General features: G+C 37.8%; 1 protein-coding gene across 5 annotated transcripts; it reads left to right on the forward strand.

The window, feature by feature from the left end:
* The first annotated feature begins 19,215 nt into the window (after nucleotides 1-19,215).
* LOC127073242 (ABA-responsive protein ABR18-like) lies at nucleotides 19,216-110,991 on the forward strand. 5 transcript variants are annotated; one of them, XM_051014380.1, is made up of 2 exons: nucleotides 19,216-19,377; nucleotides 110,379-110,991. In XM_051014380.1, the coding sequence occupies exons 1-2, from the start codon at nucleotides 19,253-19,255 to the stop codon at nucleotides 110,821-110,823; spliced, it is 570 nt and encodes a 189-aa protein (XP_050870337.1). In that variant the 5' UTR covers nucleotides 19,216-19,252; the 3' UTR covers nucleotides 110,824-110,991. The 5 variants fall into 5 exon arrangements, with proteins under 5 accessions (XP_050870337.1, XP_050870338.1, XP_050870340.1 ...); XM_051014381.1 differs by having other exon boundaries at nucleotides 19,270-19,444; nucleotides 110,446-110,991; XM_051014383.1 differs by lacking the exon at nucleotides 19,216-19,377 and adding an exon at nucleotides 25,863-26,001.
* The last annotated feature ends 33,188 nt before the right edge of the window (nucleotides 110,992-144,179 follow it).

Genomic DNA, 144,179 nt, shown 5'->3' on the forward strand with positions numbered 1-144,179 from the left:
ACAGGTCACCTGCTATTTTAGGAAACTTTTTGTCTGACTTTATTTTCCCCAATCTTGATCTTTGAAATGTCAAATGATACTTGTATGGACATGAATGAAGCCTTTCAAACCATCTCCCACCTTCAAATCCTTGATTTCAAGCACAGTTGACCATAGTTGACTTCAGTTGACTTTCTAGGGTTTCTGGTGGATTGAATAATGACTGATGACTTCTGTGTAAGAACAAAAATTGTTCTACAACAGATTCCTTGATTTTGATGATAACAAAGGATGAAACCAAAAATGGCACCCTAACGAAAAGTTTCTAAGTGTGCAGGGTTCTAAAGAAAGAAGAAATAAATCTGATGATGTCATCAGATGCACAACAAGATCAGATACAAATTATCAAGTATCAGAAGCATCTAAAGTGGAATCTCGTTTCAAGAAGCTCTGACTCTGGACAAAACTGCAAAGTATCAGAAGCATCTGAACATGAAGTAAAGTCTAGAAGCTCTGACTCTGAACAAATACCTTCTGGAAACTCTGAAGTTATCAGCGCCATCTGAACTTTCAAGAGATAACATCAGAAGCCAGATTCCCAGATACACGAAGACTAATCAAAATTGTTAATCATGATGAAGTAACGTTTAAGCCAAGTTAAAGTTCTACAAATGGATTTCCTCAATTAGAAAGAGACGTTAATCTCCTCTTCCAAGAGAGAAGATACTACTTGTGGTAAGTAGTCACTTCTAAAAGAAAAAGTCTCCTGCAGAAGCTATTTATGGAATGGCGTAATTACATCTCATTATCCACCAGATTCAACTCTACTTCAACTCTATTTCAACACTACTTCAACTCCTATATAAATAGAGAAGAAATCAACTTTCAGCAAGCAAGAAATCACTAGCCAAAACTATACTGAAATTATATCACGCTCAAGAAAAACATCTTTGTTCTTCAAAGATTTTCACTAAGCTTTTGCTTATCAAGTGAAAAATTTGTTCTTAAGTTTGTAATATTTGCTTTCTTAGAAGCACTCTAGATTACACATCTTGTATCTAATTTTTATTTGATTTCCTCAAGTGACTCTTTGTAGTCTGTAGACTTGAGAGGACTAAGAGACTTTCTTCTCTCTTAGGGGTCATTTGTAATCTTTCAAGATTAGTGGATTAAGTCCTTGTTGAAGGCGAAATCACCTTGGCCGGGTGGACTGGAGTAGCTTTGTGTTATAAGCGAACCAGTATAAAATCATTGTGTGATTTCATTTTGCAAAAGCGCTTATTTTTTCAAACAATTCAAACCCCCCCCCCCCCCTTTCTTGTTTTTCTCACCTTCAATTGGTATCAGAGCTCCGGCTCTGTTATTGATTTTCTAATCAAACACTTAACCGTGTAGAGAGATCCAGTACGAGAAAAACAATGGCCCAATCAAATGAAAGAGATTCTTACAATGCCAAGCCTCCTGTCTTTGATGGAGAAAAATTTGATTACTGGAAAGATAGAATAGAAAGTTTCTTTCTGGGTTATGATGCTGACCTCTGGGACATTGTCACAGAAGGATACAAACCTCCAGTCTTAAATGGAGCTGAAATTCCCAGAAGCAAGATGTCAGAAGATCAGAAACGTGTCTTCAAAAATCACCACAAGGCTAGAACAATACTTCTAAATGCCATATCATACAACGAATATGAGAAGATCACCAACAGAGAGACAGCCAAAGATATACTTGACTCTCTGAGGATGACTCATGAAGGAAACTCCCAAGTCAAGGAGACGAAGGCTCTGGCGCTGATCCAGAAATATGAAGCTTTCAAGATGGAAGATGATGAAGCTATAGAAGCTATGTTTTCCAGATTCCAAACTCTTATTGCAGGTCTTAAAGTGCTAGACAAGGGATATACGACTGCAGATCATGTTAAGAAGATTGTCAGAAGTCTGCCAAAGAAATGGAGACCAATGGTTACTGCTCTGAAGTTATCAAAGGATCTGAACAATATCAGCCTTGAAGAACTTGTTAGTTCTCTCAGAAGCCATGAGATAGAACTGGAGGAGGATGAGCCTCAGAAAAGGAACAAGTCAGTGGCGCTGAAGTCCAGACCTGAAAGACGAAAGTCAGACAGAACCAAGGCTCTTCAAGCAGAAACTGCAGACACTGATGACTCTGAACCTGAAGACTCTGATGATGAAGAAGAGCTGTCCCTACTAACCAGAAGAGTTAAGCAACTCTGGAGAAAGAGGAACAACAACAACTTCAGAAGATCAAGACCCAGAGGGGATCGATCAGAGTCAACTTCAAAAGGTAAACCTAACAAAGATATTACCTGTTTTGAATGTAAAGAAACAGGTCATTATAGAAATGAATGCCCCAAGCTGAAGAAAGATAACTCTAAGAAAGAAAGCTTCAAGAAAAATGCCTTCAGAACAAAGAAGGGATTAATGGCCACCTGGGACGATAGTGAATCCGAATCATCAGAATCTGACTCTGATGAACAGGCCAACGTAGCTCTTATGGCTACCACATCCAGCAGCTCAGATGAAGAATCTGAAGAGGTATTTTCTGAACTTTCTAGATCTGACTTAGAATCATGTTTATCAGAAACTCTTACCTCTCTTCAGAAATTAAAACAAAAAGTTAAAAACATTAAAGGCCTTCTTAAAGCAAAATCTGAAGAGTGTAGTAAACTTGAGACAACAATTCTAGCAAGAGATGATACAATCATATCTTTAACGTTAGAAAGAGATGAAGCTAAAACGAAAAGCTTAGAATTAGAAGAAGTGTTGTCTCAAGCACCACAAACTTCAAATGAAATTATTTATAAATATGAAGAAGCCTTTCAGAAGTTTCTGAAGAATGGAATAGATAGGAGTATTATGGCATCCATAATTTATGGAGTCAGTCAGAATAATAAAAGGGGAATTGGGTATGATTCTGAGGAAAATAAAACCTCTACCAGTAACCAGCCTAAATCTCCGTTTTCATATCATTACACACACACACAAGAACAAAAATTTAAGAATGATAGAAGACCCAAAGTTATAAGAAACTCTGGGAAGACTAATCTAAAAGGACCCAAGAGATTCTGGGTACCGAAAGATAAGATTATCTATGTTGCAGATATCCTATGCAGCAAAGTTCAGACACCAGTCATGGTACCTGGACTCTGGATGCTCGCGACATATGACGGGAAGAAAGTCTATGTTCCAAAGCCTGGAACTTAAAGACGCTGGATTTGTAGGCTTCGGAGGAGATCAGAAAGGAAGGATCAGAGGCTCCGGAACCATTGGTAATGGTACTCTTCCCTCTATATCTGATGTTCTTTATGTAGAAGGATTAATGCATAACTTGTTATCCATAAGTCAATTAAGTGATAACGGTTATGATGTAATCTTTAATCAAAAAACGTGTAAAGCCATTAGTCAGAACGATGGGTCTGTCCTTTTCACAGGCAAGAGGAAAAACAACATTTATAAAATAAATCTTTCTGATTTAAAAGATCAAAATGTTAAATGTTTAATGTCAGTTCACGAAGAGCAATGGGTATGGCATAGACGCTTAGGCCACATTAGCATGAGAAAACTTTCTCAGCTAACTAAACTTGAGTTAGTCAGAGGCCTGCCTAAACTGAAGTTTTCTTCAGATGCTCTGTGCGAAGCTTGTCAAAAAGGAAAGTTTTCAAAAACATCTTTTAAAAAGAAAAATGTTGTTTCTACCTCTAAGCCTCTGGAGCTTCTTCACATTGACTTATTCGGTCCTGTGAAAACAGCATCAGTCAATGGAAAGAAGTATGGACTAGTAATCGTTGATGATTATAGCCGCTGGACATGGGTAAAATTCCTAAAGCACAAGAGTGAGTCCCACTCTGTATTCACCAGTTTCTGTTCTAAAGTGCAAAAAGAATTTGACTCTAAAATTGTTAGAGTCAGAAGTGATCATGGTGGAGAATTTGAAAATAAAGATTTTGAAGAATTATTTGATTCTAATGGAATATCCCATGATTTCTCCTGCCCTAGAACTCCACAACAAAATGGAGTTGTAGAGAGGAAGAATAGGACACTCCAAGAAATGGCCAGAACCATGATCAATGAAACAAATGTAGCAAAGCACTTTTGGGCAGAAGCTGTAAATACAGCGTGTTACATTCAGAATAGAATCTCTATTAGACCTATTCTGGAAAAGACTCCCTATGAACTGTGTAAGGGAAGAAAACCCAACATTTCTTATTTTCATCCTTTTGGATGCATTTGTTTTATATTAAATACTAAAGAACATCTAAACAAGTTTGATTCCAAAGCACAGAAAGGAATCATGTTAGGATACTCAGAACGCTCTAAAGGCTATAGAGTATACAACACAGAAACCAAAATTGTGGAGGAATCAATTCATGTTAGATTTGATGATAAGCTTGACCCTGAAAAGTCAAAGCTAGTTGAAAAGTTTGCAGATTTAGAGATCACTCTGGTAGAATCTGAGAAAACTCCAGAAGCAACTGTCACTCCAGACTCTGAAGAAATTAAATCTCCAGAAATTCCAAGGAAAGTTAAAAGTCGTATTAACGTTTCTGAAGATTTGATTTTGGGAAACAAAGATGAACCTGTTAGAACCAGATCTACCTTCAGAACTTCTGAAGATATTCCTCTGGGACTAGTGTCTCTGATTGAGCCTACGTCCTGTGATGAAGCTCTTCAAGATAACGATTGGGTGGCAGCTATGCAAGAAGAGTTAGATCAATTCTCCAAGAATGATGTCTGGGATCTCGTTCCTAAACCCAGAGGCACTCATATCATTGGAACCAGATGGGTTTTCAGAAACAAACTGAACGAGAAAGGAGAAGTTGTCAGAAACAAAGCACGACTGGTAGCTCAAGGTTATAGTCAACAAGAAGGTATTGATTATAATGAAACCTTTGCTCCAGTCGCGAGGTTAGAATCTATTCGTCTTCTTGTATCTTTTGCTATTAATCATTCTATCAAATTATACCAAATGGATGTCAAGAGTGCATTCCTTAATGGTTATATTTCAGAAGAAGTGTATGTTAATCAACCTCCTGGTTTTGAAAACTCAAATTTTCCAGAACATGTTTTCAAACTTAAGAAATCCTTATATGGACTTAAACAAGCTCCCAGAGCTTGGTATGAACGCTTAAGTAATTTTCTTCTAGAACAAAATTTTATCAGAGGGAAAGTTGATTCTACACTCTTCTGTAAAAACCTTAATAATGATCTCATGATATGCCAGATTTATGTTGATGACATTATTTTTGGTTCTGCTAATATCTCTGTTTGCCAAGAATTTTCTAAGTTAATGCAGGCAGAATTTGAAATGAGTTTAATGCAAGAATTAAAGTTCTTTCTGGGAATTCAAATCAATCAAACTCCAGAAGTCACGTACATTCATCAAAGCAAGTACATTAAAGACGTTCTGAAGAAGTTTGACATGACTGAATGCAACTCTGCAAAAACTCCTATGCACCCAACTTGCATTCTGGAAAAAGAAGAGGTAAGCAACAAGGTTTGTCAGAAGCTCTATCGAGGTATGATAGGCTCTCTTCTCTATCTGACTGCTACTCGTCCTGATATTCTCTTTAGCGTCTGTCTGTGTGCCAGATTCCAATCAGATCCTAGAGAATCTCATTTAACAGCTGTTAAGAGAATTCTTAAGTATCTGAAAGGAACTCCTAACCTGGGCCTGATGTATGAGAAAACATCAGAGTATAGGCTTTCTGGTTATTGTGATGCAGATTATGCAGGAGATAGAATAGAACGAAAAAGCACATCTGGAAATTGCCAGCTTCTGGAAAACAATCTAATCTCCTGGGCTAGCAAAAGACAGTCAACAATTGCTCTATCAACTGCAGAAGCAGAATATATCTCAGCATCACTGTGCACAACTCAGATGCTCTGGATGAAACATCAGCTAGAAGATCTTCAGATATTTGAGAGTAACATTCCTATCTTTTGTGATAATACTGCTGCTATTTGTTTAAGTAAGAATCCTATTCTACATTCCAGAGCCAAACACATAGAAATAAAACATCATTTTATCAGAGACTATGTTCAGAAAGGGATAGTAACATTGAAGTTCATTGATACAAAACATCAATGGGCAGATATCTTTACTAAGCCTCTAGCTGAAGATAGATTTCTTTTTATACTAGAGAATCTGAACATTAAAAATTGCCCTGAGTAAAATATGGCTCTGAACATGTAAAATGAGACTCTGATAAAAACAAATACACTTCTGCCTCTGACTCTGATACTTCTACAAGTTAAGAAGATATCTGAGTTAGAAATCTTCAGAAACCAATCCTTTGGTATTCCTGAAGATCAGATACATCAACACGTGGAACTCTGAGCGTCAAACTTTAGAACTTCTAGACAGCTGTCAAGAAATTCAAAAGGCAGACGTTTGAGTTTTCCTCGAGCAGTGTGCAAACTGTGGGATTAGACATTCATTTATTAGCTGTAATCATTTTTCCCCCCAAGCGTGCCATTTTGAGTTTTGTGTCTAACGCTTTCTGAGGTGTCGTTTTGCATGTGTTTACTTAGAGTATATAAACACTTTCTCTCACATTTCACACTTATCACTCTCACTCACTCTAAAACCCTAAACCCTCTCTCGAAGTTTTCTCTGCAACTCTTTCAAATCTTCATCTTCTTCATCTCAATGGATGCTCAACAACAACAACTGTTCAACTACTCACAGCAAATGGAGTCAACTTCCACCGCTCAAACATCTACTATTCCAACTCCAACCGTCACCGGTGTTTCTATAACCCCCGTTTATCAAGAACCTCACATTTTGGAACGTGAACGCCACATTCATCTTGCAACCTCCTTTGAAAATTTGGATGTACTGTGTGAATCGCTGGTAGATTTTGAGAACTTGAGAAGAAACGGTGTTGATCTTACTGAAGATCTTCACAAGCAAGGTTGGGAGAACTACTTCAACAGGCTTTATGGTCCCATTTACCCTCTTCTTGTCAAAGAATTTTGGAGACATGCTGATGCAGATGACCAGTTCATTGTTTCTTTTGTTCTGGGAGTGAAGATTGTCATCACTGAAGCATCAATTGCTTCCTTGCTGAACATGGAGACTACTGGAGGAAAGAGGATTTACAACATTCCTCCTAGGTCAAAACGCATCACTGAGGTTATCAACCCAACTATCTTCAAACCAAACGCTGAGGGAAATCCCTCTAAGAACAAGGAATTGCATCAGAACCTGAGAGTATGGTTGAAAATAATTCTGGGAACCATTCACCATCGCCCAGCCTCCAACTCCTCTGATTATATTAATGCTGATCAGAAACTCATTTTATATTGCATTCAGAAAGGTATCAAGATCAATCTCCCTGTTCTTCTTTTCAAATATCTAAGGGATTCTGTCAAAGACTCCAGAAACAGCTTGAAGCCAAGATCTTACATCCCTCTGGGAAGACTGCTTTCTGATGTCTTCATTGAGCATGGATTGGTTGACCAGCTGGAAAAGGCCAAGCTGATGGATGATCTGGCTATAGAAACTGGAAAGCCTCTGAATGCCAAAAACCTGAAGAGCATGGGAATCATCAAAGAGATTAGAGTCAAGCCCACTATGGATGTGTCCTGGGAATCTCTAAAAGATCAGAGGAAGATGCCTCATGGCCTTGAAAGGTTCTTCAAGAATGAACCCAGAGATGCCATTGCTATCTACCTTCAGCGTCTGCTGGATGAAGGTATTGATATTTCTGATTTCAGAATTGAAGACCTTTTGGATTCAGAAGAAGATTTGGTCAGATAAAAAAGAGGTCTTTCTGAGAAGAAGATAGCTGAGGAAGCAAGGAAGGCAAAGAAACCCAGACTTGGAGAATCTTCTGGAACCAAAGCTCCAGCTCCTCTGAAAATCTCTTCTTCTGGTAAGTCTATTCCTCCTGTTACTTCTGTAATACCTATGATGGCCTCTTCTACTCCTCTCCCAACACCTCCCTTATTTACAACCTCTGAAATCCCTCCTTCAACCATCAGAACCTCTCAACCTCCACCTGTTCTAAAAGTTGCTCGTAATTTCACAACAACCTCTGACCCTAATCAACTATATCACCACAACACTTCCTCTTCCTCATCCTCTGCACCAGAAACACCCCCATACTTTAGTGTTTCTTCATCATCATCCACAGAACCTTCTGACCCAAAATCCCCAACAATAGCTGAAATTTATGCTAGAAAATACGCCCCACAAACTCAAAAACAATCTGAAGTAACCTCCACCCTCCAAACTTCTCTTCCACAACAAACAACCACCACACCCTCTGAAACCCAACCATCTGTAATTCGACTATCTGATCCTTATATCACCCCACTAATCCTTCCCGCTGTCCCAGAACCAGAATCCGAACCCTTAGATGTAAACCCACTCTATGCTTCATCCCCAGATTCTGAACTTCAAGCAGAATCTGAACCTCAACAAACTGAACCTCCCTCTCTAAATCTCAGCCCTCAAAACTCTCCACCTCATTCACCTGAACCTGAACCTGAATTTACCATACCTACCCTTGAGGAGGCCATTTTACAGGTTGCAGAAGCTTCAGTCCAGAAGATCAAGTCTCTGGCTAAAAACTCTGAAGTTAGTGATGATCCTAAATCTGTTAGGACACACTGGAACAGAGTCATTAGTTGGATGACCTCTGAGTCTTATAGGCTGAAGAGTATCTCTGAACAAGTCAGAAATGGCTACATCAGAGACTCTGAGGAAAGACTCCAAGAGAGACTGGCTAGAGAAGCTGAGGCCAGAAGATTAGAGGAGGAAAGATTGGCTAAAGAAGCTGAAGAAGAAGCAAAGAGGTTGGAAGAAGAACGACTGGCAAAGGAAGCAGAACTTCTAAGGATTCAGGAAGCTGAAGCCAAGGCTCAGGCGGATGCAGAAGCCCAAGCTGCTGCTGAAGCTGAAGCTCAGCAGGCTCTGACTCAGGGGGAGTCCTCTTCTGCGATCCCGTTGATTCTTAACACTCTGAAAGAGATCAAGCAAGATCAGAAAGAGATCAAGCAAGATCAGAATGAGCTCCGGGCCAGGATGGACAAGCAAGATGCTTTGAATGAAAACATCCAGAACATGTTTGCCATGTTGCTTCAGAGACTTCCTCAACCTCCAAACCCTTAGGCACTTAGGATTTATTTTATTTGCTTGCCTAATGTTTTTGCTTCTGTCTTCTTTTTAGCTCTGATATTCTCTTGGATCTGATGTTTTGAATGTCTTTGTGCCTTTGTGCTTCTGATTAATGAAATGTTTTTCTCTTTATTTTTTTATTTTTTTTATTTCTACCTTTTTGATTCTGACAAAAAGGGGGAGAAATCATTAAATAGCTCTGATGAAAATTGTCTAAAACCTTAAGCACTCTGCAACATTTGTAGAAATAGCTCTGATAAAAATATCTCTGATTAAATAACTCTAACATTAAATTTAAGAATTTGCAGAAAGTTTCAGAAATCTTATTACTTGAAAAGCTCTGGTAAGAACTTCTGAACTCCCTAGCACTAACTCAGGGGGAGCTTCTGTCTATCTGATCTTATTTTATTCATGTTTCATCTGCTATTTTAAGTTGTTTTGTCATCATCAAAAAGGGGGAGATTGTAAGAACAAAAATTGTTCTACAACAGATTCCTTGATTTTGATGATAACAAAGGATGAAACCAAAAATGGCACCCTAACGAAAAGTTTCTAAGTGTGCAGGATTCTAAAAAAAGAAGAAATAAATCTGATGATGTCATCAGATGCACAACAAGATCAGATACAAATTATCAAGTATCAGAAGCATCTAAAGTGGAATCTCGTTTCAAGAAGCTCTGACTCTGGACAAAACTGCAAAGTATCAGAAGCATCTGAACATGAAGTAAAGTCTAGAAGCTCTGACTCTGAACAAATACCTTCTGGAAACTCTGAAGTTATCAGCGCCATCTGAACTTTCAAGAGATAACATCAGAAGCCAGATTCCCAGATACACGAAGACTAATCAAAATTGTTAATCATGATGAAGTAACGTTTAAGCCAAGTTAAAGTTCTGCAAATGGATTTCCTCAATTAGAAAGAGACGTTAATCTCCTCTTCCAAGAGAGAAGATACTACTTGTGGTAAGTAGTCACTTCTAAAAGAAAAAGTCTCCTGCAGAAGCTATTTATGGAATGGCGTAATTACATCTCATTATCCACCAGATTCAACTCTACTTCAACTCTATTTCAACACTACTTCAACTCCTATATAAATAGAGAAGAAATCAACTTTCAGCAAGCAAGAAATCACTAGCCAAAACTATACTGAAATTATATCACGCTCAAGAAAAACATCTTTGTTCTTCAAAGATTTTCACTAAGCTTTTGCTTATCAAGTGAAAAATTTGTTCTTAAGTTTGTAATATTTGCTTTCTTAGAAGCACTCTAGATTACACATCTTGTATCTAATTTTTATTTGATTTCCTCAAGTGACTCTTTGTAGTCTGTAGACTTGAGAGGACTAAGAGACTTTCTTCTCTCTTAGGGGTCGTTTGTAATCTTTCAAGATTAGTGGATTAAGTCCTTGTTGAAGGCGAAATCACCTTGGCCGGGTGGACTGGAGTAGCTTTGTGTTATAAGCGAACCAGTATAAAATCATTGTGTGATTTCATTTTGCAAAAGCGCTTATTTTTTCAAACAATTCAAACCCCCCCCTTTCTTGTTTTTCTCACCTTCATTCTGAGCACCCAATCCTTGACCAAACCACTTCAAAAGGACCCCTAGGTCATGTGAACATGTTGGACCAACCCTAGGGCCTTGCTTCCTTGAGAAATGCATTTGCTTGCTTGATTGACTGATTCTCCTGATCAGTTGACCTAATTTGTCTGATGGCTTGCACTTGGGCAAAGGACAATGCAATGCTATGCAATGGACTATGTTATGTTAATGACCTAATATGAGAATGTATGTACAAAATGGTAGGTGCAAATTTGAGGTGCTACACATGCTTACAAATAAATATTATACTAAAGAACATAAAAGAAAAAGAAAGTCTAGAGGTGCTACTATGATTGCTAAATTTACAAAATTCCTCAACTCAGGTGTTAGGTGGTCGATAGAGTTTGATCATAAAACTTAGACTTGTTATGGTAATAATGCTTCCCTTTTTAAGAATTATGTGGTGGTCATTGGACATAGAAAAGTGATTATTTTGATAGATGATTGGACTGAGGTATTAACTGATTTAAAACAAAGCATATGGACAAAAATTAAGGTATTAATTTTGATTTACATGACTTAATAATATATTTTTAATTACATATATCTACTAATTAATGCAACTGTAGTCAATTTTGAGTTTGAAGATATTAGTGATGAGGATAGTTTGAAGAATAAGCGGGTTTCTTATTCTGGTGAGCGTTGGAAGGGACTTTAAGTCACAATTTCATTAAGAAGTCTAAGCCTGATCTTGAACATCCAACTGTGAAATATAATTATATTGAGAAACACATTTGGGATAAGTTTGTCAAGTCTCATAGTTCTTCTAATTACTTGGTTAGTAGAAATTTTATTTTCTAAAGAGTAATCTTATTGTGTGTTATGCTTATACTTCTTAGGTACAACCATGTAAATCAATATTTTCACTATGTTTATAACAGGTTAAAAGTAAATCAGGAAAGGAAAAAAAGGAAAAAAATAAATGTCCCCAAAGATTGTCTCGAAGGGGTTACATAAAACTTGAAAAAGAAATTATTAATGAAAAAAACAACAAATGAGATATGACTCAATAAGTTGTGATCACAACTCATCTCCACCATCACGACATGAGGAGTGGAAGTTGACCCAACAGAGACCAACTAGAGAGTTCACTACAAATTCCTCGCGTGAGGTCAATGAGAAGATTATAAGTAGATTATTTTGTCAATTAAAATATTAAATATATGATTTGTTATGTGTAATTTAAATTGCTTTGGTAATTCTATCTTATTAATACTATGTAGGATGTGTTGGTTGATATGACCAATTAAGGATCCTTTGTTTCACATGTACGACATGACATATTAGTAGAAGAAATTGGAACAAAGGAGTGTGGTAGATGCGTATGCGGTGTTGGACAAGGCATCAACCGAAGATTATACTTTGGAACATCGGGAAAGAGTAAAGTTTTGTGAAAGAAAGAGATGGATGAACTTATTGATAAGAAGTTACCACAAGAATTGTTCCGCTCGAGAACCAAAAATGGATGTTTCAGCTTCACGCAGGAATCGAAATGATGAGAGATAGATAATTGTTGATTGTGAATGATGGCTCTGATCTCCTTTACGGAAGCACTGGGTGGATCTGCGGGTTAGCACTCCAACGCCAAAGTCAGTTCAAGATTCAAGAAAGATAAAGTGAAATTGGAGATTAGAGATTTTGTACCTTCTCATTATGTCTGAAATAAGTCAATAAGCATCGACATAATTCACGTAAATCTAGAACTTATCATTTTTCAAAAAAATTCAATATGTTTTAGAAATTGACACTTAATCATGAAATCGATTAACATTAACATGTATAGGTATGACTTTGATCATCTTTACTTCCCACCCCCTGCATAAAACATTTAACTGTCCTCGAGCAACAAAATGATGAGTGAAATGATGATGACTCGCTTAGCTCTGAGCTCCTCGCTTAGCTCGCCTTTGCGTCAAACAACACTAATTATCACCAAAACCTATTTTTTGTAGTTCAATATTTAGCACAAGTTGGGGGTGTGTTCATGTACTTAGTACGAAATTCTCACACATCCAAGTCTCCGTGCATGACATTATTAGTAATTATATTACATCGTTATAAAATCATAATTTAATAGAAAGTGTTTAACACTGAAATGAAACTAAAGAAATAGTAAAAAGTTCACACTGATGTCGCTCATGTTGTGTCTCTCAATCACTCTCACTAACTATCTCATCATCAACTTCTTTGCGATCACTTTCATATTACCCTTCATCATCATCTTCTCGAATTTGTTTTCTGACTGCTCCACTCCCATTGGCATCACCACTGCCCCACTCGTAATAGAATGTCCTATTAGTAGACAATTACAAATAACTGTTGAACTAGTCCATAATGGGTACTGGCTAAAATGGAGCATGTCGTTCCCGCAACCGTAATTACAACTTGTTTAAAGAATCATTAATAGACAACATACCTATGTGACATGCCTTAGAGACATCCCATCCATAGGATAAACAAACTTTTATAGTATGATTCATGCTATCAAAGCGTATTACCTCATGTTGAGGTTCAATAGGTGCAACACGAGGCTCTTGTGGTGGTGATTGACTCTCTCTCTCTCTCTCTCTCTCTCTCTCTCTCTCTCTCTCTCTCTCTCTCTCTCTCTCTCTCTCTCTCTCTCTCTCTCTCTCTCTCTCTCTCTCTCTCTCTCTCTCTCTCTCTCTCTCTCTCTCTCTATATATATATATATATCTATATATATATATATATATATATATATATATATATATATATATATATATATATATATATATATATATATATATATATATATATATATATATATATATATATATATATATATATATATATATATATATATATATCTTGTGCAATACCGGGTGGTAAAAGCCTCATCAAGCTTAGACATTTGTAGGAGATTATGGTGTTCTGGAATGTCTACACTATAATTCTTACATTATCCCATAACCAATTCTATGAATCCAAGTGTCCGTTTCATTGGTGTTTTAATTTCATTTTGTTAGACATTCCTTTTCATTTTATCAATATGGACTAGAAGTTTGGGACTATTTGTAACTTGGTGTGCCACAATTGTTGTTTCCATTGTTGCTGGTGTTGTTGTCGACTTTGCTCGTGGATCTTTGATTTGAGACAAAAGACTCTTCTAGATCTAGCCTTTTAGATCTTTATTTATTTTTTCTAGTTTTTCTGAGCTTTCTATGTGCGGTTATTTTGATGTCGAGATTGAATAACAATTATTTTGCAGGAGCCTTACCTCACATAAAGTAGTAAAAATAGAATTAATTCTAAATGTTAATGGTTAGTGTTTATAAATAAAATACACAAATATAAACAATACTTAAAATAATAAAAACTATGTTATATCTTTAAATTAACATCATTCTCTGGCAACAACACTATTTTATTCGATGTAAAACAAAAGTAAGTTTTACAATTATCATATCCATAGAGACTGATGGTTTCAAAGACCGTTCAATAATTTTTAAGATCTTGAGTATATAAATATTGTATATTTGTTGTGTTGCGTGAAAGTAAATGATATAAAAATAAATGACATAAAGTGAAGTGTTAACAATAAGAAAGCTTGCCAGGGGTTGATTTCATTATTACGTAATGATCATGCACATCCATAGGTCAATAATATGCTCCTCTCCTCGGTTATTAATATTACCACTTGTTGCTCTCATATGTATCTGTAATCCAGTGAATCTGATTTTGAAAGTTTATCTGTCCTATCACTTGAGCAACGCTTTTTCCTTCCAGCTCCCTATCTTATTCTCCTATTGTAAGCAAAGGTGAACATACTCCAATTTTGTATTACCTCACTCCATAAAAACTCCATTTTAATGAATTAGAGGCCTTTATTTATAGAAAAAAAATTATGGACCTCTCGCTAGGCGCACCGTTCTTATGTCTAACACGTCTACCGTGCTCTCCCCTACCTTATATCTTCTTTAGAAATCAATGCTTGCATGTCTTCCATGTGACTCTAGCCACATATCCTTTCCTACCGCACTGACCCTTCGATTAGCGAGTTAACCCTTCTTCCTCATAAAGTACTTGCATGTGAACATGTCATATGTCTTTTGCCTTCGCCTAACGTGCCTATTGTTGGGTCCAACGAAGCTTGTCTTCCATGGTTTTGCTCTAGCTTGGTCTTTACATGATGAGTTGTGATCCCCAATTCTTTTTATATGTTTTTAGTTAATGCAAATACTAGAAAAGTCCAAAAAGATTTTTTTCTTACTTCTTGTGAAATAAGTTACAAAGTATCGCCGTATTTCACATAAATCTTGTCCTTATTAGATCCGTAGAATAACATTGATGGTAAGTTTATTCTAACCTTCTTCTTAACACATCCAATGTTTTCTGCATTGCTACACTATATGAATAAAAAGCCAAAAATCGATAATTTTTATATAGAACCAGGGAATGTTGCAACGTAGTTCCCAAAGGAACCTCTACTATCGCAAATTAAAAAATGCAGCGATTGTAAAACAGATTAACCACACCGTGTTAGGAATAGAGACAGGTGCTCTTAGGGAAGAAAAAAAACATTAAATCATGTCACTTAAGAATGGCGTGCATTGTTGTTTACTTTCAAATATAAAAAATATTGTTTTTCCCGTTCTCTTCCAATTTCACCTTTTCAACCCCAAACTTAATTCAATTATTTACTCAAAAATAAGTTCCAATTTATCCTAATTAAGTATAAATAAATATAAAATGAAAATTAAATTAATCAAACATGATTTTGATGAGTTGCCTCATTAACCTTTATTAGCATCATCTATTTCCAAAATTTGAGCCTAGGCTTACTAGTTCTCAAATTGACATTTTCGTTGGAGGTACATAAGAATCACTTGCCCAAGATAATATAGACCTATGTTTTTTCTTCATTGTCGTGAATCACAAAGTCAACAACTTACGTAACTGTTCCAACTTTCACTGGTACATGTTTCATTATTTCTGAAGAACTATAGAAGATTTATATACTAATGTCAATGTCATGTTTGCAGCCTTTTCCTTTCTTAATAGTCTTCTCATCGTAGAGAGAAACATCAAACTAATACTTGCCCCAAAATTGGATAACGCTCCAACATATTTAGTTCGCCTATAGTGCAAGGCATATTGAAATTCATTGGTTCTGGTTACTTTGATGGAAGTTTTTGTCGGACGATCCCTTCAAAAATTTAGCCTACATCAGTATTTGTTGAAGTGTCTCAAAGATTTATATGCTTACCTACAAGCTGTTGAAAAATGTTAGTAATTTCTTATACTATTATTCTTTCTGATTTTTCTTCTTTTAGAGGTAGGTATGGTAATGACTTAGAAACTAAAATCTAATTCCCTTTATTTATCTCTCTCTTTGTCTCTCATATTTTCCTCTTCATTCTCCTTTTCTCTATATTCATTTTTTTCAAATCTACTGACCATCTATTCTTTCTATTCTTCTTCACAATTGCTCTTCACTTCAGTTTTTTCTAATGACGATCATCTATAATGATCGGGCTTTAGAATTTTAATAGACATATTCCTTATATTATTTATAGTATATCATCTTTCAGTCAGCCAACTTGTGTATCTTGATTTCAAATACATGCTATGGTGTTCTTGTTATTACTTTCTTGAGTAAGATGAACGTTCTTGGAATTTTATTGGGATGACTATATGAACGTCGGATTCAAGGTCTAATCGGTTTAAGAAGTTTTTCTTATTTGAAGAGGTTGGTGATTGTCATACCCCAAAATTCACCTTACCCTTCACAATGTTCATCTAGATCATTAACCTTAATCATGTGCATGTCCTCATGGTCACTCATTTCATTTTCACAGGCATTGCTCAATACAAGAGAACAAGTATCTTGGGTTCAAATCTTTGTGCTTGTACCTAGTGGAAACTTGAGTTTCCCAGCAACTTGAGGTGGCTCAACAACTAAACCCTGATTGGAGTTATCTCTTGATGCTTGCGTATGCGCTTGACATTGAAGATTCAACTGTGGCTTCTTGGTGAAGCAAAATCCTAGTTTGGAGTTCCCACTTGATCATGGCCCCATAAACCCTAATTATGACTACCACTCATTGTGTATACACCTAACCCTAGTTCCATCTGATTCATTATCATTCCATCTATGTTTGCTTCACCTGCTTGATCAAGATTCATTAAAGGCCAATTTGTTCAGGGCCCATTATGGAGTTTTCTCTGGTTTGTCTAGCATTCACTTCATGGCCTTACATGTTCATTTTTTCTTGTATATGTCCATTGGTTTAAGTCCAAGTCTGTTGCCCTAATGCCACATAATCCCTAAACCTAATGCCTTTTTGATCAACAATTGACTTTTTGATCAACTTTGGCAAAAGTCAACTCACATAATCCCTAAACCTAATGCCAATGTTCACTTTGCTTCTTCATGTTCTCAATCTTTTCTTCAAGCTTCGTGATGAAAGATTGATTCACTTATAAGTAACCCCATTATATATATATGTGACTTGGTTGTTCCAATACACCCCATTGCGTCCAACACTTTTTTGGACTTGGTGCGCATATATAAATGGTGGGTGATCCGAATCGATAGGCTTGTGATAATATGATAAAATTAGAGTTTGACCTAACTCATCCCTACAAAATCGATTTGTAAGGTGAGGAGTATCATTTTATATAAACCCTTTTTGAATTCCATCTTTAAAGAATGTGAGACTTGAGTTTTTCCCAATAAACTCTCTCACGTCCAACATTATTGAGTTTGATGCGTGAATATAAATGGTGGATGACCAAAATTATAAACTTTTGATTCAATTATCTTCTCCCCCATTACTTAGCTTCACAAATAGATTGTTGGATTACTCTCGTGATTCTTTTAACTTTAATTTTATGATCAAACTGTAAATCTTCTGATCATCCCTACAAATGAATTAAATTTATTTTTGAATATCATTTAATTCAACACTCGATGCAAACAAACAGTACACAATTGTAGAATTTGATCCATTATTAAAATTGATTGTCTAGCAACATGAATTTAGTATCTTTCTCCGCGTTATTATTTATTTATGAATATAATATAATTCACAATATTCCATGCAAACATGGCCGGTTCTTTTCCTGTGCAAGATGTGCAGTAGCACATGGCCTCACTTTTTGTGGGGCCTCAAATTAATTATTATTAGTGAATATAAATAAATTAATAAATAAAAATATTTTTGTATCATATTTAATAAATAAAATATTAAATGCGGAAAAATAGGATATTTGAAAACCAAACGTTTTTTTCTCATTTCTCACACGTTCTCACTTCTCTCTCCTCTCAAACGTTATTCTCTTCTCTCTTTCTCTGTTAGAGTTGTTTGAAACCAGAAAAAAAATCTTATTTTTCCTTTTCAATCATCTCTTTTATCGGGTTAGTTTATTCAATTAGTTACTTTCCATTTATTTTTATTGTGATTATTTGATTTTGAAGGTAGAAAAAATAATAATTTTAGATTTATTTTAAATTTTAGGGTGAATTCCTATTTTAGTTCGTGTATCAATATTGATTTTAGAATTTAGATTTTAGGGTGGAAATGAGGGTAACTTGTGTTCTTTATAAAATTATAATATATAAATAAATAAAATTTTAGGATGAAATGAGATACTAGTATACTGTATATACTACTCAGTAGTATCAAAATTCAAAACAAGAATACGGTTGGTGTTGGTCACGATTTTTATACCTACTTTTTCTCATAAGACCAAATTGCAATTTGGAATCTTTCAAAGCAAAATTAATATGTATTAGTATTGATATTTTTTATGATTAATTTATAATTTATTTAATTAAATGTAATTTATTTTCTTACTATTAATTTATAATTTACTTTTAATTTATAATTATTAATTATTTATGGTACTATATTAGAGAAGAACACAACATAATAAAATATAATTGAATATTAATTAAAGTTTTTTCTCCATGATTTAATTATTAATATCTTTTGATGATTAATTTATAATTTCTCTTATTTAATGTAATTGATTTTTTTTGTTATTGATGTAGGAACACAATTTCACAAAAGGATAATTAGTGATCGACGGACACAAAAGACATTGTGAGAAATTTCAGATTTTTCTTATTATGCCACCTAAGAATAGAAAATTTGAATGTGGAAATGATAAACATAAGAAAAAGAAAAAAATTGAAGAGTTAATTCAATCTCAAATAAGTTTATCTTTTGTTTGTCATTTTTAATCATTAAAATTATATATATATATATATATATATATATATATATATATATATATATATATATATATATATATATATTTAGGTCTATTTTTAAAATTCGAATAGGGTCTCTGAATTGATTGGGTCAGTCCGGCAGGCAAATCGTATTTGTTGAAATTGATTATCTAAAACATGAATGTTAATAAAACAAAAGTGTGTCGTGTGTATATAAAGGTTGTTTGTTAACAGAAAATTAAAAACAATGGGCCACCAACTGTGACGGTGAATCATCAGCAGGAAAATAAATTAAGGTCGGCAAAGAACAAAGTGGCTATAAATAGAAAGCTATCCCATGCTCATAAGTCACACACAGAACAATACATACACACTATCTTCTTCTCAAACTCCTTTTTACAACTTCATCATCACCATATTATCAATAATCATGGGTGTTTTCACATATGAGAATGATACCACCTCTACCGTCCGTCCTACCAAGCTCTTCAAAGCTGTTGTGCATGACGCTGATGTCATCGTTCCAAAGGTTATTGATTCAATCAAGACTGTTGAAATCGTTGAAGGAAATGGTGGTCCAGGCACTGTCAAGAAGCTCACTTTTGTTGAAGGAGGACAGACCTTGTATGTGTTGCACAAAGTTGAAGCCATTGATGATGCAAAGTTGGAATATAATTACAGTATAGTTGAAGGAGTCGGTATATCAGACATAGTTGAGAAGATATCATTTGAGGCCAAATTGTTTGAAGGTCCAAATGGTGGATCTGTTGGTAAGATGATTGTTAAATATCATACAAAAGGAGATGCTAAGCCCATTGAAAAGGAAGTTGAGGAAGGCAAAGCTAAGGGTGATGCTCTTTTCAAGGCCATTGAGGGTTACGTTTTGGCCAATCCTAATTACAACTGATGATACAATCATCAATGTTCTTTCTAGCTTTCTTGTTGTCTTCTTAATAGTACAAGTTACCTTTCAATGTAATAAAGTGTTCTAATGTCTGGTTTATTCCTTTTGGATATGAACTTGGAGGTTTCTTATCTTTGTATCTCACTTTACCAATAACTTATAATAGAAAGCATATCTATAATAGTATTGTTGTTAAATTTAGCAACTAAGAAAAGTTTATGATCTTTATTCTAGCTTTAAAAATTTGAACAAGTCCATGCAATGCTTGAATTTTGATCTTAGCAATGATTAAGTGATGTCTGTTTACTTGTAATTTTGATCTTAACAATGATTCGGTGATGTCTGTTTACTTGTAAATTTAGTAAATAATCACAAGTTTATTTTACTTAAGAGATTAACTAGAAAAATCTCAAGAACATTTTTGTGTAGAAGAAATGCAAAGAGAAAAGTGTTTGTGATTTAAAAGTTAATGCTTGAATGCTAACGAACTGAGTATAAATGCTAATTGCAGGAAACTTTGGATAAAGATGATAAACGAAAATAACAAGAAATGTTATAAAATAATTGTTGTAATTGAAAGACTTAAAAGAAACGGTATGTAATTTCATAGATATTTCTCTCAAACTTGTCTCTCACAGTGACTCGGGTACTTTGAGGTCTATAGGAATATCTGATAAGAATTGCGACCTCTAAATCTATGCAAGAAGTATGTTTATATAATACTACATTGATAACCATCGACAACAATTACTTCTTCAGCACTCGACTCGTACTCTAATACGTGTGTTCCCATACTCTGGCGCTCTTCCACGTGTCTTGGTCTTCATAGATAAAAATTGCTGAAGAAACCAAACATGATGTTGATAACCATGTCGATAACTACTTTGAACCTCTTAACTGCCTTTGTCGAGAGTCTTTGATCAACTCCCATAATGCTGAGACATATTTATATCACATAGTCTTTGGTCTTAAGAATCTTTTAAGTCCCTAACAACTGGTACACATGTGGACTTCGACACTAGTCAAAGATCTGATGTGTGAAACCCTTTTTAAGATTTTGACCATGTTCCGGAGAGAGAGAGAGAGAGAGAGAGAGAGAGAGAGAGAGAGAGAGAGAGAGAGAGAGAGAGAGAGAGAGAGAGAGAGAGAGAGCTTGAGACTCCTCCAAACCATCCTTTGCTTCGACTCATATGATAGGTTAGTGGAACCATCTTTAGTCAACATAGCTAGTATGTCGAAGCTATTGACACTTAGTATTTTCAACGTAGTTATTACCATTCTTTGTTGATTTTCTTCAGCTAAAATTTCCAAGCTAACATATGCCCCCAAAAAATGTTACTTTTGATCATATCAAATGGAAGAAAGGTGCATTTTTAGTAGTTGCTCGACATTATGCAGAAAAGCATGTACACGTTACATTAATTAGACATTTTTAGCCACCATGACTACTTTTCACCAAACCTCCATGTCATAGACGTGCGTGCAGACTGTCATCATTACTTCGATTTCATATGATAATTATGGGCTATGAAATGAAATGATATTAAAAAAACACTTGTCCACTTAAATTTTTTCGAAGAAAATAAATGCCACATGTCCATCATAAAATGACATTTGTCATGGAAATTTTCAAAGAGAAACTGAAAAGTTATTCCTCTTGATGGCTATTTATATACTCCTTCAACGTCTCTTTCTCTCTTCCATCATTTTTTCTACAAACCCCTAGAAATTCCTTTAAGATTTTGCAACTCTCATTCTCGTATCTCAAACTCTTTTTCCAAAAGTTTCGAAGAATCAACAATGGATTATTGTCCTATTGTCAAGCGTGCTCCAAGTATTTCTTATGTTGCTGACATCATATGCCCCATCCTCAAAGACAATCTCACTTATGTCCCAAAGCCTCATATGAAAGAGGAGAAAAGAAAAACATGGTATTCTCAAGTATTGATCCCCTATTCTATTGTAAGTACTACTTATGCTTTCATGAGTCCTCTACCTAGGCACATTAGGTAACTCCAGCTTTTGGGTCACTTCTTCCCAAGTTATCCTACATGTGAATCCTTAGTGTTTATGAATAAGCCATTTGATTTCAGCTTTCCAGAAGAACCTTGTATTTGGATTATCTCCCTCGATTAACAACCTTTCACACATCCTGAATAAGGTCCAATAAAAGAAAGAACAAATATGTAAAGATCAAGGTATCTTCGACTTGATACAACTATCAAGAATTGGCCCTAGTTACAACTCTCACATGCTAGTTTTTGCCATGTTCTTTTGGGAATCTACGATAATTACATTTCACTTACCACATGGAATGATAACCCCAATGATTTTTGACATAACATCAATTCTTGGTCTTCAACCAACTGGAGAACCCTTTGAACTCTCTTGGATCACCAAAACCCAGCCCAAATTCACGTTAGCTCACCCTAGTTATAACACGTACATTGAAGAACATTATGCTTCAACTGGGATGTAGGCGCCCAAGAAGATACAACTTTCCTCACGTATTGGATTTCTTGCTATGTTGTTTGCTCCAGCTTCCTTCAAGTGGCCAAAAAAATTTATACCTCTGGCTACTCAGCTCCATGAAAAGAGTGATGTTTGTCTCAACAAACTGATACTGTATGGTCTTTATGAATATTTCGGGTTCGCTTCTCTTGACCTCAAGGAACGGGAACATCTTGAAAGCCTCTTAGTGTCTGGTTCCATTTGACTCCTAAATTTGTGGCTTAATGCCACCTTTTGAACCTTCTCCCAGAGCCAATATTTTTCCTAATTTAGAGAGGAGTGTCGAAGTCCTAAGGCTTGCCCAAATTACCTAAGATGATGGCAAAGTTGCATGAAAAGAAGTGTTCGAGACGCATTTTGATATGTTTTACAACTGTAAATCTTTTGTCTCAACCATGGCACCTTTCGCTAGTCAGAGTCATGGACCAAATTCGTTCAGAATCCTATTCCCAGCCTATTAGCATGAAGAACAAAGAGAGATTCATAATATTTTACTATAATACTTTCAACCTCACCCACTGTCGACCAAACTTTGTTCTTCTTAATCTTGTATAAAGGCATATGCCTATCAACCAAACTTGGTAGCTAGGTAGGTTGGTTTAAGTCAATTCTTACCAAAATCTCTCATTCCAAAAAAATAAATTGCCTTTCATTGTCACTGATGAGCCAAATGAAGAGTGGCTTGAGAAGTGTATAAGATTCATCAAGAAAAAGGTTGTATTCCTCAACCCTATCGAATTCTCACCTTCTTTTCACTACACAAGAGACTTCGAAGACTGGTGGTCCGACTACTATAAAGGCATGCAATATCCTTTACTCATGATCTAGTGCCTAACTGACGCATTGTCATTTCTATAGAGACCAAAGAAGAAAAACAAAGGTATGCACGTCAAAGAAATTCAAGCTTTTCAAAGATACTACAAAATTTTATATAACCCATGTGATATTCGTTGAACCGTTTATGATGTATTTTTAAAACATACAATTATTGAAAAATTGGATGTTTGACAATTTCTCCCTATGTCGAAAACAAATGCAATTTTGCTTTAAAATTTAATTTTTCTAAACTTCCACCCTCGCCAACCTATGAATTTGGTTTAGCTTTCGACCACTAATTCTAGATTGGTTTCCATGTGGTTCTTTATGAACTTTAAACAATGAACTGGAAAAACTTTTTTATAGATTAGTATCGACAAAACATCACATGGACAATTATAGAGACCATCTTCATATTGATGTTGAACATGTCCAAGTCTTAGAACCCATTTTAGAAGGTGAACTATAAGACTCTTAGAAAAAATTTAAACTTTCTTTTATGTTCTCCTTTACTTACTCATGTCGAATTGTTTCATCTATTCCCCTTAATCCAACATCATCAAAGGAACCATAACAAGAATCCAACAAAAATAAAAGAAGGTTCGACTTAACAAAGAATGCCATACATGTATTTTTGTATACCTTCAACTTTTTTAAGACTTTAAGTCTCTTATAAACTCACTGAAGCCTCTGACAATGAAAAAAATGTTGGGGCATATTGCTTCTTAGTTTCTCTCATTTCTTCAAATTTATCTTTCGTCCTACTAACATTTGTCGAACATGTTAGTCTCCACAGAAAGATGCGGAATTTGATATTGATAGTGATGAAAGTTTGTAGTCGAATCCACCCATTCCTCTAAAATATCAAACTGACGTAGCCATTAGAGTTGCAACTTCAAATTTTGTAGATCAAGGGAAGAGCAAGGCTCCTGGTAAATCTTTTGGTCTTCGACAGAACAAGAAGAAAAGGACAAGAAAATAACATCTGAGGGCGATCCTAAAAAGAATAAAAAAGAGTCAGTTGTTACTTTCGATGATAAAGGGAATGAGGAAGATGAAGTTCCTCATCTGGCAAAGCAAAAGACAAGACGAACAACGCCACGCCAACCTGGAAACAACCCAGGAAGTGCTCACTTGAGTCATAATCTGGAAACTATTTAGGTATCTTACCCACTACTTTCTTTCAGCTTCTATTAATTTCAACCTAAACTTCATATTATGATTCAACTCTTTTTATAGGAGAAGTCTCTTAGTGTCGAACTTCCAAGACCTCAAGGGAAGACTGACAACTTATCATGTCATGATTATATTTCCAGCATCAAGTGGATGACTCTTGTAGCAACGAGTTCACCATCAGTTCAACCAAACAATGACGTTGGAGGTGGTGAAACAATTTTTGATCAGCATGAGCAATCGAGGAAAATGTGGACTCAACCAATGTATAAATTGAGGCTCAACCAGATAAACCTGCATCTGAAGGGCCAAACAAACAAATGTCTGAACAACCTTCCCCTCAGGTTGAAGAACTTATGCCTGAGCATCCATCCCCTGGCCCAGATGAAAGGGCTTTGACACCGAAGACTCCAAACCATGTTGATTCTGCGAAGGGGAAAAAAACTAATGTCTTTGTCGAATAGACTCCAGATGTTGGTCAACCTAAGAAAATTCAAGACCTAGTTAGGTCTCAATCTAATAAGGATTAGCAAGAACACACTCATTTATCTCCTACTCCAAAGTGTGGGTCCAAATCTCTCGAAAGCCCGCACTCTACCTCTTCCTTCGACACTTCTGGATTGACCCTTAATCCAAAGGAAATGCTAGACAATCAAGAGGAAAACCCAGTCGAAGCCTTCAAGAAACTTATAAATAGCCAGGAGACCTTAGCTTACAAATCTCCTGCTTCATCTGAGGCTTGCACAAATATTCCTAGTTACGTGTTCGCTGAATTGTTCCAACAATTGAAGTCTAAACTTGTCGACATGGATCTGATTCAGACCATAGAAAACAACCCCGCTACCATCTTCGAAATCAAGGGATTTCTATCAAAGTTGAACATACCAGAAGCACCCGAGTCTATTGTCAACTTTGTCTTAGATTTTGAACCCTTTCTTAAGCAAATTGCTCAAGTTGTCAATCCTATAAAGGAATCAGTTAGTAACTTCAACCGACAGACTGAAGCTATGCTCCATCTATGTTAGCCAGGACTGAACTTAGTAAAAAATAAAAACATATTAAATCTTAAAATAAAAAACTATTTAAAAATAAAAAGTCCTTTTCTAGAAGGGCATCATTAGTTTTAGTCCACGTTAAACAACATGACTTTATACCTCTTATTCATCATTTAATTCACAACATTTGATGTAAACAAACAGTAGACAATTCTTGAATTTGATCCGTCGAGGATAATTGAATTTGAATGCAACGTGTATGAAGTTAGCGGTATTAACTTTTTATTATTATATAGCTGCATGAATGTTGATAAAAGAAGAGTATATAGACAATGCTTATCTTACAAGTTAAAATTTGATTTGGTGCATTTTTAAAGTAATTAAAACTGATTATGTAGCTGCATGAAAGTTGATAAAAGAAAAGTATATAGATAATGGTTTGAATAGAAAAATGAAAACGATGGACCAACAGCTTGTCATGTTTGTGACAGTGAGTCAACAAAGTCACACTATTAGCAGCCGGGGAATAAATTGAGGTCGACAAAGAAGGCAGTGCAGTGCCTATATATAGAAAGCTTTCCTATGCTCATAAGTCACATACACCAACATCCATACATATCTTCTTCTCAAACTCCTTTTTATCAAATATATAATCATGGGTGTTTTCACATATGAGAATGATACCACCTCTACCGTCCCTCCTGCCAAGCTCTTCAAAGCTGTCGTGCATGACGCTGATGTCATCCTTCCAAAGGTTGTTGATTCAATCAAGACTGTTGAAATCGTTGAAGGAAATGGTGGTCCAGGCACTGTCAAGAAGCTCACTTTTGTTGAAGGAGGACAGACCTTGTACGTGTTGCACAAAGTTGAAGCCATTGATGATGCAAAGTTGGAATATAATTACAGTATAGTTGGAGGAGTTGGTATATCAGACATAGTTGAGAAGATATCATTTGAGGCCAAATTGTTTGAAGGTCCAAATGGAGGATCTGTTGGGAAGATGATTGTTAAATATCATACAAAAGGAGATGCTAAGCCTATTGAAAAGGAGGTTGAAGAAGGCAAAGCTAAGGGCGATGCTCTTTTCAAAGCCATTGAAGGTTACGTTTTGGCCAATCCTAATTACAACTAATGATACAACCATCACTGTCCTTTCTAGTTTTCTTGCTGTCTTCTTGTTACAAGTTAGCTTCCACTGTAATAAAGTGTTCTAATGGTTATGTACTTTGAGGTTTGTTATCTTTGTATCTCATATTATCATTTACTAATAATACAAATGAAAGCATATCTTTAATAGTTTTGTTGTTAAACATAGTAACTAAGAAAAATTTATGACCTTTATTCTAGATTTACAAATTCGTTCAAGTTCAAACGATGTTTGAATCTTGATCTTGACAATGCATTGGTGAACAACCATAAACTTGTCTAAATACCGATGAACGATTATGCTCATATATTCCATGAAAACACCATGAGCATTAGACACACCAAACGACATCAGTGAGTACTCGTAATGACCATATCTCATTCTAAAAGCAATCTTTTGAATATCTTTAACCTTTACACAAATCTAATGATCACCGGACCTCAAATCAAGAAAACACAAGCACCTACTAATTGGTCTATCAAATCATCAATCCTCGAAAGTGGATATTTGTTCTTAATAGTACTTTGTTCAACTGTCGGTAGTCGACACACAACCTTATACTACCATCGTTCTTCCTAACAACAATCGCGCACCTCACGGCAAAACACTCGGGCGAATAAACTTCTTCTCAAACAAATCTTCTAATTGCTTATTTAGCTCATTCAACTCTAAAACAGACATTCGATAAGAAGCCATCAACACCGTACTTGTATCTGGTACCAAGTCTATAACAAACTCGATTTCCCGCTCAAGCGTCAAATCACTGATGTCTTCAAGAAACACTTCTGAAAAATAAAAAACAACAGGAAGATCGTGAACTACTCACCTGCCTTTGACTTCTAACGAAGCTAACATCACAAACTCTTGTGCACCATCTCTCACAGACTCTTTTACTTGCTTAGTAGATATAAATATCAACTATTCACCTCCATCGAACTCAGACTCACGCTCTAGAGGCAAGTCACAAATATCTTTAGAAAAAACATCAGGAATTACACACTACTGACACATCACTAGTCGTCACATTTCTCTTCACTCTCCAAAAAGAAACCCTCAACAATGTCTGATTGTTCTCTTTCAAAGACATCCTAACTTGACCGGCAAACAGGAATCTCGAATCAACGGCCTCTTCAGTTTCGGGAACAACACAACTTCGACATCGCCTGAACTGCTGCAACCAGTGGCTCGCTGAACCAACTCTTCACACTTGCAATAACACAGAGAAGCAAAAGTTTTTCCCCCACTTGCTTCAATCTCGCTCGTAAGCGGTTAGAAAAATAAGTAAGCACCATGTACTAAGGAACAAACAACATATGAAAACCTGGCCGAACGGACCAACCTGCTCTAATACCAACTATGTAACACCCTATTTTCCCCACGCATACTTATATAATAAAAATAAAGTATTTACACAATCAAATAGGATGTCACATATTCTCTTTTCAAAACATACATGCCTTGTAACACTTTATCAAATAAAAACAACAATAAACACATTCACTTAGGGTGTCATCACATGCTCACCTTCACTTAGGATATCATCGTAACGGAATTGATCATAATAAACCATGCATTAAATAAATCATTTAAACTTCAAATGTACTATATGACATATCAAACCCATAAGTGAAATATCCTAAAAACATCAAATTATCAAACATGAGAGTATACATCAACTCTCTAATGAAAATATTAGACAAAATTCGCAAAATGTTCCCAATTTTACATATCAGAGCACGTAAACTAAATGCGGAAAGAAATATGAAGAAGCAACCTCATGCCTTCCACTAACTCTAAAGCAGCTAGTCAGTTACCTCATAATCAATAATAACAGGCATTACATTGCAAGGTAGGATATCTACATAACATATTCTCACTACTAGAAAAACAACAATTAGCGTCGGCCTTTAGTGGATACTAAAGGCCTAAAAATCGATGCTAATATGGGTTTAGCGTCGGACTTAGCGTCAGTGTCGGGCCTTGGATAAAACTTGTGAAGCTACGAAGTAGCGTTGGCTAATTATAGACCGTGGCTAACTAGCCTCGACTAAGCCGAGGCTACGCAGACACTAATAATGGTCGATGCTAAAATTTTCAAAAGACAAAAAGTCAACAAATACGTATAGCCTCGGCCTGGATGACTCTAAAGTCAACCAAAAAAAGTCAATGATTAGTTATAGCGTTTGTCTAGCCGACTCTAAAGTCAATAAGAAAAAACAATAATTTAGTTTAGCCTCGGTCAACCGAATCTAAACTCAAACAAGGAAATTCAGTAACAAAGTTTAGCATATCGGTCAACCGACTCTAAGTCAACCAAGAAAAGTCAATAATTATCTTTAGCGTAGGTTTAGGCGACTTTGAAGTAAACCAAAAAAATCAATAAATTTGTGAATCATCAACTTTTCCGAATCTATATAATAAAGAACCTAAGAGAAATAAAAAAGAAACTTCATATAACATAAAATAGGGACTACATGGCATCATCATAGTAACATGTTAGTTGGTAATAACAACATAGAGTCAATTGATTATCCTAAACTCCTAAACTCCATGGAAAAGGCTTGGAACGGAAAGGGAATCTTCAATTGATTCTTGATTCGATTTGATTATGGGATTGAAATGAAAACCCTAGAACTCCATGAAAAGGGATTGAAATGGAAACTCTAGAAATCCATGGAAATGACTTGATTCTTCAATTAATTATGGGTTAAATTTGATTTTGGAGTTGAAACAGAATTAAGTTCTTCAATTGATTTTGTGTTCATTTGATTCAGGGTTGAAACGAAAATGAAAAAATAAAATGAAATGAGGAAAATAAAAAAGAAAGGGGAAAACTGAAAAGGGAACGAGGGAAAAGGAAATAGTTAGAAAAGGGTAAAATAAAATGAAGAAAAAAAAGAAAAGTAACAAAAGCAATTAGTAATGAAAATAGTTTTAAATATATACATTTCTAAACAATACCAAAAAACCATAACATTATGGTGTACTGGTAAGCAAAATAATGTAAATTTTTTTGCTATCAAAAGGTCTCAAGCTTGATTCTTTATGGGTCCAAAACTTAAATATACTTAAAACTGGTAAATTCAGTAGCGTCGACTTAGCCAACTCTAATCACTAAAAAAACTATTAAGAGAATATAACGACTTTAAATAAAAAATGTATATAGCTAGATAGAGTCAGTTCAGCCGACGCTACTATTTTTTATACAATATGACAAAATGGCTTTATAACGTGGGTATGGTCGACGCTAATAGCATCGGTGTCGGTGATCGACGCTAAATTAAGAGGCTAAAATGTAATATTCTAGTGGTGTCTACACAATATCATTCATAATATATCACAATACGTTCTCACACCCAAACTCATCAATCATTCACAACTAAACAAAATGCATATAATTCATTATGCAACGCAACTCGACTATGCAACTCTATGCATATGCATGTGATATCAACTTAACATTTGGTTCCATGCGAACCGGGTTCCAATCTCTATGAACACCGAACACCCTCTCTAAGCTTGGGACAAGGCACTAGTCCCCTCTCTGAACTAGCAGACATGCCTCTTTACACAACTCTTATGATATATGATCATATCATTAAATCAATGCGTTAAGACCCCTCTCTAATCCTAACATAAATGCATTCATAACTAAAGTAATCATGTCTCTGGATTACCACACCACAACAATTCACATAAGCACGACATCATATAATTTAGTGCAACTCATGTATTATAGTAAATCTCCTAAATTAGATCATTAGTCATACATGCAACAACAGAATAGTCATAAATATCTTCTCAATTTTTTTCCAAAACTCATATAACACATTTATCAAGTAGTTTCATGAAGTATCTATGCGCGTTAGCTTTCCAATGCTTCGAACGACGTCTCATTTGAACTTATGGAACAGAAGTTATGGCCGAAATCGCCGAACAGTGCAACAAACATTATGCCAGTTTCGAGTCGATACATATCATTTATGTAGCGGCTCCCAGCATGTATGTAGCGACACCAAGCACCTATGTAGCACTACATATTGTGCAATTTTTTTCCGAAAAACTATTGTTTTTTCTTTAAAAAAACATTTTTAACGTATTTTGAAGGTCTTTAATTGTTATAAAACCATCATAACACTTCCAAACATCAAAATAGCTTATTTCAAACATCTATTTTCTTAGATTAAAACCCCACTCTTATTAAGCCCTGAAAAGCACACATTGGGAATTTTTATGACCTAAAAAATTGTGGTACTTACAAAAACCTCTATTTTTCCTTTATTCTAAATGGGGGATATTTTAGGCCCTGAGGCACTATTATCTGCTCATCAGTAACTAACAAATCAAAAATCTCGTCACATTTTTTTATATCAAGAGTATACATCTTAGTGACAAACTTATCATTTTTTCTAGGTTCGATGAGATTTTTTTCCGTTCGACGATTTTAATAATTTACAAACATATGGAGGCTCATGCTTTAATTCTTCCACATGGACGCCGTTCTCTTCGAAACCTTCGTCGAAAAATTATGACTCTAAGTAACCATTTGTTTCTACATAGGCTACATTTTCTTTTTTATTATACTTATTCGACTTTGCTTTCTCCGCTTTTAGTTGGTGAACTTAGCAAACTCTATCTTCCAATTGGGCCATGTCTCTAAGATGATAAGTGTCTAACTTCTTCCTAATGGAATATTCTAAACCACCTGCATCAATTTCTACCAACTCATGTTCAGGGACTTGCATAAAGCACCTTGCTTTGAGGTCTAAACTTGTTCAAATAGTCACCAATTGACTCAGACATCTTACGCCTAATGCTAGCCAGCTCCTTAAGGCTAATTTTTTACTGGCCAATATAGAATTGCTCATGAAACAGTCTCTCTAGTTGACTTCAAATATGTATGAAATGAATAGGGAGTGTGGTGAAACATGTAAATTCATTTTTTGTCATAGAACTTAGGAAGTATTTCATCTTCAAATTCTCAACATTGGTTATGTCTCATGCCTCAATCTGATATCTGACGACCTGTTTGACTATAGACTCATTTGTTTCACCAGAAAATTTGGTGAATTTAGGGACTTTCTATCCCCTGGAGAGTTATGTCTGTTGAACGTACTCTGATAGAGGTGACACAAAGTTAGGCCTATGGAGGCCAATGTTAAGGCCATTTTGGATAAGGATCTGTTCGACCACGTTTTCTATGTTGTTTCCCCTCCAAAGTTATTTTGTTGGACATTTTTAAGTATTTGGTCGGCATCCTGGTTTCTATTAACCATTATTGGCTTTGGGTTGCTTTGACCTATGTATTCCTCATCCTCTCTATGTATGAGAGGTTCAGTGTGTCGAAGTCCCACCTATTGTTACCCTTGGTTTAAAGGGGCTTACCTATTGTCACGTGTCTCTACCTGCCTGTAATTTGAGATTTGAGGAATTGGCCTCGCTTGGGCCTGAGGGGCACCAAAGAAATCGTCTATTCGAATCATATGATTAGCCAATAGTTTATAACTTTGTATGGTGTTATGAATTAAGGGGTTGAACATCGTACCAATATGTTGGGTCAACATGTTGACCATTTCGTGGTTACTTTCGTCCATATGTTACCTCATCGACATAAGAGATGTTGTGTTCAAAGTCGACCTGGGGAGCATAGTTTGATGCCCCCAGCAGTGGCGATGTTCGAATAGGGTTATTGATTATTGAACCTGAGGCAGGATATGGGTTTAATGGTAGCACAACAACCATTTGTTATCTGCATAAGTCGACACATTGGAATGAAGGCATGTCAACATTGTTGTTGACATACCATGTAGGTACTCTTTGTTGTCCATAGGGAATGTGAAACTTGGAAAAAATGGCATCATAGGGTCTCCTAAAGTTGGTCTTACAACAATGGTGTTAAGTGGGAGACTCCCTGGTTATGGAGAGGGAATAGCCTCTTGTGTTGGTGTCGACATGATTGGTGTCGATGACGCCACAAAAGCAGTTATTCTAATATGTGTTGAAACAACTATCTCTCCAACCGTCAATTCGACTAGTTGTTCTACTATATTTTGGGGATTGTTCTGTGAATTAGAAGTAATATTATCTGTAAGAGGACGCGTCATTTTAGGTAAAGCTTTTCCACTTCTTAAAAGCATACACTCACAAATATCAAGAACATTTCATTCACGAAGAGCAATTTGTAAAAGAAAAAATACAATACTTGTGAAGTTAAATTTTTTAGCACAATGTCCCAATAGGCGCACCAATTTCTTTACCCCAAATTTTAGTAAGCAACAACTAGTCTCTTTAGAAAAGTTTACTTAAAGGATCGGCTAGTGAATCCTAAGACATATGTACATAAATTCTTAAATATAGATGAACTCCTAAGAACATAATCTAAGAAAATATTCCAAATCCTCACCTTCAGTTTCTATATGGATATTTCGATGTCCTTGGTCAAAGATTCTATCTATCGAAATGCTATAAACCATCACTAGTTTCTCAAGATTTTTTTAAACCCTTTCTTCTCAAAATAAGTATGATGTCGAAATTTCACGCCAACAATTGATGATACTATCTTAAATATATCTTTGTACATAGATTTCGGAAGAACTTGAACTTTGTAAAAGATAAAAATATATTAAATCTTAAAATAAAAACCTATATTAAAAAATAAAATGTCCTTTTCTAGAAGGGCATCATTAGTTTTAGTCCACATTCAACTGCATGAATTTATAAGTTTGTTTCATCATTTAATTCGCAACATTCAATGTAAACAAACAGTACACAATTTTTGAAAATGATCCATAATAAAATTGATTATAATCTAGAAGTACGAATGCTGATAAAATAAAAGTGCGTCGTGTGTATATAGTGAGACGGTGAGTCAACAAAGTCACACTATTAGCAGCCGGGGAATAAATTGAGGTCGGCAAAGAAGGCACAGAGTAAGTGCCTATAAATAGAAAGCTTTCATATGCCAACATACTATCTTCTTCTCAAACTTGTTTTTTTTACAACTTCATCATCACCATATTAACAATAATCATGGGTGTTTTCACATATGAGAATGATACCACCTCCACCGTCCCTCCTGCCAAGCTCTTCAAAGCGGTCGTGCATGACGCTGATGTCATCGTTCCAAAGGTTATTGATTCAATCAAGACTGTTGAAATCGTTGAAGGAAATGGTGGTCCAGGCACCGTCAAGAAGCTCACTTTTGTTGAAGGAGGACAGACCTTGTACGTGTTGCACAAAATTGAAGCCATTGATGATGCAAAGTTGGAATATAATTACAGTATAGTTGGAGGAGTCGGTATATCGGACATAGTTGAGAAGATATCATTTGAGGCCAAATTGTTTGAAGGTCCAAATGGTGGATCTGTTGGTAAGATGATTGTTAAATATCATACAAAAGGAGATGCTAAGCCCATTGAAAAGGAAGTTGAGGAAGGCAAGGCTAAGGGTGATGCTCTTTTCAAGGCCATTGAGGGTTACGTTTTGGCCAATCCTAATTACAACTGATGATACAATCATCACTCTCCTTTCTAGCTTTGTTGGTGTCTTCTTAATACTACATGTTAGCTTCCAATGTAATAAAGTGTTTGTTCCTTTTGGTTATGAACTTTGAAGTTTGGTATCTTTTTGTATCCCACCTTATTAATAATCAACAACTATATACAAAATGAAAGCATATCCAATATAATACTTTTGTTTTCTTTAGTTTAGTAACTTTGAGTGAACATTTATCTTTTTATATAAATGTTATCGCTAACATTCATAATCTCTCGTTGCTCTCAAACTAAAGAATAAACATATATCAGAGAACTTACTTCGAATAAGATATCTCTTAAATTTGAAAGAACACAATTTTAAATTTCGAAAAAGCATTGAATCGCCAATTAGAACCTATAAGTTATTTCTTTATCTAATGTGTGGCGTCCATAATTACTCACAGTATAGACATTTGGTTCAACCATATTCTCCTTTCATGACTTAGCTTCACAAATAGCTTGTTGGATTGTTATTGTGCTTCTTTTGATTTCATGATCAAACTGTAAATCTTCTTATCATGCACTACACATGAATTAAACAAACAGATACTTTGAGTAGTATTAAGGAAACACAAATAAACTAATCAATATTAAAACAAACAAAAAAATTAAATATCTTAATTATTGTAAGAATTAAACCCCAACCTTAGAGATAATTCGAATTAATCTTAATAAACAAGAATCAATCTTTTTTATTGATCACACCTCTTGTTCTCCAACCTTTGTTTGAGTGAATCAACCTCACATTGATTTCAAGATGATTATACTCTGCACTTAGATTTAAAGAGATAAAAGAAAAGAAAAATCCAATTTTAGAGAATACAAAATTGGGGAGAAAGAAGAAGAATGTATTTCACTATGCAATTGCACTGAATTGTATTATAAAAGTTATTACATAGTGATGACTTAATTCTAACTACATAAAGTCTCCTTATATTTATAATGAGATTACTTGTACTCCAAGTAATCTCTAAATAACTAACTCAGTTGTTATACACAAAAATAATAAGTTCAACTCTTTCGAATTCTAGCTGATTCGACTATGTTGAATATACAGATTCTTAGACTCTGTCAAAGTAAAATTATTCGACAACTTCATACAGACTTCAAAACTTGTCGAGTAAAATCTTACTTAACCAAAAGAATTATATAGTTAATACACCACCTAATTCATTGTGTCTAAGCCATCTACATTTATCATTATTCTCAATCTCTTGAACAATTCGACATGCACAACCTTCATCATTATGTCTCTAATTCAATTCTCTAATTTGCAACGTTTTAGGCTCAACCTTTCATTCGCTACTTGTTCTCTTAGATAATGGTATCTCATTTCAATGTGCTTACTTATTCCATGTGTTATCATATTCTTCGCTAAGTTGATAGAAAACATGTTATCAATCTTTATGGTCATTGCTCCATGATTCCTCCCTTTAATTTCTTCGATCAAATTCACCATCCATGTTGCTTGGCATGCACATACAAAGACAACTATGTATTCATCCTCACATGATGACAATGCTACAAAAGGTTTCTTTCTTGAACTACAAGCAACTGGTGCACCACCTAACATGAACACGTATCCAGATGTGGATTTTTTATCCTCAGCAACACCATACAAACTATAGTCAGTGTGTCCAACAAGTTTGCATTCTTTTCCTCCATCTACCGTAAGAAACAAAATTCCATAATCTAATGTTCCTCTGAGGTACCTTAGTATCCTCTTCGTGGATGCAAGATGGGATATCTTTGACTTTTGCATGAATCTACATACCATGCCTACACTATAGGCTAAATCAGGCCTTCTGTAACAGAGATACCTTAATGATCGAATAAGTCTTCTTTACTATGTTAGATCAACGTCATCTTCAGTCAAATCTTTCGTCAATTACAATCTTGGTTCAACTAGTTTCGAAGTTGCATTGAAATCCTCAATCTCAAATCTCTTGAGTATTTCATATTCATATCTGCTTTGATGCATCATCAAGCCTCTACTACTCTTGTAGAATTCGGTACTAAGAAAGTATGAGATTTTTCCCAATTCAGACATTTCAAACTCCTTACTTTAGTCATGTTTGAAATCTTTAATACCCTTCTTGCAGTTACCTGTTATCAACATGTCATCTACATAGAGACAAAGTATAATCAACTCACTTCTGCTTATTCTAACATACACACCATGACAAGTTGTGAAGTTTATAAACTCTTTATCCCTTAGAAAGTTATCTATCTTCTTGTTCCAAGCTCTTGGAGCTTGCTTGAGTCCATACAAGGCTTTATGCAATATGTATACTTTTCCTTCTTGGCCTTGTTTCACAAAACCAACTGGTTGTGCTACATAAACCTCTTCATCTAGAGGGCCACTCAGGAATGAACATTTCACATCCATTTGACACATGGACCGATTATTCATGTTTTCTAGACCAACAACCAAACTAATTGTTTCGATCCTAGCAACAGGTGCAGAAACTTCATCATAGTCTATTCCTTCATTCTTAAGAAATCCATTTACTACAAGTCTTGCCTTGTGTCTAGTTACTTCTCCCTTTGGATTCAGATTCACCTTATACACCTATATCACATCAATTTCCTTCTTACCTTGTGGCAATTCAACTAGTGACCAAGTTTTGTTGTGTTCTATGGATTTTAACTCCTCCACCATAGCGTGCACCCACTTTGAGTCTTTCAATGCCTCAGTTGCATTGAACAACTAAATATCTTCATAGAAGCAATAATGTACTAGCTCATCTTCATCATATACCACATCATCTGTTGTGATTACACAATCATGCAACTTTGTCGGCATGTTTCTTGTTTTTTAAGGTCTGCTTGTGCCTGCTCGACCTATAATTTCATCTTGTCGAACTTCACTGTCAACTTCACTAAATCCTTCTTGATTTTTTCCTTTCAGCCCCATTCCTTAAGCTCATTTATGATCACATCTTTGTTGATCACAACTTTCTTATTCACCAGGTCAAACAGTTAGTTTCACTAAATCCTTCTTGAATTTTTCCTTTTAGCCTCATTCCTTAAGCTCATTTATGATCACATCTCTGTTGATCACAACTTTCTTATTCACCGGGTCAAACAGTTTGTATCCACTAGTTGAGTGATATCCTATCAGGATCATCTGGCTTGACTTGTCATCAAGTTTTCTTCTCAACTGATCAACACATGTCTATGTTCTATGGATCCAAAATCTTCAAGTGGCTTAGTCTAGGTTTGACACTATACCAACATTCTTTTGGTGTAATACCTTCTAGCCTTTTTGTTGGACATTTGTTCATTATGTAAGTTACAATGGACACAACCTCACCTCATAACTCATTTGGTAAGTTCTTTCCACATAGTTACTTCTCTTCCACATAGTGTGACCAATTTGTCTGTCCATTCAATCGATTGTTCCATTTGGTCAATCAATTGATATGAATTAATTCCATGGAAAATTAAAATATGCCAACATTAGGGGTTGAACCCAAGACCTCGTTGATATGGTACAAGTCTTACCAATAAGCTAAGCTCTTGTTGTTGAATATTTGTGCAAGGAACAAGTTTTAACCTATATTCTTGATTAAGTTAAATTGTTAGATTATTCGAGTTTTGTAACTCCGTTTTGGACGCGGACGGATGCATTAGAAAGATAACGTAAAATATTATTATTCTTATACCAAATTCTATGAATTATATTATGATGAATGTTAAATATTATTGTTGTGTTGAATGTGAATGAACATGTTTTAAAACCTTATGAAGATGAGTGAGGAAACCTAGGGTTATAACTTAGAAAGACAGTCTAGGTTATGGAAATGAGTATATGGTGATGCTTGGACGCAATGATACCTCAGTGTGTATCGCGAACAAGTATTCGCTTGATTATGAATCAATATGCTTTGTATGAACATGTGGAATAATATGTGAATATATGGATATGAACACCTAGTATTTAATGAATACCATGAGAGTTGAGTTGATATTTTTGGTGAGGAACCTTTGTTCCAAAAGTCTTATTTGTTATTAAGACCTAATCACTTATTCGGAATTGGTTGTGATTGTGCACACACCACTTCAAAGGCTTAGGTAAAGCGGTAAGTGGAGGTGTCGCACCAATGATTCGTGCCTCAATTGGGTTTGAGCCTCAACCATGATGGACATGGGGGAAAGGTGAACACCTAAGTGGGTTAGAGTCCCATACGATGAAAGATACCCTAAGTGGGTTAGAGGCCCATACGAGTGACGGTGGCTTGGACTAAGGATAAAGCCTTATAGAGGACCCGATATCCACGTGAAAGTTGAATCATACGAGCATGCGTGAGCGTGAATCGAGCCTGGCTTAGACGTAAGTCCGTTCGAGGATTGATGTTTCGTGAATCCGAATAGTGATTTATTAAGTTATGTGAACTCAAGTGTCATGTTTCCATACATTGCGATTATCCCTTAGTTGCTCAAGTCTAAGTTATAAGGTGCGAGTGATGCACAAGTAACAGAAAATGAATACTTGAGTAAGAATCGATTAGAAACCCTGTAGAGCTGAGTGGACCCATAGGATATGAGAACTCACTGAGATTATTATCTCACCTTAATATTGTTGTTGCTTTTCAGGTGTTATTTGCAGGTTATATTATACAAGGAGAGTTATGCATTGATGTTTCAAGGGAAGCTTTTACTATGATCTTCCACTGTGAATTTTGTGCAATTGTAAATATTGAACATAGTTTTTAGAGTTTTATTTAGGAATTATTGTATGACATGTGTCATATGTTGTATTTTATATTATGGACATGTATATAATTATGTCGTTAGGCAGTTATGTTGGATCAGTACCAATTAATGTTGTGTATAATGTATATTCTAGACGTATATTATACAGGGTATTACATTTTTGCTGAGTAAAAATCACCTTGAAAGTTGCTGAGTAAAAATCATCCCGCAAGTTGCTGAGTGAATGTCACTTCACAACTTACTTTTTAAAAAGTGGTTCAGTGTGCAGTACAGAGCAGATGGCAGAGCAGTAGTGTACAACGCAACATTTTACTGAATGTAATACACCTCGCAACTCATACACTTTGTTGAGTGTATTTCACTTGACAACTTTGCTGAGTATATTTCACTTGGCAACATTTTTTACGTATTTAAAAAAAATTATTATATATTTATAATATACAGAATATTACAATTTAATTTAATATATGGAGTACTCATAATTATTTATACACTAACATACATATATAATAAACAGTAATTAAAAAATATTCAAAATTATATGGGCTACTCATGATTATTTAACCACTAACATACATATAAAATAAATATTAACTAAAAAGTATCAAAAATTATATGAACTACTCAGGATTATTTGAACACTAACATACATATATATTTTTACAAACATTAATATGTGTTGCAAACATTAATAAAAGATTTTTTTTTTCAAAATAACCAAATTTTTTATTTTTTTTTCGAAAATAACCAATTTTTAAAAAAAAAACCAAAATAACCAAGTTTGGTAGAGGATGCGCCAGATGAATTGATGCACCCCCATACCAATAAGAGGAGGCGTCAATAGCATTGGCGCACATGCATTGGGCCTCATGAGGAGGTGTCAATGCTTGTGACGCCTGCATTGACCCTCATGAGGAGGCGACAATGCCTCTGGCGCCTGAGTGTGTTTCTTAAGGTGGGCGCCAATTCATGTGGCGCCTGCTTGTAATGGTCATGTGGGCGCCAATTCAACTGGCGCCCATGTATTTTGTCCAATAGATGTTCCGTCTCTATAAATACCATGCTTTGCATACAATTATTTTCGCTCAAATTCATCTCCTAGTCTAGTTCAACCATTAATTTCAATTTTCTTTGTTTCAACAATGTATGCATACATTCATAAACGAAATGCTGATGTAATATTTTCTATCGTTGCGGCTCCGATACAGGTTCGACTTTGGAACACAGATACGTTTGAACGTCTTAATCAGACGTTGTACAGTTGGTTAGAGGGAGAAATTGGAGAGGGTGAACGAATTAGAAGAATACAATGGCTTGTGTCCACGTTCAACCAACACGGAGAAATGCGCGAATGGGTGGATATTAAGACCGACCAAGACGCTCGTAGGATGATGCATTACATGTTCAAAATTGTTTTGATGGTTGTAATCGCACAGTTTTTGTATTCTAGTTGTTTTAATTGTTTGTGTTATTTTTTATGAACAACTGTCTTTTCGTCACAGACGTCTACTATGAAGTAAATTTAGTTTTCCATATATTGCAACAGAGGTACTTTGAAATAAATTTAGTTTTCCATATATAGCAACAGAGGTACATCTGAATTTATCTGGTTGTGCTCGTTCCAACACTAGGACAGTTATTACGATTGTGACCTGGTTGACGGCATGAACTACATAGTCTAACCATTTTGTTCGCCATATCCATTTCGGTTCGAATCCGGGTGCTGTTAGGGCGACCCTTTTTCTTCCTCCGCATAACTTCGTTGTACCAGACGATGTCCCCTTGATATTCTGGCCAATAATCCTCTTTTGCCACTACCGAAAAACTAATTTTATAAACATTTGAAAGGCTGACGACTTTGTAAACTTTAGATAGCAAGTAGGATGGATCCCTTCGAAGCTTTGAGCACGCCGCAATAACATGGTAGCAGGGGGTACGAAAGGCTTGGAACCTTCCGCAGTCGCACCAACCTCTATCTAGTTCGACTTTGTACTGTCCCATCGACATGCCCTTGTTGTGATCCATGGACTCGGCAACACTAAACCAACCTTTAGTTCAGTCAAATACCGTAACCACGCGTGTATTTGCTTTGGCAGCTTCATGTCTGATGAATTTCATTGAAGCATCACTGAACAACTGTCCAGATTGCAACACTGAACTCCATTTTGAGCGTCTGGTTTCAAACAACGCCCCTAGCCTGAAATATGTAGCTTGCACCAAAGCGGTTATTGGTAGGTTACGGATGCCTTTGAAGACAGAGTTCATTGATTCCACAAGATTTGTTGTCATGTGGCCCCAACGCTTACCGTTGTCGTATGCCCTAGTCCACTTCTCCAACGAAATACTATCGATCCATCGAACCGCATCTTTGTTCGGCAATCTTATTTCCTCGCGGTAGTGTTTGATAAAAGGTTCTGATAATGCGTAACATGCATTGACAACCTTCTTACGCAACGTCTTATCTTTGATTTCTCGCATGAAATTCTGAGCAATATGTCTAATACAAAACACATGCGTGGAATGAGGATTTTGCCAGCCATTGTCAATGTTGTTATATGCACTGATGATTGAGGGGTGTTTATCAGAGATCAAACACAAGTTAGGCTGAGGTGCAACGTGCAATCAGAGATTTCTTAGGAAAAAACTCCATCCCTCAGCAGTCTCCCCTTCAACTAGGGTAAAGGCAATCGGAAAAATATTGTTGTTCCCATTTTGTGCCACTGCCATCAGTAACGTTCCTTTGTATTTTCCATACAACCATGTACCATCAATTTGTATAATTGGTTTATAGAAAGAAAAACCTATGATACACGGTTGATACGCCCAAAATAGACGGTGAAATATTCTATTTCCAACAGCACACGTACCATCTAGTGTATATGCGGGCAATGTTTCCATCTTGACAATTGTCCCGACAACATAGTGTTTTAGAGCCAACAGGTATTTTGGAAGTTGTTTGTAAGACTCCTCCCAATTGCCAAACACTTTTTCAACAGCTTTTGTTCTAGCTATCCATGCCTTCCTATATGATGAAGTGTGTTCGTACTCTGCCATAATATGCGAGATTATTGTACTCACCTTTAACGATGGATTGTCGCCAATGACAGACAATATTTCATCGTATATTAGCTGAGAGCTTAATTTACGATGATCATGCATTGGGTTTGTCAGCATGCATGTGTGATCTAGACCCATTGATCCAATCTCCCAAGACTCGCTCCTCTTCTGGTACGAAGCTGACAACCTAAAAAGACAGTGCTCATTCGGACAATAAACTTTATACCTCGATGCGTCAGTTCTGTCTACTCTGAAATCTTCTGATAGTTGCATGTGGAATTTCTTAATGACTTTTACACATTCCTCTTTTGTGCGAAATGTGTCTCCTTATTTCAGAGATCCTTGCATTTGCACGTAAGGATTGTACCATACATCTGCCGAAGGTTCATCTGAACCCAAATTTAACCTAGTCATGTGTTGGGGTGGGCAATATACATGACTTGCTGATATTGGCCCCTCTTCCTCTTCAGCGTTCACCATCGAATCAACCATAATCTCAGGTTCCTCGTCTTCATCGTCTGGAACATTCACCTCAACTTGTTCGTCATCAGTCTCACAAAACACTTGTGACTGATCAATGTACTGAGACTATTGTTGTTGATGTGGTAATATATACAACTCTATATCGTTGTAACCGGATTGTTCGTGACTGCCAAACATATGTTGAACATCATCATCATCTCGAATCTTCTTCTGATAAAATTTTACCTGGTTTTCTGCAAACCAAACCGGATTTTTATAGATGATCTGACCCACATTATTGCACTGCAATTTCTTTTCTATTCTTTGTTTCAGATGTGAAAAATTTGATCGTCGATTTATTGTAAACTGAGTCACCTTTGTGTTTCGAAAAGAAAAACCGAACAACTGATGATCAAATATGTCACCTTCGACATGTGCGCTGATCATGTAATGTTGTGTGGAAGACATTGTGTTGAAATATTAAATATGTAGATAGTTTGAATGGAATTAAAACTGAATGCATTGCTAAGTTGTTCAACTGCACAACATAAATAGGTTGGTCATTGGTAAGTTGGTCGTTGCATTGATAACTTGGTAATTGTCTGTTCAGACTTGACCATGCATGCAGTTGAAGGAATCCAGCACGCAGAGAAAAGATTGAAAAGAATACACAAGCGCCAGGGAATCAAAGAATCTCTGAGCTCTGTGCCCTAAGATTCCAACCTAGGCGCCCATTCCCTAGGCGCCATAAAGTAACTGAGGCGCCAAAGAGTTGGGTGCCTCTTCACAAAACAACACTCAGGCGCCACTAGGAAGGGCACCCCTTCCAATTTCCCTACACTAAAGCGCCAAGAGGAAGGGCGCCTCTTCCTTGCATGTGAGAAATCACATGTAGGCGCCAAACTCAAGGGCTCCACTTCCCTTGCATGTGCTTTCTTCACACGCGCCATGAAGATTCCTCACATGCTAGCTTTCTCTTCCATGCTGAATTTTGTCATTCTCTTGTCTCCTCTTGCCTTTCCATGCAACCAATCATACTCTTTTTAGGTTCCAAACCTACTCACTTATTCATCTATAAATAGTCTCTCATATCAACAATATCAAATCATCTTCATCAATACTCAAGTATTTTCTTCTACCACACTTCTTTCATCTACCAAACTCAAGCTTTGCAAATTCAAATCATGTCTTTGTTGACTATGGGCGATGAACACAGAGACACAATCGAGAATATCTCGGCATTTGTATGTTATCTCTCTCTTTTAGTTTCTATTTTTGGATTACTTCTAATACATATCTTCTTTGTGTTATACCTTTGTAATCTCTCTCTTTTTAGTTTCTATTTTTGGATTTCTTCTAATACATATCTTCTTTGTGTTATACCTTTGTAATCTCTCTCTTTTTAGTTTCTATTTTTGGATTTCTTCTAATACATATCTTCTTTGTGTTATACCTTTGTAATCTCTCTCTTTTTAGTTTCTATTTTTGGATTACTTCTAATACATATCTTCTTTGTGTTATACCTTTGTAATCTCTCTCTTTTTAGTTTCTATTTTTGGATTACTTCTAATACATATCTTCTTTGTGTTATACCTTTGTAATCTCTCTCTTTTTAGTTTCTATTTTTGGATTACTTCTAATACATATCTTCTTTGTGTTATACCTTTGTAATCTCTCTCTTTTTAGTTTCTATTTTTGGATTACTTCTAATACATATCTTCTTTGTGTTATACCTTTGTAATCTCTCTCTTTTTAGTTTCTAGTTTTGGATTACTTCTAATAGATGTGTGTTTGTTGAGTATGTATTTCTTCTTCTAATTGTATTTTCTTACTTTTTTGTTATTAGGATCCGAAGCGGTTTAGATGTCGTGTACATGAATATGTACCCCACGATCCTTTAATAGAACCATATATTAGAGGATTTGGATTTGGAAATCTACTAAACATTGTTTCGTACTCGGTGGACTACAAGTTTATTCTGGCTTTGTTGGAGAGGTGGAGACCCACACATTTCACCTTCCGATTGGTGAGTGTACCGTCACACTTGAGGACGTGTACATGTTGTTGGGTCTCCGTATAGACGGAAAGGCAGTGAATGGGAAAGTTAACCAAGACAACAATATATGCAATGAGTTATTGGGTGCCCCTTTGTTAGACAACAAAACTAAGGGAGACACATCCGGTCAAGCAAGGGGGCAAGGTATAACTTTAAAATACCTAAAACAATATTATGCCAGTATAGTATTGTCCGACGATTCAACCGAGTATGAGAAAATAATAAAAGCTCGGTGTTATATTATGATTTTATTTGGTAACTTTTTATTTCCAGAAAGTACAGGTAATTCTGTGAATATAATGTATTTACCTTTATTATGCAACATTAATAAGGTAAACACTTATAGTTGGGGTTCAGTTGTGTTGGCCCATCTATATAGTGCAATGTGTAGAACTGCAAAAAATAATACCTGTACTTTTTTTTCATGTGCTTATTTGCTTCAAGCTTGGGGATGGTCTAGAATGTCGTCGCTCGCCCTAATAAATGAGCACCCATTCGTGTTCCCCTTTGCAACCAAGTAAGTCTAATACTTTACCATTCACCATTTAGTTAATTATATTTATTATTTAAATTAACAGTAAATAATATTTTTCACTTCTTTTTATTATCTTAGGTGGTTAGTAAGGGGAATGAACTACAATAGGTGTCCGAAACACGCTATTGTAGTCTATCAAAATCTATTGGACCACATTGGACATGACAATGTAATACTCCTACCAAACTATATTTTAATTTAAAAATACTTCTCAAATTATTTTCCATCTAACGATTTGGTATTGTTTTACAGTTTGTTTGGAGGTCATATCTGGGTCTGAATCATGATGTGAACCATGACGATGCTGCAGTTTGGACAGCGAAGACACCGATTATCCGATTCACTACAGTGGAAATGCCCCAAAGTGATCTGGTCAAACTACAATTCGGAATGCTACAACATATTCCCGAATCTCCCACGTGTTTGGGGAATTGGCATCAAAAAAGGGTCGATGCATAGTGGGATTATTCTGACTGGAGAGACTTTGCAAAAGACATGTGTCGTCAATGGAGGAATCGACGACAACACATCTTGAACGAACCAGTCATCCAAGGTGCAAGACCAACACACCAACATATGGCATGGTTTAGGTCTGTAATAACTCAGCAATTTGTATTTGAGCTGCGATATTTGATGGATCCGCACCAACTTGCTTCGTCATCCTATGCCCCACATCAATTCACCACCCAACACCAATGTGAACCCACCCAACACCAATGCGAACCCATCCAAACCCAACAACCAATCACACAACATCAACCGACCACATACACACAACAACCACACACCCAACATCGCTACCCGTTCATGCCAACCACCCAACAATCAACCATCCAACATCGCAATCCATTCATACCACCCACCCAAACACAAAACCAAGAATCAAACCCCGCAACCACAACCGTGTATAGCCCAGATGATTCATATGGGTCACGTCATCGTAGTCCCCCACCAATGAACACCCAACCACTGTTAAACTATAGTACGCCCCAATAACCATTGCTTCATTTTCAAAACGACCCAATGGCCCATTTTGGGCAACTATACCGTCCCCAATTCACCCAACCCCAACACACTATATATAATGACATGAGCACCGAACTCCATTACGGAAGCGCCGTTGGCCAGAGCCCCTCCGGATATTGGGAGCAAATGATGACACATCTGTCAAATACCGCCGGAACTTCCGCCGGACCTTCCAACCAGCCATCGCTCGATCAGGTCAGCACCCAAAGACCACAAACACCTCAAGAAAATCGTGGGAGATCTCGGAGACAAACAAACGCACGGGGATGTGGAACCGGAGGAGGTTATAATCGGGCGGGTCATTAGTTTTTTGTCTGTCCAATGTAACCAATTATTACATATTTAATGATTTTTTTTTCATTATTATTTTTTATGTATTAAATAATAAATATTACATATTAAAAATATTTTTTTAAAAAAATTAAATAACTAAAAAAATTAAAATAAATTAAAATAAAAAAAATAATAGGAGAGGGTGTATGCGCCAGATGAATTGGCGCATACACCCACCTTAAGAAACACACTCAGGCGCTAGAGGCATTGACGCCTCCCCATGAGGGCCAATGCAGGCGCCACAAGCATTAAGGCCTCTTCATGAGGCCCAATGCATGTGTGCCAATGCTACTGGTGCCTCCTCTTATTGGTATGGGGGTGCGCCAATTCATCTGGCGCATCCTCGATATTTTTTGAAAAATTTGATTATTTTGAAAAAAAAATCTTAATAAAACACTAACTAACAAATAATGAAAATAACTCACACTAATATTAATTAATAAATCAATTAAGTTATAAACATAAAAAAAACATATATGTACAACAAAATAATTTAATTTAAGATATTAATTATTATAAAAATTTAAATAAAATAAATATTTATTTTGTTTACTAAAAAAGTATAAAATATGAAGAAAAAAAATTATTGTGTTTTATTAAAAAAAGTAAAAAAAAAAAAAAGTTATCTTTTTATTCTATTTTATTTTTTATTCTATTTTAAGAATATAATAAAATAATGAATAATTTTATTTTAAACTTTTATTTTGTGTTAATTAATATAAAAAATAAATTAAAATAAGAAAATATATATATATCTTTTACTATAAAAATTAATTAAAAAATGAAAAAACATGTATACTAATTTTTATTTTGTTTTAAATATAAATTTTTAATTCTATTTTATAAAAAAAAGGAAAATAAATATTAATACTAGTATAACATATATATACATAATTAATAAAAACTTAAACCCTAATATATATATATATATATATATATATATATATATATATATATATTGTTTTAATTATTTAACATTATAAAAAAATAAAATAAAATTATTATCCTATTATACTAACTAAAAATTAGAACTAATAAATCAAACTAAAACATTATAATATCAAAACAAAAGTAATATACATATAAATAATATCTGTAATAATAAAATTTCTAACAACATAAATAATAATACAAACAACCACAAAAATATTTAAACCATAGTAATCCAATATTGTTAAGAAAAAATTGAAAATGAAGTGTACCTTAAATTTGTAAGCTTATGTAAAAATGTTAGATGAAAAATATTGTGAGCTTTTATAAATATTGAAGAAGAAGAAGAAGAAGGATGAGAGGAAAAATATTGTGTATTTGCAGAGGTTGCTGAAAGTGTTTGGTGAGAGGAAGCTAAGAAATGAAGCATAATAAATAACATGTCTCCTTTATTACCGTTGCGTGCGCTTTGCCATTTGTGAGTGTGACGTTGCTGAGTATTTTTTCACTTCGCAACCATTCTCAACATCGTTGCATGCCTAGCACGTCGCAACTCATGTTGTTGCTGAGTGTTTTTCACTCTGTCAAAAGTTGCACTGAATTGACTGGTGATAACATTTAAAATTTGAATTCTGAATGCAACATTGCGAGGTGATTACCATGCATCATACATTTTTTTTTTAAAAATTGTTTCCCTCTGAATGAGTTGCGAGGTGATGTATTTACTAAATTATATATATATTTTTAATGGATAAATGTGTTGCGAAGTGATTGACACTCAACAACACTATTTTTTTGCGAGGTGAATTTTCCCAGCTAATTTGAGTTTTTCTTGTAGTGATTTTGGGGATTGTTTTGTGAATTAGAAGTAGTAAGGTATATTTTTACTCGGTTTTAAGTAATAACTAAGGGATTAAATCTTATTTATTAACATATATAATTTGTTTTAAATCTCATTTTCACTGACCTATATTATATTATTATAAATCTTGTAAACACCTAATATAAAATTTAAATTGTTTTAAATCTTATTTTCACTTGCATGTGTACATAGAAACTACAAAATATGTGACATAATTGAAATATATCGTATCATTTTAAATCTTGTAAACACAGAATAACAAATTATCACTGTTTTCAAAATCAAATATACAAATTTACATTGTTCTCGTCAAGACAGAAAACACACATTTACATATTTTCACATAAAAATGACAAAACTTCTATACATATACAAATTAAGATTATAACAACCAAGAAAAACTATTGTTTTTGAGACTCAAAACAAGATAAGAAGGCACCGACCTGACGTGATCAGATGTCATATATATCTTCTTTTGAGTATGGTGTTTTATCGTTAAACTCCTATAATTAAAACAAAATTCAAATTATTATAAGCTAACAACAACAACCAGTGACGGAGCTAGATAAAAAAATTTGGGATGGCCGCCATTGGCGGATCGAGATAAAAAAATTTGGGATGGCCGCTAACGTAAAATAAAGATTATAAATAAAATGTAAATAGTATTTTAAATAAAACATTAAAGTTAAAATAAATACAAAGTTAATTACTAAAAATTTAAATTACATGACTTAAAACAACTTAAAGTAATGTTTTACGCGTTCCGAGTGATTTGAAATCGTCAATAATTGACTCCGAACTAATGCTTGCACTAATATCCATTTCAATATATACTATCATGCTATCTCCAAGAAACCCATCATCCATCTTGTTTCTCAACTTAGTCTTAATAATTTTCATTGCTGAAAAAGATCTCTCAGTTGTGGCCGTAGAAACGGGAAGAGTCATGATAAGACGAAGTAGTCTATCAAGAAGTAAGTTTCAGCCTGTCCAGATGCAACCAAACATGAACATAGTTCTTGAATAGTTGATAAATTATTCAAGTTTGATGCTTAACGAGCAACAAATAGAAAATGTTGGAGTTGAAATTGCAAATTATTCTTCTCTTGATCACTAAAATCCATAGGATAATATTTTTCAACTAAAGAACAAATAGTATCAATGCTAAAAGCTTTATATCCATCCTTAGGAGATAAAGAACAAGAAAAATTTAACAAATCCATTGCCTGCTCACTGAATCTGCTATTCAACTCTTGTAACTGTTTGTCAATGGTAGTGAAAAAGATTTCAACTTTAAAGTAATGTTGAATTGTGACTTGATTCTCTTCAAGCCGGGAGCGTCCAAATCTTGTTATTGAATGAACATCATTAAGATCAGGAATCTCAATACCATGCTTTTCACAAAAAGATACCACTTTAGTAAACAATATATCCCAACCATTTTCTCTCATACCTTGAATAAGATGTTTTGTTGAACGAACCAAGTTCATAACATTAACTACATCTTGATTTTTTTTTGTAAGGCTTGACAAAACATATCTGTTATTCCCATGATTTCTTTCATCAAGTGCAAAATAAATATAAAATCAAATGCCTTCAAGTAATTGTAACAACTATCTGCATCCCCACGTGTAGCATAACTCCCTCTATCTTTTTCAATTTTTTTTTAAAACTAAGCAAGTTGCTTCATACATGTTTATCAAGCTAGAAATTGAATCGTAATGTGATCCCCAATGAGTATCTCTAGCTCGTTTCAATTTACCAACTTGATTTGCACCTTTACCAGTTACAATCTCATTAATCTCTAACAAATAAGCAATTTCTTCTAATTGGGCAGCTTGTAACTCATCATGACGCTTTGTAGAAGAACAAACAACATTCACAACAAAGATCAGCTTCTCAAAAAATTTATGAACAGGTTTGACTTCTCTTGATGATGTAACTAATGCAAGTTGCAATCGATGAGCAAAATAATGAACATAGTATGCATAAGAACAATCCTTCATAAAGAGGGATTGTAAAGCATTCCATTCTCCTCTCATATTGCTAGCACCATCATACCCTTGGCCACGAATGTTAGAAACATCAAGATTATGTCGAGAAAGTATATTACATATTGCTTCCTTAAGAGTTAAAGATGTGGTGTCTTTAACATGTGCCACATCAAAAAATATCTCTTGTATTAAACCAACTTTATCAACAAATCTTAATACAAGAGTCATTTGTTCCTTTTTTGACTCATCACGAGCTTCATCAACAACGATACAAAATTTGAAATTACCAATTTCCTCACGAATACTCTTTTTCACCCTACTAGAAAGAATTTGCAAGAGCTCTTTTTGAATTTGATGTGAAGTATACTTGCAATTTTGTAGAGCATTTTCCAACACAACTTTTGCAACTTCATCATTGTAGGATGCTAAAAGTTTCAATAACTCAAGAAAGTTACCTTGATTTCTTGATTTGCTACTTTCGTCGTGACCCCTAAAAGCACAAGCTTGTAGTGTTAACCAACGAACAATGTCAATTGAAGTCTTGAATTGTAACCGATTATTCATTCTTTGACTTGAACTTTGCACTTGAATAACATTTCTAATATGACCATCTTGATTCAATAAGTCTTGACAAGCTTTCATTGCATTGTTGTGTGGTGAGCAAGGATCCTTCCCTATGTGTTTAAGAAAGGAACAATATTTTCCATTCCTAACTTTCTTCCAATTTCTAAAACCCATAGAAATAAAGACAAGTGATCCGGGACGTCCACTTAGTTTTTTGCTAAAAAGGTAACATGGTAAGCAATATGCGACATCTTCAGATGGTGAATATTCTAACCATGATGGAAATATGATAAACCAAGTATGTTGAAACCTTCTCGGATGATCCTCGTTACCGGACAAAGGATAGTTTTCTAAATGAATTTGATATGGACCCCATTTTAGATAAGCTTTTCGTATTGCATCCACTTGATTTGGTGGATATTGCCAAATCGGAGGACGCTTTCCAGGATCGTGTTCAAAAGAATTTTCAAAACCATGATGCTCTTCAATTGTTGGATTCTCAAGAACTGTTTCAGATTCAGATGTCGGGATTATAATTTCTTCATCTCTCTCTTCTCTTTCAATTTCACATGCTTTCCTTTTAAAAAAAGAATCAATTTTTCTATTATTCATCTTTACTCTTCCTATAATATCATATCAGATCCAAAAATCAATTTAGAAAACATAAAAATTAAAAGAGAAAAAAATTAATAAACTTAATTAATAAACTTTAATCCGTTTTCAAATACCGGTAACTTCACTATTAGAAATTAGCAGTAACAATGATTAAATAAACCTTATTACAGTGTATAACTATATTTGTAAATTACAGTGTTATGAATTAACTTAATAAAACTCATATAGATTATTTTAACACATCAAGAAAGAAGAACCCTAAAAATCTCAAAAACACAAATCAAGCAATCACTTTAATTTGTTACTTTTTATAAAAGAAGAATGAGTAAAGTTTTTTACATGTTAGATGCCGATCACTTTAATCTGTTCCGATTCCGGTGCCGGTAGCAAACCCATATGAGAAGGAAAAGAAAGGTATGAGCTTTTTACCTTATCTGTATTTTAACCTAACTTTGAATGAAAAAGAAAAAATAAAAATTAATTTTAATTTAAAATAAGGATGTTTTAGTAATTTAATATATATGAATTAAAAAAAAGTAAAAAGTTGAGGGGTGGCCGTGGCCTTCCCACGCCCCCCCTCAGTTCCGCCACTGACAACAACAACATTAACTTAACAAATATAAATATGTATATATATGTATACATGATGCTTCATTCATATATTTGTAATGTACGCGGAGACAATATGGAACATATATCTCATAACATTGCATCTACAAGAATAGTCGTTGGATTATTTTCGCCACTATAAATAATTTTCATATATTTATATCACTAATGCACACAAATAATATAAGTAAAAAACACAAGTAATATACTTACTTTTAGGCATAAAAAGTTTGACTTTTTACAAAGTAAATTTCGTTTGATTGCATTATATTCTTCCATCGCTTTACACATGTCAGTTAAAATTAAATATGAATAAAAACTATTTAAATTTAAATTTAAAAACTATAATATAAGAAAAGTAATTGCTCTGGATATGACCATCAAACCCTTACTCGGGCTTCTGACATGTGTCTGAAACATGAATATGTTTTGTCCAAAATTTGTTTTTTCTAACTAAATGACCCTTTTGATTCTTCTTTAAATGCTTTGTTTCTTTCACCTTTACTTTTTAGGGATTTTCTTTGTCCAATTTCTACTTTTCACAACCAGAGGTTTGCTCGTTCTACTCTTTAAAATTTTAATTTTGAGTTTCAAATATCAAACCTCTCACACACACACATATATATATATATATATATATATATATATATATATATATATATATATATATATATATATATATATATAAAAGCAGTCTTCTCCCATCATTTCATCTCATTCACTTCCATTCTTGCATTTTCTTTTTTATATTTTTCTTCTTTTTCTCATTGTCATCTAACTCTATCTCTCTATCATGTAAATTTGATTTGTAGAAAATGTTTTCTCTCTAACAAACAAATTATAAAAATCAATGCTAACTAATTAAAGTTTTTTGCTTATTCTTTTATTTTTAACTTCTACTAAATTATAGAATCATTTGATGATGTTCTTGAAACTATTTATTATCTTATTATATATGATGGGATTAAAAATATATCTTTTGTTCAATTATTTCTTAAATCCAAAAATTTCTATAAAAAATTACTCATACATAATAATCATAAAAAAATAGACAGATAAAATAGAATAGTGGTACTATAAAAGAAAATAAGGTAGAAAAATAATATACACTTATGATAATTTAAAATAATGGTCGAAATCTTGTTGATAAGTTGAGTTTGGTTTTAGTGATCATGTTCATATTTTTCATTATAAAAAAACACATTCAAGATGATTTTTTTTTAAAACTTCAAAAAAATTGGAGGAAAGAAAATAAAAAGAATGATGTTGTAAAAAACATATATATATATATATATATATATATATATATATATATATATATATATATATATATATATATATATATATATATATATATATATTTGTTTTTCTTATAAAAGTTAGGGTAATGCTAACTTGTGTCTCAAGGGCACAAGTTAAGAGATAAGTATAGTAAAAATATATTGGAAATTGTGTGTTGAATTTAATACATATTTATAATTAACAATTTTATTATTTTTTTAAATGTAAAATTTCTATTTCTAGATTTCTTAACCTGTGCCCTAAGGGTATAGGTTGGCATTATCCTAAAAGTTAAAAGAAAGGACAAGAGGAAATCTTTCATTGGAATGAAGATAGTATGGTAGAATCAACCATGAGGGTTGAGGATAATGATTAGATTTCAAAGCTTGTGGGTAGAGTTAGGGTTTGGGTTTGAAGGATGAAGAAATGAAAGAGTTTTGATTTAGAATTTATAGATGGGAAATTAGTACAAATATGTTTGATTTGATGATTTTTAGATGAAGGTTGAAGACGAGATTCATGAGAAGATGGAGTTATGAGTTTGATTTTATGGATTTGTTGGTTGTTGGCTGAAATAGGTTGTTAAGAAGGATGAATCTATTCGTAATTTTGGTTGAAGGTTTTGAATGTCCTGGGTTTGGGGATGAAGGTTCAGAAAAATGTTCTTGAGTGTATGAATTTCTGGGTTTGTTTTGTGGTTGGGAAATTCTTCGTGATTTTGATGTTTTTGAATGGAGGTTGAGGATGAGAATCTTGAAGAGGTGGAATTTTGGATTTGATTTTTTGAATTTGATGGTTGTGTGTTGAAGGAATTTGTTAAGAAAGATGAATTTGTTTGAAATTTTAGTTAAAATTCTTGATTTATTTAGATTTGTGGATGGGGATTTAGAAAGAGGTGTTTAAAGATATGAGTGTTCGAGTTTGTTTGATTGAATTTTCTGGGTTATTCTTGAATTTTGGTTGTTGTTCTTGAGGTTAATGAGAAATAAGATGAATATGGATGTATTTTTGGAAATGAAGATGAGTGTAGGGTGAGAGGATTTCATGATAGAGAGAGGAAAGAAAGGAAGAGAGAGAAAAGAAATGTGAAAGAATGAGACAGGGATAAGAATGAATCTGAGTTCAGATGTGAAAGGATAAGCGTGAAATCTTAGAGAACTAATAAGGTGTGGCATGAGGATGAAGACATGAAACCAAATGAGGATGAAAGATAATGGATTTGACGAAGATCCTGAGTAATGAATGTGAAGGAAGATTCGTTGATGATGATGTTGATGTCATTGATATCTAAAAAAATAATAAATATTTGTCAAATTAAAATTAAAGTTTAGAATTATTTACAATTAACTTATTTATTCTTTGTTAATAAAGATGTAAAATGGGTGGGACGGTACCAGCAACTGGAGAAGAGCCCTCTTCCTATCTTTGGGCCTTCACAATTTGCAAATCGGGAGCTGGTTCATCATCTTGCCTTTTCCTCCCTTTGATGATAAATCCATCTATGTAACTCTGGGGGCTATCAGTCACCCCACGAGCATCCTGGATATTCTCCTATCTTTTCCTCTATTCCTCCATATAAATCCTCACCATCTAATCTACAAAACAATTCATATTTTTTTAGCCTTATTGTGTCTCATCTATGTGTGGATTTTTGCATCTTGCTCCTTATTGTGTCTAGTATTTTTTGAGCATTTTTCCACAATTTGTGCATGGCTGGAATTAAATTTGGCTTAGGGATTGTGCACATGTATGTTTGTTTGTACCTTGCTTGCCATATGCTTTGTGAAATGATGAGTTTTAATCCAATGATTATGAAATTTTGCATGCTTAAACTAGACATCTTGCTGGACATTTTGGTGTTGAGTTTTCATTTTTATCATTTGTGGTTGCTGAGATATGCTCATGTTAATGTAGGTGTAAAAATGTGTGTCACACCTTTTCTTGCCTAATTTGATGAATTTCTTTGCCATGCCAAATAAATGCCAAATAATGTGATTTTTTGTATGATGCTTCTTATGGATGTTGTGATTGATCATGAATTTTCTTGGAATTTTTGGATTCATTTCTGATTTGTTTGATATTTTTATTGCTGGATGGTCATTTGTGAGCTTTTGAATAGTCTTGAACTTCAATGATTTGTGAAATGCTGGTTGTTTATCCTATGGATGTGAAATTTTGCACATTGTTTCTATACATGTTGAAGTTTGTTGTGGCTTTGGTTTAAGGTCTTTACCATTTGTCAATTCTGTTTTAGGCTTGTGCTAAGTTGATGTATCAAATTGTGTCCTATTTGAGCTTGTTTGTGCTTACCTTGCCTTATTGAATTTGATTACCATGCTTAAACTTGTCCAAATGCCTTGATTTTTGGTGTGTTGATCATGTTGTGTGTTCTGTTTAGCCATGATTTTTCTTGGGATTAATTGAATCATTTTGGAATTGATGTGCATTTGTTCATTCTGTTGCCTCAATGTGCTCTCAACTTGCATGCCTTACCATGATTGATTTGTGAAATGAATTTGGTTGATGCTATTGACATGAGACCTTTTGGATTGTGTTCTTAATTGGTTGAGTTTGATTCATGTCAATTTTCATGTTCTGTTTTGAATTATTTTTCCCTCTTTGACCCTAGGCCTTGACCTAGTGGTTTGCCTCTCATGTTTGAGCTTTGTTTTCAGGTTAAGAAGCACATGGCCATGAGGGGATTGATTCATTTGCTTGAGTTGGTTAATTGTTTGATGTTGACTAATCCTGACTTGTTTTGTAGGTTGATGTTAGCTCATTTGAGTTTGAGCTTGTGCCTTGCACATTGTTGCATTGCTTGTTGGACTATGTCTGTTAACTGTTGACTATTGTTTGTATGTTTGACTTTTGACTTGTATACTGATTGAGTTGGATTGTTTTCAGGTACATTAGTTGCTTAAGTTCACTTTGAACTTGCTTTTGCTTTTGCTTTGGCTGCTTAAGCATTGAGGTATAATTTCTCTGACTTCATGTAGTCTGGAAGACCTGTCCTGTTACTTGGGCAGGCACCTGTCTGAAGCCCTCCTTAAGAGGCAATGCTTGTGCTTGTTTATCTTTGTGCCAAGCAGGAAAAGACCTTTGATAAGGCAATTGGCAGATACAAGAGATGTGCAATCCATCTCCTGCTATTCAGTGTGTCATCCCTTTGCTCACACCTTGTGTTGATGCATTATGGATATTAACCCAAGATCCTTGTTGTGTCAGTCATATGTGGAGAAGAGTTCCAACTTTCTGAACTCCCACACTTTCATTTGTCTGAAGCTCTCCCGGGCCAGGGATAAGAGCTGTGAGGTCTTACCCTCACTTCCCATTTCATCTGCTTCACCCTAACTCTCAATGTTAGGGTTAAGAGCTAACATCACCCAATTCCAGTTGGCTTATGTTTCACAGCCTAACCTTGTGTGAGCCCACTTTGTTTGTATATAGTGTGTGCTATTTGTGTGAATGTTTGCTTTGCTTGTGCTGTTTAGGATAGCTTGCTCCCTGTGCAAGTTAGATAGAAACTTCAACCTAGGACCATGGGGAATTTGCATGATAACTATTAGGCTCGAGTTAGTCTCCCTTCTAGTTTGTCATTTCCCAGTCTCTGGTTAGGTTAGAAGTTCTTTCCCTGCGTAGGGGAACTACGTCGCCCTGATCCTCATACCAGATGAGGTACGTAGGCAGGAGATGAGCTGATCTCTCCGGGCGCCCTTTTGTTTTGTTTGTGTGAGTTGTTTCTCCTTTTCTGGTTGGAGTCTGACGTAAGTCCAACGATTGGCAGTTGGTTTCCTGTGTCTTGTTTGCTGGTTGGAGTCTGACGTAAGTCCAGCGATTGGCAGTTGGTTTCCTGCGTGTGTGTTTGTTGGTTCAGAGTCTGATGTAAGTCCAGCGATTGGCATTCGGTTTCCATGTTTGCCTGTTTGTGTGGAGTCTGACGTAAGTCCAGCGATTGGCAGTCGGTTTCCTGTGCGGTTTTGTTTGGCGTGCGTTAGCCGAGCTACGAGTGCTCTGATTCTTCTTTAGTCCGAGAAGATACGTATGCATAGGACGCGACATCCTAGCGAGCACGTTTTTCCCCGTCCCGAACTACGTCGACTCTGATGTCTGTGCCTGACAAACTACGTAGGCCCAGGATGCGATATCCTGCCGAGTTAGTTCTTTTGACTTTCCTGTGTCTCCTTCCAGCCGGTGTGTGATGTTTGAGCAGTGTTTAGCAACCTTTATCCTTCCTTTTGTGCGTGGATCCTGTCGAGTACGACGGATGCGTAGGGGTGCTAATACCTTCCCTTTGCATAACCGACTCCCGATCCCATCTCTCTCTGGTCGCGAGACCATGTCTTTTCCAGGTTTACTTCGAGCGTTTCCTTTCCCTCTTTTGGGATAAATAACGCACGGTGGCGGCTCTGTTGTTTCGTTTTCCCGCCGATTTTTCGCATAATGCGACAGCTGGCGACTCTACTGGGGACAAAGAGAAGTTGACCTCTTACTGGTCCATCTTCCCTAAGCGAGTCTCTCCTAGCACTCTCTAGGATAGGGTTTAGGTTGCTTGTGTTGCTCTATTTATTGCATTTATGATTATTATGTTGTATATATGTGCATATCTGTTTGCATGCATCATACTATCATTGTGCTGTCTACCTGTACAGGTTGTTCCTCTGATGTAGGATGGGTGTTCTGAGTGGGGCTAAAACCCAGGCCCGAGTATACACCTAGGATTAGTGTGGTCTCACGTTCCTCGCATGTTGGGTTGACATGATTGTTGTGACGTGACATACCACAAGCCGGACGAGGTTCTTCTGAGAGGGCTCTTCCTTGTGGAGTTTCCACTATGGTTGAGTTTTATCTCTTTTGAGCTGTTGACTTCGGTGACCGTTCTTTCCCGGATCTTTGGTTTAGACGATCTTAAGAGAGCTGCAACGGCACACCCGAAAGGGCAAACCCTTTGAGTATATTTGCCCGATTGTCGAGACCATTATCCGCCTTAGGATGACCTTGTTAGAATTCACCTGTGAGGGGAGGGTTTGATTCTTGCAAGTACAGGTTTCTGCCAGTGATGCTGTGTTGGTGACCTTAAGCCGGATTTATGGATCTTTATTTTTGGACGCCGGAGGTTTGACCCTGGTATTGATCAGAGGGTTCCGTTTATTTCGGATCCCTGGGCTGAATTTGAGGGTACTTGCTCAGATGGTGACGTGGTTCAGAAGTATGGGTTCAGATGACTTTGGGGTTTCAGATGATTTGTGGTTCCGAATTCAAGCCGAAGCTCTGACCCTGTGCCTTGTGATGCTCAGCCGACCAGTCATGTTCGCATCATTCGCATCATAGCATGTTTATTTTCCAAAAAAAATAATGCATAAAGAAGAAAAGTTAACCCGCATGTGCATATCCTTTCTCAGGATCATTCATGATAAAATATAGTACCCATATCATGCATATCATGCACATATCATCCTTGCATTGCAGACATGCTTGGGAGAGACTTCTCACTCTGGTTCCTGACTGAGACAGGATTGTTGATCATCGTCCGCACTGCTACGAGACTGAATGATCAGAGGAATATGGATCAGGTGCAAGCTGAGTTGGTTGAGATGAGGGCTAACATGGACCAATTTATGACCATGATGCAGGGTGTTGTCCAAGGGCAAGAGGAGCTGCGTGCCTTAGCCCAAAGACAAGAGACCGTGATTCCGCAGTCCAACCGAGCGTCGCCGGTGGGTGTCCCAGTTCATGAGAATGTTAATGCTGCTGCTCCCACCAACGACTATGCTGTGGGTGATGAGTTAAGGGGGATCAGAATCAATGGACAGCCTCTTGCTGCAGAGACTGTCAATGCCAGAGCTACCCGGGCTCTAGTTCGTCATCCGGCTCCGATTGTTGATAGACAAGAGGACATGTTCACGCTGCTGAGTGAAGATGATGAAGTTGTTGGGAGAGTTGAGGATAGGGATCGTAAAGTTGACGCCCTCGCTGAGAAAATAAGAGCCATGGAATGTCAGAATTCCCTGGGTTTTGATGTGACCAACATGGGTCTGGTAGAAGGGTTGAGGATTCCCTACAAATTCAAAGCACCCTCTTTCGATAAATACAATGGTACTTCTTGCCCTCGCACCCACGTGCAGGCATATTATCGGAAAATCTCTGCTTACACAGACGACGAGAAAATGTGGATGTATTTCTTCCAGGATAGCTTATCCGGGGCTTCCTTGGATTGGAGGATAGAGTAGCAAGTGCGTCTGCCATCTGGTTCTCATCAAGAGGTATATGATACAATTTTACTGTTGTGAAGAAAGTCAACAGTCTTCTCGTGTAATCTCTGTAGGGGACCAGAGTGGGCTGGAGAGTATTCCAATCACCATTTACTTGATTGATCACCAGAGCTGAATCTCCGAAGATGTCCAGAGTTTTGATTCTTAGATCGATGGCTTGCTCAATACCCAAGATACAGGCCTCGTACTCAGCTTCATTATTTGTGCACTCAAAAGTCAAACGAGCGGTGAAAGGTATGTGGGCACCTTTCGGAGTAGTAATAACAGCGCCAATTCCACTTCCTCTAGCATTGACAGCCCCATCAAACAACAAAGTCCACTTTTCGTTTGGATCAGGTCCCTCCTCAACAACTGGCTCTTCACAATCTTTTATCTTGAGGAACATGATGTCTTCATCAGGGAATTCAAACTTCATCGGTTCATAATCATCAATCGGTTGCTCGGCAAGGTAGTCTGACAGAATACTACCTTTGATGGCTTTCTGGGATGTATACTGGATATCATACTCTGTTAAAATCATCTGCCAACGGGCAACACGTCCGGTGAGAGCCGGCTTCTCAAAGATGTACTTCACTGGATCCATCTTAGAAATCAACAAGGTAGTATGGTTCAACATATACTGTCTCAGTCGGCGAGCAGCCCAGGCCAAAGCACAGCAAGTTTTCTCAAGCTGCGAATATTTGATTTCACAGTCGGTAAACTTTTTGCTAAGGTAGTATATGGCATGCTCTTTTCGACCAGACTCGTCATGCTGTCCCAATACACACCCCATCGAGTTCTCGGTCACTGACAGGTACATTATCAGAGGTCTCCCAGGAACTGGAGGTATAAGGATTGGAGGTTTCTGTAGATACTCTTTTATCTTCTCGAAAGCCCTTTGACAATCTTCATTCCACCTGATAGCCTGATCTTTCCTCAGCAATTTGAAAATTGGCTCACACGTGGTTGTTAGGTGAGAGATGAACCTTGCAATGTAGTTCAACCTCCCTAAGAAACTACAGACTTGCTTCTCTGTTCTTGGCTCAGGCATTTCCTGTATTGCTTTCACTTTGTCAGGATCCACCTCAATCCCTTTTCCGCTAACGATAAAACCCAGCAATTTTCCCGATCTCACCCCGAAAGTGCACTTGTTCGGGTTAAGTCTCAGTTTGAATTTCCTCAAACGCTAAAACAGTTTCTGCAAATTCAACAAATGTTCTTCTTCTGTCTGAGATTTGGCAATCATATCATCAACATAAACCTCGATTTCATGATGAATCATATCATGGAACAGAGTTACCATAGCTCGTTGATATGTTGCTCCAGCATTTTTCAGACCAAACGGCATCACCTTGTAGCAGAAGGTGCCCCATGGGGTTATGAAAGTTGTCTTTTCCATGTCCTCTGGTGCCATCTTGATTTGGTTATAGCCAGAAAAGCCATCCATGAAGGAGAATACCGAGAACTGAGCTGTATTATCCACCAAAACGTCGATGTGAGGTAATGGGAAATCATCTTTAGGGCTAGCTCTGTTCAGATCCCGATAGTCGACACACATCCGTACCTTTCCGTCCTTCTTAGGTACTGGGACGATGTTCGCAACCCATGGCGGATAATTGGTGACTGCTAGAAACCCTGCATCCAACTGCTTTTTCACTTCTTCCTTTATCTTGATAGCCATCTCTGTTCTTGTTCTTCTGAGCTTCTGCTTGACCGGAGGACAACCTTCTTTGAGAGGCAAGCGGTGTACCACGATGTCTGTGTCCAGCCCAGGCATGTCCTGATAAGACCAGGCGACGATGTCAACGTATTCTTGCAGCAATTCAATCAGCCCTTTCTTCACATCATCTCCCAAAGCAGCCCCTATCTTGATTTCTCTCTTGGCGTCTTCGGTGCCGAGATTAATCACTTCAACAGACTCTTGATGCGGTTGAATAACCCTTTCCTCTTGTTTTAATAACCTGATAAGCTCTTCAGGGAGTTCACAATCTTCATCATCCTCTTCTTCAGCTTGAAAGATTGGATTTTCAAAGTCGAAGCGAGCCGTAGCAGAAACGTTATCAATAGGATCCGGTGATGTGCATCTGCATGAGTGATGGTATGTGCTTATGAGTGTGAACAAGAAGTGAAAACTAAACAAAACATTGCCATTTTTTTATTTTGAAAAACTGCAAAAATAGAAAGACATGGAACGAAATATTTGAATGCAAAAATACGTCCTTTATTTATGATAAAAATGCAAGTGTCACATAGATGGGCCCTATAATGAGTCATTACGCCCTGGGCGGAACGTAAGACTTGGATATGCATGAATAAACAAAGAAAATTACTCTTCAAGAAGAGTGACTTGGATAATCTCCTCAGAAGACCAATTGTTGATGACTTCACCCGGGATCCTCGGACGCACCCAATTGTCAATGTCACAATCACTATCCCCATCTTCTTCGTTGACTGCAGAGACTTGACCATACTGAATGATGCCAACACTGGAGAAAGTGATCGGCCCCTGAAGTGTTATAGAAGTCAGAGCTGGCTGATATCCAATCCCGAACTTATCTTCTTTCACTGGTAATTCCAACAGACGCCCCCAACCGGGAGCAACACCCGAATCCACCACGGCTCGTGCCTGCTTAAAGGATGAGATAGAGGCACCCGCTTTAACCCCTTTCACAGACTCTTGGACAGACAAATCTTCAACCTGGAGGATACCTTTGTCGAGCAAGGCCTGGATACCCTGTTGTAGCTTCAAACAACCTCTACTCTGAGTGGCACAATCCAAACAACCCTTCCCACAATCGGGGAAAACATCGGCCTTCAGTAAGCATCCTTTGATATCCAACAATGGAGTCTTCAGCTTCAACACATCCTTAATGGACTTGGCTTCTCCCTCTACCAAATTAACATTCGCACCACCATGCTGGGGCATGGGATTTTTGACGACATTCGGAGCTGGTGCAAGGTCGATGGCCTTTGAATCTATGAGGTCCTGAACTACGTGCTTAAAAGCTTTGCAGTTCTCAATGTCATGGCCAGGTGCCCCAGAGTGGAAGTTACACCTAGCGTTGGCGTCGTAACCCACCGGAAGTCTACCAACAGGAGGAGCCAGAGTGCGCAATTGCACAAGTTGTAGTTGTTGAAGACTAGAAAGCAACTGGGCGTACGACATTGGAAGGGTGTCGAAACGCCGGTCCATCATCCTTTGCCTCTGTTGATAAGCGGGTCTGTTACCCGGTTGTTGCTGCTGTTGATACTGAGCTGGTTGACGTTGTGATTGTTGTTGTTGTAGTGGTGTTGCAGCTGGAATGGTCACAGCCGCAACATACGGTTGCTGATGATAATTCTGAAAATTATTCCTCCGGTTATCCCTGTTCTGATAAGAAGATATGGCACTTGCATCCCCTTCTCTCCTCTTCTGTCCCTGAATGAACGACTTCTTCACCCCTGATGAGGATCCACCTCCACTCTGGATCTTGTATGTCTTTAGGTAATTCTCCACCCTTTCTCCAGTAGAGACCACATCAGCAAAGTTGGAAGAATTGCAACCTACCAGACGCTCCAAGTAAGGTTCAGGCAGCGTATTCATGAACATGTTGGCCATTTCCTTTTCCAACATAGGAGGCTGAACACGGGAAGCTGTATCCCTCCAGCGTTGAGCGTATTCCCTGAAGCACTCATTGCTTTTAAGAGACAGATTCTGAAGTTGAGTTCTGTCCGGAGCCATGTCTGCATTATACTGATACTGCTTCACGAAAGCCTCTGCCAAATCCCTCCAGCAACGGATGTGGGCTCTGTCCAGCCTCATATACCATTCCAAGGATGCCCCAGCTAGGCTATCCTGGAAGAAGTACATAAGTAGCTTCTCGTCATCAGAGTACGCAACCATTTTACGGAAATAGGCTTGCACGTGAGTTTTGGGGCAAGAGCTGCCATTGTATTTGTCAAATATCGGGACCTTGAATTTCGGTGGCACTCTCACACCTGGGACCAGCCCCAAGTCAGCAACATCTACTCCCAGAGGATTCTGTCCTTCCACTGCCTTCAACCTTTCTTCCAATCTTCTAAACATGGGGTCCATGCCAAAGTCTTCCTGAAGCAAGGGGAACTGATCATCCTGACCATCCTGAATGGGTTGTTGACCGGAGGTGACATGTAGGATTGGGATAGGCCCCGGTCCATTGGGTCCATTAGCCTCTCCAGCTGGAGGATCAGCCAACGTCTCCGGTTGAGTAATAGGGGGATCCCTCTGCACCAATAATCTAAGCTCCTGCTGTCCTTGAGCCACCCCTTGAACCAAATCCATGAATTGATTCATGCGAATCTTCATCTCGGCGAGCTCTGCCTGTAGGCTTTCCATTACTCTCTGTTGATTCCTGCGGGTACCGTATCGGTGAATGCCTGAGTCAGCTATCCTGCTGATGGAACACCAAACAAACTGAGAACATTGTGGCGGTACCTGTTATGCAAGACATGCGGATGACTATGCAAATGCAATGACATGTTTATCAATTCCAAAAGTATTCTACCCCCTTGATTCCAGTCTCAGATTTGATAAACAGTGTAAAAAAAAAGACTAAGTCGTTGATGAGAACCAAGAAAATTTCGACTAGAATCAAGTAGAAGATATAAACCCCACAGAAATGGATAAACATGTGTTAAATGATATGAATGCAAATGATGTGATGCAACGATGTGAATGCAATGCAGTGGCATGTCAATCAGGATTGCTGTATCTGCTTGAACATCTGTCAGGTTGCACTGTCTGGAGAGAAATTAAGAGTACACCAAACAAAGGTCATGGGATGGATCATGTTATCCTTAATATCAACCACCCATTTTGGCGGATTATGGTTTACACCTTATCAACACCCGAGTTTCATTGATATTAAGGATACCTGATCGGATCAACCATGAATCAAGGGTTTGTCGCAAGTCACGAGCATGGAGTTTAGGTTAAGAACCACCCAAAAGGAGTGTACTAAGGTTTAAACCTGCCAAACATGTTCTACAAAAGGTTCCCATAGTCATAATCCCATCTTTCGGATATTATTAGAGGAACGACTACTCGTATTCCAACAATATTCTCAAGAGAGACTCTTATGAGTGTAGTATCGCGTAACAATCGTATCAAATCTTACACTTGAACGACTTTCGCACTACGTCCTACGAATAGGCCAAGATGGGTTTGGTAAACTAAGGTCCTTGGGTTCTTAGGTCTATATTGGAACAAGTAATGTCTAACCACAACTTACTTATGTGACATTATTGATCTCAACATGACCTCCACCAAGTGAATGGGCTTGCAAGTCAACTCGCTAAGGAATACTCCACACAAGTTGACAGGACTATGCCATTCTCCTATCTTAAGTGCACTCGAGTTCGGGTATAGAACTCATCTCACAAAGATCACCAAGCAGCCATAGCCAACCAACAGATACAACAATGATATGTACACAATGTAATAAGGTAAAACAGGTAAATAAATAACTGTACAAAAGCATGAACACCCAATAAACAAACAAACTACAAAAGCTAGGAGGGACTCGCTTAGGGAAGATGGACCAGCAAGAGGTCAACTTCTTAGGGTCCCCAGCAGAGTCGCCAGCTGTCGCAACCTGAAAAATACAGTGTGCGAAAAAAACAACCGGCGAAAGGAAATGACAGAAGAGTCGCCACCGTGCGTTATTCATCCCAAAGGAGGGAAAGGAAACGCTCAAAGTAAACCTGAAAAAAGGAAAGGACAAGACGGGGTCTCGCAACCAAATCTTGGGTTCGGGAGTCGGTTATGTGAAGGGAAGATATTAGCACCCTTACGCATCCGTAGTACTCTACGGGATCCACTTTTGTAGTTCTTGTCTAAAGGGTGCGGGTTTACCTAATGTGTTTATTTACTAAAAAGGTTAAGAGAAATGACTCGCGCGGATGTCGCATCCGCTGCATACGTATCTCATCTGAATAGGAGAATCAGAGTCTTCGTAGCTCGGCTGACCTATGGGTTGGGGGATGTGTGCTCGCTAAGATACCGCGTCTTAGGCCTACGTATCTCATCTGGAATGAGAATCAGAGCAAGTCGTAGTTCGGCTAACTACGGGGTTATGGATTGGGTTTTGGACGAACGACGTCACTACGCGATCTACCGGATGCTCGACCTTTGGAGACTTACTCGCCTGTAGTAGAAGGAGTAAACGCGTTGCTTTGGGTTTTAGGGTTTGGGATGCTCGAGGGCAAACAGGCAGTCCTTGACGAAGGAACCGCGCTACATGTGGGGATATGAATACAAAACACAAAACATGTATCTCAAAGTAAAATGCCACCAAGGGGCCCAAACATTGCCTCCTATCGAGGTCTTCCAGCTAAGAAAGCGATAAAGTACGAGAAAGGGAAAAAATTACCACACGGATAAAGATCCGAAGCTATAGCAGTTAAAGGGGCAAGAAACCCTGAAATGTCTCCAGCTGGACCGTCAAAGGAAATCAGTCAACACGAATAATCAGAATAAAACTCCAGGGGGTATCCCACAAATAAAGTGGGAAACCACGCGAGTGTCTCTGCGAAAGCCATGTGAGCCCTCACAAAACTCGACAAAGGGTTAGAGCAGCAGGATGAAATCAAGAGAAAATAATGCCATGGAAACACAAGACAAGTTAGAATAAACAAAATAGGGTAACCCAGAGTTGCCCCTAAATCAAAATGTAACCACATGAATAATTCCATCAAAATTCACAAAAGGCTCACAAAAAAGGTATCAAATTCACCCATAATACCTCATACATTTAGAGCATTCAAATAAAAGGCATAAAGATGATGGATATAGGGCAAACCTGATTGGAGAGCTTGATTGAAATTGAGTTGCACCCGTGAGGTTTACAAGTTGAGTTCCCTTCAGGGTTTGGAGGCTGCTCTGAGTTCTCTGTCAGGTCTTCTCTCACTATCTTTTTCCTCAGGGTTTTGTTCCAAGGAAACCTCAGAGTATTTTGCTTCTCTCCCTTTTTCTCAAGTGAATCTCCCAGTGTAACTCCAAGTGTGTTTTCCTCTACTGAAACTTCAGTATTTATAGACTGATTTTCGTGGGTAGTGGGCTCAAATGAGGGAGACCCAAGTCCAAAATAATTTGTTATATTTTATTTATTTATTTAATTAATTAATTAATTAATTAATTAATTTTTTTTTTCGTTCGTTTTTTTTTTTTCGTTCGTTTTTTTTTGTTCGTTTTTTTTTTTCAGGAAAAATGAAGGGTAAATTTTGGGGTATTACAAATAGTCCAGGCAAAAATGGGCATCCCGGCGAACCAACAAAACAGAAAGAAAGGTTCGGGCAAAAATTAGGGATAAAATGAAAAACTGTACACCCGGCAAGTCGAAAACCTGAAAAGGCGACTTGGGCAAAAAAGGGTATCCCGGTGGACTGAAAACCCGAAAGGGCGGTCCAGGCAAAAGAGGGATTGAAACGAACAAGTGCGTCTAGCATGATCGTTTGCGCTTTGGTTAAGGCATCACGGATAATGCCCGGTAGGGATCAGTCGGAAGCGTCTTGTTCAGAAGGCATAAAGCACGGAAAGTCTGAGGACATATGGGGTGTAACCGAGTTGGAACTCGATGAGATCGCGGATTCACATTGCCATTAGGATAGATTTTTCCTTTTGTGCGCAATTACCTCTTTTCAGGGATTGCTTCCTTTGTGTTGCTCATTTGAGCCACATTTTTCAAATCAATAAAATGCATATTCAGTCAAATAATTTTGTTTTTGTTTTTCATTACCGCTTTGACTGCAAAAACATCCAATTATTTTGATAAAGAATCTTGCATTTTAAGACATACAGGTCCCCTCCAATGCATGTTTATAAGATTGAGAACTTGAAATCTTATTTGGAAGGTTGAGTGACCCAAGTGTTGAAATCTTGACACGCCTGGGGCATGGTTTTATCTAACGATCTCTTTTGCAGGTGCTGTTAGATATTTTCACTCACTTGCAGGTTGTGATGTGAAGCTTTTGACAAAACAGTCCCCATGGAGTCCAATCAGGGACGAATGAATAGAAGAACGGTGAAAAGACGACGCGACGTACGACGATCCTTGAGAATTAATCAAGAAGACTCTTCAAAATCGAAAGATTGAAAAGTCTGTATAGATCCCAGGAGTTCGTTCTCCGTCGAGCGCGGAGCAGTCGGGAATACAAGGTGATGAATCAGAAAAGTCCAGACGAGTCTGGGAGTTCTCAAAATTGGAAAACTGACGGTGGATTTGGATGATGAATACCAATGGTTCGACGAGTCGACGGGTGTTCGGTATCGGACTTTCCTCACCTCCTCAAGCAGAGTCGTGAGGACTAATTCCCCAGCAGATTCAAGGTCTGCGGATTCCCTAGCAGGGTCAGGATGGTTATCCCCAGCAGGTTTTAGATCAATGCTTCCCCAGTCGCCAGGCCTGAAGGTTGCTATTTCCCAGCGGAGGTATCTGTGGGCGGTGGATCCCCGAGCAGAGTCTGGAGTGTTGCATGCCCAGCAAGTCAAAGACTGTTGTATCCCCACAGAGTGCGTTGGTGGTTCTTATCCCCAGCGAGATTCCCCAAGTGGATCGGGTGCAAAGGAGGTTTTCCCCAGCAAGGGTTGCCTTTTTTTCAGCAGCAGTGCTATTCCCCAGTAGGGTGGAAATCGGAGTATTGGCGAGTTCCTCAGCAGAGTGTCTCGAGCTCCCCAGAAGAGTCCCTTGAGGGGGATACTTTTTATACATTCATCATGAAAAAATAAGCATAGCATATTGCATAGTAAATCGCGTAGCATTTCCATAATTATGGAGCATTACGCTGAAAAAATCAATCATGCATCATTATTGCAAGCATGAGCTAGTCTCAGACCGTGGTCATCGCTTGAGAGGTGGTTGCCTGAGGGTGAAGGTGTTGCTCCGAGGAGTGTGGCACCGTATTTTTATCAACAGTACTTCCCCAGTAGTGCGATACTGGAGGAAACTTTTCCGTCGGACAGAAATGGGAAATGTTACGTGATCAGCGCGACTCAAGCCGTGGTTACCGTTTGAGATTTGGGTTTTGCCGGTCAGTGAAAATGTTACTCCGAGGAGTTTGGTACTAGATCAGCAATGTTCCCCAGTAGTGAGATACTGGAGGAGATTTCTGTCGTGCGAGACAGAATTTGGGAGATGTTACTCTGAGGAGTTTAGCATCATGACGTCAGATCAGCAATGTTCCCCGGTAGTGCGATACTGGAGGAGACTTTTCCGTCGGACAGAGATGGGAAATGTTACGCGATCAACGCGATTCAAGCCGTGGTTACCGCTTGAGAGTTGGTTTTGCCGGAAGTTGGAATGTGTTACTCTGAGGAGTTCAGCATCGTGATTTTGGGGCAACAGTATTTCCCAGTTAGTCCCCGGCAAGCGTCTGCCTGGTTTTGACATACGTCGATGTCATCCCTGCGACACTAGTAAGTGTCATGTCGATCCCTGTAATATCCTTTCTTTGGTGTCAAGTAAACATCATTGTTCGATGTCCAGTAAACGTCGAGTTTCCTCCCAGTCATCAGTAAGTGTCTGGTCGAGTTTTCTTTGGTGTCAAGTAAACATCATTGTTCGATGTCCAGTAAACTTCGAGTTTCCTCCCAGTCATCAGTAAGTGTCTGGTCGAGTTTTCTTTGGTGTCAGTAAACATCATTGTTTGATGTCAAGTAAACATCATTGTTCGATGTTAAGTAAACATCATTGTTCGATGTCAAGTAAACATTATTGTTCGATGTCAAGTAAACATCATTGTTCGATGTCCAGTAAACGTCGAGTTTCCTCCCGGTCATCAGTCAATGTCTGGTCGAGTGTCTTCTGATATGTCGCCATCGGAGTGGCGTTTTGGTGTTACTTCCGGCGTTGCCAGCGGAATTATCACAAGAAAGTGGAGAACGGGGTTCAAACGGAGAAAGGGAAATGTTGAGGCATTTTCTGGAGAGCGGGGTTCAAATGGAGAAAGGGAAATGTTGAGGCATTTTCTGGAGAACGGGGTTCACAATGGCGATCACAAGTTATCGTCAGGCGACTGGGGTTCAAATGGAGAATGGGGTTCATTATTTTGGCAAACAAGATGTCGGGGTTCAAATGCAATGATCCAGGATCATTTGCGCGAAAGAAAATTTCGGGGTTCAAGAAAACGAAAAAAGAGAAAATTTTCGGGGTTCAAGAAAAGCATTAAAAAAAGAGATAATAATCCCCAGGGGATATGTGGTGTTCAGGCCATGGTTATCCCTGTGCTACCATTTATTTTGGTATCCAGGTCGACGTTTCTGTTTCGGTATTCAGGTCGACTTTCTCCGTACCAGACGGATTCTTCTTTCAAGATTGTTTCTTTGCCGATTCTGACAGGCATTGTTAATTATTTTCCCATCGGAGTGCAAATTGTTCGTCTGTTCTTGGTATTCAATCACTTTTCATCCTGATCATCTGAAAGCCGAGGCTATTCATATCGACAGGTTCACAGTGGATTGAATAGGGGCAGCTGTAACACCTCAAAATTTGCCCTCCTCTCTTGGGACTAGCTTAGCATATTGCATATCATTTTGTAGGTCATTAGGCATTGCATATTTGCATATCATATGGCAACATTGAGCAAGTCATCCTCCTAAGTCTTAATCAGAAGATAAAGAGGTTAAGAGATGCAAGCTGAAGGTTTCATGGACTGATCATTAACCATTTGAGGATGTGTGGTTCAAATTAGGGTTTCATGGTTCCTCAAGGGGGTTGAGCTTGATCTTGGTTGCAATGGTACATCATCATCATCATGGTTTTGTCATCACCAAGAGATTCCTTATGCTTGATCATATTCTTTGAGATTAGGGTTTTGACCTCTGGTCAACCCTAATCAGTTGTATTGGGCCAATCAGGGCTTGGCAAGGAGATGGGGTTTTCAGTGGATATGGGGATCATCATATGATTATATTGAGCTTATGGAAGCTAGGGATTCATCATTGAGCCATTTCATCAGGAGTTTGAGGCTCAATTTGATCAGTCAAGCTGAAATTCATCTATCAGTCAGAAAAGTCAATTGTGGTCAACTGTGCCTGAATTCATGGATTTGGAGGAGGGAGAGGGTTAGAGACACTTCGTTCATGTCTAAACAAGTTTCATTTGACATTTCAAACATCAAGAATGAAGAAAATAAAGTCAGATGGAAACTTTCCAAAAATTGAAAGTGACTTGTAATTGAAAATTGCTAAAAATGGAAAGTTTTTCTCCTCAAAATTACGTGTCCAAAAATGCTTCAAATGAAATTTTGTTCAACATGAAAGTTGTAGATCTTGCTCTCACCTTTCCAAAAAGTCCAAGAACATGAATTTATCATGTGTGGTTGGCAAGATATGGATTGGTCATTGTCCAAAAAAGTTGATTTTCAAAGTGACATAACTCTTGAACCAAAAGGCCAATTCATGTGGTTCTTTTTTGAGCAAACTCCATTTGACATGCTTTATCATAATCCATCATCACATTTCATGAAAACTCATCACATAAAAAGTCCATTTTTCAAGTGGACTTAATTTGAAAAATGGAGGGAAAAAGGTGTTTTTGTAAAATATTCATTGTTTTCACATGATTCCTTTTGCACTAGCTCACAAATGCCATTTGAAACTTGCTCAAACCAGAAAATTCCACGGTTACATTGCATTGCACATGTGTGGGTGAATTGACCAAATTGCCATTTAGCATGAAATTGCATTTTCACTAATCATGATTACTAACATCATTAACATCACATATATAAACATAATCCTAACTGTTTTTTGATTAACAATAACAAAATTCAGATCTAGATCTAGAAATCACAAAAAACCTCTTCACTTTCTCTCTCACTTTTTTTCCAAAAATCTCCAAAAACCTTGCAGTGTTCTTCATTGATTCATCATCTACATGCATTATTGAAGCTAATTGAAGCAAGATTTCTTCATTTCCAAGCCAAATTTTGGACTGTTAAAGTGAGGTGCAACAATGGCAATTCAAGATTTCATCAAGATCGTGCGTAATTGAGCAACAAGACTTGTTCCATTCACCTATACAAGAGTCATAGCGCATCTGTTTTGCAATTTCAAAGCCTAATACACGCGAATTCATCACTGTGCTCAAATCAAGGTGATTTTTCGAATCCAATAATTCTTGAAATTGATTGATGATTTGGATAGATCTTTCTTAGTAGAAAATTCTACAATTCGTTTCACTAAATTTGGTTGAGAAGTGAGAGAGTTATGTTGATTTGAACTTCGTGCATGATTATGTTTGGCTTCGATTCTCTTAATTTAGGAAGAATTAGGACAAAATAATTTGAGATTCATGATGTGCTTGGAAAGACCTTTCCATTGATATATGGTTTGTCCAATTTGGTGGAGATTTGTTCTTGAGCCTATGAGTGTATGAAGAACATGAAGAACACTTTAAAATTTTCCAGAAACTTGAGCTAGATCCAAAATTTGCTTACTGTACATGATTATTGGTGTTCGCGCGCTAGTTTTCAAGCCTGTACATGCTTCGATCCCGTGCTACAGCTATTTCTCATTTTGCCTTTTCCATTTATTTCAACCATGTACACATGATTCCACATGCTTGTTCATCATTTTTTAATTTTTTCTCAACATTAGAAAATCCATATCTCATCCAATTTTTGTCCAAATAATGTGAGATTTTTTGTGGAATGATCCTTGTAGTCTCTACTATTTTTTGGTTATTTTTAATAAAATTGTGCACGTGTAATTTTTGGAATGGCCTAGGGTTTGTATGAACATGTGTTTGCTTGCACCTTGCTTGGTGTTTTGCTCATGAAATGATGATGCTTAATTAGAAATTCTTGAAATTTTGCATGCTTATTCTAGAGACCTCAATGGACATTTTGGTATATGGTTTGTGATTTTTGCATTCCTGGATTGAGAGATATCACATGATCATTAGAGGTGTGACAATTTGTGTCACACCATTTCTTGTCTGACTTCATGAATTTTGTTACCATGCCTATTGAACTTGAAATGAGCTGAAATTTTGTATGATGATGCTTAGGGATGTTAGGTTTACATATGAATGTTTCTGGAATTTTTGGATGTGTTTCCAATTTGATTGGGAATTTCCTTTCTGTTTGACCAAATGTGGACCTTTTGTGAGTCATAATCTTAAATGTTTTGTGAAATTCTGGATATGCATTGGATGGACTTGAATTTTTTTGGAGTGATTATATCCACATTAAAGTTTGTCATGGTTTTGGTTTGGTGCATTTATCATGTTCCTACACTGTTTTATGCTTGCTTGAAGTTGATACATGATATTGTGCCTTGTTTGGACTTGTATGAGCATGCTTTAACTTGACGAATTTAATTGACTTGCTTCCCATTGTCCAATTTACTTGAAATTTGGTGTGGTTGACATGTAATGAATGCTGTTTAGCTGTGAATTTTTTGGGGATTTATTGAATTGTTTGGATTGAGTTTGGATTGGATCTTTCTGTTTGGTCCTTTGAGGTTCTAAATGACATGCTTTGCACTATTTCTTTCATGAAATGAAATGGATGAATGATTTGAACATGAGACCAAATGGATTTGATTCTTATTTGATTGATCTTGATTTTGGATAAGTTTCATGTTCTGTTTTGACTTATTGATCCTATTTTGACCCTAGTCTTGTACTAGGGGTTTGTGTTCTCACATTTGAGCTTTGTTTCAGGTCAAAGAGCACAATTGCTTATACTTGATGATGTGCACTCAATTGGGATTGGTTTATTGCTTGTTTGTGACTAACTTGAGTTTGTTTTGTAGGCATTGAGAATTATGCTTAGGCCTTGTGGCTTGCACCTTTGTGCATTGATGCTTGCTATCTGTTTGTGTTGTTGACTTTTAACTTGTCTGTTTAACTGTTTGAGCTGAGTACTGACTATATTAGATTGATTTCAGGTACCTTAGTTGCTCTAGTTCTTTGTGAACTCGCTTGTGCTGCTGCTTGGTTGTGTAAACCAATTGAGGTAGAATCACTAACTCCATGTAGTCTGGAAGACCTGGCCTGTTACTTGGCCAGGCACCTGTCTGAAGTCCTCCTTAAGAGGCGATGTTTGTGCTTGTTTATTTTTGTCCCCAAGCAGGAAAAGACCTTTGTTAAGGCAATTGGCAGACACAAGAGGTGTGTAGTCCACCTCCTGCTAATCTGTTGAGTCGTCCCTTGGCTCACATTACATGTTGATGCCTTGTGGATCCTAACCCAAGATCCATGTACAGTTGTACAGTTGAGTCAGTGTCATAAGTGTAGAAGGGTTCCCACTTTCTGGACCCACACTTCCTTTGTCTGAAGCTCTCCCTGGCCAGGGATAAGAGCTGTGAGGCACACCCCTCACTCACCTTTCATCTGGCTTCACCCTGACTCTCAATGTCAGGGTTAAGAGCTAACATCACCCTGATACAGTTGACTTGCTTTGGCAGTCTAACCTTTGTTTGAGCCACCTCTGTTTGGATATAATGTGTGTTATTTGTGATTGTTTGCTTTGATTGCTTTGCCTGTTTAGGATTAGCTTGCTGCATGTGCAAGTTAGGATAGAAACCATAACATAGGGCAATGATGCATGATAACATCTAGGCTCGAGTCCAGCTCCCTAGTAGTGTGTCTCCCTTTGTATCTGGTTAGAATTTCTTTCCCGTTCAGGGGAACTACGTCGCCCTGATCCTCATACCAGATGAGGTACGTAGGCAGGAGACCGTGCGAGGCCTCTCCGGGCAACCTTTTCTTCTTTTTGTGTGTGTTTGCTTGATAGTTGCTAGGCTCGAGTGCCTGACTCCTTAGTAACTTGTTGCTTGTTTCTTCTTGTGTGTCTGGATATGGATGTAAGACCAGCGATTGGCTGTCCGTATCCTGATTGTGTTTGTTTGGTTCGGAAGCCGATGTAAGTCTAGCGATTGGCGTTCGGGTTCCAAGTTTGCCTGTGTTTGTGTGTGTCTTGTTTGGCGTGCGTGAGCCGAACTACGACAGCTCTGATTCTCGTTCCAGACGAGATATGTAGGCATAGGACGCGATGTCCTAGCGAGCCTACTCCTCTTTTCCCCAACCTGTGTTGTTTTCAATGTGTGTGTGATGTTTGTTTTAGCAACCTTTTTCTATTTTTTGAGCGTGGATCCCGTCGAGTACGACGGACGTGAGGGGTGCTAATACCTTCCCCTTGCGTAACCGACTCCCGATCCCATTCTCTTTGGTCGCGAGACCATGCTTTTTCCAGGTTTACTTCGAGCGTTTCCTTTCCCTCCTTTGGGATAAATAACGCACGGTGGCGGCTCTGTGTTGTGTTTTGTTTCGGCCCGCCGGTTGTTTTTCGCGGACGCGACAAGGATGATGAGTGTTTTGGAATACAAACCAATTCATGCTTTGGTCGGCCACCTGTTTTATGCCTACAACCTGGTATCCTTGGTGTTCCTTCCTGTCTGCTCTCTGTCGTGACCTTGATCCCCAGGGAGCTACCTCTCCGTTGGTGTCGATAAACGTCGAGTTTTTCCTAGTTGTTCGTTGACATCTAGTTGTATTATCCCCACAGGTCATCCGTTGATGTCTGTTCTCCTCTCCGTTGGTGTCGATAAACGTCGAGTTTTTCCTAGTTGTCCGTTGACATCTAGTTGTATTTTCCCCACAGGTCATCCGTTGATGTCTGTTCACCTCTCCGTTGGTGTCGATAAACGTTGAGTTTTTCCCAATCGTCCGTTGACGTTTGGTTGTGTTAACTTTTCCCCAGTAGTTTCTCCTTCTCCGTTGGTGTCGATAAACGTCGAGCTTCTCCTTCTCCGTTGGTGTCGATAAACGTCGAGTTTCTCCTTCTCCGTTGGTGTCGATAAACGTCGAGCTTCTCCTTCTCCGTTGGTGTCGATAAACGTCGAGCTTCTCCCGTTCGTCCGTTGACGTCTGGTCGAGTTTTCCCATTCATCCGTTGATGTCTGGTTACCTCTCCGTTGGTTTCGGTAAACGTTGAGTTTTTCCTATGCGTCCGTTGACGTCTAGTGGTATTCCCTTTTCCCAGTTCATCTGTTGATGTCTGGTTACCTCTCCGTTATTTTCGATAAACGTCGAGTTTTTCCTAGTTGTCTGATGACATCTAGATGTATTTCTTTTCCATTCATCCGTTGATGTCTGGTTACCTCTCCGTTGGTTTCGATAAACGTCGAGTTTTTCCTAGTCGTCCGTTGACGTCTGGTTGTATCTCGTTCCCCAGGTCATTCATTAATGTCTGGTTACCTCTCCGTTGGTTTCGATAAACGTCGAGTTTTTCCTGGTCGTCCGTTGACGTCTAGTTGTGATTTCTATTCCCATTCGTCATCTTTCGATGTCTGATGTGACTGTACCTTTGAGAGAAAAAGTCAAAATCCCCAGCAATGAACATCAGATCCAGTTGAAGTTACTCTTGGATCCCCGCAGTTGTGCAAATTTCTACGGTTCTTTGGTATTCAATCCCTGTTTACCCTGAAAGTCTGACAGCCGTTGCTCTTATCCGTTCGGGTTCCCAGTTGATTGAATAGGGGCAACTGTAGCACCTCAAATTTGTACCTCCCATTTTGTACATTCATTTCATGATTAGGTCATTAACATTGCATTGTTCATTACATAGTTCATTGCAAGTCATCAGTCAACTGGTCAGGAGGCTCAGTTGTGCAAGCAAGCAAATGCATTTTCCATGAAAGCAAAGCCCTAGGGTTGTTTCAATGAGTTCATGTGACCCAAGGATCATTTTGAAGTGGTTTGATCAAGCATTGAAGGTACAAAGCTCATCAGTCAATGATCAATTCATCTGAAACCCTAGAAAGTCAACCAAAGTCAACTGTCAATTCAACCATGGATTTGAAGGTGGGAGATGGTTAGAGAGGCCTCATTCATGTCCATACAAGTCTCATTTGACATTTCAAACATCAACAATGAAGAATTTGAGGTCAGATAAAAAGTTTCCAAAAATAGTAAGTGACCTGTAATTTGAAATTGCCAAAAATGGAAAGGTCTTATCCTCAAGATTACATCATCAAGAAAGCTTCAAATTAAATTTTGTCCAACATGAAAGTCGAAGATCTTGTTCTCCCATTTCCAAAAAGTCGAAGAACATGAATTTCTCATGTATGGTTGAAAAGATATGGATCAATCATGGCCAAATGAATTTGAACTTCAAACATGCATAACTTTCACACCAAATGTCCAAATGGAGTGGTTCTTTTTGCAACATTTCTCTCTTGACATGCACTATCCAAAACATGTATCATATGTCATGCATTTCCATCACAAAAATATTTTGTTTTGCATTTGAATTTTGGAGGGAAAGTTATAATTTGAATTTGGCTCATTGTTTTCACATGGCTAACACTTGCATTTAGCTCCAAATTGGTTTTTCATGTGATTTCAAACAGAACTCGTGCACTGTTACATTGCTTTTCCATACATAAGGGTGAAATTGGCAAATTGGCATAAACACCTTGTTTTCACTAATCCACTTATCACATGGTTAAGCATGATTAAGGATGTGATTAAGAGCTCATATAAAAGGGAAAGCATAACAGAAAATTGAATTAACACATCATAATTCTCAGATCTGAAAATTTTCTTCATTTTGTTCTCTCACTTTTTCTTCAATTTGCTCTACATACATTGCCTTGTTCTCGATTGGTTCATGATCTATAAGCATTGTGGAGGTAGATTGAAGCAAGATCCATCAAGTTTCATCAAGATTCGAAGCTGTTGAAGTTCAAACTCATCCATGGCAGTTGGCAATTCTGGACAAATCGTGCAAGATTTAGCTATCATTCTCCATCCATTCATCCACCTAAGCATTGAGGAGCATTTGTTTCTGCATTACAAGACCTGATTCGAGCAATTCCAGTTCTGTAGATTCTTGAAGGTTAGAATTCGATTCCATCAATTCATGAAATTGTGAGGTGTTTGTTGTAGATCCTTCATCACTGAGTACACTGAGCTTTAGATCATTAATTTTCATGCAGTATTGTGATAATTATGGTGATTTGAAGTTTGGCATGTGAAACTTATTGTGTTTGATTTGCTTGAGACATGTAGAATTAGAAAAAATCATGCTTAGATTGTGGATGTACGTGGAAAGATGAATCTAATGATATGTGTATTTTGAATTTCTGTGGATGTTTGTTCTTGAGCGTATGAACACGATGAAGGCTGTATGAATGTTAGGGTTTCCTTCTCCAGAACTGCATTTGATCTTGCAAGCGCCTGGCTGCATGTGTTTTGATGTTTGTGTTCATGTACTGGACCACGTGGCTTCTGCGTGGCTGATTGATTGGCTAGGAGCGCTTGCCATTGCCACATCATATTAATGAAACGCAGTGTTTCATTATGTGGCACGCTCATTTTCAAATTGGTGCTCAATTCGATTCCAGCATAAGGCGCTTTTCCAAATTGCATTTACATTTTCTCTATTTTTCTTCATCCATTCATGCTAGCCATTTCATGTGTTTTTAATTTTTTCTTCACTTTGAAAATTCATAACTCAATAAATATTGATCCAAATAATGTGTGGATTTTTGCATCTTGCTCCTTATTGTGTCTAGTATTTTTTGAGCATTTTTCCACAATTTGTGCATGGCTGGAATTAAATTTGGCTTAGGGATTGTGCACATGTATGTTTGTTTGTACCTTGCTTGCCATATGCTTTGTGAAATGATGAGTTTTAATCCAATGATTATGAAATTTTGCATGCTTAAACTAGACATCTTGCTGGACATTTTGGTGTTGAGTTTTCATTTTTATCATTTGTGGTTGCTGAGATATGCTCATGTTAATGTAGGTGTGAAAATGTGTGTCACACCTTTTCTTGCCTAATTTGATGAATTTCTTTGCCATGCCAAATAAATGCCAAATGATGTGATCTTTTGTATGATGCTTCTTATGGATGTTGTGGTTGATCATGAATTTTCTTGGAATTTTTGGATTCATTTCTGATTTGTTTGATATTTTTATTGCTGGATGGTCATTTGTGAGCTTTTGAATAGTCTTGAACTTCAATGATTTGTGAAATGCTGGTTGTTTATCCTATGGATGTGAAATTTTGCACATTGTTTCTAGACATGTTGAAGTTTGTTGTGGCTTTGGTGTGAGGTCTTTACCATTTGTCAATTCTGTTTTAGGCTTGTGCTAAGTTGATGTATCAAATTGTGTCCTATTTGAGCTTGTTTGTGCTTACCTTGCCTTATTGAATTTGATTACCATGCTTAAACTTGTCCAAATGCCTTGAATTTTGGTGTGTTGATCATGTTGTGTGTTCTGTTTAGCCATGATTTTTCTTGGGATTAATTGAATCATTTTGGAATTGATGTGCATTTGTTCATTCTGTTGCCTCAATGTGCTCTCAACTTGCATGCCTTGCCATGATTGATTTGTGAAATGAATTTGGTTGATGCTATTGACATGAGACCTTTTGGATTGTGTTCTTAATAGGTTGAGTTTGATTCATGTCAATTTTCATGTTCTGTTTTGAATTATTTTTCCCTCTTTGACCCTAGGCCTTGACCTAGTGGTTTGCCTCTCATGTTTGAGCTTTGTTTTCAGGGTAAGAAGCACATGGCCATGAGGGGATTGATTCATTTGCTTGAGTTGGTTAATTGTTTGATGTTGACTTATCCTGACTTGTTTTGTAGGTTGATGTTAGCTCATTTGAGTTTGAGCTTGTGCCTTGCACATTGTAGCATTGCTTGTTGGACTATGTCTGTTAACTGTTGACTATTGTTTGTCTGTTTGACTTTTGACTTGTATACTGATTGAGTTGGATTGTTTTCAGGTACATTAGTTGCTTAAGTTCACTTTGAACTTGCTTTTGCTTTTGCTTGGTTGCTTAAGCATTGAGGTATAATTTCTCTGACTTCATGTAGTCTGGAAGACCTGTCCTGTTACTTGGGCAGGCACCTGTCTGAAGCCCTCCTTAAGAGGTAATGCTTGTGCTTGTTTATCTTTGTGCCAAGCAGGAAAAGACCTTTGATAAGGCAATTGGCAGATACAAGAGATGTGCAATCCATCTCCTGTTATTCAGTGTGTCATCCCTTTGCTCACACCTTGTGTTGATGCATTATGGATACTAACCCAAGATCCTTGTTGTGTCAGTCATATGTGGAGAAGAGTTCCAACTTTATGAACTCCCACACTTTCATTTGTCTGAAGCTCTCCCGGGCCAGGGATAAGAGTTGTGAGGTCTTACCCTCACTTCCCATTTCATCTGCTTCACCCTAACTCTCAATGTTAGGGTTAAGAGCTAACATCACCCAATTCCAGTTGGCTTGTGTTTCACAGCCTAACCTTGTGTGAGCCCACTTTGTTTGTATATAGTGTGTGCTATTTGTGTGAATGTTTGCTTTGCTTGTGCTGTTTAGGATAGCTTGCTCCCTATGCAAGTTAGATAGAAACTTCAACCTAGGACCATGGTGAATTTGCATGATAACTATTAGGCTCGAGTTAGTCTCCCTTCTAGTTTGTCATTTCCCAGTCTCTGGTTAGGTTAGAAGTTCTTTCCCTGCGTAGGGGAACTACGTCGCCCTGATCCTCATACCAGATGAGGTACGTAGGCAGGAGATGAGCTGATCTCTCCGGGCGCCCTTTTGTTTTGTTTGTGTGAGTTGTTTCTCCTTTTCTGGTTGGAGTCTGACGTAAGTCCAGCGATTGGCAGTTGGCTTCCTGTATCTTGTTTGCCGGTTGGAGTCTGACGTAAGTCCAGTGATTGGCAGTTGGTTTCCTGCGTGTGTGTTTGTTGGTTCGGAGTCTGATGTAAGTTCAGCGATTGGCATTCGGTTTCCATGTTTGCCTGTTTGTGTGGAGTCTGACGTAAGTCCAGCGATTGGCAGTCGGTTTCCTGTGCGGTTTTGTTTGGCGTGCGTTAGCCGAGCTACAAGTGCTCTGATTCTTCTTTAGTTTGAGAAGATACGTATGCATAGGACGCGACATCCTAGCGAGCACGTTTTTCCCCGTCCCGAACTACGTCGACTCTGATGTCTGTGCCTGACAGACTACGTAGGCCCAGGATGCAATATCTTGCCGAGTTAGTTCTTTTGACTTTCCTGTGTCTCCTTCCAGCCGGTGTGTGATGTTCGAGCAGTGTTTAGCAACCTTTATCCTTCCTTTTGTGCGTGGATCCCGTCGAGTACGACGGATGCGTAGGGGTGCTAATACCTTCCCTTCGCATAACCGACTCCCGATCCCATCTCTCTCTGGTCGCGAGACCATGTCTTTTCCAGGTTTACTTCGAGCGTTTCCTTTCCCTCTTTTGGGATAAATAACGCACGGTGGCGGCTCTGTTGTTTCGTTTTCCCGCCGGTTTTTCGCGTAATGCGAAACCAAGTATGCAATTCCATGGTCATTCATCCCTGTTAGCTGCAGTTTTCAGACACCCGTGTTCCAACACATAGGAGCCTTTAAGATTAAATTTTCACTTGGATATAATACTCTCATCATCTTGTAATTTCTCACCACCTTGTAATTCTTCTTGATCAATTAGCCTATACTTAGCAAATTACTTTTTATGCCAGGTATGTACAACATATTGAAAATCGCTTATTGTTTTCCATCATTCCTCATGACCAGAACATCAACAATACATTTGACACTTAGGGTATTGTCATTATCAAATTTTAGTTGTTCTTCATCGAGGGACTGATGTTAATATACTAATCTCTTATTCTAATCATGTGTGATGAGAAACTTGAGTCGAGATAACACTTGTCTTTGAATCTTTCTTCTTATTTTGTCGTGACCATCAATAACACTTCATCTTCTTCTTGTTTTTCAAGTCTTGCATCACTTAATTTATTTTGTTTCTTGCCTCCTCGATATTGACTTGCATAATGTCCATACTTCTGACAGTTATAACACTGAATATTGCATTTTTAAGGTTTTCTTTAATCACCTCTTTATCTAACTGTAGCACCACCTTTGTGATTTCTTGGGTTTTAAGATTGTCTCTGATTTAATGAACTACCTTCTTGTTGGTTTCCTCTACCAGTTAAATTGTTTCATCCTCCTCTACCATTGTTTCCATTCCATCTTCCTTTGTCTGTCTTATCTTTAGCTGATTGTGCCTACAAAGCCACATTATTTTTTATCTTGCTTGCATATCTTTCACTCATTCTTTGTTCATGAGAATCAGGCATCCCTTTAAGCTTTTCTTTCGTCATGCTTGACAGGTCCTACGTTTTTCTATGGCTACTACCCCATTATCTAATTTTGGAAGTAATGACCTCCAGATTTTTTCAGCTATGATGTCAACACTTCTCCACGCATATTGATTTGATTCACTAGTCTTGTTAGGCTAGTGAAGAAATCAGTCATAGTTTCACTTTCTTCCATTTGAAGTAACTCATACATTCTTTTGTGAGTTTGTAACCTCACCTCTTTCACTTTCTCAACACCTAAAAAGTATTTCTCCAGGATGTCTCATGCTTCCTTCGATAAGTCTGTACATCCCAGAAAATTAGTTGACCAACTGAGGTATGAGATCAACGAAGCCTATTCGAGTACATGAGTTCTTTGAGGTCGAGTTGGCATGACAACCGAATATGGTGAGATTAGAAGACCAGATTTTCGAGCTGCCATCCATTAAATGGAAGCCGGTAAGGATATCAAAAAAAAATAAGACGGAGCCAACTTCCTATAAGTTGGGAATAATTCGGTTAGTGAAAATTGGATCCAATGACACAACTAAAATTACATTTGAAGGATCATAAGAAACAATTACATGATGATATATTATGACAGGGGAGTTATACTTACTAAAGAGGAGGACGTTACATGGCAATTGTAAGGAAAAAGACCGTTATTGACAGAAGTATTTATGAAGAATATGGAATGTCAAATGCCAAAAGAAGAAAAGGAGATGGAGACCTATAAATAGGAGGATGTTTTGAGGGTAGGGAATAAGAAAAAACGAGACAAACATGCATAACAGACATTCCAACCATTCATTTTAGGCTCTCATTGACTGAAAACAAGGAAGTCAACCTTTTAGTTTTTTTTAGCAAGAACATTTAGTGCCCACCGTGGGGCCTCAGTAAAACTTGCACAGGCCATACAAAACCATCATAAAAAACGTGAATACTTCAGCTGGACGATGTCGGGATCATCTCCCAGTCGAAGCGATCCACCTCCGCCACCAGATATAACTCAATTGCTCGTGGTGGTAGAGCAAACTTGTCAACAAAATGAGGCCTTGTTAGACAGAGTCCAAGTTTTGCAAAGTCGGGCATTTCAGCACGACCTCAAAGTCGGACATTTCAATGAATCTTTAGCACAAAAATAGGCATCCAACATGGAAGAGATTATCACCCGAGCGGAATGTTACATCAAATGAGAGGAAAGTAACATGGAGAAAAGATCCCGAGATGCGAAAGAAAAAGTGCAGATCGAGGAAAAAGGAGTTGGGCATAGGAAATAATACTTCAAGTCGGGACCTAGAGATCGGCCAATAGCAAGACCATCCTGGCGACTGTTTGAAAAAAAGTAGGAATACACACCACTAAACGCTAGACGTGAAGATATCCTAAAAGAGGTTTATTACCTCAAGTTGCTTCCTAGACCGGTATGCCCAAAGGGGTGCCTACTATGATGGGAAAAGACGAAAGTGTCTGGTGTGCATACCATAGACTTCGAGGACACCACACAAAAAATTGTCATCAGTTGAAGAAAGAAATTAAGATCTTAATTCAGAGAGGTCGGCTGCTCTCATATGTTAAGGATGTGAGAGGTCAACCTAGAAAGAGACGTCCTTCTCGAGAGAACCCAAGTTCGAAATATATAGCACAGAAGAAAGGAACACATAAGAAGTCCGCAAAGCCAGAACAGATTATCATACACTAAATACCATAGCAGGGGGGTTTGTGGGAGGAGGAGAAACCAACTCATCTAGGAAAAGATATGCTCGATCAGTGATGCATATTGTACAAAATTCGCCTTCTCATAAGAGAAGGAAGACTCAATTGTGATAAATTTCTCTAGAAGAGACTCGAAAGGAGTGCTGGCTCACGAAAATGATCCTATGGTGATTTAAGTTCAGATTCGTGACTGGAGTGTAAAATGAGTCTTGATAGACCCCGAAAATTCGATAAATGTTTTATATTGGGATGCATTTAAGGGGATGAATTTCAATACCATCGATCTACTACCATTTAAAGGTACCTTGGTGGGATTATCTGGAGAGCATGTATTAGTTCTAGGACATTTTCCATAATGACAACCTTTGGCAACAAAGATCATGCAAAAAGTATCCAGGTAAGGTATCTAATCGTCTATGATGTATCCCCATATAACATTATGATTGTCAGGCCCTTGTTCAATTCTATGGAGGCGGTGTTAACCACCTTATATCTTACGTTAAAGTATTCTCTAGAAGAAGGTCATGTTGGAATAGTGAAAGGTGATCAAGGAATAACAAGGAAATGTTATAAAGATGGTATAAGACTCAAAAGGAGGAGTCATGTCGATAAAACAATCAAGGGCGATCAATTAAAAGTAAAATTATTCTATATCGACCCAAGAGAAGAGCTATCATAAAACCAGCTAACAAACAGGGAAAATACAAGAAAGATACAGAATGGCGTCTGATCAGCTCACACAACTCAAATTGGTGCCAATCAGATATCGAAGTACGAAGATGGAAATATCGGAGTCAAATTAAACATATGGTACCACCCTCTCGTACATGACCTTTTTAGCACACCATGGAGGTTCTGTAAACATGTACCGAGTATTTCAAGCTCACTTTTCGTGGCATTCGGATAGACAAAGTTTCTAGTAGGAGATATCAATCACTTCACTAGATGGGAAGCGTCAGAGACAATGAATAAAATCATATTGTATGGAATAAGCAGGGAGCAAGGTAGGATCAAAAAAGATATGAACCAAAAATATATAGACTGAGAACATGTATGAAAGTTGGTGGCACTACCATATTACATCTCATTCTACTACTTGGGAGAATCCTTTAGCAACGGTTGGTGAAGCTGATATGATGATGCCAATCATGATCAACATGCCGATTTGGGGACGTCATACTTTGAATGAAGGAAATAGCTCGATAGGCCTAGATAACAATGCATCCACACAGAGGAAGTCTGTTGATAAATAATGTGGCGGATTTCAAGGAAAAAGATGGGATGATCTCGGATGGCGAAGGTTCCTTTCGATACAATCAGAGGATAAATAATGAAGATTACAAGTTGGAAGATGTAAAGGATATGTAAATATCTAGGACCTGGCTTATAATTAGTCTTTAGTTCTATCATAACTAGTTTATGTAATAAATATTATAAATAAAAATTATGGGTTGCACTCTTTTCCCTTGCGTGTGCGAGGGTTTGTAATGAGGCACCCATAGTCAAAGAAATGTATTGTGCAAAGCATGTAAAATAAGTCCTCTAGCATAATCGACTTCTGTCAGACTAAGTAAAATTGAAACCTCTGGCCTAAATGAAGTACAAACAACTTAAATCCTTTGGAAGAATTGGCTTTGGTCGGGTAACATTTAATAAAACCTCTGGCCAAACTGAAGTTCAAGTAACTTGAAGCCTTTCGCATAATCGGCTTCAGTCAGACTAAGTAAAATCGAAACTTCTGGCCCAAATGAAGTCCAAGAAACTTGAAGCCTCTAGAATAATCGGCTTCCGACAGGTAATGTTTAATAAAACCTCTGGCATAAGTGAAGTCCAAGCAGCTTGAATCCTCTGGCATAATCGGCTTCATCCGAGCTAAGTAAAATTGAAACCTCTGACCTAAAGGAAGTTCATGCAACTTGAAGCCTCTGGCATAATCAACTTCGACTGGGTAACATTTAATAAAACCTCTGGCCTAACTGAAGTCCACGCAACTTGAATCCGCTTGCAAAATCGGCTTCGGTCAGGCTAAGTAAAATTGAAAACTCTGGCCTAAATGAAGTCCATGCAAGTTTAAGCCTTTGGCATTATCGACTTCTATCGGGTAATGTTTAATAAAACCTCTGGTCTAACTGAATTCCAAGCAACTTGAAGCCTTCAGCATAATCAACTTTTGTCGGGCTAAGTAAAATTGAAACCTCTGGCCTAAATTAAGTCCAGTCAACTTGAAGCCTCTGGCATAATCGGCTTCGGCCGAGCCAAGTAAAATTGAAACCTCTGGCCAAAATGAAGTCCAGGCAACTTGAAACCTTTAGAATAATCGGCTTTGGTCGTGTAACATTTAATAAAAGCTCTGGCCAAACTGAAGTCCAAGCAACTTGAAGCCTCTGGCATAATCGGCTTCGGTCGGGCTAAGTAAAATTGAAACCTTTGGCCTAAATGAAGTCAATGCAACTTAAAGCCTCTGGCTATATCGGCTTCGATCAGGCTAAGTAAGTTAATAAATCTCTGACTTTAAGCGATGTGATTAACTTATCACTATCCAAATGTCTGACATGATCTACTAGGGACTAGCCGGTTTGTGTTCGAGAATTAATAATATCCTTCAAAACATTAAGGCCCATCTCACTAGGGCTTCAAACCCACATGGTACGAGTTTAAGCCAAAAGACAAAATGACTCACTTAAAGTCGATCAATTTATCTAGTTTTCAGGTGAACAAATAAATTGTCATCTATTAGGTAAAATACTTGTAGGCGATCACAATTTTAAAATAGATATGCGTGGAGGTAGTAAAGGTGGAATGACGATTAGCCGAAACCCATATGGGCTCTTTGACTTATATATATATATATATATATATATATATATATATATATATATATATATATATATATATATATATACCTAGGGACTGCTAACGTCTACATTGATCACGGGTTAAGATCCCGCTGGGGAGTAAGAACTTAGAGCTTCCGTAAACCATCTTAAAAAAACAGTTGTAAAGATAAGAGCAATCATTAAACATTAAACAAAATATGAAGTATCATGGTGCAGGCCATAACAGGACATAGATACAAAACAAAAAGGAAAAACCAATATTCTTGAAAATATTACAAAATGGATGACTGAAAACTACTCTTCATCTTTATCCTCACCCCTAGCTTCAGGGTTACTCACATCAACATTGTCTTCCTGGATTGGATCGTCACTAGGAGAGGGCTCAACTTGTTCCATATCTACAAGATGACCTTTAATCACAACTTTTTGATGAAGTCCATCTTAGACAAGTCAAGATCGGGATAGATACATAAGGCTTGAGCCTTTACCTTATCAAAGGCAACATCGCTTGTGTCGAGAACGTAAATTTGGGACTTTTGCAAAGAACTTTGCAATTGGACATTTGAATCTTAAAAAGATTTCATTTCCTCTGACTGTTTGTTAACAGTGGATTTCAACTCCTGATTCATAGCCTCCAATTTCCCCCTCCTGGTATTCTCCTCCAATAATTTCTTCTCCAGGTAGGATAGTCTTACCGCTTGCACTTTCTGTTGCTCTTTCAGCTGATTGATCTCTTTGTTCAGTTTTATCTCGTTCGATTCACATTCATCTTTTGTTTCAAACAACCCGCGGGTTAAAACAACACATCTCATCAAGGAAGAATTGATGTTTTTGGTTAGTTTCTGGCGTCCTATGGTCTTTACCTTGTTCACGTCTTCCGTGGGATTCAGATGATCGTAAAGGAATTTTAATATGTCAAAACTGTTACTCCAGAATTTGAATTCATTGGATGATCTGGTTTGATCCCTCCCACCGGTCTCACACATCAAAGATGAAATTTCCCAATCGGCCCTGCAGACTTCATCACTCAATGAATTTTTCATCTTCTTTGGAGAACTCAAACGAAAACTCTTCGATGGAAAAAGAGTTGAAGGTTGAGGCTCTGAGACATTGGGGATTACTTTATTTGGGGTTTCCTTTCTTTTCTTCATTAATTGGGTTTTTAAACCGAACAAGTCCGATTTAGCAGCATTTTAGCCGGTTACTCTTCTTACTTCCCTAGCTTCCAACATCATTTTTTTGTTCCTTCATAAATATGTCAGTCATTTTTCATGAAGATAAAATAAGAAAAGAAGTTAGTGGAATGCAGGATGGTACCCTGAGTGGTACGCAAAGCAAATAAGTGATCATTATCCAAGAAAGAAAGAATCTGGTCTTCGGATAGAAATAATAGATCCCGGACCTTCATCATACAGAAGGAATCTAATATGGCCAAGGATCTAACCTCCTGGTCGTTTAATTTGTCAAAGTAAAAACCGGATACCGAAAGAGGATTCTCGGTCCAATATATGGTAAATCGATAAGACCCATCTAACGCATATATTACTTGAGGATATCTTGGTCCACACCTAATTCAAAGAAATCGGTCTTTGAAACCTTTATAGTTGGTGGTAAAAGCTTGGAGAAAACTCTTACCAGGAAGGCCACTAATGGTCACCCATCCACCTTTTTCAACACCTTTCATTTCAAAAAGGAGAAAACTAAGCATATGGTGGGCTCTATATCTATGGCCTCGCAAACTGTTTCGAAAGCCTTGATAAACTCCCAACTACTGGGACAAAGTTGAGAAGGGGCGACATTTAGGGTTTTTAGTATATCAGATTCAAAATCAGTAAAGGGAAGATGGATATTAAAATCTTCCAATACCACAACATAGAAATGGAAATATTCATCTTTAACTCCCTTAGGACGAGCTATGCAAACACGTTCCCCTGGAATACAGGGCTTGAGTATAACACCGTCTTCATTCCCAATAGAAGATACACTCTCCAAAGGCCGAAGTTTAGCTATCTCTACCTCGTTAATGAAGTTGTGATCGTAACTCATTACTTCTTGATCAAATGACTCCATAATCTCCATCAACACCTCTACCGATGAACCTGATGAAGAAGAGTCAGAATCAGAATCACTAAAAGAGGCAGAAATATTACCGTAAGCCTCTTTTACAATACGATTAAAGTCAGTCTGGGTTAGAGTATCTCTACATCCCCTCACATAAAAATCCCAAAGATATTTTATTTCGCGGGCACTCAAGGTTCTTAATGTTTTTGTATTTTCTTCACATACATCAATAATAGTCATTGAATAAAAGAATGCAGAAGCAAAAAGAAAATATACCTGATCTTGAAGAACGAATGAGAACTTTGAGGGTTTCTTAGAAAAAAGAAAGATTTCTTCCAATGAATATCGATCCAGAAGACAAAGAGATGACTTTAATTAGGAGGAAATCTTCTTAAAAGGACTTAAAAAATGTGAAACGCTTTGGATCATTGAGAGGGATCAAAATCCTATAAAAAATCATCATTACTAAGGAGGGAAAGAATCTGACGAATATACGTTGTCATGATTAAATAACACGTCACGACGTAACTGGATTGGGGAAAACTTAAAAAATAAATTTTCAGGCTTATTTTGTTCGAACATTTCAACCTTTTAGATCTCATGCTCGGGGGGCTTATGTACATCCCAAAAAATTAGTTGACCAACCGAGGAATGAGATCGACAAAGCCTATTCGAGTACATAAGTTCTTTGAGGCCGAATTGGCATGACAACTGAATATTGTGAGATTGGCATACCGGATTATCGAAATGCCATCCACTAACTGGAAGCCGGTTAGGATATTAGAATAAACAAGACTAAACTGACTTCCTATAAGTTGGGAATAATCCGGTTAGTGCAAGTCAAATCCGATGACACGGCTAAAATGCCATATGAAGGGTCATAAGAAATAGTTGCAGGATGATACATTCTGGTGGATGAGTTATACTTAGTGAAGAAGTGGACATTGCATGACAATTATAAGGACGACAATCGTTATTGACAGAAGTATTTATGAAAAATGTGGAAAGCCAAGCGCCAAAAGAAGAAAAGAAGATGGATACTTATAAATAGGAGGATGTTTGGAGGGTAAGGAACAAGCAAAACTAAGACAAACATAGATAATAGGAACTCCAATCATTTATTTTAGGCTCTCCTTGACTGAAAACAAGGAAGTTAACCTTTTAGCGTTTTTTAGCAAGAACATAATCTACATCACTAACTTTCTCAAATTTGTATGGATTAATGCGTTGATGGATTAAAAGTAGAGCTTTATAATCTTTTTGTCTCAAATCTTTATGTGTAGCCTTTTGTTCATCCATGACATTTACGACAATTAGTGTTACTCAATTCTTCACAAGATCTTAAACGTCTTATTAGCAGAAGATGACTTTCATCTTCTTGCATCAATTATCATAATTCTTACCATTCAATATGGGAAGATATGCTGAAAAATGTTCATTTAGATTATTCATCTTGATTCAATGCATCTCAAGAATCACAGTTACTGCTCTAGATACCAAACGTTGGAATTTAACATCTATCTTGGAGATAATCCAAATAAATCTTGATGAACAATAATCAATCTTTCTTGTTGATCGTGACTCTTGTTCTTCATCCTTAGCTTTAGTGAGTCAACCACACATTGGTTGCAAGATGATTCTACTTTGCACTTAGATTTGAAGAGATAAAAGAAAAGTAAACTCAGTTTTAGAGAATACATAATTTTGGAGGACGAAGAATAATGCATTGCACTGTGCAACTGTATTACAAAAGTTATTACAGAGAGATGAGTTAATTATGTTAGAAATTCTGGCTTGATGCCTTTCTCATTGTATTTGATACTATATATAATAGTGTCGGTAATTACAACTCATAATGACTAATCATAACTAATTACAACTCTTAATGACTAATTTTCTATTCTATGAATGTAAATTATTTACAATAAATGTGTTTGATTATTTCCTGATTAACATCCCCCCTCAAATTGATGCGGCTGGTCAAGGAGCATCAATTTTCTAACAAGAAACTGATGTCGTGGGCGAGGAACAGCCTTGGTAAGAATATCTGCAACCTGCAACTGAGTACTGACATGAGGAAGTGATATTATTCGATCATCGTAGGCGTCACTGTCATCCGGTGAACTGGACTTTTGTGTTTTTGCTTTAGAAAGCAAATGTCGCGGTTAGCAAGAGTCGCCACCGACTTTTCTTTTATCCAATAAGGAAAGGCGGAAAAGAACAGGAAAGACCTTAATTTAGATTTTGGGTTCGGGAGGTACATTATACAAAGGGAAGGTGTTAGCACCCTTTGTATCCATGGTTACCCATGGGCTCTTAATTGCTTAATCACTTATGTTTTTCTAGTTTGAAAAAGTGTTTGAGAAATGTTTAGAAAATGTTTTGAAAAAGGAGAATTTAACTTTGTAATGATTCTTGAATGAATGTATACAAAGTGGTTATCTCGTTTTAGTTTTGAAAGTCGTTTAGAAAAATATAACCCGACAATGATTCTAGTACGAATGTATACCACGTGGTGATTTTCTAAAAGATGTTTGAAAGGTGTGAGGTGTGAAAAGTATTTTAAGTTGTGAATAAGCAATTAAGAGTTATACCTACCCAAAGTCTTTATTGGCATTTCCTATCCTTATGAGGGTAAAACCGTCCTTACTATAGAGGAGTAAGTAGTTTTATCCTTTGGATGTAAAAGGGTCATCGTAGGGTCATTGATTGGTCATTGAAGGCAACAGTTGTGAGGATACCTTAGCATTCGAAGGGACCATCATCATTTAACCGTAGGCTACACCGAAGGGTCATCAAGGGACAAAGGCAACATTCGAGGGACTATGATGGTTTAACCGAAGGGTCTTTGCTAAGTGTATCCCCTTATTCGCGGGACATGACCGTAATACCGGAGTCGTAGGGTAACAAAGAGAGGTCCAAGATCACTTATTTAAAGGCAAAGTTTTACAATTAATTAGATAGCCGTAATCAATTAGGTAATTAGAGTGAATTTCCACATTAAAATCGATTAAACAATTAGGATGAATCTCCACATTAAAATCAACTAAATAATTAGGATGAATCTCCACAAGGGTATCCCACAAATAAAGTGGAATACCTAGCAAGCTACTTGTTCCTGGGAATATGTGAACCCTTACAACATTCAGCACACAGGTCAGAATACCAAATGGGGGTGCAATCGAGGATTACACCGCAAAGGAAAACACAGCAATAGGAATGTCAGGCAAAATAACGCATGATTAACATAGAACGGATCAAATAAACACAGAACAGAACATCCAAAATATTAGCGACTGTCACGTTCGCCTCTGCCTCTCCTAGCGAAGGCCTAGCGAATACTCGCTACATGCTCGTTTAGCGATGTGCTAGCGAGCGGCTGCGGGTTTTGAATTTCAGAACAGTATGACCTCAGCCTGCTGCACGCCTTATGGCGTCCAATACACAAATTACATGGTTCAGCATTCACAATATTCAGGCACACTTAAATTCACATGCAAAACCTCAAATATGTTTATGAATTCAATTATAATATCACATGCAAATTAAGAACATAAAGCGGTAATAGTAATACAAACCTGTTTGCAATCGAATTGCAACCTTGAATTGGCAAGTCGGATTGAGTTGGGCGGAGGTGACCTTGATGCGGATGAGTTTCCTTCAGGGTTTCCTTTAGGGTTGCTCTGAATTCTCTGGGTTAGCCTCCAGGGTTTGCTGTGCCTTCTCTCTATCTCCCGTCTCCGTCCTTTTCTTTTCTTCCTTTTCCTGAATGAAGCTCTGCTATTTATAATGCTCTTTTTGTGACCTAATGGGCTCAGAATGAAGCCCAGAATTTTCTGATATCCGCAAGCTTCGCTAGGCGAGCGGTATAGCGAGGGGTTCGCTAGGCGAAGGATTTGCTCGCCTAGCGAGCAAGCCAGTTTGGGCCATTTTCTGGATTTGGCCATCTGTGTGCTGGGCCTTTGTTCTTTTGAGATTAATGCCTTGAAAAATAAGTTGGGGTGCCTTAAAAATGCCTTGTAATGTTAACGAGCAAATTTTGGGGTATGACAGCTGCCCCTGTTCAATATTCTTGAACCGAGAGAGTTAGAATGGTATGTACGCCATTCGTGGTCTGGAGGTGGAAGATTATTGAACATTAGAATGCCCCAAAAATTTGCACTTGTTAATCAGAAGTTATTCCTGATGGAGATGGGCTTAAAGATGCCATCCAGGAAGTTTGATGATGAAAGACCAGAACGGGTCATACACTGCTGGGGATAAAGGATCAGAATGGACCATATGCTAAATCGTATCTGAGTAGCAAAATGAGTTACCCCTTAGGCGGGTGACTTCGCCGGGGATGACCGATCAGAATGGATCGTACGCTAGATCGTCTCTGAGTTGCAGAATGAACCGTGCGTTAGGCGGTATCTGACGAAGGTAGAATCAGAATGGATCATACGCTAGATCGTATCTGAGTTGAAGATCCAAATGGGTCGTACGTTAGACCGTATTGGAGTTGCAGAATGAGCCGTACGTTAGGCTGTATCTGAAAAGGGGTCAGAGTGGATCGTACGTTAGATCGCATCTGAGTTGAAGATCCAAATGGGTCGTACGTTAGACCATATTGGAGTTGCAGAATGAGCCGTACGTTAGGCTGTATCTGAAGAAGAAAGTAGTTGTACGCTAGACTACACCTCGGAATGTACCGTACACTAGGCAGTATCTGAGGGTTTGAAGATCCAAGTGGGTCGTACGTTAGACCGTATTGGAGTTGCTGAAAGTCAGAATGGATCATACGTTGGACCGTATCTGAGTTGAAGGAGTCATATGTTGGGCTGAATCAGAATGAACCGTACGTTAGGCTGTATCTGATAATATTTGTTGTTGTATTTGCAATGAATATCTGGGGTGGATTTCAGAGTGTTTGTCAGAATGGATGTTCATATGGATTATATCTGAGAGCTGTATTTGAATCTTGAATGTAATTGATAAGGATGTCCGTCTTTTATTTTGACGATATCAGGAGGATAATTAACCTGAAAAGAAAGGTTAGCTTCATGCCATGTCATGATGCATGAGATGTTTTATGCTTTTGAAAATAAATGCGAACATTGTATGCATGTATGTGATGTGGAATGATGCATGGAATGAATCATGTGTCTGAGAATTTTGCCAGGGGAAAATAAATCCTCATATCCCGGTTGGAGATATTTGTATTGATGACCCTTTCTCAGCTGGGGGTATTTGATTTCTGTCTGATGGTAGAAATGTTCAACAGAAGCCTGGTTGGGGGTGGAAGAGATGACCGATTTGTCTAGTAATGCCGACCTCTTCTGGGAAATAGCTGGTTTTTTTGTTGGGGAGTAGAATTAGCAACCGGATCCCTTGGAACGCATGATTAGACCTTCTCCTCAATCCTGAAGTCTTTTAGTAATTGTTATTGCTATTTTATGCATGTATTTTTGGTAAACATCAATCGTGTTCAAATGCATATATTAATTCAAATTAAATCAATGGACGTTTATGCAGACAAAACAGAGAAAGTAAAACAAAAGCATCTTTTTGGAAATAAAATTGTATTGATTTCGAAAGAGGGCCTATAAACAGGCAATTTGAGTACAAGGAGACAGAAATCCTAGTAAGAGGAAATTGTCAGGAAAACAAAGAGAAAGCTAGGCAGAAAAAGTCCTATTGATTTTAATTCCACTACTGTCATTATGTCTTCAAGCATCTCATCACCTACTGTCGGATAGAAGTGATTGGCTTGTTCAGTCCCTTGAACTTGGGTGAAGCTGACAGAGAACGGGACATAGTCATACGCTTTAATCCCTAATTTTTGCCTGGACCGACTTTTCAGGTTTTCAGTCCACCAGGATACCCTTTTTTTCCCAAGCCGCCTTTTCAGGTTTTCGACTTGCCGGGTGTACATTTTTGTATGTTTATCCCTAATTTTTGCCCGAACCCTTTTGGTTCGCCGGGATGCCCTTACTTTTGCCTAGATACGTCGATCTAGCGGGTCTCTTTTATGCATAGTATTTTATGACTATGTCTGTGTTCACGGGATGCGGGAAGTCTTCGCCATCCATCGTAGCAAGTACCATGGCTCCACCAGAGAATACCTTCTTAACTACAAATGGCCCTTCGTATGTGGGAGTCCATTTGCCTCTGGGATCACCTTGTGGTAGAATGATACGCTTGATCACCAAGTCGCCAATTTGATACACCTGTCTCTTGACTCTTTTGTTAAATGCCTGGGTCATGCGCTTCTGATATATCTGCCCATGACAAACAGCCGCAAGTCTCTTCTCATCAATCAAATTTATTTGATCGAGTTGAGTTTGAATCCATTCATCTTCATCTAAGCCCGCCTCTTTCACGATTCTTAGAGAGGGAATCTGAATTTCCACTGGTACAACGGCTTCCATTCCGTAGACTAAAGAGAACGGAGTTGCCCCTGTCGAAGTGCGCACTGAAGTGCGATAACCATGAAGAGCAAAGGGTAACATCTCATGCCAGTCTTTGTATGTTACTGTCATTTTTTGTATGATCTTCTTGATATTCTTATTAGCAGCCTCCACGACGCCGTTCATCTTTGGCCGGTACGGAGAGGAGTTATGGTGTTTTATTTTGAACCGCGTGCAGAGTTCAGTAATCATCTTGTTGTTCAAATTAGTACCATTGTCAGTGATAATTCTTTCAGGGATGCCATATCGACAAATAAGACTAGTCTTGATGAACCGTGCCACCACATTCTTGGTAACAGAAGCAAATGAGGCTGCCTCTACCCACTTTGTGAAGTAATCAATAGCAACAAGAATGAAACGATGTCCATTAGAAGCAATAGGTTTAATCTCCCCAATCATATCAATGCCCCACATTGCAAAGGGCCAAGGGGCTGTCAACACGTTTAAAGGAGCAGGAGGCACATGTACCTTATCCGCATAGATCTGGCACTTGTGACAGGTTCTGGAGTGATGGTGGCAATCAGTTTCCATGGTAGACCAATAATACCCTGATCTCAGAATCTTCTTGGCCATCGTATGTCCACTAGAATGAGTCCCAAAGATACCGTCATGCATGTCTTCCATAATCTTTTCTGCTTCCTTTTTATCCACACAGCGAAGCAAAGTCGAATCGTGATTACGTTTGTATAATACTCCATTACTCAAAAAGAATTTAGTGGAGAACTTCCTCAGGAATTTTCTGTCATTGATGGATGCCCCTTCAGGGTATTCCTGAGTTTCTAAATATCTTTTCACTTCGTGGAACCAAGGTTTCTCCCCTACTCCCTCAGTATTAAGTTCATAACAATATGCTGGGTCATCTAATCGTTCAATGGTGATCCTGGGAGCTTCACTGTCCCATCTGACTCTGAACATAGATGACATGGTAGCCAATGCGTCAGCCAACTGATTCTCTTCCCGTGAGATATGTTCAAATGTAATCTCTTCAAAGTATGGGATTAATGTCAACACCCGCTCTCGATAAGGGATGAGATTCGGATGTTTAGTGTCCCATTCTCCTTTGATCTGACTGATTACTAATGCTGAGTCTCCGTACACACTCAAAAACTTGATTCTTAAGTCTATAGCAGCCTTGAGTCCCAAAATACATGCTTCATACTCAGCCATATTATTGGTACAATCAAAACATAGTCTAGCAGTGAAAGGTGTATGGCAACCCCTGGGAGAAATAATTACAACACTAACACCATTGCCCAATGCATTAGAAGATCCATCAAAAACCATAGTCCATCGGGATCCCAGTTCGGGTCCTTTATCCGGTCCAGGTTTTTCATAATCAGTAACAAGCATGACATCCTCATCTGGGAACTCAAAATTCATAGATTGGTAATCGTCCACCGCTTGATGAGCCAAATGATCAGCTAGCACGCTTCCTTTGATTGCTTTCTGGGTAGTATACTGGATATCATACTCTGTTAAAATCATCTGCCATCTTGCTATTCTCCCGGAGAGAGCAGGTTTCTCAAATATATATTTGATAGGATCCATCTTAGAAATCAATAAAGTGGTATGATTTAACATATACTGTCTTAGTCGGCGAGCAGCCCAGGCCAAAGCACATCAAGTTTTCTCGAGCAGTGAGTATCTTGTTTCACAGTCGGTAAACTTTTTGCTAAGGTAGTATGTGGCATGCTCTTTTCGACCAGACTCGTCATGTTGCCCCAACACACACCCCATTGAATTTTCTAACACGGTCAAATACATGATTAGAGGTCTTCCCTCAACGGGTGGTACCAGAATTGGAGGTTCCTGGAGATATTTCTTGATTTTGTCAAAAGCTTCTTGGCATTCATCATTCCATATCATCTCTTGATTTTTCCTCAGTAATTTGAAGATGGGTTTGCAGGTGGTGGTCAAATGGGAGATAAATCGGGCAATGTAATTCAACCGTCCCAAGAAACCTCTGACTTCTTTATCCGTACGAGGAACTGGCATTTCTTGAATAGCTCTCACCTTAGCCGGGTCAACCTCAATTCCTTTATCACTGACAATAAAGCCCAAGAGTTTACCGGATCTTACTCCAAAGGTGCATTTGTTCGGGTTCAATCTCAACTTGTATTTCTTCAACCTCTCAAACAGTTTGTATAAATGATCGAGATGTTCTTCTTCAGTATGAGATCTGGCTATCATGTCATCCACATATACTTCTATCTCATGATGGATCATATCATGGAACAAAACTACCATAGCACGCTGGTATGTTGCTCCTGCATTCTTCAAACCGAATGGCATTACTTTGTAACAGAAAGTGCCCCATTGCGTCACAAACGTAGTTTTCTCCATGTCCTCAGGTGCCATTTTAATCTGGTTATAACCCGAGAATCCATCCATGAAGGAGAATACTTTGTGTTGAGCGGTGTTATCTACCAGAACGTCGATGTGCGGGAGTGGAAAGTCATCTTTGGGACTCGCTTTATTCAAATCTCTGTAATCTACGCACATTCGCACCTTACCATCCTTCTTCGGCACTGGTACCACATTAGCAACCCATTGAGGATAAGAAGTAACGGCTAGAAAACCGGCATTGAATTGTTTCATAACTTCGCCTTTGATTTTCTCAGACATTTCAGGACGCATGCGGCGAACCTTTTGCTTAACAGGACGACAATCTTCCTTCATTGGCAAACGATGCACTACTATATCAGTATCCAATTCGGGCATGTCTTCATAAGACCAAGCAAAAATCTCTACATAGTCATGTAACATCTGAATCAATCTTTCTTTGATACTGTTTTCCAAACCTGCTCCTATTTTGACTTCTTTCCTGTCTACTTCAGTACCCAGATTTACAATTTCAATTGATTCCTCATGCGGCTGTATGGTCTTTTCTTCTTCCAGTAACAGTCTGGCAAGTTCACCAGGGACTTCACAATCTTCCTCACTTCCATCCTCGGCTTGGTAGATCGGATTTTCAAAGTCATAATGCACAGTAGTAGAACTATTATCAACAGGATCCAGAGTGGGTATGGATCTGCAATTTATTACGTGAGTGTGTGTAAGAGAGCATAGCTTGTTTAAAAGATGACAGGAAAGATAAAGAGCGCAATATTTGAATGCAAAAAGGTCCATTGATTTATTGAATATGAATATGCTTATGAAATGACAAACCCTTAACAAATTAACTATTGCGCCCCGAGCATAGACACAATGCTTTAAGAAGTTCAATTGTAAACATTAAAAAAATTGCAACACTAAAATAGACAATAACAATTACTCCTGACTAAAGGAAATCGGGATAGTGTCTTCAGCCTTCCAATTATTGAGTCCGTCACCAATTGTTGGGTAAATCCAGCTACCCAGGTCGCAATCGCTGTCAGCATCTTCTACAGCATTAATCTGGTCTTTGACTGTCTTTTCAGAGTTAAATCCCAGGCCAGATTTATCAGACTTGTACGGTACATCGATCAGTTGACCCCAGCCAGTACGACCACCATCTTCAACCACGGCTTGAGCATCTTTCAGAGAAATCATAGCAGGAGGAGCACGAACAACCTTGGGCATACGGGGAGTTAGCTTAAGGACATGACTGGTCGGAGGAACCACTTCAAATGACTGAGAGGGAGTCTCAAAGAATTCACCATCCATCTCGACGTATCTGAAGGTATGCACACTACTGACCATATACTCTTCTTCTCCACACACAGTGACAACCTTACCCTCTATTGAATACCTCAGCTTTTGGTGGAGAGACGAAGCTACAGCACTTGCCCCATGAATCCAAGGGCGCCCCAGCAAGCAGGAATAGGCAGGACGAATGGTCATTACGTGAAAGATAGTGTTGAAAACCTGAGGTCCTATCTTGATAGGGAGAACCACTTCACCATGGACGACACTCTTCGCACCATCGTAAGCACGTACCACAGCATCACTAGGTTTCAGTTCAATGCCTTTACAGTCAAGTTTATCGAGCACAGCTTTCGGCAACACGTTCAAAGAAGAGTCATTATCGATCAATACATGAGACAAAGTGATCCCTTTACACTCAATAGAGATATGCAAAGCTTTATTGTGAGTCTTTCCTGCTGGTGTCAGGTCAGCATCGGAAAAGCCTAGGCCGTTGTCAATAGCCAAGTGAGCAACATAATTTTCGAACTGATCGACGGATGTCTCCTGAGGTACATGAGCAGTCTTCAAGAATTTTATCAAGGCATGGGCATGAGATTCAGAAGATAACAACAAGGATAACATCGAGATCTTAGACGGGGTATGCCCCAACTGTTCTACCACATCAAAATCACTCATGCGGATGATTTTCAGCATTTCTTCCATTTCCTGTTTGGCAGCATCTTCAGTAGTAACTTCGACCGATGTCTCTGACTGAGAAGGGTTGACTGTTGGTTCCTTTCCTCGAGTTTCAGGGGCGGGAGGTGAGATTTCTGGAGAGAAGATCCTTCCGCTTCGAGTAACTTTACTAGTCCCAACAATGTCATTAGGATTATCAGAATTACCAACTTGCTTTACGCCATGGATGTAAACATCACCTCCATAATTCCACGGAACGGCTTTGCTGGAGGAATATGGTACTGGGCCAGGTGCAATAATGACTAGGGGAGCTACCTTGGGCTCAGCAGTAATCTTTACAGGTACTCTGGTAGCGGTAATCTTCACTGGAACTTTGGACCTAGCAATCACAGATATTTCTTCAATAGGGTCTTCCACCTTAGGAACCTTTTCGAAGAGAATTGTATGATCGTCCATCAGCCGTTGAATACCATTCCTCAATTTCAGGCAATCATTGGGTCGGAGTATACAGAGACCACAACTTTCAGCACAACCTGGAAATAAACCAGCTTGCAACAACTTCTTCTTGACGGCCAGGAGAGGAGATGCTAAGTCAGCTACATTAGAAATGTGAGAATTGTCATCCACAGCATTAACAGCCTTGTCATGATTAGGCATAGGTGCAGTGACGACATTAGGAGTCTCCGACGGCTCAAATTCAATTTCCCCAGCGTCGATCATATCCTGAATTTTAATCTTCAACAACCAACAATCGTTTGTATCATGCCCGGGGCTATCAGAGTGATATGCACACCTGGCATTGGGATTATAACGAGGAGAAGTAGTGTTGACATTTGCAGGAGGACCTCTGAGAGTGATTAAATTTGCCTTTAGCATACTTTGCAGTGCTTGTGCTAAAGTCATATTGATCTTGGTAAACTGCCTTCTCGGCCTGTCCTGTCTGTGCTGGAAGTTTTGAGCTGGCGGGGCTGCAATCGTAACTGCTCCAACGGCATGGTCACTATTTTTCTTGTTATGACTCCTTTGACCGTACACCGCATTTGATTCATTCTTCCCCTGATAGGACTTTTTGCTGCTTGCAGAGGTAGCCGCCTGTATCTTTCCACTTCGAATGCCGCTCTCCACCCGTTCACCTGTCAATATAAGTTCAGTGAAACCCGATGAAGAACTTCCCAGTAGATGGCTGTAGAATGGGCCAGTCAGTGTACCCATGAACATGTCTACTAATTCACGATCAGTCATAGGGGGTTTGACTCTGCCAGCCAAATCTCTCCATTTTTGAGCGTATTCTTTGAAGCTTTCTTTAGAGCCCATAGTCATATTCTGCAACTGTAGCCGAGTAGGTGCTAGTTCAGAATTATACTGGTAGTGCTTGTAGAAAGCTGTCGCTAAATCAGTCCAGGTGTGGATGTTAGAGCTCTCGAGCTGATAATACCACTCTAATTGTGTGCCAGACAGACTCTCTTGGAAGAAATGGATCCATAGCTTCCTATCAGTGGTATGTGGTTGAATCTTTCTCACGTAAGCTCTCAGATGCATCTGAGGACAAGATGCACCATCATACTTAGTGAAAACAGGGACCTTGAATTTGCGGGGAATGACCACATCAGAGACCAGACCTAAGCTTTCGAAATCCAGACCGGGCGTCTTCTGGCCCTCCATAGCTAGCATGCGTTCTTCCAGCAGTTTATACTTATCATCTTTTGGAGAGTACTGCTCATTCTCATAATCTTCATCGTCCTCCTCCTGGCTGAAAGGATCAGCGTTCTCCTCTTCTGAATCTGTCCCCTCTTCTTGATCCTTCGGAATCCTAATCTTGACTCCTGCAGCCTGTCCTTTAAGCCTTCTTCCCGGGTTAATGTAACTCACAGGTTTCTTGTCTTTCTTCTGCTCGAGCAACAGAGCCTTCAGCTCCTCCTGTCCCTTGGATAAGCTCAAGATCATCTCCTGGAATTGAGCATTCTGAGCCTGGAGATCTTTGACAGTTTGTTCGAGAGCCATTTTTCTGTTTAAGAGGAAGACCGTGAGAATATGGTCCTTTAGAGTACCTGTTATGCAATGTTATGTTATGCTATGTAATGTATGAAATGTTTTCAAGGACTTTTGGAATTTAACTTTGCGTAAACTACCAAAAAGAGAGGAACTTTTATTACTAATTTCTTAATCATTGTTCATTACAAAAAATAATAATAAAAATACAATGAAAGCTTAAGTCTCCCAGGGGCGGCTTCTTTTTGGGTGAAGATACGCATTGAGTCTTCGTTCCTCATTAAGCTGGCTGGTGAGCTCTAGTACTTTCTTCGTTTCTGCACCGAACTGAGCTTCGAAAGTATCCCTTTCCTCTCTCAACTGGGTCCAGGATCTCTTCAATTCCTCAACATCGGTAGGCATATCTGGATAAGGAATGATCTGAGGAGTTCCTCCTTCAACCCCTGGTTCAACAATCAATGGTCCAACTGCGAGATATGGCATGACAAGTTCGTGAGCTCTTTCGCGTACCCATCTGAGATAAGATTCCATAGGAATGGAGTTTTTCTGTCCTAAAGTACTTCTTTTCACCATGCCACAAGCTCGTACAAACCTTTGACGGAGACTTTGAGAATCGTTGTCATAGTCAAACACAGTGCCTTGAATAATTACTTCATGTGGACCATCTCTTCGAGCATACCCAAACTGACGTAGGGCTAAAGCTGGGTTATAAGTAATACCTCCTCTTATCCCCAGGAGTGGTACGTTAGAGAATTCTCCACAACGGTCAATGATGATAACATTTTCTTTGAGATGAGGACACCAACAGATGTCTGAATGGGAGAGCGACATTATCCTTTGAGACCATTTCAAATTTTGATCATTCTTCAAGACTGATTGAGGGAGGTGCGAAATAAACCACCTAGACAACAAAGGTACGCAGCACATGAGAGTCCCTTGCCTTTTCATAGTACGAGTGTGAAGGGAATGCAAGATGTCTCCAAGCAAGGTAGGCACAGGGTTATGAGTGAGAAATATCTTAATAGCATTCATGTCTATGAATTGGTCTGGATTAGGGAATAACACCAAACCATAGATTAGCAATGCTAGAACATCTTCAAAAGCATGGACATTCATAACTTTTAGGAATTCTCGGGCCTTATTTATTAGAAATTTGGCAAGTAAACCCTTAACTCCACTTCTTGTTACCCAATTAGTTTCAATGTCAGACTTTGTCATGTGTAAAAGCTGCGGCGACTTTTTCAGACTTCAGAATCTTTTCTAAACCACTGAAAGGTGTTTGATCAAGAATAGGTATCCCAAGCAACTTGGAGAATTCTTCTAATGTGGGTACCAACTGATAATCTGGGAAAGTGAAGCAATGATGTTTAGGATCGAAGAACTGGAATAGAACTCTCATCATATCTTCTCTGAAACCAGTGGTAACCAAATTGAGGAGAGAACCATGTTTCTTGATGAACTGAGCATGATCGGGAAGTTCTGACACTAAATCCTTGAGTTGAGGAGAGATCGTTACAAGATTGATCCGGATGGTCTTCCTGGAAGCCATAACCTGTTTAACAGAGCAAAGCTAAATCCCTAAGTCCTTGAAATGGTTAGTATAATGCCATGATGTTATGATGTTATGATGTTATGTAAATAGCAAGCACAAGCAAGTCACACAACAATCATTCCTAGGTTTTAAGGCTTGCATGAGTTCCATAGGTAAGTTCCCTCCCCACTGAAGTCTGGTTGGTTCAACCTGTCCTAGAATAGTAACCGGGTTCTAGAAGGATCTCAAATCATTGACCTTCCCTTAAGTCCACTTCAGTGCAACACCAAGCGGTTGACCAAAATTTCCTTAAAGTCCAATCTCAAAGAGTGTAGTATCGAGTATCAACCAACCCCAGTCGGAACCGAAGCCAGTTATCTCACTACTTTCTAATGGCTAGGATGAGTCAATTAGGGTTCTAAAGGTCTGGTTAATGCTTTGATGACACCACGCGAATGCCAAATTTTTCCTCAAGTAAACATGAGGAACATCAGGACATCCAAAGTGTCACATTAACCGTAGCCATCATTTTAACCATTCCAGTATACGCCGGATAGTCGCGATGATCTATTGCTACTTACCTAAGGTACACTAGATCCGGGTGTAGGATCTTTCACTCAAAAAAAATACCCTTAAAAGAAGGAACAATTTAAAAACATAAATGATTTTTTAAGGTGACCTCTCTTTGTAGTCCCCAGCAGAGTCGCCAGTTCTGTCATCCGGTGAACTGGACTTTTGTGTTTTTGCTTTAGAAAGCAAATGTCGCGGTTAGCAAGAGTCGCCACCGACTTTTCTTTTATCCAATAAGGAAAGGCGGAAAAGAACAAGAAAGACCTTAATTTAGATTTTGGGTTCGGGAGGTACATTATACAAAGGGAAGGTGTTAGCACCCTTTGTATCCATGGTTACCCATGGGCTCTTAATTGCTTAATCACTTATGTTTTTCTAGTTTGAAAAAGTGTTTGAGAAATGTTTAGAAAATGTTTTGAAAAAGGAGAGTTTAACTTTGTAATGATTCTTGAATGAATGTATACAAAGTGGTTATCTCGTTTTAGTTTTGAAAGTCGTTTAGAAAAATATAACCCGACAATGATTCTAGTACGAATGTATACCACGTGGTGATTTTCTAAAAGATGTTTGAAAGGTGTGAGGTGTGAAAAGTATTTTAAGTTGTGAATAAGCAATTAAGAGTTATACCTACCCAAAGTCTTTATGGGCATTTCCTATCCTTATGAGGGTAAAACCGTCCTTACTATAGAGGAGTAAGTAGTTTTATCCTTTGGATGTAAAAGGGTCATCGTAGGGTCATTGATTGGTCATTGAAGGCAACAGTTGTGAGGATACCTTAGCATTCGAAGGGACCATCATCATTTAACCGTAGGCTACACCGAAGGGTCATCGAGGGACAAAGGCAACATTCGAGGGACTATGATGGTTTAACCGAAGGGTCTTTGCTAAGTGTATCCCCATATTCGCGGGACATGACCGTAATACCGGAGTCGTAGGGTAACAAAGAGAGGTCCAAGATCACTTATTTAAAGGCAAAGTTTTACAATTAATTAGATAGCTGTAATCAATTAGGTAATTAGAGTGAATTTCCACATTAAAATCGATTAAACAATTAGGATGAATCTCCACATTAAAATCAACTAAATAATTAGGATGAATCTCCACAAGGGTATCCCACAAATAAAGTGGAATACCTAGCAAGCTACTTTTTCCTGGGAATATATGAACCCTTACAACATTCAGCACACAGGTCAGAATACCAAATGGGGGTGCAATCGAGGATTACACCGCAAAGGAAAACACAGCAGTAGGAATGTCAGGCAAAATAACGCATGATTAACATAGAACGGATCAAATAAACACAGAACAGAACACCCAAAATATTAGCGACTGTCACGTTCGCCTCTGCCTCGCCTAGCGAATACTCGCTACATGCTCGCTTAGCGATGTGCTAGCGAGCGGCTGCGGGTTTTGAATTTCAGAACAGTATGACCTCAGCCTGCTGCACGCCTTATGGCGTCCAATACACAAATTACATGGTTCAACATTCACAATATTCAGGCACACTTAAATTCACATGTAAAACCTCAAATATGTTTATGAATTCAATTATAATATCACATGCAAATTAAGAACATAAAGCGGTAATAGTAATACAAACCTGTTTGCAATCGAATTGCAACCTTGAATTGGCAAGTCGGATTGAGTTGGGCGGAGGTGACCTTGATGCGGATGAGTTTCCTTCAGGGTTTCCTTTAGGGTTGCTCTGAATTCTCTGGGTTAGCCTCCAGGGTTTGCTGTGCCTTCTCTCTATCTCCCGTCTCCGTCCTTTTCTTTTCTTCCTTTTCCTGAATGAAGCTCTGCTATTTATAATGCTCTTTTTGTGACCTAATGGGCTCAGAATGAAGCCCAGAATTTTTTGATATCCGCAAGCTTCGCTAGGCGAGCGGTATAGCGAGGGGTTCGCTAGGCGAAGGATTTGCTCGCCTAGCGAGCAAGCCAGTTTGGGCCATTTTCTGGATTTGGCCATCTGTGTGCTGGGCCTTTGTTCTTTTGAGATTAATGCCTTGAAAAATAAGTTGGGGTGCCTTAAAAATGCCTTGTAATGTTAACGGGAAAATTTTGGGGTATGACAGTCACGTATTGAATGACAATCAACTTCGATATGTTTGGTGCGTTCATGAAAAACAGGATTTGCAACAATTTGAATGGCACTTGTATTGTCAGCATAAAGTGAAGTTGGCTCTGTTTGGGGAAATCCAAGTTCAGCCAAAAGACCACGAAGCCAAAGTATTTCTGAACAAGCAGCAGACATGGCACGATACTCTGATTCAGTGGAAGATTTAGAAACTCTTGCTTGCTTCTTACTTTTCCAAGAGATCAATGAAGAACCAAGAAACATGCACCAACCAATAACCGATCGACGAGTATCAGGACACCCTGCCCAATCAGCATCACTATAAGCACTCAACTGAAGAGAAATTCCAACGGAAAAGAATAATCCGCAATGAGAGGTTCCCTTTAAGTAGCGAATTATACGACGAACCGCAGCTAAGTGAAGATGGCGAGGAGAATGCATGAATTGACTTACTTGTTGAACAACAAAAGATATGTCAGGGCGAGTAATAGTCAATTAGTTGAGGCTACCCACAAGTTGGCGATACAATAAGGGATCAGGCAAAAGATCACCATCATCACGATGATATTTAACATTAACCTCAAGAGGAGTATCTACCGGATTATCCGATTCGAGACTAGCCATAGAAATCAGATTTGTAGCATATTTCTGTTGATGGAGAAAGATGCCCTTGGATGTAGAATGAACCTCAAGACCAAGAAAATAATGTAGATTACCCAAATCTTTCATGTGAAATGAGGCCTGTAACTGTTGCTTAAGTCGCTGAATGGAAGCATGATCAGAACCAGTAATAACCATATCATCAACATACAAAAGAAGCAGAACAATACCCGCAGATGTACTATGAATAAATAAAGAGGAATCATACTGACTCTGAGTAAAGGAGAATCCAAGTCGAGTGGAATGGAATTTCTCGTACCATGCTCTAGGTGCCTGTTTCAAACCATATAAGGAGCGTTTGAGTTTGCACACGCCTTTAGATGAAGAGAATAAGCCTTGAGGTGGAGTCATATAAATATCTTCTGTCAGGTAACCGTGAAGAAAAGCATTCTTCACATCCATTTGATGAAGAGACCACCCACTAGAAGCAACTATAGAGATGATCGTGTGAACAGTTGTCATTTTGGCAACCAGGGCAAATGTCTCATCATAATCAATTCCATATTCTTGCTTGTTTCCTAAAGCAACCAAACGAGCCTTGTAACGGTTAAGGGACCCATCAGAATTTAATTTCACAGAATACACCCATTTGCAACCTATAGGTTTGACATCAGGAGGACAAGAGACAATATCCCATGTGAAATTCTCTTGAAGAGCTTGAAGCTCTTCATTCATTGCTTTTATCCATCGCACATCTTTAACAGCCTGTGAGTAACAAGTAGGAATATATATGCTAGAGAGTGTGGCAGTCAGAGAAGTATGTGAGGAATCATACCTGTATGGTGAATATATATCTGGTGCGCGAGATATTCTACCAGAACGTCGTGGTTCAACCGGTACAGGATCAGGTGGCGGTTCAGCGTCAGGAAGGGGTGTGGGAACCTGCTGCCTGTTTCGTCTAACATATACATGACCTGGTTTATAACGTTCAATAAATTGAGGCATAATAGAAAACTTAGGAAGAGTAACAATATCATTAATGACAGGAGAAACACAGGGAAACATAAACTGATTGTCAAAAAATGTCACATTTCTAGAAATGCGAAAACGATGGTTAGTGACATCATAACACACAAATCCCTTATGAGAGTGACTATATCCCATAAATGCACACTGAACGGATTGTGCTCCAAGCTTATGTCTTTCAAAAGGAGGTAAGTGAACAAAACACACACACCCAAAAGTATGTAAAGCAGTATAATCAGGGTGAATTTTAAAAAGACGAAAGAAAGGAGAATCAAGATCAATAACCATAGAAGGAAGACGGTTGATCAAGAAGACAGCTGTGGAAAGAGCCTCCACCCAAAATCGGGATGGTACAGAAGTTTGGAGAAGTAAAGTGCGTGTTACATCAAGCAAATGACGAGTCTTACGTTCTGCCATACCATTTTGTTGAGGGGTATTGGGACAAGATCGTTGAGACAGGATGCCTTTTTGTTGAAGGTATTCCTGAAACTTATGAGACATGTACTCACCACCAGAGTCAGAGCGAAATTTTTTAACACTTTCTTGAAATTGAGTTTTAACATATGTCAAAAATTTCTGAAACATAGAAAACACTTCAGATTTAGAACGGAGAAAATATATCCAAGTAAAACGACTATAATTATCAATAAATGTGCCAAAATATTTACAGTGAGCATGAGAAACTACGGGAGACATTCCCCATACATCACTATGAATTATCTCAAAACAAGTAGAGACACGGTGAGCATTAGACGGAAAAGGAAGTGTTTTACTTTTAGCCAATTTGCAAACAGAACATGAAACCGAGGCATTAGAAATAACATTTTTATTTCCCAACAAACCAGTTTTACATAAATGAGACAAAACAGAAGAGTTTGGATGACCTAATTTTCTATGCCAATCCTCATAAGAATTCAAAATGTTATTACACGCAAGAGATAAATTATTAGAAATAAATTGTATTGGAAACAATCTTCCCACTTTAGGCCCCTTCGCGATCACCTTCCCCGACACCTCCTCCTGAACAAGACAACCATCTCTGGAAAAGTTAACATCATAATTTTTATCTACCAATTGACCAACACACAATAAATTGGAAGCAAGTCCGGGTGATACAAGAACATCCAGAAAGTCAGAGTTTATATCGCCAACATTAGTGATAGATAAAGTATTACCATCAGCTATTTGAATTTTCTGATTACCATGATAAGATTGTAAATTGTGCAAATATTCAGAGGAATTCGTCATGTGATTGGATGCACCAGAATCAAGAAACCATGGGCGAGAAATATTAGAAGACTTGCCCTAAATTCCCAAGGCCGAAAGAGCAGAAAGTACCATTTGCTGAATTAGTTCAGGCTGTAGAGTATCATCATTAGATGCATTAGTAACAGAAGAGCCAGCTGTAGAATTTGTATTTGCATGAAATGCCTGCACTGAACGTTGTGTTGGTCGTGGAGGACGTGTGGGATAATCAGATATAATATGACCTTGCTGCTTGCAATAATTGCAGAAATTTTTATTGCAACTCCGTGAAATATGGCCAAATTGTTTACAGGAGAAACATTGAACCTGTCTCATATCACAACCTTTACCTCTACTCTGAGCAACAAATGCAACCACTGTAGGCTCAGAAACAACAACTTCATGAGACATGGTTCCTTGGGTAGCAAGACATTGTTCCTCTCGAAGAAGTTCACCAACATATGTATCTAAAGAAGGAACAGGATTCCTGTTCAGCAAAGCACCTCTGACAACTTCAAATTTTGGACGAAGTTTCATAAGAAATTGATCTCCCCGACTAGTGTTGTAGACCTCCTGGACATCCGCAAGATAACTCTTGAGAACATCAACATGTATAATCGCAAAGTGTTCTGTCCACAAATTCAAAAAACTAGAATAATATTTTTGAACTGACATATTACCTTGTTTGTAATTGGCTATCTCGAGCTCCAACTGGAAATATTTGGCCGCATTGTCCTGATTGTAAATACGCTTTAAATAGTTCCACATTTCTTGAGCAGTGGAAAAAGATCGCAAATTATTAATCATCTGAGGATCAATAGTACTGAGAATCCAAGTGATAATTTGAGCATCTTTGGTTTCCCAAGCATCTAAATCAGTTGTCTCTAATGGTGCCATAGAGATATCATCCAAGTGATTCCATAATCCCTTCCCTTTGACATACATTCGAAACTGAAATTCCCAAGCCGAATAATTTTTACCGGTAAAACGAACACAAAAATTATCTTTTTCTTTTTCTGAATTCATGATACAAAACTTTTTTTTTAAGTAAAACACGTGCAGCAGAATTTATTATTATTATTATTATTATTATTATTATTATTATTATTATTTTTTTTAATTCTGCACCCACCGCTTGAAATTACAAAAGAAAAAAAAGGAATCAAAATCGTGAGAAGTCACCGATCAAAATCGATCACAAATACTAAATAACGATGTCAAAGCAAGACCGTCAATCTTGAACATAAACAACGACAATCCTGAACAACACCGAGAATCAAGAGACGGCAGCAGAACTCAGAGTCACACACAAGCAACGACAATCCAGAACAATATCGAGAATCACGATCTCAATACTTCAAATTGAGAATCACCGAGACAAAATCAAGATACGGCACGAAACCGCAAACAACAGAACGAATCTGACAATGAACCGGAATGGAAGAGACAATTTCGAGAACGACACAGTGGGTGTCGCCGGACAAGCCCAAGATAACACAATTTCAAAGGTTTGGTTTGATCGAACCTTCTGATACCATGTTAGAAATTCTGGCTTGATACCTTTCTCATTGTATTTGATATTATATATAATAGTGTCGGTAATTACAACTCATAATGACTAATCATAACTAATTACAGCTCTTAATGACTAATTTTCTATTCTATGAATGTAAATTATTTACAATAAATGTGTCTGATTATTTCCTGATTAACAAATTATACCTACATAGAGTCTCCTTCCATTTATAATGAGATTACTTGCACTCAAAGTAATCTCAAAATATTAACTTAACTGTTACACGAAAAAATACTAAATTCAACTCTGTTGAATTCTAATTGATTCGACTTTGTTGAATATACACATTCTTAGACTATAAAAAAATATTCTTCGACAATTTCATACAGACTTCGATGCAACTTCATCTATCCTTGATAAGTTAAATAATTTTTAGTGTAGTTTATATTTAAATTTATTACAACAATTACAAAAATATATTTGTGCGAAGAAAAAGTTATTTTATACTCCATCGGTTCCTTTTTAAATGTTATTTTTTGACTTTTTACACATACCAAGAAAGTTAATCATTATTATTACTTTTCAAACAATAATTCTTGTTTTACCTATAATACCCCTATTATTTATTATATTATTTTACTTTTTCTCTCTCTATAATAATTACTTAGGGGTAATTTTGATAAACTTGCAATTATTACTACCTTAAACTTTGCAAGTGACAGTTAAAAAAATAATTTTTTTATAAGAAATAAACACTTAAAAAGGAATGGTGAGAGTATATTAAAAATGAACGGAGGGAGTATATTGTTTATTTATGAAAATCATTAATTCACGATACAAACAAACTGTACAAATAAAAGTGTGCTGTCAACAAATTCACGCCAACAGCCGGGGAATAAATTGAGGTCGGCAAAGAAGGCAGTGTGGCTATAAATAGAAACCTTTCATATGCCAACATACATATTTTCTTCTCAAACTCCTCTTTACAACTTCATCATCACCATATTATCAATAATCATGGGTGTTTTCACATACGAGAATGATACCACCTCTACCGTCCCTCCTGCCAAGCTCTTCAAAGCTGTCGTGCATGACGCTGATCTCATCGTTCCAAAGGTTGTTGATTCAATCAAGACTGTTGAGATCGTTGAAGGAAATGGTGGTCCAGGCACTGTCAAGAAGCTCACTTTTGTTGAAGGAGGACAGACCTTGTACGTGTTGCACAAAGTTGAAGCCATTGATGATTCAAAGTTGGAATATAATTACAGTATAGTTGGAGGAGTCGGTGTATCGGACATAGTTGAGAAGATATCATTTGAGGCCAAATTGTTTGAAGGTCCAAATGGTGGATCTGTTGGTAAGATGATTGTTAAATATCATACAAAAGGAGATGCTAAGCCTATTGAAAAGGAAGTTGAGGAAGGCAAGGCTAAGGGTGATGCTCTTTTCAAGGCCATTGAGGGTTACGTTCTGGCCAATCCTAATTACAACTGATGAGACTATGATCATCACTCTCCTTTCTAGCTTTGTTGGTGTCTTCTTAATACTATATGTTAGCTTCCAATGTAATAAAATGTCTTATGTTCCGAACTTTGAGGTTTGGTATATTTGTATCTCACTTTATCAATAACTTATATTACAAATGAAAGTATATCTATAATATTTTTGTTGTTAAATATAGTAACTAAGAAAGTTTATGATCTTTAGTCCAACTTTACAAAAAAAAAATTGATTTATATTTGTCTATAGCGGAAAATCTATAGATATGACAAACATATACTTATACTTGTGATGTATGAGACAAACACATGTGACACTTCTAATTAAAATTGTTGTGAAAATAAGATATGATGTTTGTAGCAAAAGAAGAATGACACTTGCCCAAAACAATAAAAATAAATTTAGAATTTAATTATATTGATTTATGTTTGCGGAAAATAAGAATTCTCTAATTCATTTATCATTTAAAAGTTGTTATAAGAGACTATAAACTTAGAGAAAAAAAAATCTTTTTCCCGTGGTTTCTAAACTAAACTCTAAGTGTATAAAGTGTTTCCCAAATCACTTAACAGTTGGGTCATCATGAGGAACATTCGTATTGAGTTAAGTGCAACACATATGTGAGAGAGACACCACATATTCATCTAAAACCTTAAGGTGATAGGTGTATGAGTCATCGCACTTATAAAATGTTCAACATCCATTTTTCTAAGCAATATGGGACTTAAAACTCACACTTGTACACAATAATCTCCCAGTGTGAGTCCATCCACTATGCTCCTACTCAAGCGGAAACTATTTCATCCACATACGTTTGTACCGCCGTTGTGGACACTATAACAAACACACCGTATGACCACAACATTGTCAAAAAGACCTTCCATACAAGGAGTTGGTCGCTTAATTGAACTACCGGCTTTGATACCACTGTTGGATCATCATGTGGAGCATCCACATCAGGTCATCATGTGGAGCATCCACATTGAATCAAGAGCAACACACAAGTGAGAGAGACACCACATATTCACCCAAAATCTTAAGGTGATAGGTGTATGAGTCCTATCACTTATAAAGTGCTCAACCTCCGTTTTTCTAAGTAATGTGAGACTTAGAACTCACACTTGTACACAACATTAATGACACTAAAAGGTTGTTAAATTCCAAAAATATAATCCTAGAAATTTCTATCATTTCCTTCTTACTAAGATTGTTACCTTATGCACATTTTTCAACTTGTGTCAACAACAAATGAGAGAGAACAATATTTATAACTATCAAAATCTTAATCGGCCATATATATGACTCATTAACAAACGAATTTGTAGACAAACACAAAAAATCTAATAATAGTGAAATATGTTTTTCCCTCTTTTCTCATTTGAGGTTTTAAGGAATGTCATAATAATTCGTCATGTTAACTTTAAGCCGATGGTGATGTTAGTTTAATCACCAACCACCTTACTACTTTCTCCTAAGCTTGAATCACTCGTAAACAAATTTGATCCTCTACAACAAAAAACCATTTTTACCTTAATTAAAATGAGAGTTAATCTATAGGAATGACAATTTGACTCATATCCATTGGGTACCCGTAAAAAAAGTCCACAATGTGTAGGATAAAAATCTGAAAAATGGGTTCAGAAATGGACACGGGTTAATACCTATAAATATAAGGGGTATGGGTACGGGTAACTTAGTATCCAACCCACCAGCCCCATACCCGCATAATACCCACCCGCCCCATACCCGCATAATATGTATTTATTTATTATTATATAAAAATGCATGTCTATCAATTTAAAAAGATACCACTATAAAGTACCACATATTTTAATATAAACATTTGTTTATTTTATAATTTAACAACACATTTTTTTAGTTTTTTTAAATGTTGTTAAAAATCATTTAAATATTGGATATTTCATAATTGATCAATTTATTTTTTACTAGAAATGCGGGTGATCGGTACGGGTATGGCTACATAGGTATCCATAGAGTACGAGTACGGGCACATACGTTAACGCCCACACGGGTATGGGTGGGGACAAATACTATAATATACTGCTCAAATCCTACTATTGTCATTCCTATTAACCTCGTTTTCGCATGCGAGGTAATAGAGGGCGTCATGAAATATGTGCCATTTTTTTCCTTGGGCCAGAATCAATCGAGGGGAATAACTTAATGGTCATGGATTCGATCCCCAACATCTACATTTTTATTATTTTCAAATTGGGTGAAACGCCCCATATTTTCTCTGGTTATAAGAAAAATTAAGGTAATAGAGCAATATTATTACCCCGGTTTGTAATAATATCTGAGAGAAAAATATTGTTATTTAATTTTTTTTTATATATTTTTGTTTTAACATGTAATACATGACTTTTTTTTGCCCATTTGTAAAACAGAAACATTGTAATTTTTGCCCATTTCTCAAACAAAAACATTTACCATAAATATTCATTGTTTACACCTATTGCAAAGCCAAAATTGCACACACTTTATAATTTTACAACAAAATTAAAATACATGATTAACCAACAAAAGCAATTACAAAAATGCATATTTTTGTAGATCATCCAAAATTTCTCTTCTTATAACCGGTCTTTAAGCACCTATAATTTGAACCATTAGAAATCAATTAGGATAATCAACAATAATAACAACATCAAATCTTTAAACTATTGATCTCAACAATAACAAAATTTCAAAATTCAATCTTCAACAACAACTTTAAACTTCAATATCAACAACATGCATCATGTAACACTTACTTTAGGGTTTTTTAATTTTCTGACTTTTACCTCTAAAACCATGCAACATAGGGTATACTTCGACATCTCTACATGTTGGGAAAGAATAAATATTAGTAAAAAAATTCAAAAGTGAAATGAATAAATATATTACTAAATGGTATAAAAAATGTACTTACTAGTTTTCCCATATCTTCTTTTGACGATCATAACGAATTACACATCATATGAATATTTTCTTCAAATGAAAGACATACATGTGTTGTGAAAGACGGAGTCTCAAAATTAGAATCATGATTTTCATCATTATCAAGAATATGTTTTCCTTATAGGAAAATTGACCATCTAGTGTTAGAAGGATTAGTGACATAAAAAAGTTGGTTTGCTTGGATTGCAATGATGAATGGTTCGTTAATTATAAGTTTCCTTTCGAAGATTAGCCTGTGTGAATCCTATTTCATCGGTTTCTAAACCAGTGTTATTGACAATCCAATTGCACTTAAATAAATTCACTTTCAAAATAACATAATGAATCTTCAAAATCTCCTCAACGACTCCAAAGTAACATATAGTGATGGATGTAGTGAAGTGAAACTTTGATTGCATGGAAAGTCCACAATTGATCATCAATGAAAAAAACTAACTAGAGTGATTAGAGTGTTGTAATATGAATACTCTTTAATGAAAAAATGAGTTATAGTAATAACGAAAAACAAAATCAATTTTCAAACCATGAGAAATAGAAAATCTCATAGGATCAAATCGGGAAAAAGTTACTAGAATAAATAAATCTCTTACTTGAATGCATTGTTAAACTTGATGTATGGTTTCATCACCTATTGAAAATAAACAAATAAAGGTTTAAATAGTCTTTTGGTCCCGGTAAGTTGGTGTGTTTTTTTATTTTCGTCCATGTACCTTTTTTTAGTGAATATAATTGTTGAATGTGAAAATCCTTTTGATTTTAGTCCCTAAAGTTAAAATTCGCAGGAAAATCTATAAGAAACCTGCAGATTTTCCTTCAGGTTTTAATTTTAGTATCTAAAAGCAAATGAAATTCAACATTTAAGGACTTGATCCCGAAAAAAAAAGATAAAAATAAAAAACACGCCAGCTTATAGGGATCAAAGGACCATTTAAGTAAACAAAAAATAATAAACACAACTTATGAGTATGGAGGAAGATTCATCATAAGAACAAATCGAAAAAAATTAAGCATATTAATCCAAAAAGTAAACATGATTTACATTAACAATGAAAAACAGAATCATGAAAAATACAATGAAAAACGGAAAATCTCATAAGAAGAAATTAAAAAAAATTAGAGCATATTCATCAAAAAATAAAATAATAACAGTGGAAATAAATGGGTATGAATGGAGGTTGTTTTTTTCACGTGACTCAACTTTGAGATCTGAAACGAAACAATAATAATAGAAATGTTAAATGTTTAAAACTTAACCCTAAAATAAAGCTCAAAACATGGAATAAAAGATGTAACAAAAACTAAAACAATATTGAAAAGGAACCCTATAAAAATTATCAAATGTCAAAACCTTGTTACAAAAGAACAACTTTGAAAGGAAATATTTAACAAAATATGTTATCCCTAAATAAAAAAAAGATGCAAATAAAAAATACTTGTATTATGAAGAAGAGCTTTAGAGTCATTGTTACCTGGTTTAACAAACAAAAATTAATGAGAGTTGGAGATAGAGAGCATCTGGTTTGTTGTTTGTAGCGATGAGAAAATAAGAGGTTTGTTAGAGATCTGACGGGACAATTGACATGAGGGATCGATGAGTTGACACCTAGATTAGTGAGCTACATACTAAGGGATTAAGAGCAGTGATAGAGTTAGTCTGTCGTGTAACTCTGCAGTCAGAGCATGTCGATTAATGCATGTTTAATCAATCAAGTAGAAAAAGAGGATTCTGATAATACGACTTGACTGCTTTTCTCATCATCATTCTAAAAATATTTTCTTATGTTTTCGACCAAATCAACATGCAAAATTTATGTTTGGGGTTGCTGTTGGATGTTTGCAACATTTATGTTTGGGGTTGGGGGTACTAGAGAATTTGGTCTATGAAAAGAAAAAAATAAGATGTCAAAACATGGCATTTAAAAAAAATTCATCAAAAAGAAAAGAGAAAGAACACAAATTTGAAAAATCTCTAGTACCCCATATGAAAGAAAAACTGATATTAAAGGAAAAATATAACGGAAGGACAAAGAGGTACCTAACTCCAAGGCTTAATCCAATTATTCAAAAATTATCCTACCATAACATATGTCACCTTACAACCGAAAAAGTACTCAAATGTGTGTGTTGAAATATGATCTGACTAATTTTGCAGAAAACTTATAAATTCACTTATTTTTGCTCTTGTATGTTGATTGAGCGAACACCCATGAAATTGAGTGCATCATGGTGAGTAGAGAGACAATGTTAAGTAGTGGTGTTGGAATAACTAATTATATTCTATTAAAGTAAAGCGGGAAACAAAGATCTTGATCAGCAAAAGCAAGTGACATTCATGTGGTAAGGTTTGTAATTTATTTATGACAAAGTTTCAGTGAACAGACAAGTTACTTGAGGACAAACAACAATTCAAGTTTGGGTTGTGATGACGAGCTATCAGTGCATATTATTTAGCAAGAAACCCCATCGAATTCTGACAAAAATTGAGCAAGTTAGAAACATCTAAGTGAAAAAGTTGAAAAAAAAATGTTTTTTGATGAAGAAAAGGACTTAGTGAAAAAATTGGTGAAAAAGGATCAAAAACTGGATAAAGCCCATGGATTTTGTGCGTCCATAACATGCTTACGCTGCCATCTAGCACACACACACACAAAAATGCAATGCGTCCGTGTTGATAAGTGGCGCCCCCACGTTGTATCTGTTTGCCTGACACGTTTTCCAACAACTTTATAAGAAAAATAGAGAGAAAATAGAGTTGTTTGACTACCAAGGAGAGAAAGTGATGTTAGAGCAATTTTTGGTGCTTTTGGAGGCCATTGAAACCATTTGAGAGCTCTTTCTTCAATGATTTTTATGTTCTCCGCATATATGCTATTGGTATTGATTTAATTCTTTATGAGTAGCTAGATTATAGTGTTGTAAAATGAACGGATATGATAAGTTCAATAGCCATGACAACCGTGTTAAAACAAAAGGAGTCAACAATTCATAAATATAAATAAAACCCAATACATGACCGTCGCTACCGGGATTTCACGATAACGAAACCGGGACTAAAGAGATGCCAAAGAGAGGCAAAGTCAGAAGAGTCGCCACCTAATTTTATTTAGTTTACGTCTATCGGAGAGGAGAGGGGAAATAGTCGATAAAACCCTCGGAAAAGAGACGCGCATGGGAAGCGCTAAAAGATAATAAGGAATCAGTCTCGCAACCGAGATTTGGGTTCGGAAGTCGGTTACATAAGGGGAAGGTATTAGCACCCCTTACGTCCATGGTACTCCATGGGAACCATTTGGGTTGTTTTACATACATGAGATTTATCTATTATTGTTTTATTTTCAAAAGAATGTATGGAAAGAAGGGGGTGTTTTTTTAATTATAGTGCTCGACAAGGATTGTGGCCCTTGTGTCTACGTATCACTCATTCGGGGATGAGGAATCAGAGCTCTGTAGTTCGGAGTAGAAAATGTTTGTGTGTTGGTTGATTTTACCTTTGAGAAAAGGGTTTTCAGGATGATGCCCTAAGGCATAAAAAAGAGTTTGATGTGTTGTATTGTTTTTACCTTGAATAAGGGTTTTATGAAAGAATGTTTGTGATTATATTGTACTAAAGTCTATGGGCGGAGGTGATTATTCTAGACAACAAGTCAAGCGTCTTGCGTCCAAAATAATCAGAGTAAGGGTAGGAATGCTCCATTCTCACTCATTCTCCACCACTTAAGGCTCGTGGTGCACAATAATAATCGTAATTATTAAGTGTTTTGAATTTGATTATAAAACTGCCACTTGACGTTGAATCAAGGGTTTGTTTTATTTAATTATGAAATTTGGCTTATGCAACATGAATGCAAAGTAACTAACAAGAAATTAAAGAGACTCATTGTAAGGTAGCCCAAGAGAAAGCCTTTTGTGTGCAAAAGTGACCTAAGCTAAACAAAGGATAATGGTCTTACAAACATGTCCCCCTAAGGTGGTGCCATGATGCCATTCTTACAATGTAAGTTACGGATGAAAATCCAAGTGTTTACAAAGTATCTTAAAGAGTAAAGGAAGGCCTCCACGCAAAGGTCCTAAGATGAAATCCTCTAAGTCCAAGTTGATTAAGAGTGGAGTGAATATTTTTGGTCTTACCATTTTATCATGTTTTTGTTGTTTTTGGTGTATGATGACAATAAAATAAATAACAAATAAATAAACATGCATGATGAATTTGTACAATGATGATGATAATGAGTACTTGAATGTAAATTACAAGGTAATAACATAAAAGTAAATCACAAGATAAAGAAAGACAATATCACAATAATAATGGTTAGTGAATGTAAATGACACAAAATAAACCACAAGTTAATGGTAACAAGAAAAAAACACAATAACAAAGGTTAATGATAAAAAAAAGTTAGTGAAGTATAATTAGTGGATAGTAATATGTACACAATGAACATCTTGAGGACTATTTTTCATAGGTCAAAAAGACTCAAAATATGACACATTAAGGGATAACTTATCATTGATGCAAAGTATTGAAGATGATTGAAAAATCAACTAACAATAGATTTGTAACAAAGAAAGTTATGCAACCCTAAGTCCATCTACCAATATTATGATTTGTTCTCTTCATTTTTGTTTGTTACTCCTCTTTTATTTAACAAGATAGTAAGAGAGTAAATAAATTAGTATAATGTAAATGATATGGTTAGATAACAATGAACATAAACATAAACATAAACATAAACATAAAGTACTTGAAATAAAGTGAACAATAAAATAAATTGCAAGGAAGTAAAGTGTAATAATGTAAATGTTAGGAGTTAGTAGTTAGTGGTTAGTAGAATAACAATAAGCAAATAGAATAACAAGTTAATGTAAAGAGAATGGTTTCATCTATATATCAAATGACCTAAACATGGTTGAAATAGAGGCAACCTATCAATGCCTCAAAGTCTCATGAAGGATCTATTGATCAATCATTAATAGGTTTGAAACATTGAAGGTTTTATCAACTCTAAACAACCATAGTCATGATTTAATAGATCTCATCAACCAAATAAATATGAAAACAAGTCAACAATAAATAGCAAATGAAACAAAATACAAAGTTTGATTAAAGGTGGTAAACAACCATTTTCAACACACAAAAAAACCAGAACCAAAATTTAACAAAGTTTAAGCTAAAATCATTACCCAAAAAATGTTTAAAAATGGTAGGTTGAAATGGTGTTGAGCTTGGATATAAAGCAAGGGGTTTGGGATGAAAGTGTTTATGGTGGAAGTTTAGTGAAGGAGCTGAGTTATGAGTGTTAGAGAGTGAGAAGCTTTGAAAAAAATGAAAGATGACAAAGAAAAGTTGGTGGGGTGACTTTTCTAAGTGAGAAAGATTTTTTGTTTTGGCTTAGGTTTGGAGAGGAGAGAAAATGGTACTTGGACAGAACTTTTGGGGGCTAGGAAGCATGAAAAATGAGGGGAAATAGTACCTCTATTTATAGGGAAGCAAAGGGGTTGAAGTGGGTGGACCAAAGGGTCTTCTGTGTAAAAAACAGGGCCATTTCTATTTTCTGCACAGGTGTAACCGGTTACCCTAATTGGGGTAATCGGTTACACAGTCCTAAAATTGCCAAAAATTCAGTTTTTGGTCTGTGTAACCAGTTACCCTTTTTTTTTGAAATAATGAATGTATGCATATGCAGTAGGGTCATGGATCAGATGAAAATTGTATCGGGGTATGGTGAATTTTAGGGTATGACAGCTGCCCCTATTTAATCTTCTCGGGCCTGAATGTTTAGATAGCAACGACTTCCACACATCCAAGGTAAGAGAGGATTAAATAAATAAATATATCCAAAAATTCACCCTACTGGGAATGAAATGAATGTGATATGAAGCGATGGGTATTTGTGAAGGTTGTTCACGGGATGGAAAATGAATTTGATATGAAATCATCTATTGAGGATAGTTTATGGTATTATGTGGGGAGGACATGGGACAGTTGTATGATGGTTATGTCATGATGTGTATGATATGCAATGTATGTTATGGTGTACGCATAATACCGAAGTATGCTCAGGCTGCTGGGTATGCAAATGCATGGTCTATAGATTGTGCCAAATATGGTTGGGCTTTAGTGGAACTTTCCGTTTCGGAGGGAAAAATTATGCATGAAGTGATGCATGCAATGCATGTGGGACTGCAATTGGGTATTTGGATTTTTATAGGGATTTTTGTTTCCAATGAGAGATCATCATCAAAGGGTTGATGGAAAAGGGTGTCGTCATCAAAGGGTTTATGGAAAAGGGTGTCATCATCAAAGGGTTGATGGAAAATGGTGTCATCATCAAAGGGTTGATGGAAAGGTAATTTGTATTCGTCAAAGGGTTGACAGAAAGGTAATTTGTCTTCGTCAAAGGATTGACGGAAAGAAACTGTTGTAAAATGTCGTCATCAGAGGGCTGATGGAAAAAAGTTTGTCATCGTCAAAGGGTTGACGGAAAGGTAATTTGTCTTCGTCAAAGGGTTGACGGAAAGATAATTTATCTTCGTCAAAGGGTTGACGGAAAGGTAATTTGTCTTCGTCAAAGGGTTGACGGAAAGGTAATTTGTCTTCGTCAAAGGGTTGATGGAAAGGTAATTTATCTTCGTCAAAGGGTTGACGGAAAGGTAATTTGTCTTCGTCAAAGGGTTGACGGAAAGAGACTGTTGTAAAACGTCGTCATCAGAGGGCTGATGGAAAAAAAAGTTTATTGGGGAAAATTCCTAACAACGGTTGGAAAATTCCGAACTCTGACGAGTTAGTTTGAGTAAGTTAAGGAGATACTCATGATGTGATGTTATGTATGCCAATGCATGTTTGGACTTTCATGGGGAATATATGAAATGCATGGTCTGTAAGTTATGCCAAACATGTTTGGGCTTTGGGGAGGAGTGTATTTAGGGAATGCCAATGGTGATTGGGCTTAAAAAGGGTGATTGGGTGAATCATACTGACTTTCCGATACTTGAGAAATTGAAGTTCGACGTCCAAGCAAGCGCTGAATGTAATGTTTGAGAATTCCCATTGGGGGGAGGAATGATCGGCTTAGTCCAAAGAACTGTGTGGCACCCTTGAGTTGGAAATGTGTTTTGACTACCTTTAGCAAAATTCTAAAAAGAATGTAATTCGATATTGTCTTCCTTATAGTTTTTTTTGAAAAAAGGTCTTTTAATCGAAAATTTCCCATGTAATTTTATTTAGAAAAAGGTCATATTTCGCAGACAACGCAGGAAAAGTAAAAATATGGAACATATGTGAGGGAACTAATTTTTATTGACAAGTTATTCCACAAGTAGGGAATTTTGTACAAAGGAAAGCAATTCCTAAAAGAGGTGATTGCGAAAAGAGACTAATAATTGTAATGGCAATGAAACATCTCGAGTTTCCACCAAATTCTAACTCTGCTATAGTCTTCATGCCTTTGGTCGCCCTTTGATCTTGCTTTTTTGAAGGAGGGTGATAGGATTGACTTGCTGGGGACCCACCTAATTGACTTGCCAAGAAATGAAGAAGGATTCCTTACGGGATGCAGCCTCTTGCTCTTATTAAATCCCTAATTTTTGCCTAGACCGCCCTTTCGGGTTTTCAGTCTACCGGGATACCCATTTTTGCATAAGTTGCCCTTTCGGGTTTTCAACATATCGGGCTATATATATATATATATTTTTTTTTTTTTTAAGCATAGTATTTTTTGACTGCATCCGCATTCACCGGGGATGGAAGATCTTCACCATCCATAGTTACAAGGATCAAGGCTCCTCCGAAGAAGACCTTTTAACAACATACGGACCTTCGTAGTTTGGCGTCCATTTTCCCCTTGGGTCAATATGGATTGGAAGAATCTTCTTCAATACGAGGTCTCCAGCCTTTAGGCTGCGGGGGAAAACCTTTTTGTCATGTGCCTTCTTGATGCGCTTTTGGTAAAGTTGGCCATGGCAGATGGCTGTTAAGCGCTTCTCATCAATGAGGTTTAGTTGGTCAAATCGAGCTTGTACCCACTCGGACTCATCAAGCTTAACATCTGTCAAAATCCTTAAGGAAGGAATTTCTACTTTGACCGGTAAGACTGCATCCATGTCGTACACAATGGAGAAGGGAGTTGCCCCAGTGGAAGTGCGTACGGAAGTACGATAGCCGTGTAATGCGAATGGGAGCATTTCATTCCAATCTTTGTAAGTTTCCACCATCTTTTGCATGATCTTCTTGATATTTTTGTTAGTTGCCTCAACAACGCCATTCATCTTAGGCCTATAAGGCGATGAGTTATGGTGGTCGATCTTGAAATTTTGGCATAGCTCTTTCATCATTTTATTATTGAGGTTAGATCCATTATCAGTAATGATCTTGTTGGGGACCCCATAACGGCAGATGATTTCTTTCTTGAGGAATCAGGCCACCACTTGTCTGGTAATGTTGGCGTACGAGGTTGCTTCTACCCATTTTGTGAAATAGTCAATGGCTACAAGGATGAAGCGGTGTTCGTTCGAGGCAGTTGGCTCTATGCGTCCGATCACGTCAATGCCCCACATGGCGAAAGGCCAAGGTGATGTTAGGACGTTGAGAGGCGTTGGCGCCACGTGGATCTTATCAGCATAGATCTGGCACTTGTGGCAGGTTTGGACGTGGCGATGACAGTCAATCTCCATAGTCATCCAGTAATATCCGACCCTTAAGATTTTCTTCACCATATTGCTCCCACTGGCATGCGTCCCAAAGGATCCTTCATGAATTTCCATTATAATCTGGTTTGCTTCTTGCTTGTTCACACATCTAAGCAAAACAGAATCATAATTTCTCTTGTATAATACCCCTCCACTTAAGAAGAATTTGGATGACCGAAAATACTTTTTGTCGGTGATAGACGCATCCGCAGGATACTCTTGGTTCTCTAAGAATTTCATGATGTCATGGAACCAAGGATGACCGTCAGCTTCGTGTTCTGCTGCCAGACAGTAAGCAGGTTCGTCCAAGTAGTTCAGGTGAAAGGACGGCGCTTCGTTCTTCCACTTAAATTTAAACATGGATGCCAAAGTTGCCAAAGCGTCAGTTAGCTGATTCTCTTCTCGAGGGATGTGGTGGAATGTAATTTCATCGAAGTAGGGGACTAGTTTCAAGACATGCTCTTTGTAAGGAATGAGCTTATGATCTCTAGTGTCCCAGTCTCCTTTGACTTGGCTGATTACCAAGGTTGAGTCCCCATAGACTTCCAGGATTTTGATTCTAAGATCGATAGCAGCTTCAATGCTAAAGATACAAGCCTCGTATTCGGCCATCTTGTTTGTACATTCAAAACATAATCGGGCGGTGAAGGGGAGGTGGAAATTAGTTGGAGAAGTGATTACTGCCCCAATGCCATTGCCATGAGCGTTAGAAGCTCCATCAAAAACCATGGTCCATCGGGATCCAGGCTCGGGTCCTTCCTCGGGACCGGGGATGTTGCAATCCCTAATCAACATGATATCCTCGTCAGGGAATTCGAAACGCATAGACTGATAGTCCTTCAAGGGTTGTTGTGCAAGATAATCAGACAATACACTCCCTTTGATGGCCTTTTGAGTGACATGTTGGATATCGTACTCGGTTAGAGCCATTTGCCATCGGGCTACTCTACCAGTTAGGGCCGACTTCTCAAAGATATATTTGACAGGATCCATCTTAGAGATCAACAATGTCGTATGAGTGAGCATGTATTGTCTTAAACGTTTGGCAGCCTATGCTAGTGCGCAATAAGTCTTTTCAAGCATCGAATACCTACTCTCGCAATCAGTGAACTTCTTGCTCAAATAGTATATTGCATGCTCTTTTCTACCAGTCTCGTCATGTTAGCCGAGGACACAGCCCATTGATCCTTCGAGAACAGTGAGATACATGATTAATGGTCTACCAGGTACAGGAGGCATCAACACAGGAGGCTCTTGCAAATATTCCTTTATTTTCTCAAATGCGTCTTGGCAGTCATCGTTCCAAATGATGGCTTGATCCTTTCAAAGAAGTTTAAAGATTGGATCACAAGTGGCAGTGAGGTGAGATATGAACCTAGCAATGTAGTTCAATCTACCGAGGAATCCTCGGACTTCCTTCTCGGTTTTGGGTGCAGGCATAGCTTGTATGGCCTTTACTTTCTCGGGATCTACTTCGATGCCACGTTGACTGACGATAAAACCTAACAATTTGCCGGATCTTACCCCAAATGTGCATTTGTTGGGATTAAGCCTCAATTTGAACTTACTCAGCCTCTCAAACAGCTTTTCTAGATTGACAAGGTGTTCTTCTTCGGTTTGAGACTTGGCTATCGTGTCATCGACGTAGACCTCAATCTCTTTATGGATCATATCGTGAAAGAGAGTGACCATGGCTCGTTGGTATGTGGCGCCGCCGTTCTTCAATCCAAAAGGCATCACCTTGTAACAGAAGGTGCCCCATGGTCTTATGAAAGTGGTTTTCTCCATATCTTCTTGAGCCATGCGAATCTGGTTATAACCAGAGAAACCATCCATAAAAGAGAAAACGGAGAACTGAGCGGTATTATCTACTAGCACGTCAATGTGTGGCAGTGGAAAGTCATCTTTGGGACTTGCTCTATTTAGATTTCTGTAATCTATGCACATTCTTACTTTGCCATCCTTCTTAGGTACAAGCACAACGTTAGCTATCCATTAAGGATAATTGGAGACCGCTAGGAAGCCGGCGTTGAGCTGCTTTTGTACCTCCTCCTTGATTTTCATAGCCATGTCGGGACGGGTCCTTCGTAGTTTTTGCTTTACTGGAGTGCATTCTTCTTTAATGGGTAGATGATGGACCACAATGTCAGTATCGAGGCTGGGCATATCTTGGTATGACCATGCAAACACATCTTTGTATTCCTTCAAGAGCTTAATCAATTTTGTCTTCACCTCATCTTGTAGAGCGGAGCCGACTCGGACTTCTTTCGCTTCCTCATCTATCCCAAGGTTAATCACTTCCACTGATTCTTCGTGCGGCTGGATGACTTTTTCCTCCTGCTTGATCAGCCTTGCCAATTCTTCTGGGAGTTCGGCCTCTTCCTCACACTCTTCATCAACTTGATTAATCGGGTTGTCAAAGTCGTATGAGACTGTAGCAGAATTATCATTGGTGGTTGTTGAGGATGATCTGCATGATTTAAGGTCCACACTTTTATTTGTATGAAAGAAAGGATGATTTGACAAGATTTTTTTTTTTTAAAAAGAAAAATGCCATTTAAAAAAAGTGAAATAAATAAATGAAAGGCAAGGATCTCAAAATTGATTGCGAACATGAACCCTTTTTCATTAATGATTAATAAGGAAGTTTGATGAGACCCTACAAATGATTCCCCCATGCCTTGGGCTTGACATGGGTTCTTTTAATAAAAAGGAAGGAAAACAACATTGGGAATTACATTTCAATCAAGGTCACTTTAGGTATTTCAAACTCGGTCCATTTGGTGGCACCATTTCCATCAGTCTTCGTGAAGATCGAGCCATCTTCTTCTTCTTCTTCTTCTTCCACGGCGCAAATACGGTTGTCATCCAGGTAACCAGCACTTGAGAAGTTTTTGGATAGCGGGAGCACTGATCCCCTTGTAGCTATCGGCGTGGGCTTCTTCAAATTCTGGGAGTTGTATCCCAAACCGGTGCGGTCCTTGTTGGCAGGGAGTTCAAGCAATCTTCCCCATCCTTGGGGGTGTCCATCCTTTATGATTGTCAGGGCGTCTTTAAGAGATGCCATGGGAGATTCGGCATCTTTTGATTAATCCCTTGTTGGGCAAACCATTTCAACATTGATAACTTCGAATGATTGGAATGGGACTTCCCTTATCTCCCTTTCTCCTTCAACGTATCGGAAAGATGCGAGGTGACTTACCACAATGTCCTCCTCACCCTCAACAACAACTAGCTTATCATCAGCTAAGAATTTCAATTTTTGGTGGAGCGTTGAAGTGACTGCACCAGCTGAATGGATCCAAGGCCTCCCAAGCAGACAACTGTAGGCTGGATAGATATCCATTACGAAGAAAGTGATGAGGAAAATATGGGGACCAATCTTCATAGGCAAATTCACCTCACCGATTACAGTCCTTCTAGTCCCATCAAATGCTCTTACTATAAGCTCACTCTGCTTCATTATGAGTCCTTCAATAGTTAGTTTAGCAAAGGAGCTCTTAGGCATCACATTGAGGGAAGACCCAATGTCTACCAAAACTCTTGATAGGACTGTATCCACACACTCAATGGAAATATGGAGAGCCTTGTTATGATTCCTCCCCTCGGCGGGAAGCTCTTCATCACTGAAACCTAAGCTTAAGCTAGTAGCGATATTGTTAACTACTCCTTCAAACTGACAAACAGATATCTCTTGCGGTACCTGAGCTGTCCTCAAAAACTTTACCAAAGCCTCCCTATGGGCCTCTGAGCACTTTAATAAAGACAACATTGAGATCTTCGAGGGTGTCTGGTTAAGCTGATCAACTACTCGATAATCACTCTTCTTGATAATGCGTAAGAACTCGTCTACTTCACTTGAAGGTGCGGGGTCTTGTCTTTGCTGAGCGCCATCAATTTGTTTGCCTTTGCCTGAAGTTAAAGGATTGATAGTTCCAATTGGAGTGGGTGTTGGCGCAAATATCCTTCCACTTCTCGTGACTCCGCTAGTGTCGGTGATATTGATCATTGGGTCACTAGACTTCAACGGTTCTTCTTGTACCTTCTGACCATGAATGTAGACTTAGGTGTCATACATCCATTGGACTGCCTTGGTGTCAACATATAGGAATAGTGTGGGAACTGTTATTACGATTGGAGTAACAGGATTTGTCGACAGAGTTAACTGAGAGAAGTCATATGGAATTTGCAGAGGAGGGACTTCGTCGTATGGTATCTCGAGGGTAGACACATCTTCCTTTGTGGACGGGCAGTCTACCACCAAGATCCCTTGGTTCATTAATTGTTGTATGACAGACTTCAATGTTCTACATTGTTGCGGGTTAATCATACAATATTCACAGTCATTACCACAAATGGGAAAGGTATTATTCCTCATTAAAGCATTCTTGATCTCGATGAGTGATGTTTTTAACTCGTCCATACAGGACATCAATCTCCTTCCATTGTCAGCCTCCATCATATTCACTGATGCATTGTTGTGAGGGGGCATCGGGTTATTATTTACATTCGGCCCCTTGGGGGCGAACGTGATTGCCTTAGAATCAATAAGATCTTGAACCTTGTACTTTAAGGTTTTACAATTCTCGATCGAATGCCTAGGAGCGCCAGAATGAAATTCACAGCAGGCATTTGCATCATAACCGGGAGGAAGAACCGCTGGTGGGGGTCCTAACTCCCTTAGTTGCACAAGTGATCCCCTCAATAAATATGGTAGAATGTGGCTATAAGGCATGGGAACTGGGTCAAATCTTCTCTTGGGCCTCCGCATCTTTTGTTGTTGATATTGTGGTTGCTGACGTTGCGGTTGTTGTTGACACCGTTGTTGTTGCTGAGTTTGAACAGGAATTGCAAATGGTTGTTGTTGACTTGGTTGGACGGGAGCTATGTCAGCTACTTGTGGATAAGTGGGATTTCTTGTTCGAATGATGGAGGCAGCATTGGTTTCTCCTTCTCGTTTTTTACCATAGGGAACAAAAGGTTTCTTCGATGCACTAGAAGTACTGGCAAAGTTATGGATCTTTTCCATTTTAATCATATTTTCTATCCTTTCACCGACTAAGACCAGGTCAGAAAATCCTGAAGAGGTGCTCCCTACCATTCTATCAAGGTATGAACCTTGCAAGTTTCCCATAAACATGTCTACCAGTTCTCTTTCTAGCAATGAGGGTTGTACCCTAGCAGCTAATTCCCTCCACCGCTGGGCATACTCTTTGAAGGACTCCTCAGACATCTGAGTCAGATTTTGCAACTGCGTGCTATTAGGTGCCATATCAGTGTTGTACTGATAGTGCTTGAGGAATGCCTCGGCCATTTCCCTCCAGGTGTGAATATGGTGGCCCTCGAGTTGCATGTACCAATCCAAAGATGCCCCACTGAGGGAATCCTGGAAAAAATGCATTAAAAGTTGATCGTCGCTGGAATAGGCAACCATCTTTCGGCAGTATGCCCTAATGTGTGTCCTAGGGTCGCTATTTCCCTTATATTTTTCAAAGTCCGAAACTTCGAACTTGGCCGGAATGATGACCCCAGGTACTAAGCATATTTCTTCCGCATCAAGGCCCAAAACATCAGTGCTCCCCATTGCCTTGAGCTTTTCGTCGATAGCCTTTACCTTCCTCTCCACCTTGTTGGTTGCGGAACCGAAGGCGTCATCCCGAGAAGCGTCGCTTGGACTGAAGAATGCATCGAGTTGGTCATCTGTCTCAAGAGCATGAGGACGAGGATTGTCGTTTGGAACACCGTCGGATGCATTAATGTTAATTGGAGGATCAGCTTGAGGAACTGGAGTCGGATTCTCGACCGTTGGTGGGGTAGGAGGATTGGTAGTACTGGCACGTTGGTTCATTTCTTCTTGCATTTTTTCCATAATCTCCTGGCCTCTTGCAACTGCTTGAATAGTCTCCATCAATTGCCGCATTTGGGATACTTCTTCCTGAAGGACAACTTGGTTCTCTTGAAGTTGCTCCATGACAGCTTGTCGACGTCCTCGTGTATCATACCAAAAAGTCAGCTTTGGAGAGTGGTTCTGGAAGGAAAAAGGGGTGGATGGATGAGTTTTTATGTTTTTGTGTTTTGAAAGATGCATATGATGCATGATTTTTTTTCTTTGTTAAAGCAAAGCTCTTTTTAGTTATTCATGTTCATTCATTGCAAAACTACTTGACGATTCACGTTCACAATCATGAATAAAGGAAAACACAATAGAGAAAAATCACAACTTTCATTCATCCTTTGAAGGGAAAATAGACAACAATACATAGAAGTTGTAAAATACAAGTAATAGAAGCAAAATAAACCAACTAGATATCCACCCTAAAAGTGACCCCTTGAGACTTGCGGAGAGCCTCAATATCGGTGATGAGTTCGGCCATTGTTCTTTTGCAGAACTTGACGAAGTGGCAGACCTCTTTGGGAGTATTATCTGGGCACATGATCAGATCTGCCTCCTTCAACTTGTCGGGAAAGTCTTGAAGGGCATAGTTGGTTAATATTGTCATGTTGGTGTACTTGCCCATCCATTCTTCATAAAGGACTTGGAAATTATGGATGATTTCGTCCCTTTGAACAATGGCAGCTCCGAATCCATGGCAACGCTCCTCCCAATGTTTGCAGTTGTTTTGCAATTCTACATAGGCTTGGTCATAGATTCCCCTCTTCAAGTTCTTGATTTGCTCGCAAGCTCGTCTAAGGTTGAACTGCTCACGCATGAAGCTTCGGTGAATCTTTTCTTTCTCTAGTTGCTCCTTGGCTAGCAAATCCTTATACTCTTTTAGAGTGGTCCTTAGTTCGAGAATCTGGGCCTCGTAATCTTCCCTCGCTTCTTTCTTCATGGCATTAGACCTCTCGACAGTATTTTCAAGGTCCTTGATGATTCGGGATGCTCGATCCAATTCCCCGTTGCGGAAGTCTAGCTCAGAATTAGCTCCTTGTAAAGCTCCACCAACCCAAATTCTTTGTCCCTCGGCTAATCAGAGCCTTTTCTTGCTATCTTCAAATTTTTCACAGACTTGCTTACCCTTATCCTCCAAGACGTGGTTATGTTCCTTGGCGCGATTGAGTTCGACTCGTAGTTGAGTCTTTTCCAACTCGAGCTCTTTGATTTGGCTGGTAAGTTTGTCCATGTCCTCTTATAGGATAGGTTCGGGCTCGGGCATCAACGGGAATGAAGAAGGATCAAATAGAAACGGCATCTTAACCACCCTAGCCCTCTCTTTTACCCACACATAGTAGGGTTCCTTGGCTAGGATATTTTTCTTGCCTCATTCATGGTTAATACGAACTATGCTTGTCCAAGATTTTCTCACTCTTTACACATTTGAATCAAGCGGATCCACAGTATTGATGACAAATGGAATGAAATCTCTTTCCTCGGGGGGACTTGTCATGGCGTACCCTAGTTATCTCTTGAGTATAGCAGGGTTGTAGTTGATGCAACCTTGTGTTCCTATCAAGGGTACGTTAGAGAACTCTCCACATCTTGCGATGACATCCTTTATATCCCATTCCCTCTTGTACCATAGAATTGAGTTGGCAGAGAGGGATGCGAACCTTTGCGGCCATGTCAGTTTGTTTTCGGCGAAAGGTCCACTTTAAGGCATGCGAGCCCTCATCCAAAGATGTAGCATAGGAGCGCAACAAAGGAAAGTACCTCCCTTCTTCTCATGCCTTGTATGTAAAGTATGGTAGAAATCGGCAAGTAAAAAAGGCACCTGATTCTTTGTTAAAAAGACTTCGACTGCTAATTGATCCATGAACTTGTCCAGATTTGGGAAGAGGACAATCCCATAAATCAAAAGTGCCAAGGTTGCACTGCAAGAGTCGGGTCTTCCTTCTTTAATCATTTCCCAAGCATGGGTTTCTAGGAACTTTTGAGTTAAACCTTTGAGGGTTCCTTTAACGCCCCAATTGTCCACTAGCTTGTTGGTGTCGATACCCAAGGTGAGTGAGAGCTTGGTCAAACAGAATCCTTCTTCTAATTTCGGGAAAGGGTTGTATTCCTTGATTGGTCGATTGAGGAGTCTCTCGAGGTCTTCCAATGTTGGAGAGATTTGGAATTCGGGGAAAGTGAAGCATCTTAAAAGGACATCATAGTATTGGGACATTATATTGATAACACAATAGTCAACCTTCTCGGTTAGAAGATCTACGATGTTCCCAAAATTGGCTCTGAACTTGTTGTCTTTGAGAGTTATGACCTTTGACCAGAGGATCTTTAATGACCTGATGTCGGGACTCTTGAAGCGGAAAGAAGAAGTGCTTTTCTTTGTTGAAGTATCCATGATTGTGTCGGAAAATAGTCTTGTAATTCTGCGTCCGAACAAACGAAAATTTTAAGAGCTTTGCTTATTATTTTGATGATGAATGAATGTATGAATGAATGATTGGTTTATTATTTCCACAGGATTTTAAGCATGGGTTCATGGTTTTGGACCATCGTGACGAAGCATGGAGTTAATAATGACTGCTTAGTAAACCAAGGTTCTCGATTTGTGTAATCTAAGGCTTTTGGAAAATTGGGTGTAAGACACTGCCCCTAGAGTCATGGATTTCCTTGACTGTCAGCCACTTATGTCAATTTACTTGCCAGGCAACTGCTCCATCAAATCATCTACTCTAAGTGAGATCTTCGTATCGACCCTTACGAGGAAGGCACCTCGGTGGCATATACTACGTGACCATCGGTCTAGGCTAGCCATAGTTTTAAAGGTTCTAAAAGGGGTCTTAGGGTCATTGACTCTAGTAAAAGAAAAGATTCTTACGTCGAAAGCACGATGGTCATCAATCCCCTTAAGAGAATCTACCACTAAGTGAGGTTCTCGTACGACCCTAACGAGGAAGCAACCTCGCAGATCAATACTACTCAACCTCTCCTATCTCAAGCAAACTCTCAGACTCAGGTGGAGAGTCTTTCACCCAAGGTTTTTTTTTCCTTTGCAATCATTATTGCTTCCAAAAATTCTTCGTCACAGAACCAAAGTTTCGGACCAACTGGCAAACAAAGAAAATATGTATAGGTTAGCAACAAAAGCAATATATACAAAAAAAAGATAATAGATAAAATCTCCACGTACGTAAAAGAGAAACAACCCAAACTAGGCTAGACTTGCTTAGGGAATTTTGGGGTCCCCAGCAGAGTCGCCAGCTGTCGCTACCAGGATTTCACGATAACGAAACCGGGACTAAAAAGATGCCAAAGAGAGGCAAAGTCAGAAGAGTCGCCACCGAATTTTATTTAGTTTACCTTTATCGGAGAGGAGAGGGGAAATATTCGATAAAACCCTCAGAAAAGAGACGCGCACGGGAAGCGCTAAAAGAGAATAAGGAATCGGTCTCGCAACCGAGATTTGGGTTCGGAAGTCGGTTATGTAAGGGGAAGGTATTAGCACCCCTTACGTCCATGGTACTCCATGGGAACCATTTGGGTTGTTTTACATACATAAGATTTATCTATTATTGTTTTATTTTCAAAAGAATGTGTGGAAAGAAGGGGGTGTTTTTTTGTTATTATAGTGCTCGCCAAGGATTGTGGCCCTTGTGCCTACGTATCACTCATTCGGGGATGAGGAATCAGAGCTCCGTAGTTCGGAGTAGAAAATGTTTGTGTGTTGGTTGATTTTATCTTTGAGAAAAGGGTTTTCAGAATGATGCCCTAAGGCACAAAAAAGAGTTTGATGTGTTGTATTGTTTTTACCTTGAATAAGGGTTTTATGAAAGAATGTTTGTGATTATATTGTACTAAAGTCTATGGGCGGAGGTGATTATTCTAGACAACAAGCCAAGCGTCTTGCGTCCAAAATAATCAGAGTAAGGGTAGGAATGTTCCATTCTCACTCATTCTCCACCACTTAAGGCTCGTGGCGCACAATAATAATCGTAATTATTAAGTGTTTTGAATTTGATTATAAAAATGCCACTTGACGTTGAATCAAGGGTCTGTTTTATTTAATTATGAAATTTGGCTCATGCAACATGAATGCAAAGTAACTAACAAGAAATTAAAGAGTCTCATTGTAAGATAGTCCAAGAGAAAGTCTTTTGTGTGCAAAAGTGACCTAAGATAAACAAAGGATAATGGTCTTACAAACATGTTCCCCTAAGGTGGTGCCATGATGTCATTCTTACAACATGCATGTAAGTTACGGATGAAAATCCAAGTGTTTACAAAGTATCTCAAAGAGTAAAGGAAGGCCTCCAAGCAAAGTTCCTAAGATGAAATCCTCTAAGTCCAAGTTGATTAAGAGTGAAGTGAATATTTTTTGTCTTACCATTTTATCATGTTTTTTTTGTTTTTGGTGTATGATGACAATAAAATAAATAACAAATAAATAAACATGCATGATGAGTTTGTACAATGATGATGATAATGAGTACTTGAATGTAAATTACAAGGTAATAACATAAAAGTAAATCACAAGATAAAGAAAGACAATATCACAATAATAATGGTTAGTGAATGTAAATGACACAAAATAAACCACAAGTTAATAGTAACAAGAAAAAAACACAATAACAAAGGTTAATGATAAAAAAAAGTTAGTGAAGTATAATTAGTGGTTAGTAATATGTACACAATGAACATCTTGAGGACTATTTTTCATAGGTCAAAAAGACTCAAAATATGACACATTAAGGGATAACTTATCATTGATGCAAAGTATTGAAGATGATTGAAAAATCAACTAACAATAGATTTGTAACAAAGAAAGTTATGCAACCCTAAGTCCATCTACCAATATTATGATTTGTTCTCTTCATTTTTGTTTGTTACTCCTCTTTTATTTAACAAGATAGTAAGAGAGTAAATAAATTAGTATAATGTAAATGATATGGTTAGATAACAATGAACATAAACATAAACATAAACATAAACATAAAGTACTTGAAATAAAGTGAACAATAAAATAAATTGCAAGGAAGTAAAGTGTAATAATGTAAATGTTAGGAGTTAGTAGTTAGTGGTTAGTAGAATAACAATAAGCAAATAGAATAACAAGTTAATGTAAAGAGAATGGTTTCATCTATGTATCAAATGATCCAAACATGGTTGAAATAGAGGCAACCTATCAATGCCTCAAAGTATCATGAAGGATCTATTGATCAATCATTAATAGGTTTGAAACATTGAAGGTTTTATCAACTCTAAACAACCATAGTCATGATTTAATATATCTCATCAACCAAATAAATATGAAAACAAGTCAACAATAAATAGCAAATGAAACAAAATACAAAGTTTGATTAAAGGTGGTAAACAACCATTTTCAACACAAAAAAAACAGAACCAAAAATTAACAAAGTTTAAGCTAAAATCATTATCCAAAGAATGTTGAAAAAGGGTAGGTTGAAATGGTGTTGATCTTGGATATAAAGTAAGGGGTTTGGGATGAAAGTGTTTATGGTGGAAGTTTAGTGAAGGAGCTGAGTTATGTGTGTTAGAGAGTGAGAAGCTTTTAAAAAAATGAAAGATGAAAAAGAAAAGTTGGTGGGGTGACTTTTCTAAGTGAGAAAGATTTTTTGTTTTGGCTTAGGTTTGGAGAGGAGAGAAAATGGTACTTGGACAGAACTTTTGGAGGCTAGGAAGCATGAAAAATGAGGGGAAATAGTACCTCTATTTATAGGGAAGCAAATGGGTTGAAGTGGGTGGACCAAAGGGTCCTCTGTGTAAAAAACAGGGTCATTTCTGCTTTCTGCGCAGGTGTAACCGGTTGCCCTAATTAGGGTAATCGGTTACACGGTCCCAAAATGGCCAAAAATTCAGTTTTTGGTTTGTGTAACCGGTTACCCAGTTTTTTTTTTAATTATTTTTTTTGAAATAATGAATGTATGCATGTGCAGTTGGGTCATGGATCAGATGAAAATTGTATCGGGGTATGGTGAATTTTGGGGTATGACAATGATAATATTTGCTAAGAACTACTTGCAACTTGATTATTATTTTGTAATAAAAATATGAGTTACAATAATAATGGAAAACAAAATCAATTTCCTAACCATGAGAAATAGAAAATCTCATAGGATGAAATCGGGAAAAAATATTAGAGCGTGTTCATCAAAAAAGAAAATAGAAACAATGAAAAAAATGGATTTGGAAGGAGATTTATTTTTACCTGACTCATCTTTGAGATCTCTTACTTGAATGCATTGTTAAAATTAATGTATTATTTCATCACCTATTGACAAAAAAAACGTAAACACAAATTATGAGTATGGAGGAACATTCATCATAAGAACTAATTGGAAAAAAAATATTAAAGCATGTTAACCAAAAAAGTAAACATGACTTACATTAACAATAAAAAACAGAATCATGAAAAAATAATGAAATATAGAAAATCTCATAAGAAGAAATCATAAAAAAAAATTGAGCATGTTCGTTGAAAAATAAAACAATAACAATGAAAATAAATGGGTATGGAGAGAGATTTCTTTTTACCTAACTCAACTTTGAGATCTGAAACGAAACAATAACAATAAAAATGTTAAATGTTTAAAACTTAACCCCAAAATAAAGCTAAAAAAATGTAATAGAAGATGAAACAAAAACTAAAACGAAACTGAAACCAAAAGAAACCCTATAAAAATTGTCAAATGTCAACCTTGTAACAAAAGAACAACTTTGAAAGAAAATATTTAACAAAATATGTTATCCCTAAAAAGAAAAAGAAATATGCAAATAAAAAATACTTGGATTGGGAAGAAGATCTTTAGAGTCATTTTTACCTAGTTTAATAACCAAAAATTAATGGGAGTTGGAGATAGAAAGAATCTAGTTTGTTGTTTTCAACAATGAGAAACAAAGAGATTTATCAGAAATGTGACGGGATAATTGGCCTAAGGGACCAAGGAGTTGACGCATAGATTAGTGAGCTACATGTCAAGGGATTGAGAGTAGTGTTAGAGTTAGTCCGTCGTGTAACTCTGTAGTCAGCGCATGCTTGTTAATACGCATTTCATCAATCAAGTAGAAATAAGGTATCCTGATAATGCAACTTGACCATTTTTCTCATCATCAATCTAAAAATATTTTCTTACGTTTTGGAGCAAATCAACCTGCAAAACCCCCCACTTACTTTTCTTATTTACATTGCACAAAATCCCTTGTTTGAAGTTCGCAATCCTGTGGATATGATATTACTTCAATAACAACACTAGTACATTTTCTAGTAATTTTGTCCATCGAGTTTTTGGTTGATGAAGAAAGGGGACACCACCGCTGCTACTTAACCTTAAGATGTCTAAACTTGTGAGCCATATATTTTCCATTTTTACTTATTTATTCTCTAAGTGTATCCATCAAATTGTAATATCTAGAATTTATATTTTATCTGTTTAATAAGTTGATCTGATAAACACACATAGATGCAGTTGTTTGTGAAAACTTTGCGGCCTTTTAAACCACCCTTGCATTATGACTGATATCCATTATTGTCCATTTTAGCCTTAGATTTTCCTTTGGTGACTTAGCCTATTATAATCCCTTGACTTGAAAGATAAAAATATTTCCACCCTCCTTAGAGTTAGGTAAATAGATTTTAATTCTGGTATAAGCTAATCACTAAGTTTGGGGTTGCTCTAGGAAGTTTGCAACATTTATGTTTGGGGTCGGGGGTACTAGAAAAGTTGTTCTATGAAAAGAAAAATAAAATAAAAATTAAAATGTCAAAATACAGCATTTTAAAAAAAAATCATGAAAAAGAAAAGAGAAAGACCACAAATTTGAAAATTCTCTAGTACCCCATATGAAAGAAAGACTGATGTTAAAGGAAAAAGATAACGGAAGGACAAAGAGGTACCTAACTACAAGGTTTAATCCAATTATTAAAAAAATTATCCTACCCTAACATAAGTCATATTACAACCGAAAAATTCTTCAAATGTTTGTGTTTAAATATGATTTGATTGATTTTGTAGAAAACTTATAAACTCACTTATTTTTGCTCTTGCATGTTGATTGAGTGAACACCCTTGAAAATAGTGAGGAAAAGAAGTAGTTATAACCCACCCATCAACAATAATAACAAGAACATGATATTGATTGTTACTTTCCACAATGTCAATTATTGCTTCAATTACATGGGCAAATGGTGTTGGCCTTATAACAAAAAAGGAGGGCATTTCTACAGTTAAATTTAGGGAGTTTCTTTACCCATCCTGTAAATTTCTACCACACCATGCAAATCTCCATAAATACCCCCTCTTTCCAGAGATGCATCTCCGGAAGCACCCCAACACACACTCAAGTAAGACCATTGAGAGTGTCGCCTTATTGTTTGGTTCATTTTATTCCGGAGATGTATTTCCATAATATTTTAAGAAATACCTTATGTATTTACCAGTTTAGTAGAAATTTCGAAGATACATCTCCAGAAATTTCCCGTAGTTATATTTCCGTAAGCCAGAGACATCAGTACCAGATCCAAAAACAATAAATTTTTCCATATTGAAATTAAGATTCATAAAATAAAATTAGGATTACATAGATGAGTTCAACATAAAATGCAACATTACACTTCAATACTGTAGCACCTCAAATTTGCACCTATCATTGTACATACATTTTCATATTAGGTCATAGCATAACATGGTCCACTGCGTAGCATTGCATTGTCCCATTTGCCTCAAGTGCAAGCCAATCAAGAAATTAGGTTAAACTGGTCAGGAGATCAGTCAGTCAAGCAAGCAAGCACAATTCTCAAGGAGCCAAGGCCCTAGGGTTGGTCCAACATGTTCACATGACTTGGGGATCCATTTGAAGTGTTTTGATCAAGGATTGGATGTTCAGAAGTCATCAGTCAATGCACAGTCAGTCAGAAACCCTAAAAAGTCAAACTTGGTCAACTATGGTTGATTTTATGGTTTTGATGGATGGATTTGGTTTGAGAGAGCTTATTCATGTCCCTATAGGCCTCATATATCATGGCAAACATCATCATTGAAGAATTTGAAGCCAAATCAGAAATTTCCAAAAATAGAAACTGGACCTGTAATTGAAACCTGCCAAAAATGGAAAGTCTTGATCCTCAAACTTACATCATGATACAAGCTTCAAATGAATTTTTGCCCAACATGAAAGTTGAAGATCTTGTTCTCCCATTTCCAAAAAGTCCAAGAACACTCAAATCCCATGTATGTTTGGCAAGTTATGATCAATTCATTTTCAAAAATTCTTGAACTTCAAAAGGCCATATCTCTCAAACCACTTGGCCAAAATGGGTGGGGTTTTTTGCAACAAGTCACATTTGATGCCCTCTTTCCAAATATGTCATCATCATTCACCAAAACTTCACCAATCAAAATGGCATTTTTGGACTTGCATGAATTGATTTCAAGTGTGGTACAAAAGTGAATTTTTGAGATAGCCATTTCTAATCAATTTGGCCATTCAAATAGGTTCAGAAATCATATTTTGGTCATGTTACAAAGTCATTTTCGTGCAGTACACACAGCCATTCCTAACTTGCTTGAAAATTGGCCAAAAGTACATTTTTCACCAACTCCATCCCACCTTTTCATGGACTGTGATTTGTACCCTTAAACAGAGTATTTAAACATCATTTTTCTGCTAAATGAAACCCTAGCAGCTGCCTCCAAACAGAGAAAATCATTCACTCTCTCAAAACCTCATTTTCTCCCATTTTCAAAATCTATCAAAGAAACTCAAAGAGCTTGACATTGCCTTGCCTAAAACAACATCCATACACCATTTTAAGCTTGTTTTCACCATCATTCCACAACTGGAAAGCCTCCTGCCCGACTGTTTTTCCAAGGCATCATCAATGGCAAAGTGTGGTTGAAGCTGTTTCAAGTTGTTTCGAGCCAAGCCAACTTCATCATTCAACTTTAGGGAGCTTAAGGAGTATCTGTTTCGAGCTTACATGGCCTAACTCTCACTGAATCACGACTGCTCTCCAACTTTGGTCAGTTTTCGAGTCTCTCATTTCTCTAAATCATGATGTGCTTTAGATAGACCTTGTTATGCTGGTTACAATGAGCTTTGATTCATTAAAAATGGTTGCATATTGAGAGAAATACATGGATTTAAAGTTTCACACTCAAATATGTTTTTGTTTGGTTCTTGGTTGTTAGCTTGATCTAGTGAATATGAATGTTGGATTATGGATGTGCGTGTTTAGACGAGCATTTTGATATATTGGTTGTCAATTTTGGTGCAATTTTTGTGTTACTGGAAATTGTTGTGTTGAACGTATGAATACTGCATATTTTTCTGCAACATGAATGCTGGAAATTTTCTTTTTACTGTTGCCAAGCCATTAGATCCTTAGGGCTTCTTTTTGTATGTTGTGCATTTTGTTCTTTTTAAAGAAACGCTGCCATTGGTCCAGCGGGTTATCCATGACGGCGCGCTATTGGTCCAGGAAAGGTTGACTGGGCCCTTAGCTTTTTCATTTAACAAAACGGTGAGTTTTGTACTCACGCTCAGGAAACAAAACGCTGAGTTTTGTTCTCAGCGAAGCAGCGCCTGGCTTGGATGCACGGTTCGATTCCGTGGGGGGGGGGGCATCTCATATATGTTTTTATTTTCTCATACTTATATCTTACTCTTGCCTTGCCTTCACATATTTCTTTTTTATTTCCTTTGCATTTAAAAAATCATAAGTTGCTCATTTCTTATCCAATTGAGATGGGATTTTTTACATTGATCTCCATTCTTCATCTAGTTTTTTATGAGCATTTTTATTCAAATAGTGCACATGTGAATTTTAAATGGTATTAGGGTTTTTGGCATGTATCCATTTTTTGTACCTTTTGCCAAAACAATTGTGAAATGGTGATACTTTATCCAATGGCTCCCAAATTTTTTGTGCTTAAACTAGACACACTCTTGGTGATTTTGGTGTAGAGTTTGTGAATTTATCTTATCTGGATTGTGAGTTGTGAATTTCTGAATTAGGGTGTGACAATTTATGTCACACCATTGATGTCCAACTTCATGATTTTCATTACCATGCTTCTTGAACTCAAATTGGTTTGAATTTTTGCATGAATGTACTCTTGTATGTCTAGTTTACATATGAATTTTCTTGGAATTATTTATGGCATTTCCTAATTGTTTGAGATTTTCTCCCCTGTTTAGTCATATGTTGACTTTTTGTGACACATGTTCCCATTTCATTTGTGAAATTCTCATACTTTATTGGATGGACATGAAATTTTTCATGTGATTTCTAGACATCCTCATCTTTGCCATGGTTTTAGTCCCATTCATTTATCATACACCATCTCTGATTTATGATTTTTCTAAGTTGATGCATGTTTGGTTGACTTCTTTGAGCATGTTCAAAATTGCTTTGACTTTCTGATTTTCATTGACTGCCTTCCACTTGTCCAAATGAGATGAAATTTGACATGCTTACCATGATATGTGTTAGGATTGATCATGATTTATTTGGTGATTTTTGGAAATGTTTGAGTTGACTTTTGATGCAAGTCTTTCTGTTGACTCCTATGAGCTCTCATTTGCCATGCTTTGACTTCTTTTGCTTATGAAATGATGATGATGCATGATATGAACATGAACCCAATTGGGATTGTTTCTTGGTTGATTAAACATGATTTGGAATGCTTGCCCTTTGCTGTTTTGACTTTTTCATTCTCTTTTGACCCTAGGCTTGCCCTAGTGGTCCTGTTACTCACTTTTGAGCTTGTGTTTTCAGGTTGACCAAAAAATGACCAATGAGGCCAATTCTTTTGATTGAGCTTGCTTGAATATCATTGATTAAATTGTTTGTTTTGTAGGTGGCTTGGCTCTCAAGCCTTAAGCCTTGTGCCTTGCACATTCATTTGCTTCTGACTGACTGTTGACTTCTGTTTCCTTTTGCTTTGTTTGAGGTTGTATACTAATGTCTGCTTGACTATTTCAGGTGCTTTTAGTTGCTTAGTTCCTTGTGAACTTTTGCTTTGCTTTGCTTGTATAAGCAATTTGCATTGAGGTATATTTCTAATCTTCATGTAGTCTGGAAGACCTGGCCTGTTACTTGGCCAGGCAACTGTCTGAAGTCCTCCTTAAGAGGCAATGTTTGTGACTGTTTACTTTTGTCCTTGCATAGATTCAAAGACCTCCTAAGTGAAGAGGCAATTGGCAGAACCCAAGGGATAAGCAACCTATCCCCTGCTATTCTGTGTGTCATCTGCTTTGCTCACACCACTGTGTTGATGCATTGCAGATACAAACCCAAGATCTTGTACAATTGTACAGTTGAGTCAGTATCAAATGTGTAGAAGGGTTCCCACTTTCTGAACCCACACATTCTTGTCTTAAGCTCTCCCAGGCCAGGGATAAGAGCTGTGAAGTCTTATCTTCACTCACCTTTCATCTGCTTCACCTTAGCCCCTCGATGGCAAGGTTAAGAGCTAACACTACCACGTTCCAGTGGTTTGTTTGTTGAGGTTGATATGACCCCTCGACTAAAACCTAGCCTTGTTTGAGCCCCTTGCTTGTGTATAGTGTGTGCTACCTGTGCTTGTGTGTTTGTTTGACTTGCTTCCTGTGCAAGTTAGGTTTAGTTTAGACTTGCTTCCTGTGCAAGTTAGGTTTTGCTTGGCTTGCTCCCTGTGCAAGTTAAATGTGTGTGTGGCTTGCTTCCTGTGCAAGTCATGTTTAGGGCAGGCTTGCTTCCTGTGCCAGTTAGCTAGAAACCTTAACTTAGGGATGATTTTGCATGATAACATCTAGGCTCGAGTCGTAGTCTCCCTAGTGTTGTGTCTCCCTCTGTTATCTGGTTAGGCTAGTCCTTTATCCCTGCGTAGGGGAACTACATCGCCCTGATCTTCATACCAGATGAAGTATGTAGGCAGGAGATTGAGCTGATCTCTCCGGGCGCCTGTGTCTTTGTTTTGTGTTGTTGTGTGCTTGGAAGCTGATGTAAGTCCATCGAGTGGCGTTCGGGTTCCAGTGTGCGTGTGTTTGGTTCGGATGCTGATGTAAGTCCAGTGATTGGCATTCAGGCTCCACGTTTGCCTTCTTGTGTGTGTTTTCGGTTCGGATGCCGATATAAGTCCAGTGATTGGCATTCGGGCTCCACGTTTGCCTGTGTTTGTGTTTGTTTGTGTGCGTGTCAGCCGAGCTACGAATGCTCTGATTCTCCTTCTTCCAAGGAGATACGTATGCATAGGATGCGATATCCTAGCGAGCATGTGTCGTTTCCCCAGTCCGAACTACTTCGACTCTGATGTCTATGCCTGGTAGACTAAGTAGGCCCAGGATGCGGTATCCTGCCGAGTCAGTTTCAGTCTGTTTTCTTGTGTCTCTTTCAGCCAGTGTGCGTGTGTTTGAGCAGTGTTTTAGCAACCATTTATCTTTCCTTTTGTGCGTGGATCCCGTCGAGTACGACGGATGCGTAGGGGTGCTAATACCTTCCCTTCGCATAACCGACTCCCGAACCCATTCTCTTTGGTCGCGAGACCATGTCTTTTCCAGGTTTACTCTGAGCGTTTCCTTTCCCTCTTTTGGGATAAATAACGCACGGTGGCGGCTCTGTTGTTTCTTCTTTTCCCGCCGGTTTTTCGCGTGATGCGACAGCTGGCGACTCTGCTGGGGATAAAGAGAAGTTGACCTATGCTGGTCCATCTTCCCTAAGCGAGTCTCTCCTAGCGCTCTCTAGGTTAGGGCTTTGGTTGCTTTGTGCTGTTATTTATTGCATTCATTTGTATATATTTGCATTTACTGTTTGCATTTATTGTTTGCATTAATGTTTGCATTCATTCATTATTCATCTGGCTGGTTGTCTGTTTCTCTCTGTTGGGATGGGAGTTACATGAGGTAAAAGGCCCAATACCCAGGCCATGAGTGAAATCTAGGATACTTAGGAATAGAGTGATTCATGGGAAGCGGGTGGTATTGCGCCACTTAGCGGAACATTGATATCACGAGCAGTTCAGACCCTGGTGGGACATTATCGTTACATACTTCGGGTGTGTATATGATGATGTTCTGCGAAAGGTTATTTATGCTGCGTTTCTCTCGACCTTACCCTGGCCTAAGACGACACCCGTGAGTGGGGAGGGGATGATCATTATTACAGGTACAGTTGGTGACTCATTGGTGACTTGTTGGTGACTTGTGATCCTGTTGGTGACTATTGGTTCAGAAGTTTGGGGTCTCAGATGACTTTGGGTTTCAGATGAATTTGTGGTTCCGAGTTCAAGCCGAAGCTTTGATCCTGTGTTCTGAGAGACACAGCCAACCAGTCGTGTCTGCATCATTTGCATCATAGCATGTTTATTTTCAAAAAAAATACGCAAAAAAAAAGAAAAAAAAACAGAAAAAAAAAACAAAAAAAAAACTAATCCCTGCATGCATATCATTTCTCAGGTACATTCCAGAGCTTGTTCACTGATAGAGATGGCAACAGTCCCAGAGTTGAAGCGGAAGACTTGTTCCTATAGCTTTCACCGTGAACCTTTGACGTCTCTGATTGAGTTGAGCAACCTTATGACCAGTGGTAACCAGAAGGGGTTTGTTGACCAGTATGGAGATATTCTGACACTGTTGAAGATGGTAGTCGATCCGGTGCCGTTGCAAACTCTTCTACAGTTCTACGACCCAGAGCTTCCTTGTTTCACCTTTCAAGATTATCAGTTGGCGCCTACTCTTGAGGAGTACTCCATTCTGCTGAGTGTCCCGGTCCGGTATCAGGTTCCTTTCTTGGATGTGCCCAAGGAGGTTGATTTCAGAGTTGTTGCCAGAGCTCTCCATTTGGGTATCAAGGAAGTCAGTGATAGTTGGAAGTCCAGTGGGGATGTTGTAGGATTGCCTTTGAAGTTTCTGTTGAGGGTAGCTAGAGAAGAAGCAGAGAAGGGAAGTTGGGAAGCCTTTCATGCTCAGTTGGCCGTCATGATCTATGGGATCGTCCTGTTTCCGAGTATGCCCAATTTTGTTGACTATGCTGCAGTCAGTATTTTCATTGGAGGAAATCCAGTTCCTACTCTGTTAGCTGACACTTACTATGCTGTTCACAGTAGGCATGGTAAGGGTGGGGTTATCAGGTGTTGTCTCCCGCTTTTGCTCAGATGGTTCTTGTCTCTCCTGCCAGTCAGTGGACCTTTTGTGGATGCTCAGAGCACGCATAAGTGGACTCAGAGGGTTATGTCTCTTACCTCCTATGATATCAGGTGGCAATCTTACCGGATGGATGTGCGTAACGTTATTATGAGCTGTGGAGGATTCCGTAATGTGCCACTCATAGGGACTAGGGGTTGCATCAATTACAACCCGGTTCTTTCTCTTCGCCAGTTGGGGTTTGTGATGAAGGGAAGACCACTTGAGGCTGAGGTAGCTGAAAGTGTGTATTTTGAGAAGCAGAGTGACCCGGCCAGATTGGAGCAGATAGGGAGAGCTTGGAAGTCTATTGGTATGAAGGATGGATCTGTCTTAGGGAAGAAGTTTGCCGTTGCTATGCCTGATTACACTGATTGGGTCAAGGAGAGAGTAGAAACTTTGTTGTTACCCTACGACAGGATGGAGCCGTTGCAGGAGCAACCACCTTTGATCCTTGTTGAGAGTGTGCCTGCGGAGCACTACAAGCAAGCCCTGATGGAGAATCGCCGTTTGAGAGAGAAGGAGCAAGATACCCAGATGGAGTTGTACAAAGCCAAAGCTGATAGGTTGAATTTGGCTCATCAACTCAGAGGAGTGCGAGAAGAAGATGCTAGCAGACTGAGAAGCAAGAAGAGATCCTACG

This window comes from Lathyrus oleraceus, chromosome 4, assembly GCF_024323335.1.
Source record: "Lathyrus oleraceus cultivar Zhongwan6 chromosome 4, CAAS_Psat_ZW6_1.0, whole genome shotgun sequence".
Lineage (NCBI taxonomy): Eukaryota > Viridiplantae > Streptophyta > Magnoliopsida > Fabales > Fabaceae > Lathyrus > Lathyrus oleraceus.

What these genes read in the sequence shown, in the direction of transcription:
- LOC127073242 (XM_051014380.1), top strand. Translation starts at nt 19,253, where the DNA reads ATGCTCATAAGTCACACACAGAACAATACATACACACTATCTTCTTCT. An exon ending in ACATATGAGAATGATACCAC is followed by an intron (nt 19,378 to 110,378) that starts CTCTACCGTCCG and finishes GAATGATACCAC; the next exon opens with CTCTACCGTCCCTCCTGCCA.